The sequence below is a fragment of the Mixophyes fleayi genome, chromosome 3 (genome assembly GCF_038048845.1).
Source record: "Mixophyes fleayi isolate aMixFle1 chromosome 3, aMixFle1.hap1, whole genome shotgun sequence".
Classification (NCBI taxonomy): Eukaryota; Metazoa; Chordata; class Amphibia; order Anura; family Limnodynastidae; genus Mixophyes; species Mixophyes fleayi.
In genome coordinates, this window is record NC_134404.1 from 215,650,209 (window position 1) to 215,794,387 (window position 144,179).

At 40.3% G+C, this 144,179-nt stretch overlaps 1 long non-coding RNA gene across 2 annotated transcripts; it reads right to left on the reverse strand.

The window, feature by feature from the left end:
* Window positions 1–19,364: 19,364 nt before the first annotated feature.
* LOC142142872 (uncharacterized) lies at window positions 19,365–112,515 on the reverse strand. Of its 2 annotated transcripts, none has more exons than XR_012689368.1 (4): window positions 112,404–112,515; window positions 98,004–98,167; window positions 75,327–75,437; window positions 19,365–19,576 (listed from the first exon to the last, which is right to left on the reverse strand). It is a non-coding gene; the product is annotated as an uncharacterized LOC142142872 (long non-coding RNA). The 2 variants fall into 2 exon arrangements; XR_012689369.1 differs by lacking the exon at window positions 19,365–19,576 and adding an exon at window positions 64,988–65,888.
* Between the last annotated feature and the right edge of the window lie 31,664 nt (window positions 112,516–144,179).

Genomic DNA, 144,179 nt, shown 5'->3' on the forward strand with positions numbered 1-144,179 from the left:
GTGCCGAAATGTGGAACTTGTGCGCTTGAGAGGGCTATGGTTCATGCAATTGATCAATGTGACTCACATGCAGGGCTGGCGGAAATAATAAGCCTGGTAAGCGTGGCAGTAGGGTGTCGCGCTTACACTGGTCCCCCCAAAAATTGTCCCAACCAACCAGCCCAGGCTATGAGTGCCGGTGCTTGGTTCATTTTAAGGATGGGGGATGTTGTTTAGTTAAAATGATGTATTATTTCTTTTGTTTATTCTACATTAAAACACCAGTCATCATTCATCAATTGCTTTAGATTGTAAGCTCTCTTCCCTCCTGTTCTCACTACACTGTGCGCCTCCTTGGGCTCTCTGCCCATTGACTCTACTCCTCCATTTTCTTCACACCTCTTTCAGTGGCTCTAAGCCTGTTAGTTGGGGCTCATGCTAATGGGCACAGGTTACAGCAGTGGATTCCAAACTTTTTCAGTTCAAGGCACCCTTAGGGTCTCCAAAAATTTTTCAAGGCACCCCTAAGCCAAAATAATGACCAAGTAGTCCCATGCTTGGTCATCATTGGTGACTTCCTCCACTTTAAATTCATACTCTCTTCTTTCTCTTCTGCTCTCTCCCTCGCTAAACAATCCTTCTTTAAGTCCTTCATTTCTTCTCAGTCCTCCAATCCCCGCCGCCTCTTTGCCACCTTCCACTCCCTCCTTTCCCCCCCCTCCCCCTCTGTCCCGCCTTCCCTCTCCGCTTCTGATTTCGCCACTTTCTTCTCTTCCAAAATTGAGGCCATCAGACTGAACATCTCCTCCTCCTCTTCTCCCGCCATCCTCATCGCTTCACCTCCCACCATCAACCAACTCTGGTGCTCCTTCAGCCCTACAACCGGTGAAGAAGTTCGCTCCCTTATTCTTTCCTCTCCCCCCTCTACCTGCCCTCTCGATCCCATTCCCTCCCACCTCCTTCGCTCTCTCTCTCTCTTCAACGGCCTGCTCTTACCTAGCACACCTTTTCAACCTATCACTCTCCTCTGGTGTAGTACCCTCCTCTTTTAAACACGCTCTTATCTCTCCTATCCTCAAAAAAACCAATCTTGACCCCACCTCTCTTGCTAATTATCGCCCTATCTCTCTTCTCCCCTATGCCTCCAAATTACTTGAGCGAATTGTCTGCAGCCGCCTAACCAGGCAAATCGCGGACAATTCCCTCCTTGACCCTCTCCAATCTGGCTACCGCTCCCTCCATTCTACCAAAACTGCCCTGCCCAAGGTTACTTATGATCTCCTATCAGCCAAATCCAAGGGTCACTTCTCCGTACTCATCCTCCTTGACCTCTCTGCAGCCTTTGACACTGTGGACCACCCCCTCCTGCTGCAAACTCTTCTCTCTCTCAGCCTCTCTGGTTCTGTCCATGTCTGGTTCGTCTCATACCTCGCTAATTGCTCCTTCTCTGTATCCACGTCTGGTTCTTCCTCCTTCCCCTACCCTCTCCCCATAGGAGTCCCGCAGGGCTCTGTTCTGGGCCCTCTACTCTTTTCGCTCTACACTTCCTCCCTTGGTGCTCTCATCTCCTCCTTCGGTCTTCAGTATCACCTTTATACTGATGACATTCAACTCTATATCTCCTCTCCTGATCTTTCCTCCACCCTCCTCGCTCGGGTATCCGACTGCCTCTCCGCCATCTCCTCCTGGATGTCCGAGCGCTTTCTCAAAATCAATATCTCTAAAACTGAACTCATTGTCTTTCCTTCGCCCAGACTCCCATCCCACCATGACCTCTCTATTGTTGTCAAAAACCCCACCATCACCTCTGTCACCCAACTTCGCTGCCTGGGAGTCACCCTCGACTCCTCTTTCTCTTTTGCCCCCCACATTCATTCCCTTGCCCAAGCCTGTCGCTTCCAACTACGCAACATCGCCTGAATCCGTCCTTTTCTCTCTCAGGATGCCTCCAAAACTATCATCCACGCACTCATCATCTCCCGCCTTGATTATTGTAACCTCCTCCTCACTGGCCTCCCCCACTTCCGTCTCTCCCCCATCCGCTCTATACTCAATGCGGCCGCAAGACTCATCTTCCTCTCACGCCGCTCCTCCTCTGCCTCCCCTCTCTGCCTTGCCTTACACTGGCTCCCCTTCCCCTACAGAATCCTTTTCAAACTCCTCACCACCACTTACAAGGCTCTCTCCAACTCTACTGCCCCTTATATCTCTAACCTCCTCTCCATTCACACTCCTGCCTGCTCCCTGCGCTTGGCCAACGACCGCCGCCTCTCCTCCACCCTTATCACTTCTTCCCACTCCAGAATCCAAGACTTTTCCCATGCAGCCCCCCTTCTCTGGAACGACCTCCCTCGTTCCATCCGTTTCTCTCCTACTCTGTGCTCCTTCAAATGTGCACTCAAAACTCACCTCTTCCTCAAAGCCTACCAACCATCTACTTAACCCCCATCTCCTCCCTTTAGCTCGTCCTCCCTTCTCTCCTCTTGCCTCAACTGGCTCCTCTTGTGCCTGGTATGTTTACCCTCCCTTAGGATGTAAGCTCGTATGAGCAGGGCCCCCTCCCCTCCTGTCTCCATACCTGTTCTTCCGCTCCGTCTTTACTGCATATGACTAGCCGGAGTTTCTGAAGTATTGGTACTTTTTGTTCATTGTTCTGTATGGTTTCACATTGTATAGTCTACTGTTAGTACTGTGTGTGGCATTTCGGATACCTTTTGGCGCCTAACAAATAAATGATAATAATAATAATAATAATAATGCCTTACTTACCACTGGCCCTGGCCGAGGCACCCCTGTGAGATCTCTAAGGCACCCCAGGGAGCCTAGGCACACAGTTTGGGAACCACTGGGTTACAGGCTGAATGTACCCCTTGCACCTCAGTAGCTGAGTTGAGAATTGAAATGTTATTTGTTTACTGTATTGTACTGTTATACCATGTACTGTCTTGTTGTGTTCCCTCTGTACAACTCTGTGGACCTCATATGGTGGTCTATAAATAAAGGAGAATAATAATAACTGCTTAAAGCATATTATATGCTTTAAAAATGCAGTAGACGCATTGAATGGCATGTCTCTTAACATGTGCAGCACTCCATATATATGTATTGTGTATAATATTTTCAGATGCATTTTAATTCTGCATTTTTATGTCTAACTCTACATGAGACCCTAAATTCAGATGGGAGTGAGTTAGGAGATAGTCAGAAGCATAGAGCAAGTGTGCGCGCCAATGAAGAGGCTACAGCGTAGAAGAAACAGTGAAAAAGTGATAGACAATCCCATCTTGATAGATGATCAGCTCTTTAGTCCAGTAATTTGCTACAGCTGCCATTTGTTGTGATGAGACAGCATGCCTTGAGATGTGAAGTGATTTTAACTTGCAGAAACAAAGTGATTTGTGCTGGAGAAGAGAAAGATAAGAGAATGTAAATTAGAGACTATAAAAAAAAAGAAAACCTTTTAAACCTTTATTTATCCAAACATAAGATGATCTGTTGTCTATTCATTATCATCAGAGGTAAGTGTGCATTTGCATTCCTGCTGTTTCAAACCTGCATGTGCAAGCCAAGGGCACCTGTTTGCTGACTTTAACCCACAGGATCCTGAGGTAGGGTAGACTGAACTACAGCCAGGTGGTAAGGACACAAGGGTACTTACAAAATAGATGTTTAGCATAATACACTATCACCTCTCACATGATCATGTAGGGGGTTACAAAATAGAGTTTGTATAAACTGAATTCCTGGAGAATTCAGCTGAAATTAACCAAGTGAGTTTGAAACTATGGTACAGTAATCAGGATGCTCACATGTCCCTTCCTTTAACTCTTAGTATTACAAGGAAACTTTGTTGAAATGCTATAAGATAGAAGAAACAAGCATAATAATGTTTGTATATATATATATATATATATATATATATATATTAGGGGTGTGCACCGGCCACTTTTGGTGTTTTGGGTTTTGGGTTCTGATTAGCTTGAGGTTTTGGGTTCTGATTTGTTTTGCCAAAACACCCCACGAAAGGTTTTGGTTCTGATTTTGGGTTTTGGGTTCTGATTTTTTTTTAAAAAAGCATAAAAAGTTCTAAAATCCATATTTTTGTTTTTTTCCCACTCCTACACTATTATTAACCTCAATAACATTCATTTCCACTAATTTCCAGTCTATTCTGAACACCTCACAATATTGTTTTTAGTCCAAAAGGTTGCACCGAGGTAGCTGGATGTCTAAGCTAAGCGACACAAGTGGTCGGCACAAACACGTGGCACTCCAGTGGCAGACAGGATGGCAGTTTGCAAGAGTTTGCTAGAGGTGCAAGATGGAATTGTCCTTGGGCCCTCCCACCCACCCTGATGTTAAAATAGGACATTCGCACTTTAACAAACCAATCAGGAACAGTGAACGTAGTTTAATCTCTGGTACTAATATTTCTGGACTGCAGGACTATCTCTGATCGAGATCGTGGAGGAAATTGAGGAGGAGGGTGTTGCTGGTGTGGATACAACAGGACCAAGGTGTTTAGGTGTCCCTGGACTGCTGACGGTCCTAGCCACAGGTCCTGAACTAAACACTGAATTAGGAAGGTTCTTCAGGTGACGTATAAGGGAGGATGTCCCTAGGTGGCCAAGATCCTTACCCCTGCTTATTTGAGCTTTACATAAGGTACATATGGCCATACATTTGTTGTCCGGATTGGGATAGAAATAACTCCAGACCGAAGAGGTGCATTTTTTGGTCTTCTGCCCAGGCATGACGATGGGCTTTTTCATCCCATGGACAACAACTGTTTCCCCCCCTGGTGCCTCATTTAAGATAACCACATCAGCATCCTCCTCGTCAAGTTCCTCCTCAGCGCCAGCTACATCAATATCCTCCTCCCGGTGTACAACATTCACTCCATCATTAGCCAAATCTGTAACTGGACTGTGGGTGATCCTTCCAGCATATGCAGAGGGCGTGCTGCAAATGGTGGAAGGAGCCACCTCTTCCCGTACAGTGATGGGAAGGTCAGGCTTTGCAACCACCAACACCCTTGGACTCGCCTTGGGGATTTGTGATGCCATCTCTTTAGAAGGCAGAGTTGTTTGCTGTGTTGTTGATGACAGCTTAAGTCTCTTAAATTTTTTAGAGGGGGGGGAGGAGGAGGGCTTAGATCCTTGGGTGAAGCTGAACCACTAGTCATGAACACGGGCCAGGGCCTAAGCCGTTCCTTGCCACTCCGTGTCGTAAATGGCATATTGGCAAGTTTACGTTTCTCCCTAGATGATTTCAATTTTCTTTTTTTGCTAATTTTAGTGAACTTTGGCTTTTTGAATTTTACATGCCCTCTACTAGTAGATTGGGCATCGCCCTTGGCAGACGACAGTGATGCCATTTAATTGTCTATGTCATGACTAGTGGCAGCAGCTTCAGCTTTAGGAGGAAGTGGTTCTTGATCTTTCCCTTTATCCTCCAAATTTTGGTACTCCATTATGGTACTAATATTTCTGGACTGCAGGAACAGTGAACGTAGTTTAATCTCTGGTACTAATATTTCTGAACTGCAGGAACAGTGAACGTATTTATATATTGCAGTACTAATCGTTTTTGACTGCAGGAACAGTGAACATATTTATATATTGCAGTACTAATATTTCTTGACTGCAGGAACCGTAAACATATTTTTATATATTGCAGTACTAATATTTCTTGACTGCAGGAACAGTGAACGTATTTTTATATATTGCAGTAGAAATTTTTTATACTTTTTTTTAGAATTTTTTTATATTTTTTTTTAATTCGTTTTGTATACTTTTTTTAGAATTTTTTTTTTTTTGTATCATTTTTTTTTTTTTTTTTTTGTATTTTTTTATAACTTTTTAATAATTTTAAAACAACAATGGCCTTAGCAGAACAGAGCACAGGACACAGCACCACTGGACTCAGCAGGACAGAGCACTGGAAAAAAGAACCACTGGACTGATCAGCAGGACAGAGCACAGGACCAAGTAAACACTGGATATAGAGCAGGACAGAGTGACAGGACACAGGACACAGGACGAAGCACCACTAAAACTACAACCTCCCTCTTCAATGATCTAAGCCCGACTGAAGATGCCGGCCGCGAACGGGGAATTTATGCAATCCGAGTCTCGCGAGATTCGACGCGAGACTTGGACATCAGAGCCTCACTTTCATTTTTTGGGGCGCCGGAAATACCCGAACAGTGCTCGGAACCCGTCGGATCCGCACTGTTCGGGTGGGATCGGATTAGCGCAATCCGAGCCCGCTCATCTATAATATATATATATATATATATATATATATATATATATATATCATATATATATATATATATATATATATATATATAAATATATGTGTGTGTATATATAAATATATATATATATATATATATATATATATATATATATATATATATATATGTATAAAAATGTGGATAACTCCTTCATAGCAATTGCTTGTAAGAGAAAGCAGCTAGATGATTATTATAGCGTTTGCAATTGACTGATGCATTCTTTTGTTAACCTAAAAGTGTTCATAAAGGAAAAGATGTACATGTGTGGTCTGATCTATGTACATTTGACACATATGTGGTCAAAATCGACAGATCTTGACTAGGTCCTTGGGGCAGAGCTGTAACTTAGAATTCTAGCGCTGGGGCGAGAAAGAGAAATGCTGCCCCCCTAGCCCTCAATTTTAACCTAAAATATTCCTAAATTGCGCCCCCCTTCAGCGTTGCGCCCTGGGCGGTTGCCCCTCTCACAGCCCTAGTTACGGCCCTGCCTTGGGGTGCAACTAGTATTGCTGAACGATCATTGCACACTTGGACATATCATGGCTATCATCTTATCTCATTTTCCTTAAGTCCTGACCAGTATGTAAACATTCTTGATCAAATGTTATCAGGATTGGCAATCTTTTCATGCCCACACATTGAGATTTCTGGGCAATTGAAACTTAAATACTCTAATTGATCACTAACTTGCATAAAATATAGGCCCATTTAATTACTATGTGATAACTCTAAACACAGCAATCTTTCTGTATTATGCTGACCAAAAACTGCATATTGTATAATGTGGGGTACACATTACAGGTTTTTCACCCGATTATCGGGCCAATCCCGCAATAAACGTACATTCGGCCCGATATCGCATTAGTGTGTACGCTCCAATGATGAAATAATTTTTAAACCGGACTAAAAATCATGTTCAACGATGGAAAAATGTAATTCCAAGTCTGCAGTGTGTATGCACACCAGCAGTGTTCATAGTTCTCTATGGAGCGTGCAGAGTCACCATCTCTTCAGCCGATGGATATGACAAATGAAGAGCACAGATCTGAAGGTAAATCTTGTACAATGTCAATAGTCTGTACACAGGAATTGGCATGCTGATTGGGACATTCAGTCATTGGTAAAATCGCATTAGGAAAAATTTTCTGTAGTGTGTACCCAGCCTAAGCCAAAAACAAAAACCAATCCCTATAAAAATCTTATTAAAATCTTTCAAGTGTTAATCAGGTAAATTCATATTTGCCAACTCTCCCGGAATGTCCACGAGACTCCTGCATTTCGGGTGAGTCTCACAGACTCCCGGGAGAGTATGGCAATCTCCCGCATCTGCCCACTTCCTAGTGAAGTGGGCAGAATTAGGTCCAAAACGCTGCGATTCACCGGGAATCACAGCATTTGGCTCCCCGCTGTAAAATGACGTGTTTACGTCATGGGGGCGGGATAAAAATGCCACGATTTTTGGAGTCCCACCCCCTGCACGTCCACCTTCTTTCAGCAGTTCCCGGATCATACTTGCCATAGGTTGGCAAGTATGGGTAAATTGCACTCAGCTAATAACTGCATATGACCATGTGTGGCATCACACAAATTTAGCTCCATAGAATTTGCCATTTGGCCTCTAATGGATCTTTACAATTTGATGTCATACATATGTGGCTAAATTGGATATGGGGTTGGGTTTTGCATGTGTATGAGCACATTTACAAAGGTGGTTTGTAAAGAAACTATATAGTATATACATTTGTTTTGTTCACAATTCCAAGAATAACTGAAGGTCATTGTATGCAAATGACTGCCTTTAGAGGGATAGCCGATATTTGTGCACTGATTGTGACCCTCTGCTGTATAACTGTAACCCTTCACATGTCACTGTGTCTAATATTTTTGCTTGTTTATGTTGTCGTTTTGGGCAACAGCTGATTTTTATCACTGTACATAGTGTCACTACATAGAAAGACATACAAAAACTGTGTATTCTCAGCAAACCCTCAGATAATGTTTTGACATTTGCACAACCCTCTGAGTTTAACAGTCTGTTGCTAAGTAGTATGGCAGCTGTAATGACATTACACTCCCTAGAATTATGTGCTAATCCATTCACCAACAACCATCCTGATTATTCTGGTTTGCGCATTCAGGATTCATATTAGCAAACAAGAAACCTTCCAAGACATTATAACAATAGTCCCCACACCTTCCACAGCCAATCAGATTCATGCTCTACTGATATCTGCCTGTGGCATGACAATACTCTGATATAGATTACTCTGATATTCCAAATTGTCTTTTTTACAATTAAACAGACAGAAGTTTACGGTTTATTTTCCTATGGAAAGCAGATGGCTAACAATAGGTACTGAAAGTGACCTTACCTTACCATGATTTACTACATTTTTTATCATAAACTTTAGGATTTATAGTGTATATTTCCTTCTTCATTTAAATTAGTATATTACTGTTTGAAACTATTCACCACATACCACTTAGAAATGCTATCAGCTAATGTACATATTGGGTGGACTTTGTTAGATACAGAGAGATTAAGGAGTTCCGTGCAGAATGGGATATCCAAAATTGTGATCTGATTCCAAGAGAGGAAAAAAAACAGTAATTTAGCAACATAAAATATAAAGGGTGGAGAGTTAATATATTTTGACTCTTTCTTTATTTACTGGAAGTCCGCAGGCAACTATTTATCCTGCTATGTGGGCAGATTTTAAACTCAGAGGTGGCATTATTCATTATTTGTTCATTATGTTTAAAGGGAGGTTCAATAATATGCACACATAAACCAATGTATATGAAAAAGAGAAATCCATGATTCCATGATTTTCCTTATTGTCCATATTTATTTAAGGTGACATGAATAGTATTTTAGGAGAAAAAAAAGAAACAGATGAAAGAAGTAGATAGTAAGTTGACATGTTTTGCTTGTACAGACTGGCAGACTGGTGGGTTACGTAATTCCGGCACTGGAAATGTCAGCACTTAAACTACATGAACATGGCGGCAGGCTAAATTCCAACAGTTCCATTGTGCTTACAGGTTCACAATGTTGATAGTGTGATTGGCGACATTGACAATGTTGCTAATCACAATGCCGACATTAAAAGAGTAAAGAAGGCGGGTCCAGCAGCTATACCCCGAAACTAAACCTGTAAGCACAAAGCAACTGTTGGCTTTTAGCCTGTTGACATGTTCATGTCGACAGCTTAAGTGTCGACATTTCCTGTGCTGGAATTATGACTTCCATCGGTACAGACGTGCGCATTTCGTTCTCAGATCAAACATTTGCAAACCAGATGGAAATATGGAAACATTCTCCAATGTATGTACATAAAAAAAATAGGAGTCTTTACACAAAATAAAATATGTTGTACAACCACATTTTAGAAGGTTGTAAATGACCCTTATTTACCATTATGTACTAACTTTATATACTGTTCTTTGGTTTCACATAGAACTTGAAGGGATACCTATTGCAAATTTTGCACTGCTGTTTAGAAAGCGTTGAGCTCCTACAGACAAGCGAAATTTATACACATTAGTCTTACGTCCTGTTACGGTGCATGCAGAACTGTGCAGTTCTAGTCTGCTTTTCATCCTGTAAGAATCAATTAATAGAACATGGACTAGTGTATATAGAAGGGGAGAAACGGCAAATTTTAGCCCTGGGGGGCAAGACTCGACTCAGCAGTTTATTAGTGACCTAGCCCAAGGTAATCCACTATGATGCCCCCCAGCCTGCCTCTGCATATAAATTAGGCAGCAAGGCACACCAGCCTGCTCCCCTGTGCTCTTCTGCAATAAAAACTGAAAGAGTGGTGAGAATTCCTGGTCAACAGAGTGTGAACTTGCAAATTTGTCCATCCATTGTGAAACCCTACACAATCAAGAGAGAGGAAGGGCAAATATATGATGATAAGGGGTAGAGTTATTTAGTGAGGTTTATGAAATGCAAATAAAAGTCAACAAAAATAATTGTGTTTTGGACAATTTGGTAATAAATTTTCTTTAAACTAATCATTTTATTTCACTTAATTACATACGGCCATCTATAGATTACTTCTCCACTACAGAAATTACCACAATTTCTAGCTGGAGTTGAAACCAAAAAGAACAACTAAACAGCTAATATGCTATTTTTTTCTCTCTCTACCTCTTTGAGAAAATAAATTACTTTGAGGAAAAGTTGTTGTGTGGTGTTTTCACATTAGTCACTCATCTGTGCAATTTAATGGCTGGGGAGCAAGATGAATTACTGCCTTATAAAGCACCCTTAAGGCTTAAAATGTATTCAGTCAGAGAACATTTTTTATGTACGTCAGTATTCTTTACTCATTGAATTGTAATGACTGATAATTTGTTGAATCATACCTGAAGAATAAGAGATTTTTTTTATTAAATGAAACTGAAAAGCATCTCCCTTATAGTTTGTTAATGTATCAATATTTTCAAGACATTTTCAACATGGAAATACAGATTTATTTAACGTTACACGGCTTGATGTGTAATAAAACAAAATTTTCTTACCTTACTCATTTATAAAACTGGCTACATGTGCATTAAACTGCCTGGAGATACCTGTAGAGCAATAAGATTAAAATGGAAACATAAATCTCTTAAGTGGTTTGGCTACTACAAAGCTGATTCATAAATAGCCTAAGTAACCTATTGTTTATTGCGATTTATCATAAGACTACTTATCTCCAGGTTTAGGAATAGATAGGGAAGCACATCACTGCAGTATATGTTGGTGCTATAGAAATAAACGGTAATAATAATACAAATAAAATAATAGTGGTCAACAAAGGATGGGCTGGGTAGGGTTGCGACACTTTTTTTTTTACTGCTGAAGAATATGTTTGTTATCTTAAAATCAGGCACAATGATAATCAGCATTTTCAGGTGGTGACAGTTTACTTGGGACTAGACGTAATTACAGATAAAGATGGAAAAGAGGTGATAAACCAGAAGCAATGGCTCTAACAAAGCACTGTGTTTAACAAAGAGCATTCAGACTGCACAAGACCATCTGGAGTGAAACCAAACACCCACAGGAACCTCCACAATAAACTCTGGGAGTGTGCTGGGATTTTTTTTTTCTTTTTTACAGTTGAGGGTGAATATTGCTTAAAAGCCTATGTACAATGGAGATTTGAAGAAACTGAGACAAAATATGTATTTTCTTCTAATAAAAATATTAATGACTGTAAAAAGAGTGAGTACTGGAACAATATAGTGTAAAAAGGGCTGTGATGTCACCATTAGTCTCAATTCTTCCATTGTCAAACCAACTTTCAAAAGAAAGAAATTCAAAACAAAATGGTTCATGTATGTTACATGCTATGCACTAATACATTTGCAGTATTGCCTATCAGATCCAAATCCAATAACCCCTGGTCCCTAGTTTGTGAGATATAAACCTGTACAGAATGATCTGAAACTGTTTTATCATATTTATATTTTTACATAGTTGTGCCCCCCCCATAATTTAGAATTGTTGTTCAATAACAGAATTATTTAAAATAAGACACATTTTGGACACACAGTAACCGCATAATTGTATTTTCTTCAGTTACTTTGCAAAAGGAATGCAACACGAGACAGCTGCCAGGCATCTTGGGAAATAGTGTGAGACAGAGATCCATGGCCAGCAGTGGCATACATAGCTTGGAGGAGGCAACAAGAAAGTGATGCTCGGAGCCATCAATGTATGTTGTATATAAAGCAAAGTATCGCTTTTCTGAGTGAGTAAATGATGTATTAATGATCTCCAATAACTGATTATTAAAACTAAGATCTCTTGATGCATTATATACAACGTGTCTGCTGTACACCCATACTGGAGATTTGTCTCTATTTAAAAGTGACATTACCACAGGAATTAATATCAGAGATTAGACTTCTATTTGATGATTTATATACTAATTCTTCAATTTATTGTACATCACCAAGTTCAGCGGAATCTCACATCTAAAACATATGGCTACTCAAAGTCATTTGAAGGAAAACAACATTCAGGGCCGAAGCTAGGGTTCGCGGCGCCCTAGGCAACATTTCGCCGCCGCGCCCCCCGCGCCCGCGTCCCCGAACACACTAAATAAAAAAAAAAATTGATTTTTGTTTACCTTTTCTTCCTCTAGCTGCTCCTCGCGATGCATGCTGAGAGGAGAGAGGAGGGGAGGGGAGGGGGACGTCGGGAACAACTTTATTCACACTGTCTGTCAGTGACAGACAGTGTGGATACTTCAGAGGCGCCGCCGGACAGACTATCACATGATCACTGACGTCAGCACCCCGCCACCACTGCACGCTGAACCGCTGACTAGATTAGAAAATCTAATCAGCGGCGCCCTGCAGGTCCCGGCGCCCTAGGCAACTGCCTAAGGTTGCCTAATGGGAGCGCCGGGCCTGACAACATTGAGCTGAACATTAACTTTTCTCTTGCTTTTAAATAATATTCTGCACCAATTGTAGTATTTGGACAATCCTTTTAAAATATGGGAATTTTGAACAATTCATAAATATTTGTAATACTCATTTATAGTGGTGTATGTTGTTCTTTATATTTATACATGTGATCTTTTTATGTATTTACCTTTCTTTTGAGTATGGATTGGATACTTACACCAAATCCATTGTTGTTATGCAACTGATGTTTCTGAGAACACAACAGGCTTTTAGATATACCTACTAGTGAAACACGTGCATAACTCATCTATTTTTAATGAGCATTTTTTTATGATTAGATGTATGTGTTGTATATGATTGTGGAACAGATTAAAATGCTACATGCATTTGTACTGGCAATTGGTGAGAGACTTTATTGTTGACTCTTCCATTATAATTTTCAGTACATATTTGGTGGATTAGTGCTGTATTTTTTTCTTCTTTGGTGTTCAATTTAATTGTGGAGGATTGTGGAGAATTGCAGCCACCTGTATATAGCTGCTTTACCATTGGACTGATATTTTGATTGACATAAATCTATTTACATTTTTATATATTGTGTTGCCACTATCAAGGGGTTTCTTCCTTTTTTGCTGCATTTCGCTTTCAAACATGCAGATATATTGTGCCAATTTTCCAGTGAGTTGTGGCCAGCATTAGTTATACTCAGTATAAATAAACACTCTAATTAAAAAAGAATGAATGAAATATTCACAATGAGTAGATCTGTTAGTGTAAATTACAGCTTACTAGATCAATTGTCTAACACAACTGCATATATCAGCCAAACCATACAATGTTTTTAGTTATCTCTTTTTATTTATCTTCTCTTTTGTCAGGATTGCATTCAATGTCCTTGACATTAGTGAACAAATAATTGGAAAGAGAGAGATGAAACAGATTCATCAGACTTTCTAGTAATTCACAATAAAAGTTGACAGCTGGCTTTGCAACATTTGGGGGATGTATGCCAAATCATACCATTTACAAAACGGATCTTATCTGATCCACTAATATTATATTTGATAAATTCTTGTCACTCTGACCCATTAACAAAAATATACCATTTGCCAACCTTAAATTTGTATTTTAAAGGCATCACTGTAGAATTCAGAATGGCTGGATTTTTGGCTCTTGGCTTCTGACTTGACATTGAACAACATATCTGCATTAAAATATGTATTATTGTATCGCTTAGCATTGCGAAGAAACTATTATTATTAATATTATTATTAATCTTTATTTGTAGGGCGCCACAAGGTTTCCGCAGCGCTGTACAAAATACAGACAGTGGACCATACAGGGTAAAACATACAGAACAATAAACAAAAAGTACCAGGACTTCAAGGGGTAAATGTATCAAGCTGAGAGTTTTCCAGCGGGTTTGAAAAGTGGAGATGTTGCCTATGGCAACCAATCAGATTCTAGCTATCATATTGCAGAATGTACTAAATAAATGATAGGTAGAATCTGACTGGTTTTTCAAACCCGGTGTAAAACTCTCAGCTTGATACATTTACCCCCAAAGCTCCAAACATAGCTTACACATTGAAGATGGAGCAGAAGAATAGGTAGAGACAGGAGGGAAGAGGGCCCTGCTTGTGAGAGCTTACATCATAAAGGGAGGGCAAATGGACAAGAGACACATTGGGTAGTCAGAGAGGAACAATCGCAAGAGAAGCGAGAGGCGGGACAGGGGAAGAGAGGTGAGGAAAACAGGCATGGAGAGCAGGTTAGGTGCATGGCTGATAGGCTTTGAGGAAGAATTTAATTTTAGGTGACCATTTAAAAGTGCTCAAATTAGGGGAGAGTCGGATGGAGCGTGGGAGGTCATTCCAGTGGAGGAGGGGCAGCCCAGGGAGACTCTTGGACTCTGGAGTGGGATGAGGTGATCAGAATGGAGGAGAGGCAACGGTCTTTGGCCAATCGCAGGGGATGGGACGAAGTGTGGGTAGAAAGGAGGTTGGAGATGTAGGGGGCAGTGGAGTGGGAGAGGGCCTTGTAGGTGAGGAGTTTGAAGAGTATTTTGTAGGGGAAAGGAAGCCAGTGAAGGGCAAGGCAGAGAGGGGAGGCACAGGAAGAATGGCTGGAGAGGAAGATGAGTCTCACAGCAGCATTAAGTATAGACCTGAGGGGGGCAAGGTGGGAGAGGGGGAGACCGGTGAGGAGAAGGCTGCAGTAGTCGGTAGTAGTAGTAGTAGTAAACTAAAAGGTTACAATGTTTCAATCAAAGGACAGAATGAATAAGAATGGTATAAATCATCCTATGATTTGGGGATATGAATTAAAGCAACGTGAGTGGACACCTCTTTTAAGTGAGCAGCTGTTGTAATTTGTTATTTTATAACTTGGATCAGGACCAGGGGCAGGCTGGGCTGGGGAACAGGGGGTATTCGCTCCCCCGGGCCGGTCCCATTGTGGACTACTATGGGCTGGGTCACTGAGCCACCTACATTTTTTTTTCCTTTAAAACACGCTGCTGAGTCGAGTTTTGCCCCCCTTCCTTCCCCGGCTAAAATTTGCCTGCCCTTTCCTGATCATGGCCCAAGAGATTTCCACATACAGACGTGGAATTATCCGGGTTTTTTTTTCAGACGTTATAAAAACAAGTGAGATTATATTATGATAACAGGATATTGCATGGGGAAACTTTATAAACAGTTGCCGGTATTTGAAAATTGGCAAGGGATGCTTTTTACCCTTTCAGTTCGTCAGGACAACTATGTGTATGCGGATGTTTTTTTTTCTGCATGTAAACAGCCTAAACATAAAAAAACAGTCAGCATTTAACTTATGTGCAAAACAGAATGCTAATTTGCACCCCTTGCATTGTAACATGGTTTTGTCCAGGAGACTAAAATAAGAAGTCTCTTAAGTTAAGATCCTTAATGAATCAGGCCCATCTTCTGGATACATTATCTTGCATGATACTTTTGCCCTCATGCAAAACAACCTGAAATATCTAAATAACTCTTTGTCCTAGTATCAATATAAATAAGGGATACTAATAATATAATTGTCTCCTAACCTCTTCACTTATTTACTTTTCCAATATATGCTTTCCAGGTTTCGTTGGCATCACTAGTTCCTAGTGAACTGATAGGCTGATGCGCAGTGAACAAGAACAATTAATCTCCAAGTGGTAGAGATATTTGTTCAAGCAATGACAAAGTAAAAGTAAACTTTTGTGCTGTTCCCTGTCTGTGCTTTCTAACAAGTAAAAATCATTTTCAATGGCTAGTTCATTTTCTTGTGTGTGTTATGATGTTATCAATTTGTTAGTGATAATCTATAATTGCTGTACAGAATGCCTTCTTAAACAGTGCTATTAGTAAATTGTTGAAGAATCGTTACCAGTGACATTTAGTAAGTTATAGTGGACTGAACTACTCTGCATCATTATGAAATAGCTTTTGTAAACCTACACAAATTACTTCCAAGGCTGGCGCTCTGTCAAAGCATCAGATAAATCAACTACTCATTAGTAAACACTGGTTAACTTTTAATATTCAGTGCACTGTTTGACTTGTCGACAATCTTGATTTTCCATTTAATAAAGCTCCACATGAAATAGGAAGAAAGTGCAAGAGTTTGTTCATCTGGAAAACTTCTCATTAAAAACAGGTATCGGAAGCGTGGCCGTTCCATTCTTTACATTTCACAGAAATGTTACTGGCAAAATCATCTTGATGAATAAATGTAGATGTGAAAAACAGTCAGTCCACTGTTATATCCTCAGGAAATGCATGTATTGATGTTTCTATTATGTGAATGAAAGTATATATTAGGATACTGTTCATTTCTCAGCCAGTTTTTTTCAGAGCTAATGTATATATTGGGTACATATGTTTAAAAGAGATTGCAAATGAAATGTGTAAAATTAATACCCTATTGAGACATACCTGGATCAGAGCCATAAATTAAACATTGTTTTTACATCTCTGAACACCCGTTACTACCATATTTGGCAGTAGAACCTGGTGAGTAGCATCTGGCATTACCTCTCAGTTTTACTGGATCATTTATTGATGACAACATTTCAAGCTGTTTTTTTCTCCCATATATAACTTATTGCTGTAACAACATTACTCTTCTGAATTAAACATTCTTGGAAGATTTTGATAATCCACTATAGCAATATTTATTACTTTGAAAAAGATAATCAAGATCTGAAATGTTAAATAATGGCATTGGTGGAATATTTATGGGCCTATACATCAATTGTTTCCAAAAATCCTGCTATTGTTTATGATTTCTTTTGTCTTGCTAACATCTATTTGTATGGTATATTAATGGAAATGCATGTATTGATGTTTCTATTATGTGAATGAAAGTATATGTTAGGATACTGTTCATTTCTCAGCCAGTGTTTTTCAGAACTAATGTATATATTAGGTACATATGTTTAAAAGAAATTGCAAATGAAATTTATAAAATGAATACCCTACTGAGAAATACCTGGATCAGAGCCTGAAATGTTAAATACTGGCATTGGTGGAATATTTATGGGCCTATACATCAATTGTTCCAAACAATCCAGCTATTGTTTATGATTTCTTTTGTCTTGCTAACATCTATTTTGTATGGTATATTAATGAAGTTGTAATATCTAAACTTGCCAGTCAAAGAGATAAAATTCCAGCAAGCAGGACAGCATAAAGCAGTGGTGGAACTGCTGCCACCGCAGGAGGAGTGGCTGCTACAGGCAAAATTTTGGGGAATGGTCTGGTGATGTCGGAGCACTGTTTCGGGCCCAGGGCTCTGCGCTTGTGATGATATATGAGGGTCCTCTGAGTCTTCCTTGCACATGTGACAGAAGACTCAGTACCTGCTCAGAAGACTTAGGAGCGTGGGCCAGCATAAAGAGTTTTTAAAAACATAACATATGCAAAATGCAACATAAAAGCTAAATTAAAATACAGAATTGTGCAATGTGGAAATATGGTCAATGGAACTTCCCCACACTTTATAGGACAACAATCTTATTTATTACCTAAAAGAGATATTCTTCTTTTTATATGACCTATGTTGAGACGTCCGAGGATTGTGGTTATCTTTGAAGTGCCATTACCCAAGAATATATGGTGTAAGTAGAATCCCCTGCGGGAGATTTCCCACACCAGATGACAATTAACCACTAGTCGGTGAAACATCTATCAATTTTTATATCATTGTCGGTGAAGGCATTCTCTGAGTTCCATGGAGTTATTACTCACATTGTTATATATATTTATTTGTTATACAGAATCACACTATTATCCATTTCTTTTTATCTTGTATGTTTTATTACTGTTGGAAAAGGAGGATATCTGAAAAGAACTGAATACTGCGGCATCAGTGAATATAAGTATCTTCCTTTACCTATATAAATTTTTTTACATTTTGTCCAGATTGTTATATTAGTCATAGAGGGAAACCACAGCGCAGAAAATTGATCTACATTTTGTTTTACGCCACTAAGCCACCATGCTTCCCAATCTGGCCATGGCAACTGTAGTGTGAAGTAATGCAGAGATCCTTGTAAGCAGAAGTGAGTGAGTGGTGGAAGAGAGAAAACCCATGTTAGTGGAAGTGGACTGATGGGTGCTACATAGATATAGTGTATGTGTGAGGGGGAAGCAAGCAGTAGCTGACACCAATTAAGGAGGAAATAGTCCCTTAAAGCCATGGTTGTGAAAATGTACCTGTAACTTATTTTGAAGTTGTTTGCTGGAGAGCTTTTATATCTGCCACAGAAGTCCTGAATGTCTACTGCAGCCTGCTAGGCCTCGACCCGACAGTCCTCCACCGAGATACCAAAAGGAAGATGCAGAAGACCTTAGTGCCTCTGGAAATCATGTCTCCTTATTTAAAAAATATTTTATTTTGCAAAAATGTTTTGCAGTTTCTTCCAATTTTGACCAAACTCTCATCCTACTTTATCCCTATGTTTTCGCTTTTTGTTAATCACTTGTTTCTAACTGATAAATCCTAATTAGTGGTAACTATGCCAGTTTCAGTTCTATTATAAGGCAACTTGTTATTTGTAGATCCCCTGATAACGTACAGCACAAAAAATGATGGACAGTTACTGTAGACCAACTTATGGCAGCTGGTACTTAAATGTGTGAAAAAATGGTAAGTATTCGAAAAGCAAGAACATACTTTACATTCTCTTGTCCCCATCTTCCAGCAATATGTTTCAGATGGTGATAAATGTGCCAGTCATACTTTCTATGCGGGGAGACAAGCAGGTGAGTGCACAACAAGTGATAGGTAGTGGTAGAAGCCTGGGAAACAAAATCTTATCTTAAACATCGCTGCTGTATTTATTTAAACAAAAAATGTCTAATTTTTCACTGGTATTTCTAAAACTCTTACACATGATTCATTTACGTAAGCTTGTGACAGCAGACAATTTTCCACAGCGTCAATGGATAATGAATTAAACATCATTTTGTACTCATAGGAAAACAGGTTCATTGTCACCAACCAACCCCCAACCCCAGTATCAAAGGGTGAAATAATGAGCTTATGTTATGTGTCAATATTTTTGTGACAGTTAGAGCATCGACCACAGCATTGTAACTATCAGGTTAAGCAGCAGAATGGTCATTTATATATCTTCTAAGAGGATCTACTTGACTTGGTAATAGAATACTGAAAGGATTGTCTGAAGTGTGTAAAAGGAAAGGTGTTTATTATAAAAATAAAGGTGAATAATATAACAGAACTGGTTACAGAGAAAATCCTGTTGTTGTTATTATTACTATTTTTGTTACTGCTGCAATCCAACTGACGTTCAGGTGATGATTCTCCTCTGATGCGTACAGGTCATCAGCCACGTTTAAATTCCTGTGTCAGCTGTGAAAACACAAACAGAAAAAAGCACAGTTAGGTGACTCATTACATTACATTGGTCTGACTTCAAGGAAGGAAAGTAATCTTTCTTGTCATTCAAATGATTGATTTGACACATTATGTCTTCTGCGAGGCCCATGTAATTATGTTGGCCTTGCACAGAGATCTCCTTGAACCAAGGCCGTTGTTGCAACATCATATTTGTCTCTCGATTGGTCTTAAATAAACAAGTATATTAATTCTGTAATGTGAGAGCTGAATTCTCCTAACTCACAACAACATATATTTGTGTCAAATTATTATCTAACAATAGAGATTACATTGTTTTTAAATGAAAATTTAGATTATGAATTAAATACCTTTTTTACTTCTACATAGCCACAAACCAACATATCTGGCCACAACTTGTCAAGCCTATATCACTTAATGAAGTGTCAGGACTCTCTCAATATATACATCCAATATCAGACTCCCAGTGGCTGGGAATCCCTGATACTCAATAGCCAGTCTCTGTATATATATAGCAATGCACTCAATAATATATATGGCAAGGATAAAAGGAACTGCAGACCTGGTCTGAGGTTTGAAGTTGATCTGGAAAGGCAGCAATCTTATCATATAATATGTGATATCAATCTTCTAAATAGCTGGAGTGGCCAGAGACAGAGAAAGGAAGCAACACAGCAATGTGCAGACACAGTTCCCAGAGGATTCTGGGAGATGTTCCAACTGTGGCTCAGTAGGAAGACTAAAGTAGCTATCAAATATATATATATATATATATAAACAAAAACAATAGATAATATATATATATATATATATATATATATATATATATATTATACTGTATGTATAAATCAAAGTTTTAAGGGATAGTGTATACAAATAACATTCCACCACAACTGAAACAGCAGTAGGTGTGCTAAACACTTGTTAGGTAGACTCAATAGTTTGGCAAGGTAGCCTTGCAGTGACCAGATTTTATAGACGCTGGTATGTACCCTGGCACCTGCATGATGTCACCAGTCATCAAAGATACTTCCATGTTATGGTATGCAGATAACACTCAGTGGATAGTGTTCATTGTCACCTGTGCTTCCCTCGTCCCTCTTAAGCTGCCAATTTATCAAATGTATGTGAATGATAAAATTGAGTGCCTTCTTTATTTGTAACTCTGGGCGTCTGAGCACCAAAGTCACAGCTGACACTGTTTGTGATATAAGATGATGACACAGGATGGTCAAGTTGTGGCAATTTCCAAAGAATCCTGATTGTACATTAGTTGGAATAAGCCTAATTAAATAGAATGCTACAATGAATCTTTCCACCTGCGTAGAGGGTTATTGACGTTGTGGTCCTAGGTTAGAGTAGAATGAGCATGTAATTCTAATAAATTGTTCATAAAATATGATGACTAAAGCCTTGGGATTAACCTTACACTGCAAACTCTGACTCTGTCACTCTGTCCTAATCAATACACACAGACCTCAGAGAGGATTTAGGTCATACAAGAAAGTTACACCAAGACCTTTAAAGGTTTGTTAAAGTTTTAAATTTTTTGTAAATATACATCTTAAATATGTGTAAGATTCTACCTTTAATATAGGACACCTTGCCCACTGTTAAGCACTAGGGTGGACAAATTGTGCTTTGGGGTTACTGTATCCAGGGGCGGATCTAGAAAATTGCTATACCCCGGGCGATTTAGGGGGGGGGGGGGGGGGCGATTTAGGCCCCACCCCCTTTTTGACATCTAAGGCTGCCCGCAGCTGCACACTATGTGCAGGTCCGCTCGGCAGTGACAGTATGCTGCCCGGCTGCTATGATTGTGTTTAACACATAGTGTGCAGCCGTCGGCAGCATGTCCCTGCTAGGGGGGGCGATTGCCCCGATCACCCCCCTCTGGATCCGCCACTGACTGTATCACAGAAAATATTGTACTTGTGGAGCAAAATATGCTTTCAACTAAATGTCATTGAGTCCTAGAAATTAAGATGAATAGCAACAGACTATCTCAACAAGACAACACTAGAAAACATATCTAAAATCAACTATAAAAAAACATACAGGAAAGAAGGAAAGAATGATGAAGGTTCCAGAATGGCATTCACAGTTGCAAATCTTAAACATTATAGAAAATCAGATGGAAGACACCTAGCATGCAGTGTATGCATAAATGAGCACACAGGGGCAATTTCAGCGGTTTTAGAACGGAGATTTCGGTAATATATTTATATTTGATGTATTATTTTCTGTAAATCCCATTTTCATGCAAAAAAATAGCCTGTGTAACGCTTTTTTGTCATAATTTAAGCAGTATTTACAATGTTCTGGAGAGATTACAGGTGACTTCACCTGCATTTTTCATTTATCGATGCAATTAACCAATAATTTGATGCTCAGAATTTGACGCCCGCATTTAGCTTTTGCACACCCCCGAATTCATCTGTCAGGCACAGTCCCCGCACGTCTGTTCAGTGCCAGGGACAGACACCTACTTATCTTTTCACTCTTTCCGTATCCTTCTTCCTGTTTAGTGCTCGGCGGGCATGCGCAGCAGGTGAGTGTTTCCGTTGCTAGGCAACAGACACTGTTATCGGCGGTCAGCTGTTCTGCCACCCAATTCACTGCCACAAATGAGATTCTATCTTTTACTATTTCAAGGAGACTCTGGGTGCCAGAGTATCAAGGTCTCCTTATGCTCCAGCGTTCCTATCTGCTTTTCTGCATCCTGACTGACCCTACAGCTCCAGACTTGGCAATTCCTGACCTCCCTTCTGGATCTCCCTTTGTCATATACAGATTTCCTGGCTTGATTTTGGTATGACAACCACGCTACTGTCTGATCCTTCTGTAACATTCTGCTCTCATGGGCTGACCTCGGATTGCATGACCACATTTGTTCGCCCACTACTTCGCTGATGGCTAACTAAGAGGGCCGCGACCTGCGCTTCTTTTGCAGGAAACTCCAAACCCCCTTGCGAGGGCTCCCTGGCGAAGACCAGAGGCGTATTTAGACTCTGCGCCTTCTAGTTTAGCAGCACAAATACCAGCAAGTAGGCCTCAGTCTCTATTAATCTGTGACATCATCAAGCCGAGATCCATGGCCTGTTGAATTTGGGTGCAGGGTTGCTGTAGTACACAGTGTGGGGTCCCCCCTCTAAACATTATTTACCCTAGTGTTGCCAGGCTAGTGCTGGTTGCTGCAAAAGTGGGGGAAAGATGTGTGGTGAAACCCCAATTTCACAGAAACCAGCATTAGGCCAACCAGCCAGGGTTAGTGGCACTATATCAGGGGGACACGCAGCAATGATCCCCCTGCCATAATCACAATCAACCGTAGGCTGCTCAGTGCGGGGCTGGATACCCTAGGGAGTGGGGGTGCCCCCTCTAGGAATATACAGCCCTGTGCTGAAAGCACTAGGACTCTTCCTACACCACTGAGGCAGTGAGTATAGGGTAAAAAAGTGGAAAATTAAAAAAAGAGAGAAAACTACCATTTTAGTTTGTGGCGCTACAAGTTCCAGCCAGCCTGGGCTGTCATTAACAGTCTGGGCATGCTAGTGCTTGTAGAATGTAGGAAGAACCTTAGTGCTTTCAGCATGGGGCTTGGTATGCTTAGAGGGGGGGCCCGCACAATTTCTTTTTGCAGATCCACTCCCTAGGGAATCCAACCTGCGGTTGGTTGTCGTTATGGCAAGGGGACCCTTGCTGCATGTTCCCCTGCTATACTGCCACCAACCCCAGCTGGTTTGCCTAGTGATGTTTTTTTTTTTAAATCGGGGGATCGCACAAATTTTTCTCCCCCGATTTCACAGAAACCAGCAGTAGGCTGGCAGCACTAGGTTAAGTACTGTTTAGAAGGGGTACACCACACTTTTTTATTTTTTAAAAGTTTTATTTTTGCAATGTCACATTAACAGAAGATTATGATTGACAGAATGAATACACATATACGACCAGCGCAAAACATGTGAATCATCAAGTAAACCAAACATTTAGATATAGGAAAAATGAGTGACCCAGAGTTTTCATACATAGATGAGAGAAGAAGAAGGAGGAGAAGAGGAAGAGAACAGAAGAAGAAAAGAGTGAGAGAGGAAGGAGAAGGGGCGGGAGGATGAGAAGTGACTAGATCCAGTGTAAGAGAAGAAAGAAGTCCTAGAAAGGAATGAAGTATTAGAACTGAGTTATGTAAAGGGTGGATACGCCTGAAAAAAAGGATAACCACGGGTCCCAGACCTTGGTGAAGGCTCTCGAGGAGTTTCAAATAATACTGGTCATATATTCCAAATGTTGAGTCTGCCAGACTCTATTAATTATGGACTGCATGGAGGGAGGAGATTGCAGATGCCAATTTGCGGCAAGTAGCTGCCGAGAGAATGTGCCTGATTAATTTATTCTGAAGACGGGATGCCGAGGGAGCTCCCACAGGGAGGAGGAAGAATTTCTGCTCCAAGGGAATCTCTACCTGAAGGATTGAGTTAATCGAGCCTTTGATCTCAACCCAGAAGCTTGAAAGATTTGGACACGTCCACCATATATGGAGGAATGTGCCCTCATGGAAGCAGCCCCGCCAACACTGATCAGACGAGTCAGGAAAGATTGTATGGAGACGCGACGACACATAGTACCGGCGATACAGCACCTTATAAGTGTTCTCTTTAATTCTGACACATATAGATCTGTAGGCAGCATTCTTGTATATCTCAGAAACAAATTAAATCTATTGTACAACGACACTGGCCTATACTTATGTCGGATTAAATATTGGCCACATTGGTGGGTAAAGAAGCAAACTTCAGTTGGAGACGAGCACCCAACCTAGGGGACAAACTTGTACAGAGCCATTTTAATCCAAGAAAACAAAGGGTGATTACAAAAGGTTCATATAAATGTGGATCCTGCTAGGCATGTTCGGTAATGATTAAAACCACGGAAATATATGATTAGTATGGGCAAAAACATACTATCAACAACTTTATTAATTGCAATACTAGGGCAGTTATTTATGTACTGAAATGCACATGCGGAAAAATCTATGTTGGAATGACAAGTCGTCCCCTAAAACAACGGATTCTGGAACATATAGGAAGCATTAGAAATGCTTCCAATGATAAACAACGCTTCAAACCACTTACCTCTGTAGCACGCCACTTCCTACAGATACATGGAGGAAAATCCGATGGATTATGTGCATTTGGGATAGAAAAAATTTCCATGGGAATAAGGGGTGGTGATATCATGAAGGTACTGCTTCAAAAAGAAAGCAGATGGATATTCTTACTTCACTCCCTTATACAATATGGCCTAAATTAAATTATCAATTATTCTAGCTTTCTATAAAATCCCAATGCAATTAAAGTCACATCCGGACATAAGTGTTGGCATATGGATATATTCTATCTTGTATCATTAGTTGGGATTGTGTTTTCCATAATAAGGATAGATGGAATCCAAATTGAGTATTCCTGATTTGGGGATCCATTTTGGGACAATACATCAAGAAGATGTGCAACTTTGTACAATTGTTGGTCATAAATAATTGGTAGACATGAGTTTATTAGATAATGATGCTATTATCAAAATCATAATCATAAGTAATTGTATATACATTCAATATGGTCAAGGAGCACGAATTAAGACACGTTCACAGTTCTTTATATTTATTTTTATTATCAATTAATTCTTCACATATAATATTTTCTGTGATTAATATAACAGGAAATTATTTATTATAGTAATATTCACCAACTAATGCACCATATATATTATAATGGAAGATACACCAATTCCCTTATTGCAATTTCTAAACAATTTTGCAAATTATTAATTGATATTTAATAATAGGTAATCTCATAATAATCTTAAGGAATCAAGAATAGGTATACTTACCTCATTAATAATCATCATGCACTATTTATTTTTTCACACTCTCTATGTTCAGAGACCTCAGGTATTTCCCCCTCCTCACGTTTAACCAATTAGTTTTCTTATTGTAGCACTCTTTATTTTATTTATTTTCAATCCATATTAACTTTTACATACATACTCTCATGACTACTGGCCACTGTACTAATATACACACAATGTAAATAAACAAACAACAAAAAAACCTTTTTAGAACCAATCTGAGTATCACTAAATCATTGGGAATTGATATATAGCTTTCAGGTCATATAGATATATTATTTTGCCTGTCAATCCTCCTATGGAACAACTTAAAACCTTGTGGTAAGGAATGACATCCTTTAAGAACCATGTTATCCTCTTTTTACATGGGCCGATATATGATTGGCTTAGACAAACATCAATCACGGCAAACGCAAGATGATTGGCTGATGGGGACATAAAAGACTCAGTCCTATCCCAAACGAGTAATTTCCCATGACTAAGCCTAATTGGTGAAACGTACGTCGGGCATGTGACGCATGACGTCACAGACCCGGAAATAGGGAGCCGATCAGCGGGATCTCCCGCGACTGTGTCTCGCTAATCCAGAGTTATTTTTCATTGCTAAACAATAGGCAACTCCTCTATAGATGACTAACTTTAGTTTTTACATTAGGGGCAATACCAGTTTTATCGAGCATCGCCGATAATTACAACTGGCAGCGTTGGCTGTCTCATTAGGAGGTACACATTACAAGTGGGACCTTCAACAAGCAGCCCACACACATCCCTGTATACTTACACATGCCCAGAATGTGCATTTTATTTCTTCTATACCATAAACCTTGTTGCTGTTGGTTTGTAGGGAAGTTATTACAACCCAGCCATATATTTGGCAATACTATTATATGAAGGGACATATCTGAGGATACATCGATAGCACTCAGGTTAAGAATCACCCTGTAGTGCAATTTAGCAAGATCTATTTGGAATTTTCCAGTTTTGGATACACACTTTGCAATACCAATGCATGAAGGGATATATTTGAGAGCCAATATATCGCTAATATTCTGGCAGATTATGACCCCATAATGCAATCCAACAATAATGGTATAATAGATTAGATCGAATCCATTTTCATATTAAAGGTGTATTATACTGTGGCATGTGTATCAACATAGGACATAAATCTAATTGTCCGGTTATGTACATCCAAACTGGATATACATGTGAAGTAACCATCACACTTATAGGCATTCCATTATATGTAATGCCCCTTTTTGATGGTGTACTAAGCATATATGGAACTGCTTGCTATTAATATCATATATTTTTTATAATATATCTGGTATTTCCCCCTTTTTCTACACATGACAAGAGACACATAAATACTATATGGAAGCGTTTCATATATAAATATACGCCCATGTCTCAATCTGTGTGAGATTTATATTATTCTATGTTAGCTACAGAGTGTATTGCCTATGCCTAAAGGCTCTTTCTAGAGAGACACTTCACAACAGGTCTTAATGGTCCTATGAATAATCATATTACAATTATATAATTAGAGGACCAGACCCTAGTTATCACTAATAACTACAATACTGTACGAGTTTTCTATTTTGATAACATTTGACCGGCTCCCATTTTTGGGTCATTTTTAATTCTCTTTACACTATATTTCAATTCTATTCACTTGTATATTTTAAATTCACCGATCCAGGTGGGATTTAGCTATTTGTCCATGTCGCATTTTTAAGTAATCATCAATAAAGTTGATTTTATATTGATATACTCTCTCGGACAGGAGTGCCTCACACACTACTTTGTTCAGCTGATATCTATTGTCATCTGTATTTGGTATTTCCTAGATAATTCTAGTTATGAGAGCACCCGCTCGGATCATATATTATAAATAAATATATCCAAGAGGATTGTCCGGACCTTGGAGCGGATTGGTCCATTCCTTTTTTTCACTCATATCTCAGACCATACCTCCTCTAATAGTTCTTCACTAAGGTCCCGCTACCAGGTTAATTCATGGGGGGTTCTAAGATTCGAGGTAGGAGAAGCAAGCTCATAATAGAGTGTAGAGATTAGACCTTTTGTTTAGGATTGGTGTAAGCAGAGGGCTTCAAAGGTAGAGAGAGGGCAGGATGACAGGCGGTCTTTGACAATACTATGAAAGTGACGTAGTTGCAGAAACTGGTAAAAGTGCTTTGAAGGAATGTGGATACGTGATTGAATTTCAGAGAATTGAGGATAAGTTGCGAAGGTGGTTAGGTGATTGAGATAAATGACTCCCCGCGAGTACCACGGCTGAAATGAACTAGCATGAGTTCCTGGAAAAAAATCAAGGTAATTAAATAGCGGTATGACCGGGGAGGGATGAGGCGACAGAGCGAATTTCTGAGATGATGGGTCCCAAATGGACAAAGAATGTGATACAACTGGATGAAGTAAAGAGCATTTGGAGCGACGAGATCTTGGGAGCCATAGAAGAGAAGATAAAGAGACCAGTCCCAGACCCTCGGCCTCTATTTTAGACCAAACTCTAGCTTCTATCAGACCGGACCATAAGACACACTGAGCGAGTTGGGCGGAGAGATAGTATCTTTGGAAATCAGGAGTCCCCAAGCCCCCTCCCCGCGGGGATCTCTGAAGAACCTTGAGTCGAACTCGGGGCCGTCTACCCGACCAAACAAATCTGGTAACATGGAATTGAAGGAATTTACAGATGTAAGGTGGGATACGAATAGGAAGAGTCTGGAAGAATTAAAGCAGTCTGGGGAGGATATTCATTTTGATGGCATTAATGCGACCAATCCAAGAGATGTAGAATTGAGACCAAGTTGTTAGGTCTGAATTTATTTGGTCAAGGAGGTGAGAAAAATTGGCTTGGAAAAGGTGTCGGTAGTGCTTCGTGATAAAAGCACCCAAATATTTAATTTTGTGGAGACCCCATTGAAAAGGAAAGGGGCGCTCTAGTAACACCTTGGGGTAAATGTCTAAAGCTCCATGTTCTTCAACACCTGCGAGTTCGGCGTCTTCATGTCACGATCTGCCTGGCAGCTCCTACCTTTTGGACTTTATTATTTGTATTTGTTCTTTTTATGTGTTTGCAGCAGTACCTCTGATGTCCAGAGGTGCTGCTATTGTGCATTTTTTGTGCTTTAGGAGTTAAACTTTCTGTTCACTAATTATCCCTTGCACTTGGGTGTGGTCTCATTTTCCTTATTTATACCTGTCACTCCCAGCACACATTGCTGGTTATTGATGTCATATCCTGTTGTTGCACCCTGTGGATTCTTCCTCCTGCCTTGCTCCTCTGGTTACATGCTGCATGGAATCTGTTCATACCTCCTGCTTCCCTGCATTAGCTGTGTACCTGCTGGTTTCTGAACATTCATATTACTTCCTGCATCAGCTTGCACCTGGTATCTACTACTACTCTTGATTACCTGTTATTTATACTTTTCTGCAAATAAACAGAGTGCTTTCACCATATTCGTGGCTCCTAGCTGTACTCCTGTATGTAACAGTGACACTTCAGCACTTAAATTTAAAGCGGCGCTGCCTTGTAAAGGGAAGCTTCCCTTTATAAGGCAGCGCCGCTTTAAATTTAAGCGCTGAAGGCGCCGAACTCGCGGGTGTTGAAGAACCCGGAGCTTCATACATTTACCCCTTTGTCTGCATCAGGAACATTAAAGTAAAAAACCTCTGTCTTGTCTGGATTGATCTTATAGCCCAAAAAATAGCCATATAGATCTATCTCAGCTAAGAGAGGAGGCACCAACATTTTGGGGTGAGTAATAGACAACAAAACATTGTCCGCATAAAGTGCAATCTTATGAGTAGAGGGTCCCACCTGTATACCCAATATCTCACTGTTATCTTGGATCCTAGCAGCCAATGGTTCGATAACAAGAGCAAATATAAGTGGGGAGAGGGGGCATCTTTGGCGAGTGCCATTCATAATCGGGAAAGGCGTCGAGGTCAGGCCATTAGCAGAAACATTTGCTGAGGGGGATCGGTAGAGGGCTAATATACCTGTCAGAAATCTGTCTGTGAATCCCATCGCTCAAAGCACACCCTCCATAAATGACCAGGAGATGCGATCGAACGCCTTTTCAGTGTTGAGCGCCATGAGGAGGGAAGGAAGATTATCGTTATTTATCATATGAATTAAGTCAATAATCCTTCTAGTATTATCAGGGGCTTGACGCCCTGGAATAAAGCCCACCTGGTCAGAGTGGATGAGGGCAGGGAGGATCGGGTTCATGCTAGAGGCCAAGATCTTTGCAAATATTTTCAGGTCAACATTAAGTAACAGACTAGGCCTATAACTGGCACAAAGGGAGTGGTCTTTTCCCTGTTTTGGAATAACAATCCTGTTGGCCCTAGTAGTGGCGGAGTCAAAGAAAGCACCTTGGAGCACTTTGTTAAAGAATTTTGTCAGGTAAGGGCCGATTACCTTAGCAAACTTTTTATAGTACTGGGGGGTGAGGCCGTCCGGACCAGGAGCTGAGGAGGATTTCAGTGACTTAACCACCGCCATGACCTCCGACAGAGTAATGTCTGCATTCAGCGAAGATTGCTGTGTCGGAGTAACTCTAGGGAGGGGTGTAGATGAAAGATAATCAGTCAAAGTGAGGGTCGGGGGATCCCAACAAGGGAGGGGGGAGGGATGCATCAAGGTTGTAAGGGGAAGAATAAAATAAATTCACTAACAATCACTGCTGGGTCATAAGTTATATTGCCAAAGGGATCCTGACGTATTTTATCGATATGTTGCAGGGCTAGTTTTTTGCGGAGTTTTCTAGCTAATACAGAATCGAATTTATCCGCTTTATCATAGTAACGCTGTTGGAGTTTATGCATAGTGACATCCGCTCTACAGGAAAGGAGGGTATTTAGTTGACCCCTCAATGAAGCAATCTTGCGAAGCAGAACTGGGTCATGGTGAGTTTGGTGCTGCGTAAGCAGTGAAGCTAGTCTAAGTTCCAAAGAAGATATTTCCCCGGCCGCTTTTCTTCTGACAGCAGCGACACCACACTTTTTAAAAAAGTAAATAAATCTATTTTTAACATTTCAGAGAGCTGGCAGGTCGTCTGCCCAGTGGCTAACTTAGAATAACCCCAGAGCTGGAGCAAGAGATACAGCAGAAAGACAGGGTTACTTCCATGGCCATAGGCCATGCTACGGCTATGGCTGCGTGGGCTCGAGTTTGGCATGCTCACATTTTGTTTTCTCTCTCTCTCTCTCTCTCTCTCTCTCTCTCTCCCCACATGGTCCTGTGCTTCATGACTGTTTGTTCAAACTTGTGCAAGACTTGTGTAACTACAGGAAGTTAAAGCTATTACACATACAGACACATCTATATTTTCAGACATATGACATCTACACAGAAATTCTAATGTTGAGTTTTATTAAATACCTTTTTAATGATTATTCTATAAAGATTAATAATACAGTTGGTTCAGAAAATAGTATAGATGCACTTTACACTAGGGTTGCCAGTTCCCTTTAATAAAGGACATGTGAATTGCATAGGTTCTGTAGCTGCTTGATTGGAATCAGATGAAATTATTACCTTACCTCCCATGCGCTCAAGCCCCTCAGCCATCCTAAACCCTTCACCAAACGCCTGCCCTGTTTCCTCATCTTTTCTATTTTCCCTGCTTCCATCTCTTATACTTAGCCAATTCCCTAACTGCTAGGCTATTAATACTAATTTAGGCCACATATTGGGTATACTTGTAAATTTGTGGGTAGGTTCAAAGGATTAGTATCCTTATAATGTACAAGTAATGTGAGTGCTTGCCAGTAGAACAAGTAGTCCCAATCCACAGACTAAATTATTATTAAGGTCCTGGCTGCAGTACTAGTACAAATTTACTCATTAGACTCTGACAGATACTCATTCACTATTCACTTTCTCATTTCACTTTAAGGAAAAAGCAAACGGTGATTGGGTGACTAATGACCGTTGAGTTTCTATTTTACACAGGTGGCTGGGTGTGCCAAAAGATGCTTAAAGGCTCACTCTTCTACCCCATAGATCCTAGACTCTGATCTTGCATCACACTAGGAACATCCTTGTCATGAAGGTTGGATCAGTCATTTTGGTCAACCAGTACTGTGTTCAAGAGGGTTGTGTACATGGCCCAGCAGATGTGTGACAGGGAAGCCACCATCACTGTGGGACTCCCATTTGTTCCCAAGTGTAGGGGCCCTGGTGTGGTACCTCAAATGAATGGTCACAGTCACTTGCAGAGGTGAGGGAGAACAATTAATATATTTGCTCAGTAAAAGAATGGGTCGCATTTGCTAGTATGATTATAATGTACATTAACATATAAATAATCTCCTATGGAAGTTGGAAGTTGACAGATGAGATAGTAGAGTTTTTTTAATATAAAAATGTCAAAAATAATTTAAGGTTTATTCCTTTATTGTCTAACTATACCAGAAATCATTGGAAGTTTTCAATACACTCAGACCTCTCTTTTTGGTAAGCTGCAAGACAAAAGGGCATTATACTGGCCACACATGCTGCAATATTGCAGGCAATATCTGCCAATTGGACCAATATTTTTGCAAGTGTGGCCTCAAAACAATTGCACTACTCCCTAATGATGCTGTTGAAATTTCCAAATTGGACAGAGATCCTGTTAAACAGTTCTTGGGCAGGGTCACAGAATGTGTGGCTAGTCTTAGAAAATGTAAAGCTTGCAATGATTTCCACTATATTTACTTTTGTCTGTTGTTTTTTTTTTTAAAGAGATGGGCAGACCTTCCATAGTTCACTTAGTGGGACAATTTTGATTTTGGGTGATTTGATCATTTTTTTCAGAAATCCATTTTTTCAATTTGTTTTTAAAAAAACAGAATTTCAGAAGACAATTTAAACATTATTCTGAAGGGACAATTTTGCTCTGAATACTGAAACTTTTTATTGCGTAACTTTTCCAAACTCATTAGACGTTAGACAGGGAAACGTTGATATTCGTAGATATGTTTTAGTCATTGCTAGTTATTTTTATTTGCACTCCCCCTTATTATCCCCTGTATAATTTATACTTTGGTTTAATCACAGTTTTAAGGAAGATACACTTATTATGTATCTTCTTTTTATAAAACATTGCAAAGATGTTGCTGCTTGTATTTGACTTTGATTTGCCACACTAGTAAGCTGTAATATATATTGTTTAGTTAAGTAGTTAGTGTTTTGCAGAGCTCAAAGAGTCTGTGGCAGATACTGTGAATCAATAGAGTTAAAGATATCACCAGGTCAAACTGTGTTTTTTATAATCTAGTTGTTCATCCTTATCACTAAACTACAGGATCTGTGGCTAATTTGGCCACATACATGAAGGTGCTAGTTAAACAGATGTAGTAATTCAACCAAACTTGAAGAATTGAACCACTCAAAGGGTGGGCCAAATGTCCAGCTCTTAAGTGTCCTTCCAGTTTGCTCCGTCTTGTTGCCACTTGACTGGCCAATGACCCCACACTACACTGATTGGGATAAGTAGCTGACAAGGTTTTCGTCTTATTAATCATCTTTTTATTGCAATTTCAGAAAGTAACAAAATTAAATGAAAAAAAAACACACACAAAAAACCCCAAATGCTCCTATCCCAGTTTGGCTTGTCTGACAATAGCATGTCTGACCAGGGCCGTAACTAGGGCTGTGCGACAGGGGCGACCGCCCAGAGCGCAACGCTGAAGGGGGGTGCAATTTAGGAATATCTTAGGTTAATTTGGTTAAAATGGAGGGCTAGGGGGGCGGCATTTGTCTTTCTTGCCCAGGGCACTAGAATTCTAAGTTACAGCTCTGTGTCTGACCCATACAGATTTAAATGAAGACATAAATAATCTTTCCATTCTTCAAAATAGAAAAGCAAAGAACCAGTCAGGGTAAAGTACAATAAGCTATGTGTGCCGACATTATATACAATGACCCTAACTTTAAGGTGATTTTTTCACATCACAGATGAAGTTACAGATCTGGAGATACAAAATACTTGCAGTTACCCGTACTTCTTATAAAACTCCCTCAAAATAATTCCCAACCATTGCTAAACCTAAGTTAGGTCCCAGGAGTCCTAATGGCATATGTCTTTTTTAATTATCTACTGTTCCCATCATCCCTCCTGTGTCCTGCTCCATTCAAGAAACTGTCAAAAACAGTGTTCCCTTCAGATTATTCACTTATTGTGTTATGAACCCACCTCTTAAATTACTTGTTAGTATGTTTTTCTTTACAACTTTCTGCCTTTAATTTAGGACTCTCGAGGGCAGACCCAGCTTCCTCCACGCATGGGGTCTTTCTGCTAAGCCATCTATGTAAGTTATACATCCTGGCTGTCTATTAAACAGTATAAACCAGGGAAACCTGGCAGTAATTGCCCTAAATTAAATTGAACTGTAATGACTAAATTACTTTATTAACAGAATTCAATAATTTTTCTATATACTACATTACATGTAGAATTATTAACAACGGAGTATAATGAATAAATAACTATTCTAAATCACTTTAGTAAAGGAACAAAATAATTTCTTTATACACTACATTATATGTATAAGTTCTTCCCTCGAAGTTACAATGCTGGGCATGGTCAACTTTAATTTTGATAGATGCTTCTGTTTTCACTGATATGTGTGACCAACCAGAAGGTCACATGTTCCAGGTCACCCAGCAAGTGCACTGGGAGAATTCATTTACTGTCACAGTTTCCAGAACAACCACCAGGTGCACAGGTGTATTGACAACTGTAACATTTTCCAGAGGACAATGGTAATGCATAGTTGTAAATGGCAGGCGGACGTTTTGCGAAATAACTCCGAAATGATGCAACCAATAACAAAGCCAATATTTTTTCTGCAAGTCTACAGATGAAGATCTTTATATTGGTATATGATGTGCCCAGCTCAGACAATGGCATCATAAAAATAGGTCTCTTATAAAAGTCGTACTTATGTTATTAATATATAGATGAGGCCTCCAAATACTTTGGTCATGATAGCTAAATAGATACAGAAGTGCATGAAAGGTTACTGTTACATCAGCAACTTGCCTTTTAAACATTTTAACCAGATTTTAAAATCTGGCTATATACTGTCAATGCAGAATCACAGCTTTAAATTCTCCTCAATTTAAAACATGCATTGTAGAACATCTAGTTCAAAACCTGATTTGCAGGATATATATGACATATTAGGAATAGCAATAGTATATGTATATATATATATATATATATATATATATATATATATATATATATATATATATATATAGATAGATACCCTTTTAGTGCTTTTTCATTAACCTCGCTAATCCCAAAATCTGTTCCTTTATTTCTCAACATTTGACCTCTTAAGAGAGTTAGCAAGGTTCAGTATAAAGTTGACATAGAAATTATAGTTCTGCTAGCTATCAGCAGATCATCAAATTTTGTGGCGCTTATGGAAAATATTGTGATGCTATCATCGAAGTTCTCAGTGAGCAGTATATGAAGGTTGGTGAAAAGCAATAGTATTTATTGTAAAAATAGAGGTTTATTAACATACATATTACCATATCTAAAATTGTAAAAATATATTTAACTTGTAACGTGCAATGCATAAATTGTTTGGACCAGAGCAACAGTTTATAATTGTTGGTAGTGCAAATTTTTGCTTGTGTCCATTCCAGATGTGTCCCCAGCGTAATGTGGCATCCTTCCTGATGCTATTGGTGTGGATGTGGATGTCATGCACGGTTGAGACATTACGCTTTGTCCACCCATGGTAGCATGCTGCAACTGTGCTGTGTGAAATGTGTATGACTGTTTGTGTCTGAGGTTAGATGGGGGAATAACTGTGTCCGGCCACAAATCTTCAGCGGTAGCCCTACACATGAGGTTGCACAGCAGCCGCTCCATTTCTACTTGTATGCGCTTGCTACTACTTCTCATTTTGCTAGCTATTGTTGCTCCCAGGAAATCAAATGTGTCCTGTTCCTTTGTTTTTGTTATCAAAGCGCAATCAAGCATCTTTTCTGTTAGTGCATCAGTTTTTTGTATTTCCTTTATTCTGCGTCTCTTTCGCTTCTGATTGTTTTTTGCAAGTGTACCAGCTTGGGTCACGTCCTGGCTGTCAGCAGTTCCCTGGCTTTCAGGTGCAGTGCTAATAATTGTTGTAGCATCCTGGCCTTCAACATCCAGCAAAAGCCTATCAGACAGTAGTGCAGGCTGAAAAAGAGCAAACGAATGAGGGAATGCAATTGCATGCATGTTCAAATGTAAACTATTTACACATCTTTATGTTTCGGTTTCCATTGACAGAGGAAGACTGGAAAGTGATAGCGGAAGACTTTGAGAGACTATGGAATTTCCCAAATTGCGGTGGTGCCGTTGATGGCAAACATGTCCGAATCATGCCACCATCAAACAGTGGATCTTTCTACTATAATTACTATGAATTCCTATTTGTGGACATTGGAAAAAATGGAAGAGTCTCAGATGGAGGTGCATTGGAGCATACTACCTTCCATAACAAACTACAAAACAATGCCCTTAACCTTCCATCGCGGAGTAGCACAAAATATGGACTAAACTTTGTGTTTGTGGCAGATGACGTCTTTGCATTACACAACAATGTTTAAAAACCATACTCACAAAGAAATCTGAGCATTGAAAGGCGTATATTTAATTACAGACTGTCACGTGCTCGGCGTGTAGTTGAAAATGCCTTTGAGATTCTAAGTAACAGGTTCCGAGTTTTTCATTCTGCAATAAACCTGCGTTTGGACAAAGTCGACAAAGTAGTGATGGCCTGTTGTGTTCTGCATAACTTTCTACGGCGTAAAAGCAAAAGTGGACGTACCACTTAGGCCAATGTCGAAAGTAATGCCGAGGACATGGAGGTAGTGGGCTTGACACCATTAGAGTGTGGACATTCTAAAAATAGTAGTACATTGGCAAAATTAAATCGGGAAGCGTACCTTACGTATTTCAACGGTGATGGTGTCGTGCCATGACAGAATGATTGCTTATGACAACTGTTTTTATACATATTATGTATTGTTATTGTGTTGTTGATTCTTTGAACATGAATAAATCTGTTACATGGCAACATCATAATGTACTGTACTTACTGTGCCGCTTGCAGGTATATCATATGCTTGCTATACCTCTGTGGATGAACTGCTGTCTGTGGGCATGCTGCAAGTGGACGCACGTGGTGTTTCTTGGTCCCTCACAAAGTGTAACATATCAAAGTACCATAGCTTTGGCACATACACGTCTTCAGCTGCAGCTCCTGATTTTTTGGCTGCTTCAACTTTATTTAATTCTTCTTTATACACAGTCCTAAGGTTCTGGATCTTGCTTTTTGCCCATTCAACAGTTGCTCCAGGGTGATATGGCAGACATGCTTTTACAAGCTCTTGCATCGCCATGTTTCACATCTTTCTGTTAGAATACTCTTTGGATTTGGCTTTCCACAAACATGGGTGAGGCCTGTAGGTCTCAATAAAATCCTTCATTAGGTCAGCATTTCTTTCGTAAGCCATTGTGTTCTGTTTGGGTATAATAAAAATAAACATATGTCCAATCTGTCCTGTACAATAAACCAATGTAAGTACACACAGGGCTGCCAAGAAGAATTCAGGGCCCGGGTACAACAAATTCATGGGGCCCCCCCTCATAGTCAAATAAGCCCCAAAAATTTTTTGCGCCGCCTTACGGCGGCGCAAAAAAATTTAGGTGTATGGTCATGCATTCAGGGGCGTAGCTAGCCAAACGGCGGTGCAAAAATTTTGGGAGGTGTGGTCATGCATTTTGGGGCGTGGCAAACGTGCCATTGGGGCGTGGCTAACATAAAAACCACTAGGCTCTCAATTCGCCGGAGCGTCACATATGTTCAAGCACTCCTGACTTTCAGGACATCTACCACCACAGTGTAGTATACAAACAATGCAGTGTGTACACAAACAGTTCAGTCTTGGCCTACACCTTACATTGGGCACAACATTCACCAAAAATTGGTATTGTCCCTACTAGAATCACAACATTTCACATACTGTCCTGCTCTCTCCTACCTGTTCTTCTCACTTTCTCCACCTGTGGCTGCATGTTTCTTTAGTTGCGGCTTGTCTGGATCCTGGAATGCTGGGGGCCCTATTTGGAAAAAAATAGCTACATTTAGATAATTCCAAACAACCCTGGCGTTAAATCAATACCATCCACGATTAATAATTAGGCCTTCCTCCAGCTCCAATATTACAATAATGTGCCCCTTCATCATCGCCATGCCTTATGATCACACTGTGCCCTCCATGCTGTTTTTGCCCCCTTCATCTGGCTCCCCTTCATCAGACTATACTATGCTGCTCCCCCCCTTTTTCAATCCCACTGTGCCATGCCTCCCCCCCCTTTGTAACCCCACTGTGCCATGCTGCCCACCATTTTTTAACCCCACTGTGCCATGCTGACCCCTGTTTATTAACCCCACTGTGCCATACTGCCCCGTTTTTTAACCCATCTGTGCCCCTCTCATTTTTTCACCCCCTCTGTCATGCTGCCCCCCCCCCCGTTTTTAACCCCTCTGACATGCTGCTTTCCCATTTCTTAACCCCTCTGTGCTCCCCCTCAATTTTTAACCCCTCTGACATGCTGCTTTCCCATTTTTTAACCCCTCTGTGCCCCCACTCATTTTTTAACCCCTCTGACATGCTGCTTCCCCGTTTTTTAACCCCTCTGTGCTCCCCCTCATTTTTTAACCCCTCTGACATGCTGCTTCCCCGTTTTTTAACCCCTCTGTGCTCCCCCTCATTTTTTAACCCCTCTGACATGCTGCTTTCCCGTTTTTTAACCCCTCTGTGCTCCCCCTCATTTTTTAACCCCTCTGACATGCTGCTTCCCCGTTTTTTAACCCCTCTGTGCTCCCCCTCATTTTTTAACCCCTCTGACATGCTGCTTTCCCGTTTTTTAACCCCTCTGTGCTCCCCCTAATTTTTTAACCCCTCTGACATGCTGCTTCCCCGTTTTTAACCCCTCTGACATGCTGCTTCCCCGTTTTTAACCCCTTTGACATGCTGCTTTCCCGTTTTTTAACCCCTCTGTGCTCCCCCTAATTTTTTAACCCCTCTGACATGCTGCTTCCCCGTTTTTAACCCCTCTGACATGCTGCTTCCCCGTTTTTAACCCCTTTGACATGCTGCTTTCCCGTTTTTAACCCCTTTGACATGCTGCTTTCCCGTTTTTTAACCCCTCTGTGCTCCCCCTTATTTTTTAACCCCTCTGTCATGCTGCCCCCCCGTTTTTTAACCCCTTTGTGCCCCCCTCGTTTTCCTCCCTTCACTTACCTTTTCTCCTCTCTTGGTCTTCTCTGCTGCTCTGTGCTCCATTGCTCCAGACTGACTGAATGCTGGGCATGACATGATGACATCACACCCAGCATTCAGACAGTCTGAATAGAGCACAGAGCAGCAGAGAGGAGGGATGCCGGCTCCGCGATCAGGTGAGTATGTTTTGTTTTTTTTTTAAACTAGCCTGCTCCCCCCACCAACGACCGAGCCCCCCCCCCCCCTGCCAAAAAAAAAAAAAAAAAAAAAAGAAAAGGAAAAAAAACGTTTTGAAAAAAAATATTTGAAAATTAAAAAAAATCAGCAGCGCAAGGGCCCGGGCCGGGCCCCCTGACATGCCGGGCCCGGGTAATTAGTACCCGCTCCCCCCCCCTCTCGGCGGCCCTGAGTACACATGTATGCACCAATCAGAAAGAACTTACCGTATATGTGAACGAATGTACAGCTCAGAAGAATCGTAAAATACTTTCGTATGTAATGGTCATGAACGGGTTAAAGTTATAGAAAAAAAATCCATACACAAGGTTATTATACACGAATAGGCATCACCCACAATGCTCCATTCTCTGCAGGCATCATCACTGATTGGTACACAGCATAAACGAACGCCCATGTCTGAGTATATAAAATTATAGAGGAGCCTGTCTGGCGCCGAGGAACGTGAGAAGACGGCGAGTGAAGAGAAGGTGTTAGTGGGGGTTGAGGCAATGGGGATGGAGACGCAGTCCCAAATGGTGCTGGAAGGGCCAACAAATGTTGGAAAAGTTAAGGTGGGGGATTCAGATGCTCAAGAAGAATGTACTGCAGTTAAAAGAGCAAAGTCAATGAGCCCAAGAGAGATGGAGATGATGGTAAAAGTACTGGACCAGTACGACTACGACTGTCAAAAGTGAAAGTACAGAAAAGTGAATAATAGAAAGGAATTGATAATGCAAAAACTACTGCGATTACTGAAGGAAAAACTTGTAAAGAAAAGAAATAAATTCCAAGTCCAGAAGAGGTGGTCGGACCTTAAAAATAAAGAGGCAAGGAGACTGGAGCGAATCCGTAGAAAGATTAAAAAAAAGTGAGTAGCACGTGTAGTCATTCTACTGTCACATGAACCAATGCAAACGCATGATTATTGTTTTGTCAGAAGGAAGAATTAATGGTGAGAAGGCCAGTGTAGACACCACTGATGTAATAACACCTGTTATCACACAAGAAAAAATAAATGTGCCAGAGGGACCACAACACAAACTGATCTCGAGTAGTGTGCAAGGTGAGCACATTTCAGGTGTTGGATTAAAACTTTTATAAACTTTATTACAGATATATTACAGATATAGAAGTGTAATTGTAAACATTTTTTATTTTCTTGCTTCATAGATACCATCATCATATCCGATGACAGTTCGGAAGAAGAAAAAAATGTTGCCAAGCTCAACGAATATTTTAAAGAAATGAAAGGAAATACTGCCAACATCAAGAAAAAAATAAAAAACCTTGATAAAAATTTTGATGACATGTATATGCTGTTTGCAACTGTTGTGCCACAAACCAGTAGCACCCTTTCAGTGTAATACTATTTTTTTTCACGTGTCATATTGTACTATACAAATTTTATATATTTTTGTTTTACCTGCAATAAAACTGTTGCATTAACACTGTGTGGTTTATTCAGAGTATTTTCCAAATATTAGTTAATAAAGGTCAACATGACTTTATAACTTTAATAGTTTATAAACTTTATAAAGGTTAAATGAGAATTGATTGCCAACATAGATGCAAAGGGTAATAACACATGTGCTTTATACACGTGTGATGGTCTGCAGCCAGACAGGTGCAATACACATCGATACAAAACACAAGCCTGTGATGTGCGGATACCGCACCACGTGGGACTGGGACAGACATCAAAAATTTACATACACACGCCCCCCCAGGTCGAGGAAGTATCAAAGGATTGTCGTGGATCGGTTGGAAGTTTATACACACAACGGAAACGAGATTGGAACAAAAATATTAAACGGTATGACCAACCAAATGAGGCGACAATCGTCCATTTGGGCAGACTATCAACCATCGTGTCACTACACACACTGACCCGACTTTTGAACGAGCGGTCGTATGTCGGCTGGTTGAACCGATTATTGGACGAAAGCCGTGGAGTGTGTACCTAGCTTTAGGGGTGAAAAGGATATTAAAGCTCCTTGATCCCATTCCCCCATATCAGCCAGCGTCCTAAGGCCTCTAAATCAGCAATCTCTGAAACTTGGATGTTTGACATCACTATGTAAATTTTGGGTGTCCCAAAAAAGCATATAGGCTTGGAGATAAAACAACGAATCCCAAACCACCTGCTAACCAATCTCTATGTTAGAACGCATCTACATTTAATACCATTAAACAGCATTACCTATGTATCAAGCGCCTGTTGGTGCAATATATTGTAAAATTCCCAGTGAACCCATTGAGGCCTGGCAAATTTCCCAATTTCAACTGTTTTATGATGTCCATTATCTATTCTTCATTAAAGTAGTTAATTGGCTACTATCAAAATTGTCCTTAGTCTCTGTCTCTCTCTCTGTCTGACTGTGTATGCTAGAGAATTTAGACTGTAAGCTCCAATTGGGCAGGGACTGATGTGAGTTCTCTGTACAGCGCTGCGGAATCAGTGGCGCTATAAAAATAAATGGTGATGATGATGATGATGATGAAAGCCATATGAGTACAGGTCCGTGAAAAATTTCTCAAGGATATTATTTATGGATCTAAGGTTAAAACAAGAGGCCTCAGTGCTATTTCTCAAATTCAGTATAAGCCAGGGATACCATCTGTCATCCTTTTCTAGATATGCAAGGAGCTTCCCAAATTGTTTACCAAATCTATGCAGGTTAAAGAAAGATAACAGGCCTGTGAAAGGAAGAGAGACTTCAGGAGGCTGTAAAGACAACTGCAGTCCCTGCTGGATCTCCAACTTTGTGGCTGGGGTGTGAAGGATGATCTAGTGCAGACCCAGGGGGTCTTGAAATGGCAATTCCAGGAAGAATCCAGATGCATTGTCTTCCATTCCAAGGTGAAGAATCTAGAGAAGGCCGAGGAATGTAACTCTTTCTTTTTCAGAATACTCCACTCGGGCCACACGCCCCTCACTGAGCTGCGAGATAAGACCGGATTTCCCAAAAAGGGAAAAGAGGGTGTCATGGGAATCATCACAGACTACTATAGCAACCTGAACTCCCCTAAGAATATCATCTCTGAAGTGGCTGATTCATTCCTCTCAAGTATTACTAACACTATTGTAAGAGGTATTATTCTTCCTGAGCCACCATATTTAAAAATATATTCATTTGGGCCCATAAACTACAACATAACCAAATTTATTTGTGTGTGTTTCCAACTTAAGTGTTTTATTCCAAAATAAATAAAACTGAGAGACAAAAAAATTATTTTACTTTTTATCCTGTAATATTTTTGCTAGTTTGTTTTGATCCTGATCAGTAGAGATGAATGAATACATTTAGAGTTGTCAATGGTCAATATTATCAAGAGATTCACTTCTGAAATTTTTAATTTGTGTGATTCAATTTTTACACTGAAGCAATCACATATCATGAAAATAGATTGTGAGAGTGTCATTCAAGCAGCAGCTATATTATTCAGCTCATCTCGTGCCTAACAGAGCTGTATAGCAGGATTACATAGTTTAATTTAAAGTTAAGGATCCTTTCTAACACTTAGGTGAATATCTGAAAATATCTGGAAATGCAGAATTAAAAGTGGGACTAACCTTATGTGGAAAATAGATAGATTTATGATCAGTGCTTTTATTAAAAAAATGATAAGCCAAAACATTTGTTCGGTTGGTAGATTTAGGGGGATGTTTAGATATATATTTTCTGCTGCTTGGCGGATCTACTTTCATATTGTCGAAGTCAGCAAATTGGATAAAGTCATTTCAATTAAAGTCGAGCAAACTTGGTTGTCTTTGTCTGAAAAGATGCATACGGTACGCTACGGCGTACAAGGACACGCTACGGCGTGAAAGGGCGTACGCATCTACTACACGTGGCAGCAACAGTAATTGGTCTTTTACCATACATTCGCACAAACACGCATACTTATAAAATAGTACACATTAATGGTAGTTGCAACACATAGTCAGTTATGTCGAAATATATTATGTTATATTAGAGTTACATGCATATTAGTGAAATACACGGAACAGGTTGAAGGAATCATATCATGAGTGGTATCATAATAAACCTCTTTACATATCCTACTGTTTGATTCACTCTGCGAGGGAATCGCAGAGTGCATACACAAGTTATGAATGATAGGAAATTATGAACTACTTAAGACTAAGGAATCTTGGCGGGAAGAGCCGAGCATACCCCCTGGAGAGATGACCCCCTCCTTTGGATTCCTTAGGATGAACTAGCCAATGATTGACAACCCCTTGGACCTTCCTGAGACCTGGACCAATAGATGCAAGCTATACCATCTTCATTGTGTTACTGTATTTTTGTGTGCATATAAGCAGCAGCTTCACATCTAGTGTTCAGACATCTTGTCCCCAGACTTCAGGATTGAATGCTGCACACTGGATCCAGAGCACCTGCGATAAGTAACGGCTGTATTTATTATCACTTCGCTTGAGCATATTATTCTACTATTTGCGAATAAATCTTTGTGCGTTGGAAACACAAATCGAGGTTCGACAATCGTTATTGGTTAGCGACAATACGCACATAACAATATTCAAAAGCCAATCAGATTAGCAAAAAATGTAATATCTTTGTAGCCAACAACCTTTTTGGTTGGTAGCTGCAAACAACTATCCCCCAAGCCTGAACAAGAAAACACTATTTTAGTAAGGGGTGGTTTTTGGTGTTTTAAATCATGGGAATTGCCAACTTGTGCCAAGTTCAATTATCTATTATTATAATATTCCTATGTAAAATGAATACAGACTGCACTATCTTTTCTCTTGCCTTGTTCCACTTGACATAATTTAACATTTTTGCTTTTTTCAAGTCTTTCAGGCAACTTTTACTAAATATATGTAATTATATCTTAGCTTCCTTTGGAGGTTTTCATCCATGTCTGTATATGAGAAGGCAGAGTTACTTTTGCTGCCCTGCAATATTACACAGCCCCCCTGTGCTCTCTGTGTTGAATACAGTTTTATCCATAGAGCAGCTTTGTATTGTATCTCACAGCAAAGAAAATAAACAAATCTGTGTGTATAAGACAAGAGTGTAAACTACAGAAGGAAATTAAAATGATAAAGCAACATATTTAGTTGCAGAAGAACATGTTCATTAAAACAATCACATATTTTTGTGCAAAAGGGTGTCGAAAAGCATATAACTATACATATTATTGCTGTATGAATACATAAGTCAATTATAAGGATTTTCTTATAATTAATTTTATTTCCTTTGAGAAAGACACAGAGGGCCTGATTCAATGATTGTAAATGGCAATATGTGCCGTATTTTGTGCAAAATCGCTCTGTGCATGCCCAGAAATGAACCATATGCCAGAGAACACAACTACGTCCAATTCATCTTCCAGTGCAAAGAACCCTTATGACAGGCTATGTGTCACTTGCTCCAGTTACAAGTTTGGTGTCAGTGCCAAGTGATAGCGATGAAGGTCACGTATGCATGCTAGCACATGTGTTTGCAATCAAGAGCAACTGTAAAAATGCATTTTGTGTACAGTAGAAATTCAGAACACCCTAATAAATGTATCGTAATGGGAAAAAAACTATTATAAACAGGTGACATTAATAAAAAAAAAAAATTTTCAGGTGTTCTTTTGTGACTTTATATTCCACATATGTATTGGACGTGTCCTACAGTGTATTATGTCTGTTAGAGCAGAGCAGACCTAGACCAGTATTCATTCATTGAAAAGGGATGTGTGTATGTCTGATTTACATGCATTTTTTTTACTTTTAAAAAAATGCACAATACCTTAGTTTTGCGGGCTTTGATGAATCAGGCCCATAATGTAGAATGACTTTGTAACTGTATTCTATCTATATTGTTTTTGAAAAAGTTTATAAATTCACTGCTTTCTCTACTCTGTCATTGTTGCTTACATTATACATCTTCTTTAGAGTTACATGTCCCTTGTGAAAAGCAAGCAATGATTGGTACACATGCTGATGTATTCATATGCAATTTTATTGATGAAAACTGTTTGTTTAATCCTGTTCTAGGAGAACACCAAAATACAAAAGAAAGAATGCATATAATTAAGATGTCTCTTTACCTTGACTAATTTACAAAAGGAAAAGCTCCAGATGAGTTTCTGTAGAAAACGTATTTTCTAAGTGCATGTTAAAGGGATTTCGGTTATACACTGCATCACTACAGTCATCTTTACTGGCAATTCGTTGTGTGAAACTTGACAGTTGTTAAGTAGTAGCACAGATGTGACACTACAGTTAAATATTCTTCATCTCTGAACAGCAATGATCAGATTTGACTTGATTGATAGGGCTTATGCACAGTGGTATTCCACTAGGTAACAAGAAGAGAATGAAATTTTTATGCGAATGTTGACGGCATTATTTGTTGTGAAAAAGGCAGATCAGGTGTGACAATTTTATGTTATTAATGATCATCATATTTGTGTAATGTCTTCATCATTTCTGTAGCAACATTATCCCATGAGGATGCCACTCAGCTGAAATCTATGCATTTTACCTACAGAACACAGTATCTATCCAGACATTAACAAATCAATACTGAGCTGATTCAAGTGCTTCTGTAATCCCATGTCAATTAAATGTGATATGTGGGGAATTCAACTACTGTTTAAACTAATCTAACAGTCTTTCATGCAACTACAGCTTTTCAGCTAGATGGAAACGTGTTAGATAGTTAAATGTGGAAAATAAAATTGAGTGAATGTGTCCATGTCTTACTCAGATGTATGCATTAAAAAAAATACTCGCTAAAGACACTCAAAATGACTAGCAGGAATTCCCAAAGCAAGAATGGAGGATGTACAGCTTGAAGGCGTTGAGTAAAGCAATTCTCACACAGACAAAAGCACTGTAGGGAAGCTTGATATACAAACAAAAAGAGAGAAAAAGGAAGCTGTGCACTGATACTTATTAAGAAAACAAATAATATCCTTCTATAAGCAACATTTGTATCTTGGAGGCTATTTCTGTGCACTAAAGGTTTACTAGAGGTTCCTATTAGCATCACAAATAATGTATATGATTGATGTATATGAACTCTGTGAGTTCATTTCGGTGGAAAAGTCAACCTTTCTGTTTAGATGAATTTCTAAACAATGCCATATATCCTGCTATTCAGGTAATGTTACAGCCAGGTAGATATCTATATGCCATAAAATGAAGAACAATTATACAAATCAATATAGTGGACAAAACAAAATTGTGTGTACAGGTAAAGGTTCAAAAGTAAGGGTTTTGTCTTAACCCTTTTATTGTTAATATTATCCATTATCTATTTATCTGGTGTTACTTTTGACACCTGTCTTGTTTGGATATAGAGTTATGAGCCAGACATGCTGCCCTTACATTTGTTCCAACAGATGTATTTATGGTAGAGCAATGATTCATAGAAATATTTATGGACAAGGAAACAGTTACCTATGGGATATAGCAATGTAAATTTCAGATGTAAGACAAACTTGGCTTGATGAACAGAAACAAAAGTACAAGACAAATTTTCTGGCAATAATCACTTTACTCACCAATCATACATGCAACAAATCCAGCAGTTGCTGAATATAGCCTATACTACCAACCTTAGTGTAATAGTAACCAGCACAGCAAGCTATATCTCAGGAGCAATATAACTGCAGTACGGATTCCAAAATGGCTAAAATGGACATTGACATATCTGACAGTGCATTGTGCCAGAGCGGTGTCGGATAGAATCGTGATAAGTTTAATTGGTGGGAAATGGTGCACATTATACTTAAAGATAAAATAATGGTTGTAGGTAATGTATTTATGCAAAACAGTCCTAATTAACCCATAACATCAAAAATTATTGGCACATCAGACATGTATAACAATGCCCACAAATACATAACATAATTCAGTGACTAAAATATATATACATTATATATATATATATATATATATATATATATATATATATATATATATATATATATATTACCCCGCATTCAAAGGTGCTGTGGTTTTCACACCACTCCAGCCAACAGATGGCATTGTGCATGGTGATCTGAGGCTTGTGTGCAGCTGCTCAGCCACAGAAGCACAATCCATAAAGCTCTCTTAAGCTGGGTACACACTACAGAATTTTCCACCAACTTTTTATGCCGATCGATTTTACATGCGATCGATGGTCCGATCGCTCGGTCTATGGACTACATACACACTAGCCTTGTTTTAGACGATAAAGGGAAGAGCGATCGTCCCTTTAGCGACTTTTTACAGCCATGTTGTCGTGAAGAATAATTTAAATTTTGTACACACTGAAGCATCATTTACGGGGCATGTAACGATATACCAAAGACATTAGCCTAAAGGGGCAGAGCTTTCCCTATAGTTAACACCCAAAGCTGCATAAAAAGAGAAGGCAACACAGTCTCTTCATTCATTCATATAAAATAGAAGTTTAGTAACATACATAAAATTTAGAAAACCATTTAAGTGGTAAAGTGCAATGCAATGAATATTCCCTAATAATAAAATCCCTTTGTATGTAATGGAATGCTCCATTCTCGGCAGGCATCATCACTGATTGGTCCACAGCAGAAACGAACGCCCATGTCTGAGTGTATAAAATGACAGAGGAACCTCTCTGGCGCCGAGGAGCGTGAGAAGATGGCGAGTGAGAAAGTGTCAGTGGGTGTTAAGGTTGAGGAGAAGGTGTCAGTGGGTGTTAAGGTTGAGGAGAAGGTGTCAGTGGGGGTTGCGGGTGAGGAGAAGGTGTCAGTGGGGGTCGCGGGTGAGAAGAAGTTGTCCAATGAGCCCAAGAGAGGTGGAGATGATGGTCTAAGTACTTGAAGGACTTTATTTCATTCTAGTGTCACACGAAGCAATGTAAACGCCTAACGCCTAATTTCTAACATATTTTTTTATGTCAGAATGAAGAATTAATGCTGAGAAGGCCTGTTTAGATGCCACTGATACCACTAATGTTACACCTATTATCAAACAAGAAAAAATTGAAAAAGAAAAATATATAAAAGAAGTTTGATACAAAGGTATTTCAGTGAACATGTATAGACAACTAAATGCTTTGGGCACATACCTGTACCGTTATAATAACCAAAATGGCGCCTGTTTTCCAGAATGTATGGAGGTTAAGCCCGCTATTATGGCGATTGCGCCACAAGGACCAAAACACAAACTGATCTTGAGCAGTGTGCAAGGTGAGAAAATGAGAGTATTTCTGTTGTTAAATATAAAGAACAGATATAGAAGTTTAATGGTAAACTTTTTTATTTCCTTGATTCGTAGGTAAAGAAATCAAAGGGAATAGAAACCCAAGCGACATCAAGACCTGTTCTGCCACAAACCAGTAGCACCTTTAACGTGTAATACTATTTTTTTCACTTGTACATTTTTCCTGCAATAAAACTGTTGCATGAACACTGTGTGGTTTATTCTGGGTATTTCACAAATATTAGTTAATAAAGGTTAATATGACTTTATAACTTTAATAGTTTATAAAGGTTAAAGTTTATAAAGGGTAAATATGAATGGATTCCCAACATAGACGCAAAGGGTAATAACACACGTGCTTTATACAAGTGTAATGGTCTGCAGCCAGACAGGTGCAATATACATCTATACAAAACACAAGCCTGTGATATGCGGATATGCGGATACCGCACCACATGGGACTGGGACAGACATCAAAAATTTACATACACACGCCTTCCAGGTCGAGGAAGTATCGGAGGATTGTCGTGGATCGGTCGGAAGTTTATACACACTACACAACGGAAACGAGATTGGAACGAAAATATTCAACGGTACAACCAACCAAATGAGGCGACAATCATCCATTTGGGCAGACTTTCGACCATCGTATCACTAAAAACACTGACCCGACTTTTGAACGAGTGGTCGTATGTCGGCTGGTTGAGCCGATTATTGGACGAAAACTGTGTAGTGTGTACCTAGCTTTAGTTCTTGTGCTGATATTGCTTCCAAAGGCAGCTTGGAACTTGGTAGTATGGTGACGGACGATTTATAAACGCTGTACTCTTAAGAACTCAAGGATACAATTTTGCAGCTAAGCTGCTGTTCCTCTTAGACATTACATTATCACAGCACTAGTCTACAGTTGACTAGGGCAGTTCTAACAGGGCAGAAATGTGGTGAACTGACTTATTAGGTAAACGCATTTTGAAAGTCACTGAATTCTTCAGTATGGCTCATTCTATTGCTAATGTTTAATTATGGAGATTGCATGACTGTATACATGCACATGCTAGCAATGGATGTAGCTGAAAAGGCCGAAGCACTAACTAGATGCACATACTTTTGGCCATGTAGTGTTATGTATATATATATATATATATATATATATATATTTATATATACACACATAAGAAATAGATATGTACTGTACATATATTGTTGCAATGACACCTGGTAGATACCAGACACAAGCAGCCTCTTGCTGCATTAACTGTGCTTTTATTGCACAGTTTCCATCAGGATGACACCAGGTGACCCTAACTCTGGCTAGGATATAGTCCTCCTGCCTAGTCACCAACCACACTAGTTGCACTGCCTATATACACAATACAGGTTTATATATACAAAACCCCTCCCTTTGATCTAATTACCTGATTTGACCACCTGTGTGTGTTCAGCCTAGGGGTTTTACTGTGCAAGGATTGAACCCTGTCTGCAGCCTTCTCTTGGGTTCTGTCTCCAAATAGGAAAGCTGTGGCAAATAGGACTCTATGCTAATATGCTAATATATATATATATATATATATATATATATATATATATATAGAAGTAGCCAGTGGTGGATCCATGATCGGGTGATCTGGTGACCCCTACCCCCCCATTGGTCACGGCAGCTTACTACCGATAGAAGCAAAGAAAGGGCCCCCCTCTCCTTAAAATGATCTAGAGTCACCTCTGGAAATGGCATTAGTGAAAATATGAATGGAATTAGATAGTTTAATCAAAGCAGTAGGAGAAGTGGCGGTGTGGCATACCACTGTATACAAGCCCACTTCAACCACCGGCCCCATCAGTGACCTAACTGAGACAGGCAGCAAATCAGACAGCTGCCAAGAGCTTTTAGTCTTGTGAAATGTGACTTACCGGGACTAGGAAAATTCCTGCTGTCTGCAATAAACTTTTACCAATGGCTGTCAGCAGTGTGTATTTAGGCGTACAGCATTGTGTATGTAGGTATGTGTATGACATTGTGTATGGTATATGGCATTGTATATAAAGGTAAATGACATTGTGGAAATAGGTATATGGCATTGGGTATGTTGCATAAGGTTAGAGATTTTTGGGTTCGGTTCTTGGAGAACCGAGCCCACTCGAACTTCCCAGATCAGAGTATCAGGTGATGGATCTGAAGTTTTCCTTTTTGCCAGGCCAAATCTGATCTCTTCTCAACTGATTTTAATTTTTTTTGTGCAAATTACTAAATTATTCGACATGATCTTTATACATGTGGCTGCCTTAGGGCAGGCAAACATACAGTTATTCATATGTTTGGCCCAGTTAATGCATGAGTAGATCAGTATAGCAACACTTAAGGACCATGGCCATGTTGTTCTGTGGTGAGGCAAGACTGTAACATTGTAAGAGGTATTATTCTTCCTGAGCCCCCATATTTAAAAAAGATATTCATTTGGGCCCACAAACTACAACATGACCAAATTTCTTTGTGTGTGTTGATCAGAGTACCAAGCCAAGTCGGCTCAGTGCTATCGCGTGCCCTCTGAAGTGAAAACAAGGCAAAACATCACTGTTGCATTGTCGGATCTCGCGAGTTTTGGATTCTATAAGTATCCCCCGTCCACGGAGATCCAGCGCCATTTCACAGAGAGACACAGAAGGGGTAGCACGGTTCTTGGCAGTCTCTAGTGCAGTTGGGCAGCATTATATCTAAAACAGAAAGAGGAGGGGTGGTAGTTTTCCTAAAAGTCTCCAGTGACGTTAAAGCTCACACAGAAACAGGAGAGGTCCCAGTGTTGTTGCCCGTCTACAGTCTACGTGCCATTGCTCCTTTGCTAATTGTCAATGCTGAAATAGAAATAATAGGGCTGTCAGTGTTCTTCAAAATCTGCCGTTACATTCTATTGTGTTATTACAGCTCACACAGAAACAGGAGAGGTCCCAGTGTTGTTGTCAGTCTATAGTCTACATACCATTGCTCCATTGCTAATTGTCATTGCTGAAACAGAAATAATAGAGCTGTCAGTGTTCTTCAAAATCTGCAGTCACATTGTACTGTGTTATTATAGTGTCACGTAATTGCAGAGATGGCCACAACTGAACATGGAGGCGCGGAGTCTAACATATCCCTGGTGTTCACCGGGGACCCCCGCAAGGGAGTTTGGGCTTAGCTGCAGAGGGTATGCAGGTTGCGGTTCTCCAAGACAGTCACCGGTGTAGCGACAGTAGTAGACAGGTGTAGTCAGACTGTTTAGGTCAAAGCCAAACGAGAGATGCTGTACACAGGGAGGATCCAGAGAGAAGTTTAGATCGTACCTGAGTACAAAATTTCTAAAAGTCACTAACCATCTCTTGAGCTGCCGTTACCGATGCACTGTGAACTTCTGAGAAGGTGGGAAGTACGGGATGTCTGTCAAAGATGGTGAAGAACAGAGATGATCCAGAGGATTCATGTTGATGAATATTATGAGAAAACTCTGCCCAAGATAGATAATCGCTCCAGGAGGATAAGTGACAACGAAGAAACTTCTCCAAGTCCTGGTTGACCCACTCAGTCTGACCATTAGTCTGGGGATGGTATCCCGAGGAGAATTTTAGCTTGATTCCTAGATTGTTGCAAATGGATTTCCAGAATCTTGAAATGATTTGAACTCCTCTATCTGAGATAATCTCAACGGGGCAACCGTGAATCCGAAAAATACTTTTAATGAAAAGAGTAGCTAGATCAGCAGCAGATGGCAATTTCTTAAGAGAAATAAAATGTGCCCATTTGGAGAAACAATTGACCACCACCCAAATAGTGTTGAAGCCATGACTACTGGGGAGGTCAGTAATAAAGTCCATGCAAATGCTTGCTAAAGGAGAGTCTGGAACAGGGAGTGGAAGAAGAAGCCCAGCTGGAGGACGCCCAGGTGTCTTGTGACGAGCACATACTCCGCAAGCTGCACCATACTTGTGAACATCAGCATTCAAGGATGGCCAATAGCTTCGGGACAAAAGGGCAATGGTTTTCTTAACCCCAGCATGACCAGCAAATCTGGAATTGTGAGCCCAAGCCAGCAGTCTGGAAAGAAGACGGGTCTCCACAGAAGAGCGTGGAACAGGGGTGTCTTACCAGAAGATTTAGTCAAGGCCAGAATCTTCAGTGGACTGATAAAAGGTCTGACGCCGAATGGCAGGAATCCGAATGATCAAAAGACCTAGACAGTGCATCGACCCTGGAATTTTTTGATCCAGCACGATAAGTCAGGATCAACTGGAATCTAGAAAAAAAAAATGACCAGCGGGCCTGACGAGGGTTAAGGCACTGAGCAGATTCCAGATATGTGAGGTTCTTATGATCTGTGAATACCGTAATAGGATGGAGAGCGCCTTCAAGCAGGTACCACCATTCTTCTAAGGTTATCTTGATGGCCAGGACCTCCTTGTCTCCGATGCTATAGTTGATTTCACTGGACAGAAATTTCCTAGAGAGAAAGCCACATGAAGAGAAAGCGCCAACAGAATTCTTCTGAGAGAGAACTGCTCCCACACCCACCGAGGAAGCATCAACCTCTAGGAAGAACGGTTGTAGTTGGTCAGGCTATCTTAGGACAGGATTGGTGGCAAAAGCTTCCTTAAGAACTTTGAAGGCCGAAACTGCCTCCTGAGGCCAGTTTTTGGCTAGTCCACCTTTACAGGTAAGTGACGCGATGGGCGAGCTCAACGAAGAGAAGTTTTTAATGAATTGTCGGTAATAGTTACAGAATTCAATAAAACGTGGTGTAGCCTTTAGGCCAGAAGGTTGAGGCCAATTCAGGATAGGTTCTACCTATTTAGAATCCATTTGAAGACCCATACTGGAGATTATATACCTGAGGAAGGGGACCCGATGTTGTTCAAAAAGGAACGTCTCCAATTTGCATTATAAGTGATTGATACAGAGGTGAGACAGAACTTCTGTAACATGATCGCGATGTGAGGTGATATTCTGGGAGAAGATGAAGATATCATCAAGGTAGTCGACTACAGATTGGTACAAAAGATCTCTGAAGATTTCATTGATGAATTCTTGAAAAACCGCAGGGGAATTATGAAGCTGAAAGGGCATCCACGAGGTACTCATAATGCCCGTCTCTCTAGTAATAAAGGTGGTTTTCCACTCGTCACCTTGGCGAATGTGAATAAGGTTATAGGCCCCCTAAGATCCAGTTTGGTGAAAATCTGTATTCCAATCATCCGATCAAAGAGTTCTGATATGTGGGGTAACATTTTTTCACTTTAATACAGTGTTTCGCCGTGGATCCCTAGAGTGCCGTGGTGATCGCACACGGGTGCTGTGGGCAGGGATGGTGGTAATCAGGCTGGGGACTACTTGGTAATTATTTTGGCTTAAGGGTGCCTTGAAAAAATTATGGAGACCCTAAAGGTGCCTCGAACTGAAAAAGTTTGGGATTCACTGCCTTAATAGCATTCAGCTTCCGGTAGTCGATACAGGGTCTAATGGTACCATCTTTTTTTTTTACAAAACAGAACCCTGCACCCACCGGTGAAGAGGATTAAACCACATTCGAGATTCTCAGAAACGTATCCAGACATGGCTTAAGTTTTAGGGAGAGATAGGGGAAAAACCCTGCCCCTAGGGATGAACTTGTTGGGTACGAGGTCAATGGGCCAATCCCAGGGTCGATGAGGAGGCAGGGACTCGGCTGCAACTTTGCTGAATACGTCTACAAACTCTGCATAGGTCTCAGGCAGAGCAGGCTGCGGAGAAGAGGCTAGACAGGAGACCTAAGCCTTAAGAGGATGTACGGCAGTCAAATAATGTTGTTTACAGGTGGACCCCCAAGAAATGACTTGGGCAGAAGTCCAATCGAACTGCGGATTGTGAACCTTAGCCAGGGAAGACCCAGAATAACAGGATTGATGGACTGAGGAAGAATTAGGAAAAATATCCACTCAGAGTGAATTACTCCTACCGACAGCAGTAAGGGACTGGTAATGCGATCAATGGAACCGTTGCTGATACATTTACCATCACTCGCAGTGCCAGAGGCTGTGGCAAGGGAAGGAAGGAGAAACAAAGCTTGGAAGCCAACTCAGCAGAAATGAAGTTCCCAACAGATCCAGAGTCCACAAAAGCTGCCAATTGCTGGGGGGCCATCCGGAGAAAATACGTAATAGGCAACAGAAAATCGAAATCTCTCAAGGAGTAGGAAGTGAGGAACATGGATCCTAGGACGACTACCCTGTCATCGCCTAGGATGGGGCGTTTCCCGGCTTCGGAGCATGAGGAGGGAAGGTGGCCCAAGTCCCCACAATAAAGGCAAAGACCATTCTTGATGCATCTGTCGCACTCCCTCTGGGAAAGATGAGATTGTCAAATTTGCATGGGGTCCTCTGTAGGAATTGCTGGAGCTTGGAACTGAGGCGCCAGACGAGGAAAGAAGCACCGGTTCTGTTCTCGTTCTTGAGTACGTTCCCCATGGCGGATGTCCACCTTAACACACAGAGAGACCAAGTCGACAAGATTAGACAGGAGCTCACGGGAGGCCAGGTCATCCTTCATGCGGTCGTTTAACCTGTCAAAAGGTGGCTACCAGGGCCTCGTTGTTCCAGTGGAGTTCTGAAGCCAATGTATGAATCTGCACGGAATACTGCCCAGCCGTGAGTGAACCTTGATGGAGAGTTAAAAGGCCAGAAGCGATGGAGGAGACATGGTCAGGCTCATAAAAGACCTTCTGAAAATTCTTAAATGTAGGTGGAAGAATCTCGGAGCGTAGGATCGTTCCATTCCTAGAGGGGAGAGGCTCAGGCCAAGGCTTGGCCAGAGAGAAGGGAAATTATACAAGCCACCTTGGTCTTCTCAGAGGAGCAAGGTGCACTGATTCAGGAACCCACAGCATTTCTGGGGATCGACATCATATTTCTTCGGCGGTGGAATACGTAGACCTCTGTAACTAGGGGTGCTGGGAGCAGATTTTGTGGCTGCAGTGGAAACCGTAACTGCTAAGGCCACTTGGCTTGCTGGAAGAGACCCCTGAAGGGTGTCTAAGCGAGAAACAATTCCTTGTAAACATTGCAAGAGTTGTACCTGATTGGAGTCTTGCTGATCCACCCTCTGGGCTAAGTATAGCAGACGGTCCCGAGCTGAGGGTTCACTCATGGGGCCAGAGTATACTGTCACGGAATTGTAGAGATGGCCGCTAACCGGTATTAGTGCAACTGAACAGGGAGGCGCCAAGTGTAACGTACCCATGGTATTCACCAGAGACCCCCGCAAGGGAGTTTGGGCTTAGCTGCAGTGGGTACGCAGGTCACAGTTCTCCAAGACAGTCACCAGTGTAGTGACAGTAGTAGACAGGCGTAGCCAGACATTCCAGATCAAAGCCAAACGAGAGATGTGGTACACAGGGAGGGTCCAGAGAGAAGTCGGGTCAAGCCAAATAGTCAAACCAGCCGAGCAATGAAGTACAAAATGTTACACAGGAGAATGGTAACAGGAAGCCGAGTCAAAAACGAAGAACACAGAATCAGTAATTCAGGAAGCGCTTGAGTAGGAGTGAAACAATACTCTGGCACCTTACAGGTGTCAGAGGGCGCTATATAAACCCTAAGGTGCACCCTGATTGGGTGATGGAGATTTGGGGGTAAATGTATGAACATGCGGGTTCTTCAACACCCGCGTGTTCAGCGTGTTCGGCGATTAAATTTCAAGCGGCGCTGCATTGTAAAGGGAAACTTCCCTTTACAATGCAGCGCCGCTTGAAATTTAATCACCGAACACGCTGAACACGCGGGTGTTGAAGAACCCGCATGTTCATACATTTACCGCTTGGCATCAAACACATTGACCACCGACAGGAGAGCGGAGATAGCGTCCCGTTGCCTAGAACGGGACGCGGCTGCACCAAGTGTCAGTGCGTAGATGGCACCTGACATTTAGCTCACGCAGAAATAGAAGAGGTCCGAGTGTTGTTGCCAGTCTACATTCTACTTGCCATTGCTTCATTGCTAATTGTCATTGTTGAAATAGAAATAAAAATAATAGGGCTGGCAGTGTTTTTTAAAGTCTCCAGTCACATTCTACTGTGCCATAGCTCATACAGAATTAGGAGAGGTGGCATTGTTTACTGCTGAAACAGAATAGGGCTGGCAGTGTTTTTAAAAGTCTCCAGTGACATTCTACTGTGCCATAGCTCATACAGAAACAGGAGGGGTGGCAGTGTCCTTGTCACTCTCCAATCCCCAGTCACATTGTTCTTGTCACTCTCCAGTCTTCAGTAACATTGTTCTTGTCACTCTCCATTCTCAGAGCCGTTGGTCACACAGAAACCGGGATAGCAGTGTTCTTGTCACTCTCCAGTCTTCAGTCACATTGTTCTTGTCACTCTCGTCTCAGTCATGTTGATACACATCCCTCTATGTCATGTGCTATAGCCTATGTTCAAGTGCATAGTGGTTTTAAGTCAGGGAAACGCAAATGTAAAAAAAAAGCTTGTACCTTTTTAAAGAAAACAAACACCTATCTTTCAAACGTTTACTGTAGAAAAACATAAAATTGATGATGATGATGATGATGATGATGAATTGCCAACATGCCATTCTATTTAAAATATTAACAAGCATACCAGCATCAGCTATCTCCCTTCTCTCAGCTAGATCCCAGCACCTGGAATCTACACTGTCATCATCCTCACCCTCATCAGTGTGTACATCTCTCACAATACTAATTCATCCCTCCTGGAATCCACCATTACAGAAGTCTCTGTACTGTAATATAATCGCCGGTAATAGCTTTCCCTGTGGAATTTGTAGTTCATTTTATCACATAGCTGTCACGATTTTTTGGGCAATTCTTTTACACCAGACCAAATGTCAAAATGTTAAGTTAAGGCCTTGCTACAGGCTATATCGGTTCAGCAGGAAGCCTTCAGTGCTCAACAGGAAGCTACCAGGGTGCAGCAATTGGCCATCGATGAAAACCACAGGCAACAGTGTCAACACCGCAAATCCTTGACTGAGGTGGTACAACAGATAGCAATGGTGGCTAAAAATGTGTCCTCCAGCTCAGTGATTAGTTCCAGCTCCATACAAGCTAGTCACTTTCTTCAAAAGATGACTATAGTTAACAACATGGAGGTGTATCTGAACATCTTCAAGAGACCAGCTGAGCATGAGAGTTGGCCTAAAGAATAGTGGGTGGCCTGTTGGCAGCTCTTCTTGCAGGAGAACCTCAAAAAGCTTACTTCAATTTAAGCACTGCAGATGCTAAGGGCTACAAATGTCACATAACAAGCAGGAGTGGCCACTAGCTGGTATTTGCACAACTGTTCAGGGAGGCACGGAGTCTAACACACCCCTGGTATTCACCAGGGACCCTCACAAAGGAGTTTGGGCTTCACTGCAAGAGGGTGTGCAGGTTGGCCGTCTCCTGCACCTAGTGTCACTGCTGAGACGGCTCCTGACAACAATAAGCTAAAAACTGAAATCCTGACTCACCTGGGAGAAATTCCTTGGTCCTCTACAGGGTTCTCTCCATTTGATTTGAGACACTCCAGAAATTTGTTGGATGTGGCAAAAGAGACATGGGAAGGGCAACCCACTCCTTATAAAAGTGTTATTGAACATGTGTCTCAGATGCAGGATAGGATTGCTGCTGTGGTGCCCATTGTCAAGACGCACATGGAACAGGCCAAACAAGCACAACAGAAGATGTATAACCGGAATGCCCAGGTACATACGGTTGCACCTGGGGCCAAAGTTCTTATATTGGTACCCACAGTAGAAAGCAAGCTTTTGGCTAAATAGCAAGGTCCATTTGAGATCAGGAAGAAAGTTAATGAGGTTAATTATAAAGTGTACCAGCCGGGGAAAAGAAAGGACAAACAAGTTTACTATGCTAACCTAAAAACAACCCTGGATGAATAGGTTAGCCCTGTCAGCTGACTCTGGCCTACCAGTAAGCCAACTCCGTTTAGTTACAGAAGTAAAAGTGTCAACTACTCAAAAGAACGAGACTAAAGTGTTACTTATAAGAAATAGTGATATATTTTCAGAGCTACCTGGCCGAACAGCAATAATATCATTAACATTTATTTATACAGCGCCAGCAAATTCCATAGCGCTTTCCAATTGGAGAATAAAGCATGACCTTGTCACAGAGCCAGGGGTCAAGGTCAACCTAAAACCATATAGAATACCTAAAGCCTAGTGAGAGGATATTTCCAAGGAGATTAAAGAACTGTTAGAACTCGGTGTTATAGAAGAGTCTAACAGTGAGTGGTCCAGCCCCATTGTTCTGATCCTGAAACTAGATGGAAGCCTACGCTTTTGTAGCAATTTCCATAAGCTGAACGCAGTGTTGAAGTTTGATACATATCCCATGGCCAGTGTGGATGAGCTAATAGAAAGGCAAAGAACAGCCAAATATCTCACCACGCTGGATATGACAAAAGGTTATTGGGAATTACCATTGAGTGACAGAGCAAAAGAAAATACAGCCTTCTCTGTTCTAACAGTGCTCTATCAATATAAAGTGTTGCCGTTTTGGCTACATGGGGTCTCAGTAACCTTCCAGAGTGCAATAGATAAGATTCTGTAGCCCCACAACAGTATGCAACTGCCTATCTGGATGATGTCCGGACTGGGACTCTCAGTTAAGCTGGGTACACACTACACTGTTTTCGTCCAATAATCGTCTCAAACAGACGACCGCTCGTTCAAAAGTCGGGTCAGTGTGTGCAGTGACACGATGGTCGAAAGTCTGCCCAAATGGACGATTGTCACCTCATTTGGTTGGTCGTACCGTTTAATATTTTCGTTCCAATCTCGTTTCCGTTGTGTAGTGTGTATAAACTTCCGACCGATCCACAACAGTGAGTACAAAATTACAATCATTGCTCACGACATCATGGCTGTAAAAAGTCGCTAAAGGGACGTCCACTCTTCCCTTTAGCGTCCTAAACAAGGCTAGTGTGTATGCAGTCCATGGACCGAGCGATCGGACCATCGATTGCATGTAAAATTGCTCTGCATAAAAAGTTGGTCGAAATTTCTGTAGTGTGTAGTGTGTAAAATAATGTGTAAATAAAACGATTTTTAAGGATTTGAAAAAATAAAATATACCTTTGTAGACAATATATATATATATATATATATATATATATATATATATATATATATATATATATATATCATGTCTGACAAAAAGCACACATACATATATATGTCCCTCTGTTTGGGCTAAATAGCCAATTCAGTCTTATGGTAACTGTTTGAGGTTGCACAAAATGGGTAAACTGCCTGTTTTCTCCTTGTATAATGCACTAAAAATAAAATATTTATTTGACTAAGCTACCAAAAGAAATGAATAACTGTCCCAAGACAGAAAAACAATTTGACATGGAGAATCGGGGCAAAATCAGTTTTGGTCTGCCAATGCTTCAATTTGTGCAAATGCACTTAAATTTCTGCCAGCAAATGACATGGGTTTGCTGAGGAAGATGGTGGTGTTTGCAGTCCTAAGGGTATATTTACTAAACTGCGGGTTTGAAAAAGTGGAGATGTTGCCTATAACAACCAATCGGATTATAGCTATCATTTATTTAGTACATGCTACAAAATGATAGCTAGAATCTAATTTGTTGCTATAGGCAACATCTCCACTTTTTCAAACCCGTAGTTTAGTAAATATACCCCCAACAGTGAGAATAAGACATTATAATTCTACTTAATCCCCCAGTGGCTGTGGGCATAGTTAAACTGACATACAATGCCACTAGTCATCACACATCGCATGAATTACTTAGTGTGACGCATTTGTAATTGAATAATTCAGTTACTCATTACACGGGAGTCGACAATGAGGTGCCCTCATCTTCACTCACTGAACATCTTTTCTCTGCCAGGGGTGGGATGACCTTAAGCCTCCCTGAGAGAATTTCCCTGTAGGCCGGCTGGTCATGGGCCTCTGAAGGTGATTTTTGTTTAAAATATTTTTTCTTTGTTTTTATTTTCCCCTCCGCTTCCTGCTAAGCGCTTTCCTCTTACCTCTGCATCCGCACTTCCCTCACTTCCCGCGAGGTATGCTGCTCTGCTCCTGTCAATGGACAGGCTCTGTGAGCCGGCTATGCATCTTAAAGTTTGCTGTGCGGACTATATGGGTACAATGGTGCACAACCAAAATGTTTTGTGTAGCAGACTAAACAATGGTACATTTATTTATCCCCTTGTGGGTAGCACCAAGTGCTTTAATGTATCTAGATTTTATTTACAACAGTTTTGGGTGGTTGCACACCTTGTCAGTGCTGAACAATCAGCAATACCACTGCAGGTCACTGGTTTGCTGCTTAGCACTAACCATGCCTATTCTTATTGCAGACTGAGCAATGCTTATTTCCACCTTAACAATAAAAAGAAAAGTCATCCAGCCTTTATTTTGCAAACAATAAAACCAGTTAAAGAAAAGATTACAAAACAATGTTTGATTGATTACTAATTTTTATACAACCCCAAGTCAAGTATCAATGGAAAAGTAGGAAAGTGTCCTGGACTGTGTAACACACAATGGTGGTGAATTGTATCACTGAAAGGCAAAAATCTGATATAAACTACTTGCAAATACATCCTAGAAAGACAACCTCAGGTTTGGCTCTCCCAAAATTGTGCATGCTTATTTTAACCTAGTTGCAGGTTAAATGATTATCTTTAGATAAGCTAAAATATGTGTTACTTGAATTGCCCTAAGAAGGCAAAAGGATTAGAAGCAAAGTCCTGTTTCTGAGTAATATACCTGACTGGAACAGCGAGCAATTCATGTACTATGTCCAGATTGGGTGTGTTCCATAAAATAACAATACTTTTTCCAGTTTGCTAGCCAAACTTGCTGCTGCCAAAACTCTGTCCTAGTCCTTTCATATTATTTTTTTTCATTAGAGCAGAGTGACTGGATGGCTTTGTTAAACACAAGAGGAAATAGAATGGAAATAGCAGTCTAATCTGGTATGAATTTTGACTTTCATCAAAGGTCAAAAAGCACGTTAATGTACAAACTTTGGGCTAGGAGGTAATTCAAATTTGTAGGAGTGAATATGTGTTTGGTTACAATGTGCTAATTTACCAATTTTGAAAACACAGTTGCATCAGATATAATAATCAGTTTCTTATACATGGAATCTTTTTTTTTGCTGTAAGCTGCAAAATATTCTTCTTTAAATTTGGCAAAGTTCATTATTTATATTGAAAATAAAAAGTATTAAATGCAGGCACACAGTCTGATTCACCTCATTATAATCTGAACATAATGTAATTTCACTCCATGGTTAAAATCTAATCATTTTAGAACATATCATGATCTGACTTTTGCAAGTCAGTTAGTCAGAGCAACTTCAGGTTATTTGGACATTTTAATGTTATGCTATTGCATTTCACTTTTAAGAGCATTTCAGGGTGGGGTCACACATTTGGTCTAATGTTCAATGGAAAACATAATTTTGGAGCTAATTATATTTTTATTTAACTGTAATCTGTGTTAAAGATCGCTCCCTGTAACACAAGCATTGGCACATTCTTTTCATTTCATATGTTTATATTTAGCCTGTAAGCCACTCCAGAATGAGCTTGGGTACTAGTGTTTGCAAATTTTGCTTATGCTCATTGAACTCTTATTTAGAGTAGATCCAGCTATATGATGTACATTTCACCAGATAAAACATGTCGCAATGCAAGCTGTGTAAATACAATTTTTGTAATGTCTTCTTTTGCATGTAACCCACAAATACTGAGAAGATTTATTTAACATTGTGATTTACAGATCAGTTAAGGTGCACCCTTACCAACTCTAAATCTGTGCTCAAATTTGCCTCCACTCAACACAACGTGGATTTGCTAAGGAGTAAAATTTCCCCTTCTGACAGGATTTACTCTTACTTTAAATGTGACCTAAAATCCCTTTATAGATTATTATTATTATTATTATAATTATTATTATTATCATTGTTACTATTATTATTTTTGATTTGTAAGGTGCCACTGTGCTCCTTAGAACCGGACAGTGGGTAAATCTGGACATACATAAAACACGGACATGCAAGGTAGACAAAATAAATCAGACATGGAAGTAAGCTTATATTCTACTTGGATGAGGGCACAACTGAAACAAAAGGAGAGAGTGAGACTGTCTCGTCTGTTAACATTTAGGTAGAGCATACTTAAGCCCAGATTTAAATGGAAACTTATCTTGAGATCCATTTGGAATTGAATACAGGCGGAACTATGCACAAATTCCGTATTTTTTTAACCGCATGCAGGTTTAAATGAGTGCAGGTTGTGTCCGAACTTGAATAGGGTCATGTGAGGAATAAAGGAGAGAGTGGAGTCAAGTGTGACAGCAAGGCAGCTTGTTTGGGAGACTGAGGATGTTGTGGTGTTATTGACAAGTGAGGTCACTTAATCGAATGCACTTAAAGGGCGACAGTGTTTGCAACAGAACTTACACTTACCTTTTAGGGTAAACATCAGTTCTGGCTTGACCAATGATAGTTGTTGTGGGAGGGTCCTGGTTTCATGTAGGTGGCAGCACTTCCTGTTTTTTTTCACTCTTTGCCACGAGATCCCGCCCACCCACGCCTAGTTTACTGTGATAGTTGTTGATGTTTTAACCAATTTCTCGCTTCGTCACAGAGAAGGCACAGTTGGTAGGAAGGCACTGCGTTCAGCGGCTGATTAGTAAGGCGCTAGTGGTTTTTTTGGCCGCAGGTCACTGTCCCTTTCGAGGCACCAGTAACTCTTTGGTCCTTCAGTGAGGAGGGTCCCTTGTCTGGCTCCGTGAGGAGGGGCATCGTGAGTTTAGAGGGGGTACAGTCACTCTGACGCCAATTTAGAGCATGACAGTTTTGGGATGAGATCCCCTGTTAGTGGAGATGTATAGTGAGAAAAGCAGAGGGCCAAGAAAAGAGCCCTGAGGCTTTGCAACAGATGGTTGTGGTGGTGGTGTGGATGTGGCAGTAAAGCTAGGATGCTCCTCTTATCCCAGGTAAGGACATGGTCAGCAACACAGTGGGAATAGCTGACATGTGGTCAGTTGATGGGTCTTGATCCAACAGAAAGTGAAAGTGCACAAAATTAGGTTGCTCAAACACAGGTCCAAATGATAAATATTTTACTACTGAATAGACAAAGCCTTGCGATGCACAATGCGAGAATATAACAAATCTCTGTAGTCAGTACATCAGTAGATAATCAGAACACAGGAACCACAATTAGGTGTATAATTAAGACTCCATATTTAGTGAAATATGAAAAGCAAACAGTAGACAGGACAGCCAGACAACCGACTGGCATATTTTGAGTAACAACATGTTCTAAATCGTAGGCACAAAAGACAGCAAACGAGACTAATGATTTGAGATTTTAGTGATTCCTTCAAGACTCAATTTGGGAATTAGATCTCAAAATTCAGAAATCTGCAACTCAATTGATCAATATGCTTGTTAAAAAAGCATTTCCTACAGGAAATTCTTATCCAGCAATGTTCCTCCACCTCCCATCCTTCTTTCTTCCTGGTTTGATTATGCGAGTTGAAGTTAAGGATGGTCTTTGCCAGCATTGTATATCAGTTTTTGCATCTAAGTAACATTTGATTACATTGAGGAAAAATGATTACCGTATATACTCGAGTATAAGTCGACCCGAATATAAGCTGAGGCACCTAATTTTACCACATAAAACTGGGAAAACTTATTGACTCGAGTATAAGCCTAGGTTTAAAACAGCGCTAATTTACAGATACAGCGCTGAGAGTTAATCACCCAAGTGTGTTGTAATTGAACAATTCCAACAGAGATAATCACATGAATGATCTCTTGAAAATGACATAAAATTTATTCAAACATATAGAACATAACAATAAACCACAATACTGAATGCATCAAGGACTTGAATGAAATGTCGTCTGTCATAGGTGATTGACACGACATGAACCATATATGGAGAGATGATGGAAAGATAGCACTGCCTAATAACAATGATGACATGAGTGAAATTGAGACTGACTTCAATTTGATCCAACGATGTAAAGGATCTATATATTATGCCCAATGATAGGTCTGTATAGCTGGGCAGTATATGGTGGATCAATAAAATAACAGTGTGACAGTCAAACTGGAGGAAAAAGACATCAAACTAAAAATGCAAGAAATGCAGGGCACACTTACAAATCTTCATAGGGATTGTGGTCCCGCATAAGTGTCTCCATACTTGCGTTGACAACGTGTCGGCAATGGAATCCGATGTCCGGAAGATGAAACAGGTGCGCACCTGAAAAAAAGTCTGTAGAAACTCACTACCGCAGAAAGGGTTCCTAGCAAGTCCATGGATGATAACACATCAGCGATCTTAGCGGACTGGATCTCCGTTCATCAGGTGAGTGTGGAAGTTGGTCACAGGAGTATGCAGCAATATGCTGGTGACTTGGAACACAGCAACGAGATTCGTCCACCCCTTGTGGACTTTCTCAATCAGGAAATAGATTGAGAGATGCTAGGCTTACCCCGCAGTGGAACGCATGTGCGTTCCAACAACAGGAAGTTCGGCATTTGGAACGCAAGTTTGCGTTCCAAATGCCGAACTTCCTGTTATTGGAACGAATATGCGTTCCAATGCAGAAGTTAACAGCCGAGGGACCGGACACCAGGTAAGTTCACCCGTGTATAAGCCGAGTGGCCTTTTTCAGCATACAAAAATGTGCTGAAAAATTCGGCTTATACACGAGTATATACGGTATGTTTAAAAAATTGCAACCACATTGACTACAATATTTATCTGAGAGAAAACAAGACATTAATAAGACAAACAAGCTTCTGGTGCAATTAAATTAAATTGTATTCAAATAATGAAGCTAAACCAAACCTGCTATGGTCTCTGGGTGAAATTGGTGCCAGTTTTCTGGCTTTATGAGAATAACATATATTCCAATGATCTACAATTACAATTTTGTACTGTACCTAGTACCTTTTACCTAATACTACAGTATTTATTTGAATGAAATAAAATCTTTTACCAAAGACCACTATGGTCGGCAGTTGGTATAAATTGAAAGGAATCTGTATCAAGTGCTAAGGACAGTCGGTAGGACATATACTGTATGTGGACAAGCTGTTAAAATAAACAAACTTTACTTGATATTCTCTCATTAAACAAATAGATATGATACGAAAGGAAGATACATATGCATCTGAACATAATCAACATAAATCAGCATAGACCAAATAAATCAACATAAGTGTGATGCATCGATTGGCAGGGCACAGATTAAAGGTATCCCAATTGGTTCACTCTGTCTAGAAACCATGGGTTGACTCTCCTATTCCAGCATACAGAGTCTGGGCTGGTGTTTTCCGGAATAAAAGACAAATCAGTTCCAAACATAAATCAAAAAAATAAAAAATCTATAGTTCAGTGTTATAGGCGAATAACGTCGAAGGTACTTGCGGTATGGTGGAGGCAGGGCAAGTGTGTAACCGATCCTTGGTGGTCACCGTCAGCTAAGGAACTTGTGGCTTGATTGATCGCGAGCGTGTGTTCCACCGTGGATGAACGCTACTTTCTGTTTCCTATATGCAAATGTCCCGATCGGTTTCGTCACCGTTGTAACTTTATCAAGGGTTGTATCTCTACTGTCCAAATCCTTCCTTTTTATAATGGTAGTAAGCAAAGCAGTAGTTTGATTGGTTGGGGTTTTCATATTGACAGTCTTATCTTTTAATCAAGTGCAAGAAGACATGGAGAAAAACTTTTGACACTTAACCAGAAATAAAATTTCCATAACTTATCTAACATAATGACGTGTTCATAAAGCTACTACAAAGTAATATATACATATCACTGCTATTAACAGGCTCAAAGAAAGGAGTGGAAGGTGAGAATTACTCAAAAATAAACGTGCAATGAGCCAGTTGCTATAAAATGTACTCTTATAATTTGAACTACACATACAAATATTTTGTTTATTGACCAAAAATTCTTTAATTCTGGCTAAACCTAAATTTATATGCATTACACTGAAATTGTTAGCCAGCATTACCTACAATAACAAATGATAAGTGCATATAGTCCAAAATTAGTCCAATAAATTAATGAATTATACTTTTGTTTAAAAAGAGGACAACATTTCCAGCTGGACCATTCAGTAGTATTGAATGCCAACATCACATAGTTGGATTAGATGTGAGATGAAAGAAGAAGGATGGAACTAGGAATTTTAAGACATTTGTCTGGTTCTAAAAAGTATAAAGTATATCCCAATAATTTGCAACTAATAATTTGTATGTAGTATTTATGTCAGTGAAGAATAGACATTAATAAGGCAAACAATATCGGACTTTAAATTACAATTATGTACCTTTTGAGGCAGTGGTGGGCAATAAGCTGTCTGCCGAGCCCTCATACAGCTACACTCGATCTTATTTTCTGTTTTGCTATAAAGCATAGAATAAGGAAGAATAGGGACAGCCGACTTCCGCATCACATGACCTCCTCTACACAATGCAGGGAAGTAATGCAACATACGGAGAAGGAGGGAGTGCAGTGTGCTTTCCCTCCTTCCTCTGTGTGGCCCTATTGAAGATTTGAGGGCCGTATATGTCTACATTAGTGGTTTATAACTTGTTGTAGCAAAATTAAACGGTACGTCAACACCAGTATTTTGGACAGCTGATTTACAGGGATAATGAACTAAGTCATTGCTGTAGAGTACAGAATTTACTTGGTTGTAAGCAGTTCAAAACCAATCACATGCTGCCTTCTTCAGCACTGAACACTGCCCCTCTTTCAAACCAGTTCCACCGGCTGCTGTTAAAACAAGTGAAATGAGAATTCCCTTAACGGCTTTTGATAAAACTAAAGTTCTATTTACCACTTTTTGGTATTTGAGCTGGGATTCTATAGGACAGAAGACCTTTGCACATGATGGTTATTTAGTGAATAGACATCCATGTCAGTCGCATGAAGGTCCAGTGCAGGAAAGAATTTCTGGCTCCATACAGTAGGGGGCACCAGTTGTGTGTTTCCATGTGATTGAGAAGCCAGCTCTTCTTTCCCTTGTACTGATAATAAGCTAATGGACAATGACTACACTGTTTTTTCATCAAACACAAAAAAGATAAAGAATTCTTGAAATAAAACCTTGTGAGAATTATTCAGGGAGTATAATATATGCCATAAGCCATGAAAACTGCAGTAGCCAGTAATGCTATCATTGAACCAAATCCAATTGTATGTCAAATTCCTATTGCATCTAAAACCACTTGTTTACAATGTACCAGTTTGCCTTAGGCACTAGCACATTTAAATAATTCTGTGCTATAGAGTTAACTAACAAATCCCATTGCAAATCAGCACAATAGAAATGTCTGCTACATCTGACACCTTTGCAGTTACTGCATTTATTTAGTGGCAAATTGTATTTGTTGCCATTTATTTTGAGCAGAACAGAACTATGACAAATAAATATTTAACCAATGCAAAAGCAGTTTTTAACAAAAACAAAATTGTAAACACTGATGAAAAAAAATCTGTTTTTAGAGATAAATGACAACTGTAGTGATTATAATTAAATTACCTTATTTTGCTTAATTTCACATTAATCGACTAGGTCTATTTATTGCTAATGACATATGTAGCTGTGGTAGCATTGTGGATAATTTACTTAGTACAGTGCAAAAGCATGGGGGAAGAACTACCATTACTGCAAAGCTTGCAAATACGATTAGATGCAACTGAATTTACCGTCTGTCTCAATAAACATCTGCTGGCTCTCCAGCACATATTGATTGGAATTAGCAGTTTTTTCATACATACCTACAGTTATTTGTGACAACTGAAGCCTTAAACGTCTCTATTGGCCAATGAGATTGCAGTGTAAATTGGAACCTTGAATACAATATCAGTTTTCCTGCTAACAGCTGCTTCATTTTCATTCTGCCTGCATGGAATATGGTACCTACTATGCTCAATATACCACCTGCTACACTCAATGAAGAGATGGTAGTATAATAATTATATTCGATGTAACCTGCCTAAAATAATGCTCTCCAGTAAGGAATATGCATGCATTTATTAAATTAGGGACATAAAAGGGCAACTTGTTATGTGCATTGTTACAGAGTACAAAACAAAGTAATTTTTACCACTTGGCCCTGAAGCTTGATTTCTTTATGGTAAAAACAAATTGATCAATGCGGTCTCTGTACTCAAATGTGTGCATGTTTGCAATCAGTTTCAAGAATAAGCAACAGAATAGTGACATCAGAATTAAGAGAGCTCTTTTTAGACCACTTTACACATACAGAACCAATGTCATTTGACTCTGATGCAGTGAAAATGTTTTGGTTGAATAAAAGAATGCAAATATAGAGAGCTCATAGTCTCATCTTTTAAGTAGGACCCGCTGACTCAAAATATGAGAGAAAAATCTGAAAACGTCAGTCTTGCGTAAAACTTACTACATTTCTCCACCTGCACATTTACTGAAAGAGGACAGTGACAATGACAGAGCAAACTGCCTATTTGTTACTCAATGTAAAGCGTGGAAATATATCACTAAGAGAATAAGAAAGTAAGAAAAAAATAAAAACAAATCACAAAACAACATTGTGTTTGGTTGCATGTGAAATCAATCATTTTTAAAAGCCTTAAAGAAAACCTATTATCTACACTAATACCATGATTTACAACAAGAGATTTGTGAATGGACTCTTGCATGAAAATCTGACACATGATCTCTTTTACAAATTTAGATTTTCATGATTTCAAGTGGTTTAGTAACATCTCATGAGATTTGGAAGTTTCCATGCTCATTGGTTTCAGTCACATCATACTTTATTGACCTCATCATATAGTGGCTTGATGGTTTCACTAAGTCACAGGAGTCAGTAATTTCACAAAACAATTACATTAAGTGTGACTGGTGACAAATCATGAGAAGCATAAAGGAGAAAACCATAATTAGAGGGGACGTTTGTAGATAAAATGGGTGGAGAGGATCATAGACAAGAACCTTGTGCAACCAAATCACAAGGATGGACTGCATGGTGGAAATTAGAAAATGGAACAAGGTGGAGAAAATTGGGGTATTAAACACAGAGAGGAAACTGGTGAGATAATGTTAAGATTGTGCTATGGATGGTGTTTGAAACATGGGGTAGAAATAGGGGGCACAATCTTGGGATGTACTACAGCAGCCACATCTTAAGAGCAGTCAAATTATATGATTTAAAGACCCAGTATTATATGGAGCAAATGAGAAGGTCCAAATCATGGAGAAAGAATAAGATAGGGGACTAAATTATGAAAGCATAAACTAGGTTGATGGGGTGAGTAAGAAGACAGAAGGATGAGACAAAGTCATGGAATGGACCACATGATGAAATGGCAACATAAAAATCAGTTGGCAAAAGAACTTCCCTAATGAAATGGAGCAACATGGAGTATTGAAGATTAGAAAATCACAGGTGGTAGAAATAGTTTTCTTACAAACAAGTGTTAATGCTAGTTAAGTACAAGGTTTACTTTCCAAAGTACCCATTGCCATACTAGCCCATTCACCTCATTAGTATATGCAACTATGTGATGCCCATTTTCTTGCTCTTCTTCTGTTTGGAGGTGACTTAGAGATAAAAGTAATAGATGCCACTTTGCATATGAGCAAATATGCATCTGTGCATGTCAACAAGCCCAAGACAGGGACACACTGATGGCCATGCAGAACAATTTATTCGCCATTTGATATCAAATTCAAGAAGGATCCAGTCACAGGGAGGTCTCTTGGCTTTGATACTAGTAACACAGTGACTAGACTGTGCTGCATAAAAGTGAAATATATCTCCAGAAGCAGAAGAGGAAGGAGCTTTGGTTAAGAAAAATGGTGAATGACAGTCCTCATTGCCAGCAGCTGACTGTTTTAGGATTTCTACAATGACCAGTTCATTTTTTATGCCTCCATTTTTTACTGTCTCTCCTCCTGTCAACTGCATCCCAAAAAAGTAGTGGGGTACAGTGTCCTAATGGCTGTTTTATTATTAGTGCTTCTGCCTTACAACAGCCACACACACTTTCCCCACCAACAGCTACAATTAGTTTTCTACCACCTTATGCATTAATTGTTTCCAACACCTGTAAGATTGTAAGCTCATTTAGGCAAGGACATCTTTACCTTCTGCTTCATGTCATTGTATGTAATTTATATGTATCAATATTCCCTTAATGTAGTTTAACAAGTTGGTGCTTTATAAATAAAATATAATAATAATAATAATAAACAATAATCTTAATGCTACCATAAATGTAGAATCAGTAGAACAAATATGCCAGTCATCTCCATCTATGTCCTTTCTGTACTGTACTTGCATGCGAACGCCCCTGATTTGCCGCTCATAGCACAAGGGGTTGCAAATTGTGCACATGCGCAGTGCAACAAATTTTACGTATACGATAAATTACAATTCGAAAATGCACTTGTAACATTAAATAGTCTTCCTTCTGTCAATTACTGCAGTGGGAAAATCAGTTCTAATACAAATGACATTATATTAGTAGCCATCTATCTACATTCAGCAATATACATTTTAATAAAAGGAATTCTAACACTGCTGTGGTCCATATTTGCATGCATTTGTGATCATCTTTAGTTACATAATACATTTTATTCACAAAAAGAGAATGTCTGTATTAATAGTTCAATAAAAATGCAGAGTTTTAATGATATCATAATTTTCATGCTCCCATCATAAAAAATTCACAGCAATTTACAGTCTTAATCACCGGGGATCCATCTAATTATGCCTTGCAATTCAGTATCTAATTTTATCAAACTGAGCCATAGGCTGCTGTACACATCACACTCCAGTACATGTGCATGTTATGTTTAAGGCACAACACAAAAAGACAGAATTTGTGAGATTGCTGTTGTAGCAGAGCTTTAGAATGTGTACAGCTACTTGCTGAACTGTCAGGAAACTGTTTCATATCTAAATTACCGACCCTACTTTCGGTTATAAAAATAAATTGTTTTTATGAAATGCACAGTTCATTTCCTTGTTGGCTGAGAAGTTTGCTTTCATATGTTTAAATGATTAATTTTCATTTTCTACAATAACTCCCCCTTTAAAGTCAGAAATTCAATTTTTTTAGAAAGACACTCAAGTTACATGGATTTTGCACGTTCATAAATGCCGCCACTGTTTTCTAGCAAATTCAGTACCACAGTTAAGGAATCTAGTTCTCAATATAGGTGCATCTATTACAATCAATCCAAGGTATGGCTTTACAGTAGAAAACCAGGTGACATGATAGCCTTATATCCCTTTCTCACTAAAATCCCAGGTCAGATAAGGGATAATGAACGCGTTTTCAACCCGAGTTGCATCTCTTCACATTGCACTTTGGTCCTGGGTATCACAGGTCACCGCCTTTCACACTGGACCCGTGTCTGCCCTGCATTATCAAGGTGATTCATTAAAAGGGGACAGCAGGGGCTCATAAAGATGATGTAGCAGAGGCTCTTTAGATGAATCATAAAAAGTGGACAGTGACTGCATTGCTTTAATCATGGCCGATGCAGGATAAAAGCAGCTGCAGTGCAGCATGGAATTTCTGTATTAATGTGTATTTCTTATGTTGCTGGATGCAAATGACAGCTTAATGCAGCTGTTTACAGTCTGTCCTCCCATGTACACCGGCTGTCACCAGGGCAACAGCTTCTGACATCCACCGCCGCAGCCCAGCTAATTTGACAGCTGGGTGTGCGTGTGCATTCAGGACCTGATTACAGCCGCCTGAGGCTGATTGCCACCCCTGTAGCTTCCTCTGTTCATTGGCTCCCTCATGTTTATAAGGCAGGGAGGACTTACAAAGACTTCCAGGATGTCTGCTCCAAAAAAGAGGCGGACCTCCTTCCCCCTCTCTGTGAGTATGATTGCGTTGTAGACCTTGTTTCTGAGTCCAAACTTTTGCACAGTGACTGGAGAAAGGCTGACAGGTCACCAGTAAAGACAAGGGGCCTGAGTCATTAAGGCAAAAAAGGAGTAAATGTTCTCTGGGACAAACCATGTTACAATTCAAGGGTTGCAAATTAGTTTATTATTTTGCACACAAGTTAAATACTGACTGTTTTTTCATCTAGCACACAAATACTTGCTAGCTTTATTAATACACTGAAATTTAAAGTTGATACAGGACATGCCCTACCCCAACTATAAATCTGTCCCCACATTTTAAATTTACCTCCCCCTCCAATGCAACATGGTTTTGCCCAGGTGCAAATGTTACTCCTTTTTTATGCTTTGCTCTCCACAATGACTCAGGCCTAAGGTGTGCTATTATCGAATTAAGTGATCACATTTATTAGGATATCAAAGTGGGCAGAAATCCTTGAAAATTGCATGGTCTTTAATACAAGGAGCAGGTAGGTAAACAGGGCTAATACCGTCTGCAAGTTGACTGTATAGTTGGAATACTGTTGGGCTGACTGTGACTTTATAAATAAAAGTGTGAATTGTATTCTGGCTACTTCAAAGTTCTGGTCATATCAACAGAAATTACTTGTTTACTTAATTGAGTGGCACCCCCAGCAACCATATTGACTTAAATTGTGGAAGTCTAAAGTAGACTATCACTAGTATATTATTGTTTGAGGGAAGAAGATAATATTGTAGACATAAATGGCTTGATTCATTGACACAATTTACATATTAGTACAGAGTACAGAACGAGAGCATAGCTCCGACCGTATTCAAATCAAAGCAAATCTTGAGATGCTTTTCAGTTTGAATCTGGGTGTATGTATGCTCTAAACTGTATGTTCTAATCTCTGCCTAAAAGCTACTTGCCTTACATAGACAGAGATAACAGAATGCAGCATATGCACAAGCATATGTGTAACGACTATTACTGCATACTGAAACTGAATACCAACGTGTCATTTAAGTCAGGGTTATAATCATAATTGCTGGAGTTTGCCACTTTAATTATACATTACCGCAGTGTTTCTCTCTATGTGCACCAACCTATGGCCAACATGTAACTGTGGGTTTTATATTATATCTGCAGATACTGTTTGAACTGTACAGTGATAACAATATTCTGGGACAATTAACTGACACAATCTTAAGCTGGGTACACGCTACAGAAATTCCAACCAACTTTTTATGCCGAGCGATTTTACATGCAATCGATGGTCCGATCGCTCGGTCCATGGACTGCATACACACTAGCCTTGTTTAGGACGATAAAGGGAAGAGCGGACGTCCCTTTAGCGGCTTTTTACAGTCATGTTGTCGTGAGCAATGACTGTAATTTCGTACTCACTGTTGGGGATCGGTCAGAAGTTTATACACACTACACAACGGAAACGAGATTGGAACGAAAATATTAAACGGTACGACCAACCAAATTAGGCGATAATCGTCCATTTGGGCAGACTTTCGACCATCGTGTCACTGCACACACTGACCCAACTTTTGAACGAGCGGTCGTATGTCGGCTGATTTAGCCGATTATTGGATGAAAACTGTGTAGTGTGTACCCAGCTTTACATTCATTCATAGATAACGTGTTGTGATATAAGTATTTTGGGGAAGGTTTTATTTAATGTGTATCACTTTTGGATTCATGGTTACCTTCAAACATTGTTAAACTGGATATTGTAATGTATCTCACTGTAGCAGAGGTTAATTAGTATGAATACTTATATTAAATATACTAATACTAAAAATACTAATATTAAATAGATGTTGCAGCTAGATAAGAGTCTATTTACTGAAAGAAAGCATGTAATAGAAATCTTGTATATATACAAATATTTGAGTGGAGTAACCCATATTTGGTACTGTGCCAACAGCCAATGGATTCACATTGCCATAGGAGCAAACTGCTTGATGATGCCTGTGAGAGGAGTGTGACATGGAAGGAGTACCTTTAATTATTGACACAGGTATAGGTATTAAGTATTCTCTATATTTAAATCAATAATCTTTAAGTATCACAAGAATAGGTCGGTCTCTACAGTGAGGTTAGGATTGTGTATTATACTTAACTAGTTAGACAATTGGAACTACTGTAATTTCTCCATTCATAGATCCTGGAGTTTTAAAATGGCTTTATTTATTAGCTATCAGTTATAAAATTGCTTAGTCTCCTGTCTAATTTCTTTCTTCAGGACAACACTGTGCCACTTCACCATCATACTGTGCCTCTTCAGCTTGATACTGTGTCGCTTCATGATCACACTGCGTCCCACTTCACCATATCACGCTATGTCGCCCTTCACCATGTCACACTTTGTCCCCCTTCACCGTATCACACTGTACCGCCTTCACCATGTCACACTGTGCCCCTTCACTATATCACAGTCTCCCCATCACTATATCACACTGTGTCCCCTTCACCATATCACTGTGTACTCCTTCACTATTTCATACTGTGTCCCCTTCACTATGTCACAGTGTCCCACTTCACCATGTTACACTATATCCCCCTTCACCATATCACACTTTGTCCCACTTCACCATGTCAGTGTCCCACTTCACCATATCACACAGTGTCCCACTTCACCATATCACGCTGTGTACGCCTTCACCATATCACGCTGTGTCCCCCTTCACTGTATCACACTATGCTCCACTTCACCATGTCACACTGTACCCCTTCAGTATATCACTGAGCCCCCTTCACCATATCACATTGTGTACCCCTTCACTATGTCAGACTTTGTCCTCCTTCACTATGTCATAGTGTCCCCCTTCACCATGTCACACTGTATCCCCCTTCACCATATCACACTGTGTCCCCTTCAGTATATCATGATGTATCTTCCTTAATCATGTCACACAGTGCCCCTTCACTAAATCACACTGTGTCCCCTATCACTACATCACGCTGTGTGCCCCTTCACTATGTCACACTGTGTCCCCCATTATTATATATCACACTGTGTCCCTCTTCACCATATCACGTTTTGTCCCCCTTCACTATGTCACACTGTGTCCCCCATCATTATATATCACACTGTGTCCCCCTTCACTATGTCACACTCAGTTCCGCCATCGCTATTTCTCCTCTGTTCTTTCTCTTACCTTTTACTTGGTCTTCTTGCTTCCGACAGTCAGTGAGAAGTAAACAGGGAGGAGGGAGGAGGATGATGGGTCCCCAGCATCGCCGGACTGGTAAGTATTTTTTTTTCTGATCTCAAGAGATATCCTTACCTTAAAAAAACAGAAGGACACTTACCATATCATTATCAATATTATATACACAATATAATAAAGTAATAAAGTGTCATATACACAAGAGAGAATAATGTCTTGACTGTTATTAATAAATGTGAAAGTCACATTTTCCATATAAAATGTAATTAAATACAGATACCCATTGAGAATAGAAGGCCACAAGATGAAATAATATGGCAGTGATGCTAATGAATTAAGTACTACCAGCTGCAGGGGTCAATATTGAAACAGCCAATCAGAGGAAGCTGAATAGTGCTGCTGATGGTAATAATTATTGCATACCTTTGCACTAACCTCCAGTACCCGCAAGAGATACACCTCTTATGAGGCACATCTATGGTTGTGTTCATGTCTAATTATGTCACACGTAAGTGAACATGCCCCTACTGTACTCATCCTACACTTAACCATCTGTTCCACTGCTCCAGACGTATGGTGACATGTCCATATTACGCAAAAAATGGTGTAGGCCAACTCTAAATGAGGTCCCCAATCTTATTCCCACATAGGAATGTTTATTCGGCTGAGAAGAAGGTCCTGTAGTTCCAGTTGGTCCCATAGCCATCTCTCTCACTTTCCAGAGAACCTTCTTCTGTACTATGCCTATAGAACTCACTAAATTGCTCCATCAGACTCTCCTCTAACTTCATATTCTTTAAATATTCCCCCATATTATCCAGAGGTTTACTTTCACTTGTTTACCATGAATAACATTTTTTATTCCTTGGTCCACAAAACTACACTTTATATTGTTTTTTTTGTTTTCCAGGATAGGGTTTTATTTTGGTGGCATACTAGTATATTTATTATTTCATCATATGGGCCTTACAAGCACAAATAGTGAGCACAAATGGGAAAATATACCTTTGGAAGATTCTTCCTACAGTTACTTTCACTCAATTAGTACAACCCCATATATTTACAGTACAATTGAATTACCTAGTTCTCTCGTGTACTTTATAAAAAAGTTATATGGTCCAAAGGTGCAAAATTGGGTATGTTAGTTTTACAAGTTTTATTTCGGGTTCTCTCAAGTACTTTATAAAAAGTCTGACATAGTTATAGGGTCCAAAGGTACAGAAGGCATGTTAGTTTTAAAAGTTTTATTTCTTCCTGATGGTATGCTACGTTCTCAACTGGGTGCAACTGACTCACGTGAGTCATTTCTAAACTTAGAAAAAAGGGGAGTAGAAGTCATATTTGGGAGGGTGGGGTCAGTTCTGGGGTGATCATCACTGAGTGTAACATTTACTCATTGTGTCAAAATTCTTGACATGGTCTTAGCATGCTTTGGAGAGAGTTAGGCAAGAAATGCTTTATTTATTTAATTTTTATCACTTTTTTTTAACTTTAACAGATCCCATAAAGTGAGGGGATGGGCCCCCCACAACACGGGGTATTCTTGGTAATATTGTGAATTTACCAAGTTACCCAACATTTTTCAGTGACTGAATGCAAAAGTGTTTACGACTTTCTGCATTCATTTTGAATTGGTGGGGACACGCCATCCTTCTTAACCTTATTCTTCCACCTCCCAAAGTGGAGTTTATATCAAAACTACACAAACGAGTCTTTGTGTTGCACAACTTTACATTTTAAGCATATGTATACTTGGCACATCCTCTGTTGCTTGCCTAAAATATACAATCCACATACCCGCTGAGGAAATTGTCTAGATGGTGATGAAACCGGTCAGAAAATCTTTATGGCATTATGTTGGAACTCATGAAAGGATCACAGAAATGCATTGCTATTTACATGCTGAATTGGACATCCATACTTTTGTCATCAGTTGCAGTATCTCCTGTTATCAGAGATAAACCACGGTGGAGCCTCTCTGCAGCTCACTCCTTGGCTGGAACTACCCTTTTTTTTACAAGATCGAGATGAAACATCTGTGAGTACATTGGTGAAGGTAACTACACCTAACTGTTGGTCATAGCAGAGACCCGTGCCTGTCGCTGTCTGCGGATGGATCAGATCCGTGTCAGTCAGCTTATTTCAACTGTTCAGTTTCTCATGCAGGAGGCTTCAGCCCTAATCTTTGGAGCCAGGAACTCCATTAACACAATACTGCATTTAACATATACTTAAGCAAGAATACTGATTGATATAGATTATATACCAGTTTATTTCAAGTCGTAAGTTGTGATTTTTGCTTGTTCATATGATTTGAAGAGAGACTTATTTCATACCACAAACTTCAAGATTAAAATCAGAGAACGGATATTCATTGAACATCAAGTTATATGTGAATTATGGTGGTAACCTGTTTATGCCATCCTATATTCAGGTGATACTTAGCTAAAAGGACATTACACAAAGAAACAGTGTGATTCAATGGATAATAGAAAACCAGAAACACTGATTATTATACATTAGCATCCTCAGAATTTCAATGATATTGCAAACAGCATAGAGTGGTTGTTAATATATTTATATTTGTATTTATATTATTATTAATAATGTGTATATTTATTTTATTTCTACTGTGTTGGTACTTTAATATTCAAAAGTTTGGCCATCCTCAGCACTGTGTTTTTTCTTTGTATTCAAGTATTGCCTTTGGACATTCTCTGCAGCAGAGAAGTTGGTCCAATCTCTATAAAATATTTTGGATGAATTAGGTTAAAGTGTGATAATTATAAGGACATAGAGGGGGGTATTCAATTGTTAGCGAGATCCCCGGAAAAAACGATCGCTCAAAAAATATTAGCGTTAATACGGTAATATGCGCGTAAATACCATTAATACGGTAGTTTTCTCGCTGAATTTCATCTGCGAGATGAAATTCAGCGAGTAATTACCGTATTAACAGTAATATTTTTAGAGCGCTCGTTTTCCGGGGATCTCGCTAACAATTGAATACCCCCCAGAGTGTCCCATTAGGAAATCTTTTTGCTTTTTACATCCGCTGTCACAGGCTGGGGCCCCCTGGTCCTCAAGTCAGATTCTATACCACTGACTGCGCACTGTATGGCATAACATAATCATCATCATTTATTTATTTATATAATGCCACTAAATCTGCAGCGCTGTACAGAGAATACACTCACATCAGTCCCTGCTCCAATAGACCTTATAGTATAAATTCCCTAACACACACACACACACCCAGACAGACTAGGGTCAATTTTGATAGCAGCCAATTAATCTACTAGTATGTTTTTGGATTGTGGGAGGAAACCAGAGTGACCAGAGGAAACCCAAGCAAACACGGGAAGAACATACAAACTCCACACAGATAAGGCCTTGGTCGGGAATTGCCCTACCACACAAGTCGGTAAAGTATTTAGGCATAGACTTTTCTAAGAATAGGTTTTAAAAAAGAGAGACTTGAATAGGTGTAAGGTTCTGTGGCTTTTTGGGCACCGGACCTCAGTGCCCAAAACTGTGCTTCAGTACCTGCTACTTAGCCTCTAGACAATGGGAGCAGGTACTGTATCTCTCTCAATGTTCCCTTGTTGTTTATTTAACACGTGTTTGCGCCGGTCTCCTCTCACACTCAAGAAACATACTAGGAGGTTAATTAGCTGCTGTCTGTGAGTGTTAGGGAATTTAGACTGTAATCTTCATCGGGGTAGGAACTGGTGCAAATAACAAATATTCTCTGTACAGCACTGCAGAATTGGTGGCGCTATAGAAATAAATATGGATGAAGTTGATGATGATGATGAATATGTTGGTACTTAATAAGTAAAGGATAACAAATAATAACATTCTCATATTCCTAGTACAATGGTTACTCCTAGATTTCTATTATATTTCTGTGACCACAGAAAACATTGAGTGCTTAAATATAAAAGATTAAAATAAAAAACAGATATTGTCAGACACTTTTAAGATATCAGGTAACAAATGGAAGATCATTATAAGCATGCATCATTGGTGCTACAACCATGTCATATTTGCAAAACAGTCAAATTCATTATTCAGAAATAATTAAATAACAAAAAATAATCTGGGTCAGATGCAGGAAGTAAATTATTTTAAAAAAATGCAATAATTATCACAGATAAACAATTGACCATGCTGTATTTAAATACCACTTAGTATTATTACTCTTTAATTCTGTAAGTCCATAATACAGGGCATCTGCTGATGCTATGCCATATGGCAAACAGATCCACACCCCATTCATATGAATGAATTCAACAGTTTCTTCCAGTGACTTCCAAAAATTACATATATATTTGTTTGCAGTAATATCAATATTTAAAATATATTTAAATCTCTATCCATTCATCACATATGTTTAGTATCTGACTATTATATACTATTTCAGCTGTTTCATTTAACAATAACATTGTGGTTGGGAACACATATAATCCCTAATTTTAAGTTTTTAACACATCTTCTATTAGTTTATTAAATAGATTTTGTCAATGATAGTATCATAAATAACTTAAATGAATGGACCTATACACAAACTTTCTGTTGAGTGCTCGCTTTGCTTTGCATAAAGTTCAATGCATGCAGCGTTTAACTCATGTTAAAAACAAAACAAAAAGGAAGTCTATGTAAACCCCAGATTAGTACTTGCCAAAGCATTTAACAAGTCTTTACCAACCACTGACATATTGCCAGAACAAATTCCTGTGTCATTTTCAGAGAGAGCTGAGGGTGGAGCTTTGAGTGTTTAGAGAGGACAGCAGCAAGGTACATTGAGCCCATCAGTAAGGAACATCAAGCAAATTATATTAGTTTATAGGCAATATTAATGTGACATTACTAATCCAAGCAGTGGAGGAGCATCCAGAGGATGACTTGTCCACACCTGGTTAAAATGACTGCTACAAGGAGAAAAGATGGCAGGAAATTGTGAAGAGGGTGAATATATGCTCAAAAAGGAGCAGGAAAAAAAATGTTATTACATACATCATAATTAATGCTACATTTATGAAATAAAAAGTAATATGACATTTTCCTTGAAACTTCCAGTAAGATCATCATGTAACAATATGGTTGTACTGCAGGTTGACAGACTTGTGACCATGCTTAGGATAGCAGAATCAGCAGTCACTTACAAAATATTACTTTTTCACATCTAGTTTGCTATTAAAGTAATACCAGAAGATTAGTTATATTGGAATCTCTAATGAGACCCAAAGCCTTATCAAAGTTTTAAAAAACAAAATTAAAACAAATTGAAAAAAATAAATAAAAAGTTTTAACATATCCATTTCTTTCCCTGTAACCTCCCTGACTTTGGTTAAAAGTACACATATTTTCAATCTGATGTCGTGTCAGAAATAGCTCTAAAAAGACACACATAAAAATGCTGGAGGCATCTCAAGGTCTGTCCTGCTCTGCACCAGCAGTAACTGCACAAAGTTTAAATCGGGCACACTGACACTCAGATACACTTATATCCAACCAGGTCATAAGCACAAGAAAAGTTTTTTTAACATTTGTTTTGATAGCAAAAAATATTTGGTTTGTTCTAAATAAAAAAAAACCTCTATAATACATCTGTATAATCTCCCTTCTTGTGCATGATCAAAATAATAACTGTATAATGCCTTCACAAAATCACATAATATAGGTATGATCAATGAAAAAGCCCTATCAGCTACAGAGGTCAATCTGCAATCAGCCAATCAGAAGCAGTTAGCTAGTGCCCCTGACAGTTGTCATCATCATCAAGTGATATGGCTATTGAAAGGCATATATGCATCTCCATGTGGCACTGACTCAGTTTGTAATAACCTTGCCTGTATCCCCCTTCAGTGCCCTCAAAAGGTACACCACCGAAAAAGCTTATCTGGGGATGCATCCACGTGTAAATTTGTCAAATCTCCGGAGGCATGCTACACTTAAGTGAACATGCTATTAATCTACTCAGTTTACACTTCTGCCTCCTCAGGTGTAAGGGTCTACAAGTCTAAGATATGCACAAATCTAGATACAGACGCATGTTCAATACAGAAGTGCATATATGTGAGCTATAAAAATTGACATAACTGAGGACCATTATCATCAGCATAGAGGTAATAGTGGAAAATATTGGCCTTTTCTGTTCATTGAGGGAGGGTGTGTAGATAGAGAATAGAGGGGGATTGAGGTATCCCAGAAAAGGTGGGAGGGAAGTGGGAGGAGAGACTAAGGGCCTGATTCATCAAGGCACACATTCTGAGCGCAACTCGCACTCAGTATTAAGTATTAAAACGCCCCTTCTCCACCCAGTTCACTCCTTGAAAACATAGACTGTAGTAAGTGTCCTTTGTGTAGGAAGACGCAGCAAACAGGGCTGCGTTCATGCCCGTATCTCCCGGTTCTGGGCTTAAGCAGAGTGATTTTGCGCATGATTCGCTTGATGAATCAGGCCCTAAATGCATAATTTGATTCAAGATTATGACTGCATAGTCATTTCTGATGAATTATTGATGTTTATGACTTTTCAGATTGTCTCTGGCTCTTTGCACCAAAGTGGAGTTGATTTTCTGAGTGTGCAGGGAATAATTATAGATGTCGACATTCAGTAGGTTATAATCTCCTAAAACCACAAAATTCATTTTATAACAATTACCTTTTACTAAATACGGTTTGTTTGCTCCCTAGACAACTGAAACTATTATTAAAATTTGGCCATAATAGCATAAAAGCTCACCCCAAACCAATGCCATACACATACATTCACTGCCCTTAGCTGTCATCATCCTGCTCTGTCTGCTGGCCCACTCCTGTATGCGCTCTCTGAACTTCCAGCTCAGAGAGGAAGGGAGCATCGGAGTTCCCTCCCCCTCAGAGCAGGTTAAACGTTTTTCTGTGGCCACACAACTGGGAGCTAAAGCCCCTGCTGGTGATCACTGACAGTGACACTGCACAGTGCACACACTGATGGGATCGTGTGGGGGGGGGAGGAGGTTATGTCTCAGTGGGGGGTATGGGGGATGGAGGGTGTCTCAGTGGGTGAGGTATCCCAGAAAAGGTGGGAGGGAAGTGGGAGGAGACTAAGGGCCTGATTCATCAAGGCACACATTCTGAGCTCAACTCGCACTCAGTATTAAGTAGGGATGTGCACCGGCGACTTTTGAGGTCTCGTGTTTTGTGTTTTGGATCCGGATTTTCGTTATTTTTGAGGTTCGGATTTGTCTCGCAAAACACTTGACGAAAGGTCTCGGTTCGGATTTAAGGTATTGGATTCGGATTTTTTTTGAAAAAAACATAAAAAGTTTAAAAATCAAGTTTTTGGGCTTATTTTCACTCCTAGGCTATTATTAACCTCAATAACATTCAATAACAAGCATTTCCACTAATTTACAGTGTATTCTGAACACCTCACAATATAGTTATTAGTCCAAAACGTTGCAACAAGGTATCTTTCTGGACTGCGTAGAGGAGTGGGTCACCACAATATATATAATAAGAAAACCATCAACTTGTTTGATTCGCACCAATAAATGTACCTGGACTGCGTAGAGGAGTGGGTCACCACAATATATTAAAAACCCTGAACTTTTATGATTCGCACCAATAATTGTACCTGGACTGCGTAGAGGAGTGGGTCACCACAATATCTTAAAAACCCTGAACTTTTATGATTCGCACCAATAATTGTACCTGGACTGCGTAGAGGAGTGGGTCACCACAATATCTTAAAAACCCTGAACTTTTATGATTCGCACCAATAATTGTACCTGGACTGCGTAGAGGAGTGGGTCACCACAATATATTAAAAACCCTGAACTTTTATGAATCGCACCAATAATTGTACCTGGACTGCGTAGAGGAGTGGGTCACCACAATATCTTAAAAACCCTGAACTTTGATGAATCGCACCAATAAATGTACCTGGACTGCGTAGAGGAGTGGGTCACCACAATATATATAATAAGAAAACCATCAACTTGTTTGATTCGCACCAATAAATGTACCTGGACTGCGTAGAGGAGTGGGTCACCACAATATATTAAAAACCCTGAACTTTTATGAATCGCACCAATAAATGTACCTGGACTGCGTAGAGGAGTGGGTCACCACAATATATTAAAAACCCTGAACTTTTATGAATCGCACCAATAAATGTACCTGGACTGCGTAGAGGAGTGGGTCACCACAATATATTAAAAACCCTGAACTTTTATGAATCGCACCAATAAATGTACCTGGACTGCGTAGAGGAGTGGGTCACCACAATATCTTAAAAACCCTGAACTTTTATGAATCGCACCAATAAATGTACCTGGACTGCGTAGAGGAGTGGGCACTGGGCACCACAATAAAATATATAAAAAACCTTCAACAGGTCTGCATTACACTACACATACGGCTGCTCCTCCATCCTCTCCATCATATACATGTTGGAGTTTTAGCGTGTGACAACCTCTTGTTTTTGATAATGTCAGTGCATTTTGAATATTTTTCAATTTGCCCCACACCACTGAATGTACTTTATCTATGATACGCATCTATCTATCTTGACTGCGTAGTGTGGTGGCCCCGGTACACAATTTGGTACCGAGGCCACAATATAATTAAAAAACCCTCCACGTGTCAGAATTCCACCAAACAAGTATCTGGACTGCGTAGTGGGGTGGCCCCGGTACCCAACTTGATACCGGGGCCACAATAAAATAAATACACCCTCCACGTGTCAGAATTCCACCAAACAAGTATCTGGACTGCGTAGTGGGGTGGCCCCGGTACCCAACTTGATACCGGGGCCACAATACCTCCTCCAAACATGCTACAGACAATTCGTCATTGAGATCCCATTAAGTATGTTAAAGACAGACAGGGTCCAAGTGTTATTAGTTGACTTTGTAAAGAAAAAAACTGTCCCTGTTGCACATAGTCGTGCAATGAAGACTTACTTTTTCATTTAAAGGCACGATCTTTCAAGTGTAGTGTTTGTAAGTCTAAGTCATATTATACTTTTGGTAAAATTGGTTTTTTTTGTTCCTCTTTATGGTAATTAATTAGTAATAGAATTAAAGTAGGAAATAGAATTAAATAGAATTAAAGTAGGAAATAGAGTGGTATAGAGTTGTAGTGTGGTATAGATAGAGTGGTCCACACAATATAATAATAAAACCCTCAACTGGTCTGAATTCCACCAAACAAGTATCTTGACTGCGTAGTGTGGTGGCCCCGGTACACAATTTGGTACCGAGGCCACAATATAATTTAAAAACCCTCCACGTGTCGGAATTCCACCAAACAAGTATCTGGACTGCATAGTGGGGTGGCCCCGGTACCCAATTTGATACCGGGGCCACATTACCTCCTCCAATTTCCAAGTGTAGTGTTTATAACATCTTAACACTACACTAATTCTAGCACGTCAAAACCTCTTGTTTTAAATAATGACAGGGCATTTAACTTTTGATTTAATTTATTGAATTTGTTGGCATTTTCTTTTACTTTTTGAACATGGCAAACGACTGTTGAATGGTCACATAATGCCAAAAAAAAAGGTGCAAGATGGAATTGTCCTTGGGCCCTCCCACCCACCCTTATGTTGTTGAAATAGGACATGCACACTTTAACAAACCAATCATTTCAGCGACAGGGCCTACCAAACAACTGTGGCTGAAATGATTGGTTTGTTTGGGCCCCCACACCAATAAAACAATTCATCTCTCCCTGTACAAACTAAACAGGCTCTACTGAGGAAAGATGTCGTCCTTATCCTCAACCTCTGATTCCTCTCCCCCTACAGTGTGTACTTCCTCCTCCTCACACATTATCAATTCGTCCCCGCTGGACTCCACAACCACAGTCCCTCTGTACTGTCTGGAGGGCAGTGCTGTACTTCATTGAGGAATTGATTATTCATTTTTATAAACATCATTTTTTCAACGTTGTGAGGAAGCAACCTCCTTCGCCGCTCACTGACCAGGTTCCCCGCTGCACTAAAAACTCTTTCCGAGTACACACTGGAGGGGGGACAACTCAGTTAAAAAATAGAGCCAGTTTGTACAGGGGCTTCCAAACTGCCTTTTGGAGTTCTACCACGTCACTACCTCTAGTTAATTTAGATTGCAAGGCTTGTAAATATAAATACTTTGAAGATAAAAAAAAGCAGGCTGCACAGACTGTGGAGCTAGAAAGTGAAATTAAATGGACCACGTTACTTTGGTGGCTATCTATGCCCCCCCGCCCTACACTTGTAGTTGAATATAAATAAAGCAGCCTGCATAGACTGTAGAACTAGCAATTCAAATATACAAAGAAATGGACAAAGGCAGTTTGGTATCTGTCTGCATCAGATCCCCTCTCCACTAGGAGTAAAACAGAAAACTTTTCAGCCGTTATATAATCTAGAATATAAATAGAAATTGAGAAATGCAATTTGGTATCTGTCTGCATCATAATCATCAACATCCTCCTCAGCGCCAGCTACATCAATATCCTCCTCCCAGTGCACAACATTCACACCTTCATTAGCCAAATCTGTAACTGGACTGTGGGTGATCCTTCCAGCATATGCAGAGGGCGTGCTGCAAATGCTGGATGGAGTCACCTCTTCCCGTACAGTGATGGGAAGGTCAGGGTTCACAACCAACAACACCCTTGGACTCGCCTTGGGGATTTGTGATGTCATCTGTTTAGAAGGCAGAGTTCTTTGCTGTTTTGTTGTTGTTGCTGACAGCATAACTCTCTTAAATTTTTTGTAGGGGGGGGGAGGAGGGCTTTGATCCTTGGGTGAAGTTGGACCACTAGTCATGAACACGGGACAGGGCCTAAGCCGTTCCTTGCCACTACTTGTCGTAATTGGCATATTGCCAACTTTACGTTTCTCCTCAGATGATTTTAAGTTTCTTTTTTTGCTGTTTTTTGAGAACTTGGGCTTTTTGGATTTTACATGCCCTGTACTAGGAGATTGGGCATCGTGCTTGCCAGACGACGTTGATGGCATTTCATCGTCTATGTCATGACTAGTGGCAGCAGCTTCAGCATTAGGAGGAAGTGGGTCTTGATCTTTCCCTACTTTATCCTCCAAATTTTTGCTCTCCATTATATGTAGCACAAGATACTGCAGAATGTGTGAACTTGGTAATATTGCAGTACCAATGGACTTATAATGCTGGATTGGTTTTGCAAATTTGGTTATTATTATATATTTTTTTTTTTTTTAATTTTTTATTATTTTTTACTTTTTTTTTATTTTTTAAAAACTTGGGAATAATGGGGAAATAACTATGCCCTTAGAAGCACAGAGCACAGGACACAGCACCACTGGACTGAACAGGACACGGCACAGGACCCAGCAGCACTACGGAACTCAGCAGGACAGAGCACAGGACACAGCACCACTGGACTGATACTGCAGAATGTGTAAACTTTGTAATATTGCAGTACCACTGGACTTTTACTGCTGAATGTGTGAACTTGGTAATATTGCAGTACCAATGGGCTTATACTGCAGGATTGGTTGTGAAAATTTTGTGGTAATTAAAAAATATTAAAGTAGTTTTTGGTATTTTTTAAAAAAACTTTTTTTTATTTTTTTAAACACAGGGGAATATTGGGGAAATAACTATGCCCTTAGAAGCACAGAGCACAGGACACAGCACCACTGGACTGAACAGGACACAGCACAGGACCCAGCAGCACCACTGACCTCAGAAGGACAGAGCACAGCACACAGCACCACTGGACTGATACTGCAGAACACAGCACAGCACAGCACAGCACAGCACAGCACAGCACAGCACTAAACAGCACAGCACAGCACAGCACTAAACAGCACAGAACTAAACAGCACAGAACTAAACAGCACAGAGGACCACCTAACACACCCTCCCTCTACCCTGATCAATGCCCGAGTGAAGATGGCGGCGACTAGCGGGGAATTTATAGGATCCGAGTATCGCGAGATCCGACAACGGGATTATGAGTCAGAGCCTCAGTTTCACTTTTGAATTTGGCGCCAATACCCGGATCTGTCTCGGATCCGACTCGGATCCGCAACGTTCGGGTGGGCTCGGATTTCAGAAATCCGAGCGCGCTCATCCCTAGTATTAAGTATTAAAACGCCCCTTCTCCGCCCAGTTCACTCCTTGAAAACATAGGCTGTAGTAAGTGCCCTTTGTGTAGGAAGACGCAGCAGACAGGGCTGCGTTCATGCCCGTATCTCCCGGTTCTGGGCATGCGCAGAGTGATTTTGCGCACGATTCGCTTGATGAATCAGGCCCTAAATGCATAATTTGATTCAAGATCATGACTGCATAGTCAGTGGGGGGGTAGGGGGGATGGCGGGTGTCTCAGTGGGTGGGGAGTGGTGTTCATGTCGTGGCACATCCCAAATCCTGGAGCTCTAAGCAATTGCCTTAAGCTGTGTAATGGTAGCACTGGACCTGTATATTCACAACACGAGTACACCACACTATATACATCTCGCTCCATTTTCACCACAATGGCATTTGAAATGTAAGATTCTGGGGATATTGGCCTAACTCCCTAACCACCATCCTCTTGACAAAAAAAAAAAATCCTGTAAAATTCCTAAATTATATATATATTTTTCCAACTATTTTGGTTGTTAGTTCCTGCATTATGGAAGCCTCTCCATTTACTATAATGCACTTTGTACAAGGACACTTTATAGTACACAACGTGCACAGCTTAGTAGGTAATTGAATACTTTCCTGGACATATCAGGTCTTATTTTGAGTTATGGTTACATTATATTTGGTGTTAAACAGAAAGCCTCATTGGTCGCAATCACATGAGGAAATGAGTCTCTTCCTTCAACAAGTGGCTTTGGATTTGGAATGTTTTGTTCCGTTATTTTGCGACACATTGGTGAGGTTTTAATGATCTTAGACTACCCATTGGTTCCCACTTGAAATGCCAATAAAAGTATTAGGACTGTTAACAATTGCCATTAAAACAATTGAAAATATTTTTTTATAGTTTTAAAACTTTGACAACTAGGCAGCATTGATATCTAGATATACTTGCTATCATCATCATCATCATCATCATTTATTTATATAGCGCCAACATATTCCGTAGCGCTTTACAATTGGGGACAAACATAATAAACTAATAAACAAACTGGGTAAAACAGACAAAGAGGTGAGAAGGCCCTGCTCGCAAGCTTACAATCTATGGGGCAATGGGAGATTGACACATGAGGTTAAATTTACATTTTGCATTTTGGCCCAGCCACACTGCAAAGTTAAAAGTGACTCATAAGCTAAATGATGCCGTCACACAACAATGTTGGTCAGGGGGTAGTTGTCTTGTGTGAAATTGTGTAACAGGCTAAAGGTAGCGAGGTTAAGAGGGTGGCTAAGGAATATTATAAGCTTGTCTGAAGAGGTAGGTTTTCAGAGAATGCTTGAAAGTTTGTAGACCAGAGGAGAGTCTTACTGTGCGAGGGAGAGAATTCCATAGAGTGGGTGCAGCCCGAAAAAAGTCCTGTAACCGGGAATGGGAGGATGTAATGAGGGTGGATGAGAGACGCAGATCTTGTGTAGAACGGAGTTGCCGAGTTGGGATATATTTTGAGACAAGAGAGGAGATGTATGTTGGTGCAGCTTTGTTGATGGCCTTGTAGGTTAGTAAAAGTATTTTATATTGGATTCGGTACAAAACAGGCAGCCAGTGTAGAGACATACAGAGTGATTCAACAGAGGAATAACGATTTGCAAGGAAAATCAGTCTTGACGCAGCGTGCAAAATAGATTGTAGGGGTTTGAGTCTGTTTTTGGGAAGATCAGTAAGGAGGGAATTGCAATAGTCAATGCGGGAGATGATAAGTGCATGAATTAAGGTTTTTGCTGTGTCTTGCGTGAGATATGTGCAAATTCTGGAAATGTTCTTTAGATGTATGTAGCAGGATTTAGATATAGAGTCAATGTGGGGAACAAAGGATAGGTGTGAGCAGGGCTGCCAAGAAGAATTCAGGGCCCGGGTACAACAAATTCATGGGGCCCCCCTCATATTCAAGTAAGCCCCAAAATTTTTTTGCGCCGCCTTACGGCGGCGCAAAACAATTTAGGTGTATGGTCATACATTCAGGGGCGTGGCTAGCCAAACGGCGGTGCAAAAATTTTGGGAGGTGTGGTCATGCATTTGGGGGCGTGGCAAACGTGCCATTGGGGCGTGGCTAACATAAAAACCACTAGGCTCTCAATTCGCCGGAGCGTCACATATGTTCAAGCACTCCTGACTTTCAGGACATCTACCACCACAGGGTAGTATACAAAGAATGCAGTGTGTACACAAACAGTTCAGTCTTGGCCTACACCTTACATTGGGCACAACATTCACCAAAAATTGGTATTGTCCCTACTAGAATCACAACATTTCACACACTGTGCTGCTCTCTCCTACCTGTTCTTCTCACTTTCTCCACCTGTGGCTGCTGGTTTCTTTAGTTGTGGCTTGTCCGGATCCAGGAATGTTGAAGGACCTATTTTGAAAAAAAAATGGCTACATTTAGAAAATTACAGCCAGCCCCGGCCTTAAATCAATAGCACTCACGATTAATAATTAGCCCTTCCTCCAGCCCCAACATTAAAATAATAGTATTCACATTTAATAAATAAACCTATTTCACTTCCTGCAAACAGCCCCAGCAATACCTATTTCCCGCAACCATCACTGCCATTAAATAATTCATAGTCACATTTAATAAATAGACCTCATTCTCCCTAAACTCATCCCAAGATTCAATAGCCCCCAAACCACCCCATCTTAAATTAATAGTCCCTACTATTAAATTGCCTCACCATCACCCTACAAACAAAATAGCGCCCATTAATTAGCCGCCACCTACCTCACACACACTACATTGCAACAAGCCCCCTGTGCCATCACACACATTACTGTGCCCCTTCATCACAACTACACTGTACCCCCTTATGCTCACACTGCGACCTCCATGCTGCTTTTCCCCCTTCTTTTTTACTTTGTGCCTCTCTCCCACTTTTTTTATTCCTCTGTTCCTCTCTCCCACTTTTTTTCCTCCTCTGTTCCTCTCTCCCACTTTTTTTTCCTCCTCTGTTCCTCTCTCCCACTTTTTTTTCCTCCTCTGTTCCTCTCTCCCACTTTTTTTCCCTCCTCTGTTCCTCTCTCCCCAATTTTTTTTTATTCCTCTGTGGCTCTCTCCTTTTTTTCCTCCTCTGTTCCTCTCTCCCACTTTTTTTCCCTCCTCTGTTCCTCTCTCCCCAATTTTTTTTTATTCCCCTGTGGCTCTCTCCTTTTTTTCCTCCTCTGTTCCTCTCTCCCACTTTTTTTGTATTCCCCTGTGGCTCCCTCCTTTTTTTCCTCCTCTGTTCCTCTCTCCCACTTTTTTTTATTCCCCTGTGGCTCCCTCCTTTTTTTCCTCCTCTGTTCCTCTCTCCCACTTTTTTTTTATTCCCCTGTGGCTCCCTCCTTTTTTTCCTCCTCTGTTCCTCTCTCCCACTTTTTTTTTATTCCCCTGTGGCTCTCTCCTTTTTTTCCTCCTCTGTTCCTCTCTCCCACTTTTTTTTTATTCCCCTGTGGCTCTCTCCTTTTTTTCCTCCTCTGTTCCTCTCTCCCACTTTTTTTTTATTCCTCTGTGGCTCTCTCCTTTTTTTCCTCCTCTGTTTCTCTGTCCCCTTTCTTTATAGTACTGTCCCTCCCTGTTTTCCTCCCCTAGCCTCTCCGTTTCTTTACTTACCTTTTGTCAACTTCTTTCTTTTCTTTTCTGCTCTTCTGTCTCCTCTTCTGTCTTCTTTCTTCCTGCTGGCTGCGGCGCTCCTCACTGACTGACAGGCGTGACTTGATGACGTCACGCCCAGCAGTCAGTGTGAATGGAGGAGAGGAGGGACACGGCGCCGCGCGATCACGTGAGTATTTTTTTTTTTTTATTAATTTCTTCTTACAGCTCCCAAGAAACCCAAGACCACCCCCCCCCCCCCCCCCCCCCGCGGGAAAAAAAATAAAAAAAGTTAAAAAAAAAAAAGCGCAAGAGAGAAAAATAAAATAAAAAAATAAATAAATTTAATTAGCAGCGAGGGCCCGGCCCGGGCCCCCTGGCATGGCCGGGCCCGGGTAAACTGTACCCGCTCCCCCCCCCTCTCGGCGGCCCTGGGTGTGAGTCAAGGATTACACCTAGGCAGCGAGGTTTTGCGGTGGAATTTATGGTCATATTATCAACAGAGATAGAAATGTCAGGTATTAGAAAGATTAAGTTTGAGTTGGCGAGAGGACATCCAAGATAATATGGCAGAAAGACAGTCAGTTACACGGGACAACACAGATGTCGAGAGATCAGGAGAGGATAGATAGATTTGGGTATCATCCGCATAGAGATGATACTGAAAGCCAAAGGAACTTATTAGATTTCCAAGAGAAGTGGTATAGATAGAGAACAGCAGAGGACCTAGCACTGAGCCTTGTAGTACACCATCTGATAGGGGAAGCAGGGCAGAGGTGGCTCCAGAGAAATTAACAGTGAAAGAGCGATTAGAGAGGTAGGATGAGAACCAGGATAGAACAGTGTCTTGAGGACCTAGGGATTGCAGTGTTTGTATGAGAAGAGAGTGGTCAACGGTGTCAAATGCAGCCGAGAGATCCAGGAGAATTAGAAGAGAGTAATGGCGTTCAGTTTTAGCAGTGATCAGATCATTGACAACCTTGGTCAACGCAGTCTCTGTGGAGTGTTAACAACGAAAGCCAGACTGAAGAGGATCCAACAGGTTGTTAGCGGAAAGAAAGCGTGTGAGACGAGTTTAGGCAAGTCTCTCTAGAAGCTTGGAGGGGCAAGGGAGCTGAGAGATGGGACGGTAATTTGAGAGAGAGTTTGGGTCGGAGTTTTGTTTTTTTAGAATAGGAGTAATCACTGCGTGCTTGTATAGTGATGGAAAGATGCCAGTAGAGAGTGAGAGATTACAGATTTGAGTTCGAGGTGAAATGAGCACAGAAGACAGGGATCTACCAATTTGAGAGGGAATAGGATCAAGAGGACAGGAGGTAGAGTAGGAAGATAAGAAGAGCGTAGAAATTTCCTCTTCATTTGTGGGGTAAAATGAAGAGAGGGTGTCAGAGGGTAGTGGGAAGGAATTGAGCTGATTGATTGTCGAGGAAGAGGATACCATTTCTAGTCTGATCACTGATAGTAGATGGAGGGTTCGGGGTTGGAGGATTGAGAAGATATTTAAATGTATTGAAAAGGCGTTTTGGGGTTAGAAGCCTGAGCATAGATAAGAGATTGGAAGTATGTTTGTTATGCAGTGTCCAGAGCATTTCGATATAATGAACATTGAAAAAATTATTTGTACAGCTTCCTGTCTTGCTTCAACCCACCTCTTCTTATAAAAGAAGAAACACTGACTAGTCCTGATGGAGTGAGTGCCTTTATACAAAAAAGCAAAAGACAGGGGTATCAATTGCTATCAGAAGACACTGGCAGAGGTAAGACAACTGCGGAAAAAATAATAAAGTAAAAGTAATAAAAAAAAAGGGAGTCCTATTTAAGTGGAAATCTCCACTTAACCATAGCAACCAATGAGCAAATATATCATGTTAAAATGTATACCTAACTTTAATGCTGCTACAGAACAGTTGATAACACAGTACCCAGTTATACAGCAGGGATAAAACATTAAAAGCAGCTCTTTTAGTTTAATATCAATAATACTGCTGTACTATAATGAAAAATGAACCTCATACAGGAAAAAGGTGGTTTTTATATGAACTGAGTAACAGCACTTCTTATGACGAGGTCATGGGACTCATCCTTAGCTTCTAATATCCTTTTTTATTCTGTAGGAGGTTCATGATAATATATGTTGTACATAAGTTTATTATGATGGGAAATAAAAAAGACTTGTTATAGTTCCAGAACAATTTCTCTACACTAGACCAACAATCCCCTTGTTAGAACCCACAAATCCATGTACTGGCTTTAACAGGATATATGTGCTTTTTCTACAAAATGCTGTAGAGAAGCTTTGAGACATGTTAATAAATGTGTTGTAGAAGCTCACAAGACACTTTGTTAAACAAAGGAAAAATTTCAATGATTTAGCACTTTTATTTATTTTATTTTCAGTACTTGGGTATACAAGCCTTAAACTGACTGATCACTGACTGATTTAAAAATAAATAAATCAGTTTTTAAACAATATAAATAGTAATATAATATACTGTATATAACAATATCACATGTGCCGTAAGGGTCCAAAATATAGTTTTTATTTTACATTTCCCCTCATAATTCTGCTGTGTCCTGGTATAAAGACCACAGACATTGAGGTTTAAAATCTAATTACATCTACTAAACAATGGATAAGTGTTGAAGGCTGTTAATTTAATGGTTGAATTCTTTAATTTCATAGTCTCTTTAGGGCATTACTCTTATAAAACCAATTTAATGTTCACAATCCAATAAACATCTGTACTACTTTTAAAGCAATTCTTCAATTTTGTTTATTCGAGTAACATGTCCAGTCAATTATTACATCACTTTTTCAATAAAAAGGTACAAATGGTCTACAATACGTCTATTATAGCTTCAAGTGCTTTCCTGGAATATTAATCATAGAACTTAACTGAAAAACAAGAGCTCAAACTGTAAAACGTATGCAGACTGCTTTATAAAGAAACATTATTTCTCTTATGCAAACTCTTGTTTTATATATACACAGATACAATATGATGCGTAATGCAGTATTCAGGAAATGCTTGTAAATTCATATAAGTTTTACACCTTTATACACTTCCTAGTGTGCAAGTTGCTGCCGGTTGCAATATATTTGGTAGGTCCGGGGAAGGAACAGGGTGCCTAATAGTGCAGTAGTTTGAGATGTAGACCCAGGATGTAAGTTGTTACATTGCGAATGCAGGTTATATATAATATCACTTTTCATACACCAAATACATGTCCAGAGATTTCATAAAATAACCAGTTTATACAGGTCTAGAGGCAGGGGCCTGAAGAAAGACACTTGACCACCTCAAGAAACAATGACTAGAGGAATCAACCAATGGGACGTAAATTTCTTGGGAGGTCATGATCCATCAACCTATGAATGTGGATCTTAATACTGTATCTGTGTATTCATGTGATGTTTCTGTGTATCTATGTAACGTGATGTTTTTATTTATGACTGTACAGGGTATAAATTGTTCATCTCTGTCTGGCTTTGGAAACCAGAGCATTCTTAAAGAAGCATGTGTTAGTGCCAACAGTGCAAGTGTATGCATGTCCTGTAATCTAATTTGTGAATAAAACGTTTGTGCTCTGGAACCGCAGTGATCGCGTTGGAGAATCTTTATTGAATATGATACATACGGACGTATTGCATGTGTTGGCTAGGTATCAAAAGTCCTTTCTTGAGATAGCAGGTTACCCTATAAAATAGTCAATGTGGCATCCAGTGCCCAGTGGTGGGATGCAATCTTGTGACCTTCGGAAGAGTGTATGTTCAGTCCTGAATTGCATGCAATCTCGAGATTGGCAGATGCACATGTGTCTAGCAATAGAGTGCACGCAAACCTGTGTTCGAATTAGCATGCAAAATTCTCACACAAGACTCATCCCCTTTACTATATAAAATGGTCCTGCTGGGATATTTGCAGATTATTGTGCCACTTATGCGTTTAATCCAGTAACCTTACCTTTATGACTGCTCATGTGAGAATTTGGCTTGGCTCACTATCGCCTCCGGTTTTCACTGATGTATTTTTTCTGTATTGTTTCTTCCCAATAGTGTTTTCTCCATTTTAAGTGTATCTGATTTGTGCAAATGCCCTGGGAACAACTCAGTATCAGTAGGCAAGAATAATAGGGAGCTGCTAAAGTCACACTCCAACAGTTGTGTATGGTTTAGTGTACAGGGGGAACATGATAGTAATATTACAATAGGCTTACTAACAAATTCATATGAATTTACTGACATTTTTTCACATGGGTTCAACCCTCTGACCCCCTGACCAATATTGCTGTGTGATTGGATTATATAGCCCACTAAGCACTTTTACCTGCAATCTGGCTGGAGCAATATGCAATATGTATCACACTGCCATTGTCCTAATGATTGTAAGCTTGCAAATAGGGCCCTCTTACCTTTTTTCTGTCTGTAATAACCACAGGGTATGAAAGGTTCAGATCGCCCTAAGCTAATTCGCTAGTAGCGCCCCCTCGCCCTCCATGCCAGGCCTATATATAAAAACAAACAAGTTTTTCATTTAATATCAGCTACGTTGAACTGTAGGTGATATTATTAGAAAGTAGAAGTATTTAAGAACAACAGTAACTCAGCCATGAAGCCGAAGACCACTTATAATCACAGAGTGGGGTCAACAACTGTTAAAGCGAATGGTGCGTAAAAGTCGACGCTCTGCTGATTCCATAGCTGAAGAGTTCTGACCTTCCACTGGCATTAATGTAAGCAAAAAAACTGTGTATTGCAAGCCTCACATCACCAAGACCAATAGCAAGAGTTGGATGGTGTGGTGTACACTGACACTTGACTGTGGAGCAGTGGAAATGTGTTCATTGGAGTGATGAATCACTGCTTCTCTGTTTGGCAGTGAGATGGGCAAGCCTGAGTTTAGCAGATGCCGGGAGAACGTTACCTGCCTGACTGCATTATGCCAAATGTGAAGGGGTCAAAGCTTCGGCTATACCCCTTATCTCCAGTGAAGGGCAATCTTAATGCTTTAGGAATGTTGGGACGTATCTCCTGCTCACCAACGCTCTGAATATTAGAGCATTAGTGAGTGGGTGATGTCCACAACTGTCAATGATGCCTGGAAAGGGGATTGGGAGAGGCCTAGTACTTCTGAGGCACTAGGAATGACCCCGGAAAATGTGGCCAAGCACCCTTAGTGACGTAACCACATGCCCATCCAACTTACAAATTGAAATGTTTGAAGGTATGCCCTACATTGTGAGCATACAACTTCTTTAACTAAGTCATTTTGGACATTGCTATGCTTCCAGATTTGTGGCAACAGTTTGGGGAAGACCCTTTTCTATTTCAACATGACTGTGCCCCAGTGCACAAAGCAAGGACTACAAAGACACGGTTTGACGAGTTTGGTGTGGAAGAACTTGACACTCCTGCACAGAGCCCTGACCTTAACCCGATCGAACACCTTTTGGATGAACTGGAATAGAGAATGCGAGCCAGACATTTTAGTCCAACTCTAGTATCTGACCTCAGAAATGCTCTACAGAATGAATGGGTGCAAAATTCCCACAGCAACACTCTTGTGGAAAGCCTTCCAAGAAGAGTGGAAGCTGTTTTCACTGCAAAAGGGGGACCAACTCCATATTAAAGTATATGTATTTGAATACAATGTCATTACAGTCCCTGTTGATGTAATGGTCAAACATCCAAATACTTTTGTTCATATAGTGTATGTTCTGGGGGAAAAAAACAACAGCACTATTTTACTTATAGCATGCGTTAATACATGAGAAATTATATTATATATTGTCACATTTTTAGCTTGCATTTAAATTTTAAAAAGCAATGGTGGGAACAGTAGATGTTTGTTCTAACTGCTAGGAATGATGGGAGGTATCTCCTACTCACCAACATTCTGCTTAGTAGAGCATTAGTGAGAGGGTGATGCCCACAACTGTCACTGGTGCCTGGAAAGGGGATTGGGGGAGACCTAGTGCTTCTGAGGCACTACGAATGATCCCGGAAAATGTGGCAAAGCACCCTTAGTGACGTAACCACATGTCCATCCAACTTCCAAATTTAAATGTTTGAAGGTATGCCCTACATTGTGAGCATCAAGAACCTCTTTAACTATTAAAACTAACTATGTTATGTCAAATGGATATGTTATGATAGAACAAAACATACAAAACTTTATGCAACTGAATGTATATGTGATATAATGTATATGTATGAATGTAGAATGTATATATATATATATATATATATATATATATATATATATATATATATATATATAATTTAGCTATTATATAATGATAGATTTCTTACTACTGAATTCTTCATGAGCCTTTCTTGGCTTATATTATATAGAAAGTCAAAAAAAGACATGAATAAACAATATAAAATAAGCTTCCTTGAGATGATTTAGCCACAATGAAACTGAACATGTCACTTTGCCTATTAAAATAAATCTATCTGCTTATCAACAGAAAGGCTGAAATCCTCTAGCCTATCAATCATTTGTTGACCTACACACTTTGCTGTTTAGCTAACAAAGGCACATAATTTGTTCTTTAGTAGAAGGTCACATGCTGCCGTTGCTTCCAGAAACAGTATAACTGTTTAAATGAAACCTGATACAGTTCACGAAAGGATATATCATGCAAATATATAATTCTAGTAGTGTGCATATGCGAATATCTTAAACTTACAACATAAAGAAAAATATAGATAGATCTATCAATAGATAGATAGAGAGATAGATAATATAGATAGATAGACAGATGATACATAGCTAGAAAGATAAAAAAAAAGAGGTAGATGTGAGAGATATGAGATATAGATTTATTTAGCAATATATAAATAGATAGACATCGGATACAGAAATAAATAGATAGATGGATAGATATGAGAGAGAGAGATAAATAAATGGATACAGAGATACATACACACATACCTTACCCACTTTTAAATCCGGGATGTCTTGGTGGGGAGGTCATCCAGTGCAGCGTGGTGATGCCACGGCCCTACCCCTGCTATGATATGCGTGTAGTGTCCTTAAGCCACGCCTCCAGCAACACCTGGGAAGACTCTCCGAAATTCACGAATCTCACGGAAGTTCTGAGAGAATAGGCAAGTATGAGATAGATAGATAGATATGGGATATGTAAATATAGAGCAGACATAAGTTCTGAACGGAAATTATAATGATATATACGTTTATGTACTATTCCAGGCCGAGACAACATCTAGGTGTCATGAAACAACAAGTCCCAGCATTCCCTGCTATTGACTGGCTATAAGCTGGCAAAATATTCTGAAATATGTAGTTTCATAAGACCTGGAGAGCCACAAGTTGTCCCAGGGCCGTAGCTAGGGCTGTGTGGAGGGGCGGCCACCCAGGGCGCAATGCTGAAGGGGGGTGCAATTTATGAATATTTTAGGTTATTTTGGTTGACATTAAAGGCTAGGGGGGCGGCAGTTTTCCTTCTCGCCCCTTCTCGCTAAAATTTTAAGTTACGGCTCTGAGTTGTCCAGGCCTGTATTATGCGTATTTAATAGAGATGAGGGCACTCGGATTTCGTGAATCCGAGCCCACCCGAACGTTTCCGATCCGAGTCGGATCCGAGACAGATCCGGGTATTGGCGCCAAATGAAAACTTGAAACCGAGGCTCGGAGTCATAATCCCGCTGTTGGATCTCGCGATACTCGGAACCTATAAATTCCCCGCTAGTCGCCGCCATCTTCACTCGGACATTGATCAGGGTAGAGGGAGGGTGTGTTAGGTGGTCCTCTGTCCTGGTAGATCTCGTGCTGTGCTGTTTAGTTCTGTGCTGTGCTGTTTAGTTCTGTGCTGTGCTGTGTTGTGCTGTGCTGTGTTCTGCAGTATCAGTCCAGTGGTGCTGAGTGCTGTGCTGTCAATTTTGAGTTCAGTGGTGCTGCTGGGTCCTGTGCTGTGTCCTGTTCAGTCCAGTGGTCCTGTGTCCTGTGCTATGTGCTTCTAAGGGCATAGTTATTTCCCCAATATTCCCAAGTGTTTAAAAAATTTAAAAAAAGTTATAAAAAAAAAATACAAAAAACTAATTACATTTTTTTTTAATTACAACAAAGTTTGCAAAACCAATCCTGCAGTATAAGCCCATTGGTACTGCAATATTACCAAGTTCACACACTCAGCAGTAAAAGTCGAGTGGTACTGCAAAATTACAAAGTTCACACATTCAGCAGTATCAGTCCAGTGGTGCTGTGTGCTGTGCTCTGTCAATTTTGAGTTCAGTGGTGCTGCTGGGTCCTGTGTCCTGTTCAGTTCAGTGGTGCTGTGTCCTGTGCTCTGTGCTTCTAAGGGCATAGTTATTTCCCCATTATTCCCAAGTGTTTAAAAAATTTAAAAAAAGTTATAAAAAAAAATACCAAAAAATTATTTAAAAAAAAATTAACTACAACAACATTTGCAAAACCAATCCTGCAGTATAAGCCCATTGGTACTGCAATATTACGAAGTTCACACATTCAGCAGTATAAGTCCAGTGGTACTGCTATTACAAAGTTCACTGATTCAGCAGTATAAGTCCAGTGGTACTGATATATTACAAAGTTCACTGATTCAGCACTATAAGTCCACTGGTACTGATATATTACAAAGTTCACTGATTCAGCAGTATAAGTCCAGTGGTACTGATATATTACAAAGTTCACTGATTCAGCAGTATAAGTCCAGTGGTACTGCTATTACAAAGTTCACTGATTCAGCAGTATAAGTCCAGTGGTACTGATATATTACAAAGTTCACTGATTCAGCAGTATAAGTCCAGTGGCACTGCTATTACAAAGTTCACTGATTCAGCAGTATAAGTCCAGTGGTACTGCTGTTGCAAAGTTCACTGATTCAGCAGTATAAGTCCAGTGGTACTGATATATTACAAAGTTCACTGATTCAGCAGTATAAGTCCAGTGGTACTGCTATTACAAAGTTCACTGATTCAGCAGTATAAGTCCAGTGGTACTGCTATTACAAAGTTCACTGATTCAGCAGTATAAGTCCAGTGGTACTGATATATTACAAAGTTCACTGATTCAGCAGTGTAAGTCCAGTGGTACAGATATATTACCAAGTTCACTGATTCAGCAGTATAAGTCCAGTGGTACTGATATATTACAAAGTTCACTGATTCAGCAGTATAAGTCCAGTGGCACTGCTATTACAAAGTTCACTGATTCAGCAGTATAAGTCCAGTGGTACTGCTGTTGCAAAGTTCACTGATTCAGCAGTATAAGTCCAGTGGTACTGATATATTACAAAGTTCACTGATTCAGCAGTATAAGTCCAGTGGTACTGCTATTACAAAGTTCACTGATTCAGCAGTATAAGTCCAGTGGTACTGATATATTACCAAGTTCACTGATTCAGCAGTATAAGTCCAGTGGTACTGATATATTACAAAGTTCACTGATTCAGCAGTATAAGTCCAGTGGTACTCTCCTGTGCCGCATATAATTTTTAAAGGCTTTGCCGAGTGTGTGTGGCTTAGGGGTACGCTCTCTTGTGCTACATGTAATGGAAAACCAAAATTTGGAGGATAAAGTAGGGAAAGATCAAGACCCACTTCCTCCTAATGCTGAAGCTGCTGCCACTAGTCATGACATAGACGATGAAATGCCATCAACGTCGTCTGGCAAGCCCGATGCCCAATCTCCTAGTACAGGGCATGTAAAATCCAAAAAGCCAAAGTTCACTAAAATTAGCAAAAAAAGAAAATTGAAATCATCTGAGGAGAAACGTAAACTTGCCAATATGCCAATTACGACACGGAGTGGGAAGGAACGGCTTAGGCCCTGCCCCGTGTTCATGACTAGTGGTCCAGCTTCACCCAAGGATCTAAGCCCTCCTCCTCCCCCCCTACAAAAAATTTAAGAGAGTTATGCTGTCAGCAACAACAAAACAGCAAAGAACTCTGCCTTCTAAACAGATGACATCACAAATCCCCAAGGCGAGTCCAAGGGTGTTGGTGGTTGTGAAGCCTGACCTTCCCATCACTGTACGGGAAGAGGTGACTCCATCCAGCATTTGCAGCACGCCCAGGCTCGGCGCTCCCATTAGGCAACCTTAGGCAGTTGCCTAGGGTGCCGGGACCTGCAGGGCGCCGCTGACTAGATTTTCTAATCTAGTCAGCGATTCAGCGGCTCGGGAACGCTGTTTTTCAATGTCTGCAGCGCATCTCACACATGATCACTGAGTGATCATGTGATAGTCTGTCCGGCGGCGCCTCTGAAGTATCACACTGTCTGTCACTGACAGACATTGTGAATAAAGTTGTTCCCGACGTCCCCCTCCCCTCCCCTCTCAGCATGCATCAGGAGGAGCAGCTAGAGGAAGAAAAGGTAAGTAAAAATCTAATTATTTTTTTATTTAGTGTGTTGGGGTGGCGGGGGTGCGGGTACGGGGGGCGCGGCGGCAGCGAAATTTTGCCTAGGGCACCGCGAACCCTAGCACCGGCCCTGAGCACGCCCTCTGCATATGCTGGAAGGATCACCCACAGTCCAGTTCCAGATTTGGCTAATGAAGGTGTGAATGTTGTACACCGGGAGGAGGATATTGATGTAGCTGGCGCTGAGGAGGATGTTGATGATTATGATGCAGACAGATACCAAATTGCCTTTCTCAATTTCTATTTATATTCTAGATTATATAACGGCTGAATAGTTTTCTATTTTACTCCTAGTGGAGAGGGGATCTGATGCAGACAGATACCAAACAGCCTTCGTCCATTTCTTTGTATATTTGAATTTCTATTTCTACAGTCTATGCAGGCTGCTTTTTTTTATATTCAACTACAAGTGTAGGGCGGAGGGGGGGGGGGGCATAGATAGCCACCAAAGTAACGTGGTCCATTTAATTTCACTTTCTAGCTCCACAGTCTGTGCAGCCTGCTTTTTTTATCTTCAAAGTATTTACAAGCCTTGCAATCTAAATTAACTAGAGGTAGTGACGTGCTAGAACTCCACCCTCTATATGCTGCAGAGGATGGAGGAGCATCAAAAGGCCATTCAAGCCTACACAGCCACCTACGACATAGGAAAAGGAGTGGGGATGCGCCTGAGTCAAGCGCACTGGAGAATGATTTCCGTGTTGTGCAAGGTTCTGCAGCCATTTGAACTTGCGACACAAGAAGTCAGTTCCGACACTGCCAGCTTGAGTGAGGTGATTCCCCTGATCAGGCTTTTGCAGAAGCAGCTGGAGAAAGTGAGGGAGGAGCTGGTAAACCATTGCGATTCCACCAAGCATGTAGTTCTTGTGGATGAAGCCCTTCGTACGTTTTGCCAGGATCCGAGGGTGGTCAGTCTTTTAAAGTCAGAGGAATACATTTTGCCCACCGTTCTCGATCCTCGGTTTAAAGCGTATGTTGTGTCTCTGTTTCCGGCGGACACAAGTCTACAGCGGTGCAAAGACCTGCTGGTCAGGAGATTGTCCTCTGAAGAGGACTGTGACATGCCACCAGCTCCACCTTCATTTTCATCCCTGTTTGTGCAGTTCCAAAAAAGAGGAACTGCCATTTCTATTGCTACCTTCTTTCTTTCTATATTTAAAAAAAAAAAAAAAATAACTGACATTTATAGTACTACCTTCTTTCTTTCTCTATTTAAAAGAAACTAAATAACTGCCATTTCTAGTAATACCTTCTTTCTTTCTAGATTTAAAACAAAAAAAAAAATGCCATTTCTAGTACTACCTTCTTTCTTTCTATATTTAAAACAAAAAAAGCCTGTCATTTCTATTACTACGTTAATTGTTTGTGCAGTCACAAAAAAGAGGAACTGCGCCCTTAACTGCTATGTTGGTTTTAGACGTCCATCCGGTGTCCGCCATCTGTTCCCTGGAATTCTGACCAGTTGAGGGTGTATTTATTATATTGTGGCCCCGGTATCAAATTGGGTACCGGGGCCACCCCACTACGCAGTCCAGATACTTGTTTGGTGGAATTCTGACCAGTTGAGGGTGTATTAATTATATTGTGGCCCCGGTATCAAATTGGGTACCGGGGCCACCCCACTACGCAGTCCAGATTTTTTTGGGGGGGAATTCAGACCCGTGGAGGTTTTTTTTATTAATTATATTGTGGTGACCACTCCTCTACGCAGTCCAGGTACATTTTTTGGTGCGATTCATACCAGTTGATGGTTTTCTTATTATATTGTGGTGACCACTCCTCTACGCAGTCCAGATACATTTATTGGTGCGAATCATACAAGTTCAGGGTTTTTAAATTATATTGTGGTGACCACTCCTCTACGCAGTCCAGGTACATTTTTTGGTGCGATTCATACCAGTTGATAGTTTTCTTATTATATTGTGGTGACCACTCCTCTACGCAGTCCAGATACATTTATTGGGGCGAATCATACAAGTTCAGGGTTTTTAAATTATATTGTGGTGACCACTCCTCTACGCAGTTCAGGTACATTTTTTGGTGCGATTCATACAAGTTCAGGGTTTTTAAATTATATTGTGGTGACCACTCCTCTACGCAGTCCAGGTACATTTTTTGGTGCGATTAAGACCAGTTGATGGTTTTCTTATTATATTGTGGGGACCACTCCACTACGCAGTCCAGAAAGATACCTCGTTGCAATGTTTTGGAGTAATAAGAATATTGTGAGGTGTTCAGAATACACTGTAAATTAGTGGAAATGATTGTTATTGAATGTTATTGAAGTTAATAATAGCGTAGGAGTTAAAATAAGCCCAAAAACGTGATTTTTGAACTTTTTATGCTTTTTTCAAAAAATATCCGAATCCAAATCCTTAAATCCGAACCAAAACCTTTCGGCAGGTGTTTTGCGAAACAAATCCGAACCCAAAACATCAAGAAAATCCGAATCCAAAACACAAAACACGAGACACCAAAAGTCGCCGGTGCACATCCCTAGTATTTAAACTATATATTAATGTGTTTTTTTAGAGTAGATAATAACTTTTAATCTCCCTTGATTGTGAAATCAACTTAGATTAGGTCCTGTTTACATGAGCAATATTTAGTCAATTTTAAAGTGCTGCTTTCCCTCTTTCTCTTGTGTGTGACCTCAGCGCTAACTCTGCACAGCATAGGAATCATTGATTCCTTTACAGGAAGTGATATTTAAGATGATGCATGACAGATCAATAGCACACCTGCCAACCTTTTGAAACTTCTTTCCGGGAGATCCCAGGCAGGGGGGCGGGGTTGGAGGTCGGGAGGGGCGGGGTGCGGTGAATGATGCGATTTACCGCAAATCGCGTCATTTTGACAGGAAGATCCCGTTTGCGGGATATTTGCCTGCTCTCCCGGGAGTCCGGGAGACCTACCCGAATTTTGGGAGTCTCCCGGACATTCCGGGAGAGTTGGCAAGTATGATCAATAGTACCTAAAGCATAACATATAATAAGACTGGTGTGCATGGAAAAAAGAACTTATCTCTTAAACACAAAATTATTACAAATATTTTAAGTTTTGATTGGCTTGTAAAACCTTTGCATACAGTACATACAGTATGTGTTAATATTATAAGGCTTTCAAATAAGGCAATTTGTAGTTTGTTTTTTGTGCCTAAAATAAAAAATACATTGGTTTCACATAGGGTAGATTACAATTTTAAATTCAGTTTATATATAGAACTTGTACAGTTTATATACACTGGTGTCTATTCTCAAACATTCTTCAATATTGGAGCATCCTCCATTTCAATGATAGTCAAGAAAAACTATCAACAGAAGAAAATAAGAACAGAAGGACGGCGTGCATGATAAAGCGCACATATCTCAGAACTTGTTTGTGAATTTCACACTTTGCGACTAGAAACATAAATACCATGTGCTGGGGTATTCATATTTCACAATTGCAGATGTCTTCTGTCTGTATGCCATGTAAATAATTGTCACATCTTCTTCCCTACAGCCTTTTACATCCCCCAGACAGATACCTTGACTGAAATAGAATTTTGCTCTAACGCTGTCCGATGAATCACAGTTAAATAAATGTTTGAATTTAGTACAGCCATCAAGTCTATATCTCATTATAATCTGTGATTCAAATGCCTTTCCTATTCAACCAACCTAAGTGCTTACCTTCTCTTCCCAAAATTCAAAAACTGCACTTCACTGTTTTAGTTTAGATTTTTTCCATCCGATAAGCAGGATTGTATATGGCAACCAGAAAATGTAAAAATATAAATTCAGTTATACATAATTCAGCAAGTCCATATTTAAATCATGAGGTGTATATTTAATGAGTTTAAAATTATTTATATAATAGTTTTTTTGATGGCATGCATTTCATATCCTGTCTTCTAGGCAAATCATTCTGTAATACCCTTTAACAGTGTCATCTAGGAAGGCGTAATTCAAAAGGCTACACAGTTGAAGAGAATAGACCTGCTTTGATTGAAAAAATATTTTAGTTGCAATCTAATTTTCAGATGAATAAAGAATTTCTCATAAGTAGCTTGCATCTCATCCTGCCGGCAAATGGAAAAATAGAGGAGCCCTCTGCACTCTAGAAACGATAGGCTAAAATTCAATTTCCACTGCTGATTAATGTTATATTTGCACTAATATTAGGTTTGCTTCAGCCAATGTTTTATTGCTAGTGATTCTTGGCATTATTTATTTATTTATGTATTTTGCACTGTTCTCAAAGATTCAATTTCAAGAAACAAACTGGCAAGGAATAACAATAAGAGCAATAATAATAGTATAGAGAAACAGAGGTGAACTTTGGAAGCACATCTTTACTCTGCAAACAGATGTGTCTGTATGTTTGCACACACAGTAAAAGATAAGCACCCAGAAATGTGGCAGTTGAAATTTGCAACTATTGTTTTTCCTTTTTTATAGTAGTATTGTGAATATATAGCTTATCAAAGAGATGACTGTTTGGCTCTCGCCATTTTACTTACAAGTTATCTACTTACTGAAATACTTAACCATCTGTGATTGACAGAGCTGGAGATCTTTGCGAGGATCCTTAGCGACAACGAGGAACATTTTTGTGATACTTTATTTTTAATATTTTTTTTTCATAACTATTAGATGTCTTTTCTGAAGGACTGCATTTAGCTTTCTCTCACAAAATACATTAACCTTTGTTGTGCCACTGTGACGTACACAGTGATATAACAGCAGAGCCCTGGGGCAACAGACTGCAATTACAGTAGAAAGTGTTTTGGTATAACCACATCCATTTTTTTCTTGAAATCCCTGTTGGCACTAAACTCTTTTGAGGCCTACAGCAACGTTAGCTGTATGTACAGGCTGGTACTTGATGACCCACTCTTCACTTACACTAGCTATCTTGGATAAGTTTATATGGGAGCACTGTCCAATGGAACTTTACCTTTAGCAAGCTCTTCTTAAGGACGTTTGTATAATGTAGTTGTCTGAGGGATAATTATTCCCTATGACAAGTACTCTTGCTAGCACATAATTAAGTGCAATGAGTTTAAAATACCCCATGGAATTTAGATCTGGTGGGATTTAGTGCTCGCTATTCTGTAAAAAAGCCTTGTTATCATGTCAATGATTCCTCGGACATTCACATTCACAAGAAGTGGGTGATGCTCCATTGGCCAGCATATGTGAGCGGACTCTAAGTGGGTAATAATTCCTAGGTCTCTCTCATAAAGATCTCCTATCTAGAAATAGGTATTTAGGGCAGTGGTTATGTGCTCTTTCCTGACGGATGCATAAAAAAATTGTAGGTCTGTCTGTATAGTTGCGAAGTGGGCCTAGCAAATATGTGGACATACACACATGATACTTTAAAGTGATTGTCCAGCCACTGGACAAATGTTAGAAACCCCTAACTCACTGAGCAGTGAATTTAGCTAAATTGAATAGGAGAAGGTAGATTGAGTCCTTTCAGCTTCAACTGTATTTGGCATATACAGTGCCATCTAGCTCCTAGAGTCAGAAAACAGGAAGGGACAACCATATTTGCTATATGAGATTGCAAAACTCTTTTATCACCTAATATGTACACGTGAGGCTTATAAAATCTGTAAACTTCAGCAGCTCATAATGGGTGAACAAAAATGATGTCTGGGCAGAAAGGTGTGATTGTGGTTTGTAAAATGTGACATAGCAAGTAAAATTCATGAAACATTGCTTTTCAGCTCCATCTGGCAATGCAGATTTTGAAGACCAATATACAATACAGATAACATTTTGGTGACCATTGTACAATATATAGTGTCATCTAATGGCTATTATGTAATATGGATGGCTCAGGCAAGATAACATTATAGTGATCAATATACAATAGAGTCTAGTATGGTGATTAAAACACACATTGATGACCACTACTTAGTGGTAATCAGGGGCAGACCTAGGGGTAAATGTATCAAGCTGAGAGTTTTCCGGCAGATTTGAAAAGTGGAGATGTTGCCTATAGCAACCAATCAGATTCTAGCTATCATTTTGTAGAATGTACTAAATAAACGATAGCTAGAATCTGATTGGTTTTTCCAACCCGATGGAAAACTCTCAGCTTGATACATTTACCCCCTAGTTTTTTTTATGGGGGGTGATTTTGCATAGCCATGCCCCTTCTTCACTCTGATTGGTTGGTTCCAGGTGAACCATGCCCCCTTTCCCCTATTATCAGACCACTCCACTGCAATTTAATGGGATGAAGATTGCTGTAATCGGGGAGGGGGGGGGTTTGGCCTGATCGCCCCACCTGGATCCGCCAGTGATGGTAATCAATGGTATCACAGTGGTTAGCATTGCTGCCTCAAAAGGGGCTATGTGTTTGATACCAATCAGGGCACTATCTGTGTTTCTATGTTCTCCCCACGTTTGCAAGGACTTCCTCCAGGTGTTTCCTTTTTCTCATATACTTCATTGACATACTGGTAGGTAATTGGCTTATGGTGAAATTAACCTTAACAAGTGTTTTTGTGTCTTTATGGTAGGAACTATAGATTGCAAGCAACACTGGGTCAGGCACTGATGTAAATGATTAATTACTCTCTGTAATATATGTGCGCTGTATGAATATATATATACATATATATAATGAAAGAAAAAAGGGTGCACTTAATTAAAAAATACTCAGCACTGTGCATAGCCCATGCAGAAAAGATAAACCACAATTGTTCCAAAAAGTCATTCAAATTCATTCAATCCAAGTCATTAAGAAATGGAATAAAAAAAGAGAAGAAAATACATTACACTGCCTGACTGTAATATATATATATATTGGAAATGGTACTATATGGAAATAGTACTATGGTACCTCTACTCAATCAATGTCACTGAGGTGTTAGAAAGAAACTGTAACTTTTGTCTCCTTGCTTTACAGCACAAACTCTTGACCTGGAACCTTCCTCCTGGTTTAAAGTTAGGAGAAAATGCTCATTTCAGTAGACTGAACTGCCAAGACAGAAATATTTAAGAAAATCTTGAGGATACAGGCAAGTGACATATTTTTCAGTCCATACCAATCTGATATTCTTCTCAATCAACATTTAACACCCATGTTACCCACAAATGTTCTATTTGAGGGCACCATATTGGTATTTCACATTATTATTATTATTATTATTATTGGTATTTGGAAACATGGTGGATTAGTTGTTAGCACTTCTACCTCACAGCACTGGGGTCATGAGTTCAATTCCTGACCATAGCCATATCTGTATAGAGTTTGAAAGTTCTCCCCATATTTGCGTGGGTTTCCTCTGGGTGCTCCGGTTTCCTCCCACACTAGAAAAATATACTGGTAGGTCAATTGGCTGCTATTAAATTGACCTTAGTCTCTCATAGGGGCCTATTTATCAATCATCTTTTTCCTGTAAATCCCCCGAAAACAGCCGTTTTCGGGGAATAGCCGCAAATCTAACTACCCTGCAAATTTATTATTGGTGCATCGCAGATATCTGCTGCGATGTCTATGGGGACAGCTATGGACCACAGGTACATAGCATAGCTCAGGCTGGCGTACATTACAGTTTCTAATCATTTTCAGCACTGTTAAGAGTGGAGCTTTACAGCGCATGTGCAGCCCTGTCACATGACCCAGGTCCTTCGGGTCAGTGCTGTTTGGATGCCTGTGCACTTGACCGAGTTATCAATCGGCGCATGCGCACAGGATTTGAAAGGAGGAACGAAGAAGCCATCCAGGAGATCGCATTACGAAGATGCAGTGGTAAGTTCTTTTTTTTCACAGGAACAGCAGTTTTTTTCATAAATATGAGAAATAGTTCAATCCTTATCAATGCGATAATCACTATGGATGATCACTACTTTAATTTGGTTTATGCTTGTTTATGTAACATGGTTTTGTGACACTATCAAGAAATTTCCTTTATTCTCAGCAAAGATCATCATGGCAGCTCAAACTGTGAGAATGTATAACTGGTGGACAAAACATAAATACAGGCTTTTTACACAGTTTATTAGAAGGGCTTTTATTTTTTATCTTGCACATTAAGGATATAGAAACACAATGAATTTAGATGGATGGCATGTTTAGTGTTTCTATAGGGGGTATACTGCTGTTGCTTCACCTGCAACCAACAACAGAGGTGTTTAAAATGGAACTTAACCGCATTTAAAAAGATATATATTACTCAAATCACCTTTTAGTAACAGATGATTTACAAATGATTGATATTATTTTGACATTCCCTATCAGGCATGCAGCAAGCAGAGCACTGTGACCTTTTAAGTTTTATTAACAATAAAGGCTACCCTCTTTATACTCCCTTTATAACAAAACCATCACCACCAGTTTCTAGCAACAAAAGTACATTCAAATATACTGATTCCATTAAAAGTCAACCTCTTTAAAACACATGCTTTGCTCTAAACTCTGCAGTTTGATACATTTTAAAAACAGCTGAAACTCAGTGTGGTACAGAAATCAATACATTTAATGCAGTTTTTCCACCAGCATACAGCATAAAAATGAATAACAATGATTTGCAATTTTTCATGTAACAACTTTAAAACAGTCTCCTTTCCACAGTATAAAAATAGCCTGCTACTGTTTTTCCAACTTTCCCATTAACAACGTAACTGAAGACTACGCTCTCAGAAGCAAGGCCCTCTCTACCCTATGTCTCATGTCTGCAACTCTCTTGTCTACTTCAAATGTACTTGCTATATTTTTATGTTTAACTTGTATTTGTGTGTTTTTTTATTTTTAATTTGTACTTGTATATTTGTTGCTTATAATTGTAATTGTATGAGTTACACTTATATGATTTGCTATTATGTTTAGTTTGTATTTGGGTTTTATGGTGACTATCTAGTAAGGGTGTGCACCGGCCACTTTTAGGGTTTTGGGTTTTGGGTTCTGATTAGCTTGAGGTTTTGGGTTCTGATTTGTTTTGCCAAAACATCCGACGAAAGGTTTTGGTTCTGATTTATTTTTAAAAAAGCATAAAAAGTGCTAAAAAACAGTTTTGTGTTTTTTTTTCACTCCTACGCTATTATTAACCTCAATAACATTCAATAACAATCATTTCCACTAATTTCCAGTCTATTCTGAACACCTCACAATATTGTTTTTAGGCCAAAAGGTTGCACCGAGGTAGCTTGAGCACATAATGCCAAAAAAAGAGGTACAAGATGGAATTGTTCTGGGCCCTCCCTCCCACCCCTCGCGAGATTCGACGCGAGACTTGGACGACAGAGCCTCGTTTTCAATTTTTTGCCCGCCGGAAATATCCGAACAGTGCTCGGATCCCGTTCTTATCTGCACTGTTCGGGTGGGCTCGGATTAGCGGAATCCGAGCCCGCTCATCTCTACTATCTAGTGCTGTGGAATTTGTAGAGTTTTACAAACAAACGATGATGATGATCATTGTTGAAAAGAAGCCCCTGGTCAAATTGAGACCATTTATGTCTTAAGCTGGGTGCCTGGCCATGTCATGTTAGGGCACACAACTGCCCCTCCAAGGGAGTGACTCGCACTTCCAAATTGCTAGGTCATGTCCAAAAAACATACCTGCAATGCCCCGTGCGCGAAGTTGTGAAAAAAGTCATGACAGCAGGACACTCCACTCAAAAAGAGGGGTTGTCCCATCTAAATCGAGACAGTGAGAAGGTCTGCTTTAACATATGTTCATAAATTCAGCATAAGTTAATGAAGTTGAAAAACATGAGCAGAAAGTTTTTCTCCTAAAATACTTCACAGTTTAATTACATTTATAGAGATGAGTGAACTTTTGTGCAAATAGAATTGTATGGCAAAATATGCAAAATTTCATGGCTGAATGATTTCAATATTTAGCTGAACAGTTTTGAAAATATTCTCTATTCACTAAAGTAGGAGATTGAGGAGGCATCAGGACTGCATTTAACATATTTGGTACTTTGTATGTGTTAAGCTACATTAAATTAGGGAGAGCGTAAGAATGAGCTTATCTGCCAAAGTGCTCAGAATGAGTCCCAATGGGGCAGGGACTGATGCGAGTTCTCTGTACAGCTCTGTGGAAATAGTGGGGCTATGTAATAGCTGATGATGATGATGATGATGATGATGATGATGATGATGAAGTATAAGCTGAGTATCAAAGTCAGATTTTTAGATCTGAGTCAGATCCCATCAGGATACTGTTCTAAACGTGGGTGGGGAACATGATACTGTATGTCAATCTACCACTGAAAGTTGCCTTCATAGTTTCTGTCTAAGAAATTAAATTTTGGGGTTCACTGCTTCTCTAAATACCTTTATGACATACAAAAAGTATTACAGCAGTGTTTATGCAGAAAAAATAAGCACGATTTCACATCAGATGTAGAAAAATATTTACAAACACAGAGGCTACATTTTGGCTAATACTATCTAAAAGTCATCAATAATAAACCTCATGTGGGATAAATGTATTAATAGTTTACTAAATAACAAGGGGCAACAATATGTCACTATCTGCTGTGGCAATACAGGAAAAGGGCACCTTGCAGTACAACGAGCACACTGATAGATTTCTATGCAGTTACATCTGACTGCCCTTGTAATTGTCTTACATGCCCTGCTAGCCACTTACAGCTCTCTCGTCTCTCAACATAAAGGTAATAGGTAAAAGAAGTAGAAAAAATAAATAAAGAGAAAAACAACAATTTCCCCCTTTTAAAGCCCTTCCCCCTGACATGTGCACACAGTATACGTGCAGCTCAAAGAGCATTATTGACCTGCTATTTCCTCCCCCTCATCCCACATCTGCCTGACTGCTCAGCTATTCGCTGTGTGCATTTAACCCTGTGCTGAGTGTGAGCTGTGTGCAAAGGGCTGGGGGAGCGTGGCTGTTGCTTCTTGTCCAGAGCAGCTCTTGTGACGTCAGTGTCAACACACATGGCAGAGCATGAGCACAGACCTGTGGACGTGCAATCCGGTAGGACGAGTTCCCCTCCTCCCTCCTCAGCTATTTAAATAGATGTTGACAACACGTGGGACACGTCAGGCCTGGATTGTCCTCAGCAGTCTCTGCTATCTCAAGGGAAAGACAGAGAGGGAAGTGTGTAAAAACCGGTTTGTGCAAGTGATCTGACTTGCACAACACAGAGAGTCTGTCTCTTTCACTAACGTTTGATACTTCAGGGTTGTTTTTATTCCACTACTTCTAGCTGTAAACAAAACTAAAAAAAAACAATGTATTTAGTATATACTGGGCCATGTATATGCTTCCTGCTTTTACATAATGCTGTCTATGTGTTCAGCATTGTCGTGCACATCAATACAGAATGAAGAGTTTGCAGGCTGACACACTGGCACTAATGATTATACTGTGCACTACATTCCTTATGAAATAGCAGTTTAATTCAGTCTGTATATTGTTTGAGTCTTTGTTGGTGTCTTGTACAGAACAAATAAAGATTTGCATATACCTGTATAAGTAATGCCCTTCTTGGTAAAAGAAAGCAAAAATAAATGCATTAACATATACAAACCTTAATTTATTCATGATTGTTGGAAGTTTTTAGAAAAGTTATTAGTGTTTGAAAAAAAACCAAAAAACTAGTTTTACACTAACAATTGAAGATGTACTAAATGAAAAACATTTGAGACATTTATTGCTGTTAATATTATGATTTATTATATGTAAATGTCTTACAGTACATATATGTTGCAGCAAGATGTGTTTGATGCTGAAGTGACACTTAAAATGTTGTCTCTAAGCCCCTCCTCAAGTTCCATTGAAATGGCCAGCAACTGTTACTAATATATATATATATATATATATATATATATATATATATATATATATATAAAACACATTCTGTTTTATTTAGACATTTTATAACACTGTCTAAACATGTTTAAAACCTCAGTTTTTATCTCTTTTGAAGGGGATCATCCATGCCCCATGGTTTATTGCATTTTTAGTTCCTCAAAGAATGTAATGTTTTTATCTTTTTAGTCAAACCAGTGTAATTTGGCATTGTTTTAACTGTTTTTGCACCACATGATCCGTCTTAAGGAAATCCACATTTTAGCTCAAGGCCAGAATACACAGTTTGCCAACTCTTCTCATGTTACACTTAACTAGAGATGGGTGAATGAATTGACATTCAGCTGCATTTCATTGAGTTGGAGATTAATTTGTGAATCTTTTTAGATTTTCCCAAATGTGGCAAATATACAACCACTGTAGAATCAGGCAGTGGATGGAATGTAAAAAAGCCAATCAGCAAGCTTTGACAAATATTACATGTAAATAGCCTTGTAAAACTGAGATTAGAGTCCCTCTGGCACTCACTCTTCCTGGATTGTTCTAGGGAAAATGTTTGTAGATGCGATTTGTGACTTGACTATGGCTTAGTACCTGACTATTCCTCACTCCTGTGCACGTTGTATTTGGTGCATAGCTGAACATTTCATGCAATTATTTAATGTAGCTCTACATTGACTCAATCTGTTGGATTTCAATATATTTGTATTGGTTTTTTTTTATTGTAAACTTGCACATTTATTCACAACCCATCCAGCGTTTCATTCAGTACTATAATACATTTTTCTGTTCTTGTCATTATTGCCTATATTGATGTTCAAATAAGCTTGGACAAAATTATTCGGACGCTTCACCATTACACCAACAGGGTCTGTAATTGTATTCAAATTCATATACTATAATATGGAGTTTGTCCCCCTTTTGCAACAATAACAGCTTCCACTCTTCTTGGAAGCTTTCCACAAGATGTTGGAGTGTTTCTGTGGGAATTTGTGCCCATTCATTCTGTAGAGCATTTATGAGGTCAGGCACTGATGTTGGACGAGAAGGTCTGGCTTGCAATCTCCGTTCCAGTTCAACCCAAAGGTGTCAATGGGGTTGAGGTCAGGGCTCTGTACGGGCCGCTCAAGTTCTTCCACACCGAACTTCTCAAACCATGTCTCTGTAGAAAAGGCCATTCCCCAAACTGTTGCCACAAAGTTGGAAGCATAGCAATGTCCAAAATGACTTGGAATGCTGAAGCATTAAGATTGCCCTTCACTGGAGATAAGTGGCCTGGCCCAAACACTGAAAAACAGCCCCATTCCTTTATCCCTCCTCCATCAAACGTCAGAGTTGGCATAATGCAGCCAGGAAGGTAATGTTCTCCCAGCATCCTCCAATGCCAGACTTGCCCATCTGACTGCAAAACAGAGAAGCGTGATGTGTCACTCCACAGAACACATTTACACTGCTCCACAGTCCAGTGTTGGTGTGCTGTACACCACTCCACTTGACATTGGTCTTGTTGATGAGAGGCTTGCATGCAGCTGCTTGGTCATGAAAGCCTATTCCATTAGGCTCCCGCCTAACAGTTTTCGTGTTTACATCAATGCCATTGGAAGTTCGGAACTCTTCAGCTATGGAATCAGTAGAGCGTTGGCGACTTTTACGCACCATACACCTTAGCATTGACCCGCTCTGTGATTTTACGTGGTCTTCCAATTGGTGGCTGAGTTGCTGTTGTTCCTAAACGCTTCCACTTTCTAATAATATCACTTACAGTTGACCGTGGAATATCCAGCAGGGATGAAATTTCACGATCTGTCTTATTGCAAAGGTGGCATCCTATCACAATACCACTCTTGAAGTTATTGAGTTCTTCAGAATCACCCATTTTGTATCACAAATGTTTGCAAATGAGACTGCATGGCTAGGTGCTTGATTTTATACACCTCTGGCAACGGGTCTGATCGAAAAACTTCAATTCAATAATTAACAGGTGTGGCCAAATACTTTTGTCCACATAGTGTATCTGTGTTTTTAAATTGAGGGCTAACTTACCAAGAGGTACCCCAAAAAATCTCCAAATGGCAATACAGCACCAGAATTCCCCATCAGCTACTGGTACCATACCCGCCTCTCAAACAAATAATACAGAAGTGAAAGTTGCTGATTCAATTTATAGGTTATGTTATGTCCGTATGTATTGTCACCAATAAATATTGTCCGATGCGATCAATGTGGTTCTAAAGCACAAAAGAAATGTAATAGCAATAGGCAACAAAATACAGTAAGAATAGTACAGAGTACAGCCGATACATACGCTGCGCACCCTGGATCCAGGAAGAGTCATCAAAGCTGATGTCTTTTGGCAAAGATATCTTCCTGTACCAAATGCCAGTTTATATACAGTTTGGTTTAGAAAAAAACAATGATGTCACAAATATACACAGATAACACTAAGAAAGTTATTCATTGGTCCAGGGTTTACGATATTCCAGTAGACTGCTGGTCATAGGTCAGATCATTTGATCCTCTTTCCAAAGGTGGGGGCAACTCACTCCAACTGTTGCATACGTGCCTTCCCGCCGAAAACCATTTTAAACTGACCCATAAACATAGTGCTTTTGAGTATTAATCTCATACAATTCATAACTAGATATCGCTATGTATGAGCGCTGCTCTGTTGACACCGGATTTCTGCTGGTAAAATATGGATTAATATGAGACCAAACTCTATACATTTCTGAGGACCTGAACCATAATTACCTTTAGTGTAATATTATCTATGTATAAATAATCTCTAATTAATTTATTATATTGGAACTTTAGTAAATGTCTACTATTTACAAATGTAAGTGTGTGTGTTTACCTGTGCGATTGAGTTATTAACCCTGGTATGACGTATTTTACTAATTGCAACTGCACAGTAAACCAATATTAATCAATCCAATTCGACAGTTCATAGCAGGTGCTTGACAGGGCGGGGGTTATCCAGCAAGGAACAAATACAGAGAAAAATCCCCCAGCACACTGCCATAACCATTTAAAGAACTACTATTACTAATTTTACATAAAAATGCATGATAAGCCACCTGCCACATCAAGCCGCTTCTGCTAATAGGGTTCTTTTACTGGTTACAGCAGTGTGCTGTCCTTAATGTAGCATAAAAGACACTTTTTCTTGCTCTTCCATCACACCTAGATTTGCAAGTGCATAGTATGTACAGAAAGCGCCAGCCAAGGTTACCAAGTAACAACGCTCGGAATGTCGAGTTCGATCTAACTTACAAATGCATCATGGTCTCCATTGGGAAAGGCGTGCAAGACTTGACAAACCAAATGGTAATTTTGAAAATAAAATTTAAGATGTTATTTGTACATCTAGCATTGTTGTCCTTGCTGATGGTAATGATGATATAGCACTAAGGAATTTGCTGGTGCTAGATAAATAATGTTGATGATGATTTTATATATATATATATATATATATATATATATATATATATATATAAATATACCTCAGAAAACCAATTTTGCTCTAAACAAGATAATTTAAAAACAACAACAAAAAGTAAAAACAATCACATTTCTAAGCAATAAAAGCAACTCTTTACAAAATGGCTTCACGATGGTAATCAGGGGCAGTGCACAGTTGTATTAGTTCAAAATAAAAAATAGTAGTGTTACTAAAAATATAGTCTCATAAAGTCAGTCACTGGACCTTCTCTGAAATAAAATATCCAAACACAACTCCAATAAGAAACTCTGCAAGAACATTAAGAGGCAATAGTCCTCAACAGCGATCTAGGCTGCTGTGTGGTTTAGCGGGTTAATGTTGATATTCAAAATATTAGTATACTCTCAAAACGGGCCATTTCTTCATTTAAACTAACTTTCCCAGCATTCATGATTTAGTTTTCCTCTCTGTCTGTCTCTGTATGCTCGTCTTTGTTTGTGTGCCTGCAGCATAAGCTGTCTGGGTGGAAACAGATGCAATTCAATAATTCCCTTTAGTGGGCAACACGATCACTGATCGCCACTGCGAGGGTTTCAAAGTGCATTCAAAATGACAAGCATGTAGAAACTATCAAGCAAAGAGATTACTTAATCTATCAGCACCAATTCCTATATTGTTAGGAATGATGCAGAAGTTGTTTTTTTGTTTTTGTTATAAGAATATAAAGAACCACCTAATTCTGCACTTTATGGACAGAAATGGTGGAAGAAGACCTAATGTGCACTATTGTACTAACGTTTGATTAAAAATGAATCACGAAGGGAACACCCTCCCAGAAAAGATTCACAAGAAAAATAAGGGAAAGTATAATTTGCAAAAAATCCTTGTGCAAATTGTTTACCCTAATTTGCCAGCATCATCTTACCCTTCTGCTACACCCCAACAAACAACCCCAAAGCCCCTTTTATTATCTCTAAAGGTGCAGCAGGCATGTTCACAGCGAGAGACAGCTAGAGAGGTTGATTGTAGGTTATTCTGCAGTATCCTGTTTGTAGGTATCATGTAAAGGTTTTGCTTTTTTTTTCCTTCTGTACAGACCTGTTTTTTTTATTGTGAGATGCTAAAAATGCCTACCAAATTAGCAGGATTGTTTATTCTAATTTAGTAGACCATGAACAATATACATGTAGTTATAATAATTAAAATGGATTTCAAGAGATGTTTACTTGGCAAGTGCATAGAAGTACAATTGAACTACTTGTTAGAACTAGAGATGCTCAGGCCCACCAAGCCCACCCGAACTCAGCAGATACGAGTATGTTTGTGTGCCGTCGTCGGACGTCGCGAGTTTTGGATTCTATCAGTACCGCCCTCCATGGCGATCCAGCGCCATTTCACAGAGAGATGCAGAAGGGGTAGCGCGGTTCTTGACAGTCTAGTGCAACTAGACGCTGCCCAACTGGGCGGTGTCATAGCTAGAAAAGAAAGAGGATGGGTAGCAAAGTCTCCAGTGACATTCAATTGAATTATAGCTAACATAGAAATAGGAGAGCTCCATTGCTAATTGTCATTGCTGAAATAGAAATAATAGGGCTGGCAGTGTTGTTCTAAATCCCTTCGTTTGTAAGCTCATGTGCTAAAGGCTATGTTCAAGTGCATAGTGGTTTTAAGTCAGAGAAACAAAAATATAAATAAAAAGCGTGTACCTTTGTCAAGAAAAAACACCTCTCTAATAAAGGTGAAAGTTTGCTGTAGAAATAACAAATTGCCAACATGCCATTCTACCCAAAATATTACCAAGCATACCAACATCAGCTAGCTCCCATCTCTCAGCTATATCTCAGCACTTGTAATCTACACCGTAATCATATTCACCCTCATCAATGTGTACATCATCCTCAAACAATACTAATTCATCCCTGCTGAAAACTACAATCACAGAAGTCTGTGTATTTTGATGTAATTGCTGGTAATGGCCTTCCTCATGGAAATTGTAGTTCGTTTTACGGCACAGCTGTCACAATTTATGGGCAATTCTTTTAGACCAGACCAAAGATCAAAATCTTGTGCTGACTCATCTGCATCACCACTGGCATCTCTTGAGATCTGAGTCAGTTGGAAAGAAAGATAAGACATAGCTCTTAAACCTAGGATAATCCACAGTTGCCAAAAGATAGGGATTCGTTTTCAAGATGTTGATAACTCTCAGATCCTGGTGAAGTGAATAAAGAACTTGATCTACAAGTCCTATGTAGTGGTAGTTAGCGGAATTGCTTAGTTTCATCTCCTCCTTCAATTTCTCTAGCTGTTTTTCCAAAAGTGTAATTAGGGGAATAGCTTGAGTCAAGTTAACAGTGTCTGAACTCACTTCACAGGTGACTACTTAGAGTGGTTTCAGCACCTTGCACAACACGGAAGGTATTCTCGACTGCGCTGGACTAAAGTATATTCCCCCTCAAATTCAATTTTTCTTGAAGCAGCTGCAACCTTCTACATGCTGTTGCAGAATGCCGAAAATGACCTGAATTATTTCGGGACACAGACAGCATCTCATACATGTCACTGTCATTTTTTAAAAAGCTTGGTACCACCAAGTTGATTGTGTTACGAAAACAGGGAAAATTATGGAATTCTCCCCACTGTAATGCTCTCACAATATTGGTGGCGTTATCACAAACGACATTTCGTCAGGAGATTCCAAGTGGGACAAGCCATGTTGCAATGACATCCCTTAGTTTTTCAAACAGGTTGTCATTGATATGCCTCTTAGTGTAGCCGGTGATACACAAATGTAAAATACCACTTTGTATTTGCAACAGGATGAGGGGATATTTGTGTTGCTGAAGATGGCATTAATGAGGATGTTGATGAGGATGATGTTGTGTAAGTCCTGTACCAGTGGAAGCAGTTCTTGCCAGTGATAAGAAGAAGGCCATTGTAATGCCTGGGCATAAGGCCAAAAAATCCAGCTGTTATGTGTGTAATTTTTTTCCCCCAATCCTGACAACAGTTGTCTAGCCATTTGTAAAGCCACACCGACAACACTTGGAACTTACTTCTTGCTTGGAGATTCTTACTTGGAAGAAATCTTGAGCTTTAGTTCCACTTCTGCTGCTGCTGGGGGTGCATCTTCAATCCAGTAGTAGACCAAGAAGAAGACTACTAGTAGTTTACAGCAATTGACTGTTAAACAATCCTTTGCAAAAGGAAGCAAGTATGAAAGCTGTCACCCAGTTGCAAAGCAGATCACAGACTCCATGACGACTATGCTAGTAATAGCATAGTCGTCATGGAGCTAGTCGTCATTTACAAGCTAGTAATAGCTTGTAAAGGCAAACTTGCCTTTACAAGCCAGCACCGCTTTAAATTTTAGCTGTAAAGTCACCGATTTCCGGCGAGTTGAAAAAAAAATGACTTTCATACATTTACCCCTTGGTCTAAAATAATTGCCCAAATATAATGACAGCTCTGTTGTAAAATGAAGTACAAATTCCATGAGGAAGGCCTTTACTGTCATTTAGATCAAACTTCTGTGATGGTGGATTCCAGCCGGGAATAATTAGTATTGAGTGATGATGAGGTACACATTAATGAGTGAGAGGATAATGACAATGGGCCTGATTCATTAAGGATCTTAAATGAAGAAGTATCTTATTTCAGTCTCCTGGACAAAACCATGTTATAATGCGAGTGATGCAAACTAGTTTTCTGTTTTGCACATAAGTTAAATACTGACTGTTTTTTCATGTAGCACACAAATACTTGATAGCTTATTTGTAAACTGAAATTTAAAGTTGATATTTGTGTGCTACATGAAAAAACAGTCAGTATTTAACTTATGTGCAAAACAGAAAACTAGTTTGCACCCTTTGCATTGTAACATGGTTTTGTCCAGGAGACTGAAATAAGATACCTCTTCATTTAAGATCCTTAATGAATCAGGCCCAATGTAGATTGCAGGTGCTGGCATCTAGCTGAGAGAAGGAAGCTAGCTGATTCTGGAATGCTTATTAATATTTGGGTAAAATGACATATTGGCAATTTATTAAAGTTGTGGTTTTTTTCTTTAAAAAGGTAAAAACTTTTTGTTTACATTTTTGTTTTTGACATTTATGTTACAGAGACTTCTGTAATGGTGTTTTACTGCGGGGTTGAATTAATATTGTGTTAGAATGATGTACACACTGATGAGGGTGAGGATGAGGCTGAAGATGATAACAACAACATATTGCCACTGTAGAGTTCATTGACAGCACTGTTACCTTAGCTGCCTTAAGTCCATTGTTACCTTGTTTTGTGGGGCCCAAACAAACCAAGCACTTCAGCCACAAAAGTGGCACTCCTTGTCGCTGGAGTACTTGCTTTGTTAAACTGTACATGTCCTTTTCAATATCTTACATAAGGGTGGGGCGGAGGGACCAAGGACAATTACGTCTTGTACCACATCTCTTTTCTACCACTGCTGTGTGGCAATGTTTCCTAGATGTGCTTAGATCTGCCGTGCGTTTGTGTCGTTGCTCTGTCGCTTAGCATCCAGCCAGATCTCTGCAGCCTTTGTCCGAAAGTGGATGAAATAATATTGTGACCTGTGAGGTGGTCAAAATTGACTGGAAATGACTGGAAATTAGCGTTATTGGGGTTAATAGTAATGTAAGAACAAAAAAAGCAAAATTATGTGATTTTAGCATATTTTAGCTATGTTTCAAAAAAATACAGATCCAAAATCAAAACACGCGAGGGCAGTTTTGCCAAAACACAAACTTAATTCAGATCCAAAACACTGGGGTCAGTGAACATCTCAAGTTATAGAAACAGATATTACAGATATATTTATTTTAATAAAAGTTGTTTGTGTTTCAAATCTTTTCTAGTACAATATAATTCTGCCCTTGCTTACTGTAGCACATATTTGCTCACTCAACCTGAATGTCCAGGAGACTCCCGAATTTCTAGGAGTCCTTCCAGACTCGCAGGAGAGCAAGGCAACCTCCCAGATCCTGGGCGGTTCATTAAGTTGAATGAAGGGGACGGGGCTTAGTGACGCAATTCACCCTCATCGTGGCCAAATGTTTAAAATCTCAGAGCCCCACCCCCACATGCCCACCTGCCCCCTGGACCTCCGGGAAGAATTTACAATGTTGGCATTGGCAAGTATGCTGTGACACATATGTATTTTGAGAGGAGCACTAAGAACATTGCAGATGGGTTATGTGTGTCCAAGGTTTCTGTCCTATTTCTTTTAAACTCCAGGGAAATTGCTTAGAGTATTGGAAGACCGCTTTCCAATAGAACGGTTGAAGTAATAGCTGGTTAGGATAGAGGGAGGATGTCCTGAGGGCCTGTTCTGGTCTTCTGGCTTTCCAGCAAGACAACAGGCTGAATAGCAAGGCCTAAATAAAAGGTGACAGCCTGCTGTCTGTCTCACAACAAAACAGGAAAGTTTATGTTAAGAGAGATACCTGGTTCTTGTAAGTGTGACAAACTTACCTGTACAATATTTGCGAGAGTGGGCTGGATGCTAGGTCCCCTACAAATAGGAAGGGACTGTATGTTAGTTAAAGGCGGACAGGCCAGAAATTATTTTGTTGCTTTATTAGTTTATTTATTGGCCAATAAAGCTTGCTGGCTAGTTGCACCAGCTAGTAGTGACATAAACATTATCATCAGAAAGGGAGCTTTGTTAGTAAAATAAAGCATTTTTATCTCGAATTCAAGTAATTTTTTTTTTTTTTACGAATATGGAACTGAAAGCCCAAGCCATCCCACATATGCGTAAAATGACCATTTAGTGACCTGGCAAGAGGTAAAACTCCTCTTATTGCTGGGCAGCTAAGCATTGCAATAGAAGATTTTACATGGGACTTCTCTGAAGCAATTAAAGAACCATCACGCAACGAAGTAATCCTAGATCAGTTGTCACAAGTGGAGACATAGGGGGCAATTTACAAACTTGCACTTTGATCAAATCGCAGGTTTTCTTGTGCTTTGATGTGCAGTTTGTAAGATGAGCAATTGATAAAAGGTCAAACTATACATCACACATGGTTTTAAACTGCATGGTTTAAAATTTCCACCCCAATTTTTACATATGGGAGAAATGCAAACTGTCCCTTTTATGGAGCGGTTATTTGCCAAACTGCAACAATGGTTTGATTACAGCAGGGATTTCTCAAGTCCTGCTATATGAAGATTTTGATCTATTTTTCTAATTTTCAGTAAGATTTATGTATTCTACATAACTATTATGTAAGTGGATTTGATTTGGAGCTCGCCACTAAGGACTCCGTATCTTATGAACCTTATTGTCTAACAGCGTGACATTTTTTTTAATAACAAGACACTATCACAATAAAAAAAACCTTCAAAATGACCCACTTTATTAAATAAAAAAAAATACATTGTCAGAAAATGTCCTCTATGGCAACAATCGAAAAAATTTCAGACTGTGTCATATATGATTGCATAGTAAGTTGCCCCTGTAGCACCAGCCTCACACCTTAATAGGGAAGGAAATTAATGTATGGCTGATGTTTATGTTTATGAAACCATTTCCTTCTTTTTGTACAGTATTGCTCTTTGTACATTCAGAATCAGCATCATTATTCCCATTTCCATTTAGGTCACAGAAGGAGTTGAGCAATCTTCCACTGACTTTCTATTCTAGGAAAATGCTGATGCAAAACACTTTTTTCACAATGTGTTTTAAAAATACACATGGATGACGTTTTTAAATAGCAGCTTGACATATCCATCCTGATTGCTGAAACTTTGTACTTTCTGCACTATTTTATATCTAGTAAATAACAGCACAAGTGGCTATTATTAATAATAATAATAATAATAATAATAATAATAATAACACATTATTTTCTTTGAAGAAAAAAAATTCACAGTGGAAAAAATACTATTGTGTGCTGTGTAATAATAAATGCACATGTGCAGAATAAAAAAAACCAAATATATATATATATATATATATATATATATATATATATATATATATATGTATTTTATATTGAGATTCATATGGTTTGGTTTTCGTTCTAAAACCATCTTTGTTTTTTCGTCCTGGCAAAACCACTCTCACAAACAGGTATAGTCATGAAATTTTGAGCTGTTTTTTCTTCCTATGTTAGTATTTATAGCATTAATTTACAGTCCTATACAGCCTATTTTCTAATTACCACCTCACAACTGTCAAGCGAACTGCATGGCTAAAAATACTTACAGAGCAGCGGCACAAACACAGGACAGTTTTTAAAAAATGCAATACCTATGAAACAGTGGCACAGCAGTGGCAGTTTAATAAGGTAAAGGAATGGTTTGAGAAAGAAAAACTTTATATTTTATTCTCGTGCAGCATGTGTGACATGGAGAGGGATAGCAGTGGTAGTAATAAAAGGTAATTTTATAAAATAAGATAAACCAAGGTGGGCCCATCTCACAAGTAAACTGGAAAGTCTGCAAGAGACATGAGACATATGGGAAAGGGAGAGGTCAGGGGAGGAAAGACAGATTTGGGTGTTATCACCTTTGGCCAAATGAGCTGATGAGATCACCAAGGGAGGAGATACAGAGGGAGAAAAGCAGTGTGCCAGGAACAGAACCTTGGGGAATTCTGACAAGTAAGGGAAGAGTGGGGAGGAATGGGGTCTGGTGTAGAGAGTAAAAAGTAGTGGACCAGGGGAGGACAGTGTTATAGAGGCCTAAAGATTTGAGAGTTTTTCAAAAAGAGGGAGTGGTCAATGGTATTGAAGGCAGGAGGAAGGTGAGAGGAATAGAGGGATGGGCAGATGCTAAAACAAAGGAGATGATGGGCAGAGAGAGGGAATGGTGAATTATGAAAGTTGTAGACAGTATAGAGGTGGGGGGAAAAACAGGTCAGGGGCGTGGCCTTGCGATGGCGGGCGATGGTGATGAGGGAGAGAAGATTGGATGGAGCAGGGTCAGAGGAATTGTCTTTAGGGATATTAAAGTCCTCCAAGGGTAAACTAGGGAAGGTTAGAGGGGAGAAAGTGAAATAGCAAGGTGAAGTGATCAAGAAATTAAGAAGAGATAGGATCAGGAGCACGGTAGATAACAGGCACATGGAGGTGTGCTGGATGGAAGAGGTGTATAGACTATACCTAGAACAAAGAAAAAGAGAGGAAGGGTTCAGGGGGAATAACCTGGAATGTTCAGTGGGGAGTATTCCAGTGCCGCCAACTTACTGGCTCCCATGTCAAGATGTGTGGGAGGAAAGACCGCTGAAAGAGAAAACAGCGGGAAAGGTTTTGTCATCAGGGGTGAGCCAGGTTTCAGTGATTATAAACAGGTTGAAGGAGCTAGCGATAAAAAGATCACGGATTGAGGCCAATTTGTTACACACTAATATGGCATTCCAGAGAGGACACGATAAAGGGAAGAGGAGTGATGTAGAAGAGGTTGTTGTGGTTGCTGGATTGCAAGGGTGAGCAGGATTTTAAGAGAGGGGGGTGACAGTGGGAGGAATGAGATAAGACACTGTACTAGGGGACCCCACGGTGGGCAGGGGACAGGAGGGGGATGAGTGAAGCAGCTGGTGTGAGAGAAGGAGAGATGTGACTGATCTGGAGGGGGCATGGATGGGAGATGAAGGGGAATAGATTTAGAGTGGTAGAGAATGGGGAGGGGATAGTTGGGAACAGAAAGAAGCAGAGCAGAGAAGGGTGATATATGTGGAGGGAGGGGCATTGAATCAGAGCAAAGATGAGAGGGATAGAGGCAAGGAGAATGAAGGGAGATGGAGAGGCTTACTAGTACAGATGTAGTACTACCCCTCTAACAATTGCCTTTACAGTCAAAAACTTGGGGCTAGTTTTTTGGGTGTGCTGCACAGTCAAGCACAGCATTCTGTCTATGGCAGCTTGCTAGTAAAGATATGATACTGCCCCTCACACAATAGGCTTCACATTCCAACACTTGCATTTTAAAAGCAAATAATACTTTTTTTATTTTGGGGGTGAGCTGCTCAAAGTCAAACAGCACCCTGTTACTTCTATTACTGATGTAGTATGGCTCTTCACACAATAGCCTTCACATTCATCAAAGACTTGTATTTTTAAATAAAGAAATACTGTTTATTTGACCACTCCTATTTAGTTTGTTATTGTACTAGTATAACCACCAGTAGTCACTGATTGTCTACTCTTCACTCTCTCACACCCACTTTAAAACACAATTCCAGCAGACTGTGATATGTAAATAGACTAAAGATTTCTGCAGTAAAATTTACAGCTAATCCAGTACACATTGATTTTTCTGCTTGATTGCATGCAGTTCAGACCGAGTTGCCATTCCATGTGGACCAGCCCGAGTTACCACTTGATGCTATCTGCTCTGAGGCTTCTCACAGTGCTATCTGCTCTGAGGCTTCTCACAGTGCTGTCTGCTCTGAGGCTTCTCACATTTGTGTGGTCAGTCCGGGCCTCCTTCCAAGTCGTGTGCCCATTCCGGGCCTCCTTCTTAGTCATGTGCCCATTCCGGGCCTCCTTCCAAGTCGTGTTCCTCAAATTCATCTTCTGTTCCAGATTTCCGACTACATACCTTCAATGGGAACATCCGGCAATTTAATACCCTTATAAAATGTTGTATATCTTATTTTCCCTCTGTACCCGACTTCCTGGATATCCAACAAAAGCAAGTGTTTTACCTGTTAGCCAACTTTACAGAGAAAGCTCTGGAATGGGCAAGCCCCTTCATTGAAGCCGAAAATCCCATCCTGTCTAATTTGCAGCTTTTTACTGACGCAGTGATCAAAAAATTTGCTTCAGCACTTGTCAATTCTACCCCCAGATATTCTTCTATGCCATTTTCTTTATCTCCAGCTGCTCCAACTTTGAGGTTATCTCCATTTCCAGCAACGCTCTAAAAGCCGTAAAAAGAGCAGTAAAAAGAAGAGAAGTGTGGCTTTGGGGTCTCTGCATCCCTTGGGTGTGGTTTCTGTACCTTTTCCGCCCTTAAATGAGAATTTCTCTGCTACATGCCAAATTTTTGATTATGACTCATCATCATCATTTATTTATATAGCACCAACATATTCCGTAGCGCTTTACAATTGGGGACAAACATAGTAAACTAATAAACAAACTGGGTAAAACAGACAAAGAGGTGAGAAGGCCCTGCTCGCAAGCTTACAATCTATGGTACAATGGAAGTTTGACACATGAGGCTAAGGCTAATTCTACATTTTGCATTTCGGCCCAGCCAGGCTGCAAAGGTAAAAGCCACTCATAGGCTAAATGATCCTGTCACACAACAATGTTGGTCAGGGGGTAGTTGTCTTGTGTGAAATTGTGTAACGGGTGGTAATAGGGTAAGGTAGTGAGGTTAAGAGGGTGGTTGAGGAATATTATAAGATTGCCTGAAGAGGTGAGTTTTCAGAGAACGCTTGAAGGTTTGAAGACTAGAAGAAAGTCTAATTGTGCAAAGGAGGGAATTCCATAGAGTGGGTGCAGCTCAAAACATTCCTGTAAATAGGAATGGGAGAATGTAATTAGTGCGGATGAAAGACACAGATCTTCTGCAGAACAGAGTTGTCGAGTTGGGAGACAAGTGAGGAGATGTATGTAGGTCCAGGTATGTTGATGGCTTCGTTGGTTAGTAGAAGTATTTTATATTGGACTCTGTAAAAAACAGGCAACCAATGTAAAGACTGACAGAGGAAGTACAATTTGCAAAGAAAATCAGTCTAGCTGATGTGTGCAAAATAGATCATAGGGGTGAGAGTCTGTTTAAGGGAAAACTAGTGAGGGAATTGCAATAGTCAATGCTGGAGATGATGAGTGCATGAATTTGATTTTCTTGCAGTGTCTTCTGTAAGATATGTGTGTATTCTGGAAATGTTTTTTAGGTGTATGTAACGTGATTTAGATATAGAGTTGATGTGGGGAACAACAGATAGTTTGAGTCAAGGAACACACCTAGGCTGCTTGCGGGGTGGGATTTAAGGTCATGTTGTCAACAGAAATAGAAATGTCAGGTAGGTAACTTTTGTTGGTGGGGGGGAATATTAACTGTTTTTGAACGATTAAATTTGAGTTGGCGAGAGGACTTCCAAGATAAAATGACTGAAAGACAGTCAGTAACACAAGACAATACAGATGGCAAGAGAACAGGAGAGGATAGATACATTTAAGTATCATCCGCATAGATAATACTGACATCCAAAGGAGCTTATTAGTTTTCCAAGAGAAGTGGCATGGATAAAGAACAGCAGAAGACCTAATACTGAGCCCTGTGGTACTCCAACTGCTAAGAGAAGTGGAGCAGAGGTGGATCCAGAGAAATTAAGAAAGGTAGAATGAGAACCAGGATAGGACAGTGTCTTGAAGTCTAGAGATTGTAGCATTTGTATGAGAAGGGAGTGGTCAACAGTGTCAAATGCAGCAGAGAGATCGAGGAATGTTAACAGAGAGTAATGGTCTTTGGTTTTAGCAGTAATCAAGTCATTGACAACCGTATTCAGTGCAGTGTATCTGTGGAGTGTTGTGAATGAAAGCCTGACTGAAAAGGATCCAATAGGTTGTTTGCAGAAAGGAAACGTGTGCGACGAGCGTATGGTAACCATGTATATATAATAAGAATGTATATATGGTTCTATTCCATTATAACAGGGTAAATAATAACGTATACATTTTAGATTGGCCAAAATAACTTATCAATTGCAAATGTGCCAATGGAAGACATACAAGGTTCAGAGAAGGTGTATCATCTGGCATTAAAATATCATATATTATTTTATAACTATAAATTCAACAATGCATCCTAGTTTCTTAATGTGGATATGCTGCTCCTTCCAGGATTTAACCACAACAAAAGATTGACCTTTTAGGTACATAGTAAAGTAAGAAAAAGCATAATAGCGTACTACTGGATGAAAGCAGGTTGTGCCCGACAATGATTATTGTGCTTGCAATACAGAAAGAATAGTAGGTCAGCTCTCTTCTTGTAACATTACTTGTAATGCTTTACATGTAGCCAGTAGGTATTCCTAGGAACCAAATCTAGGAATGATCAGAGTGACTCCTCATAGTTTAGGATTTAATGAAATCTAATATGACAAAAGTAAAAACTCATCTATTGAAAATAGTAGAAAACCTTATCTGGATGCAAATAATAGTTGAAGGTGGAGGTTATTCAGCGTAGATGTTTGAAGCCAGACTGGACTTCGTGCACACAGAGAAATACCCCAGAAGTGGTTGACAGCTAGGAAGGTTCTTCCGATCCTGGACATTGTGAAATGAAGACTGAGATGTAGGAAACCTGTTTCTGCTCTACAGCTTTTGTCAGGGGATAATACAAAATGTGTTGAGTGGTTCCTCGTTCTGCATCTGCACTGAACGACTTCCATTGCAAATACATACTAGCAAAAAGTAATTGTCCAAAGTGTTTGCTCAACTGGTGCATAGGAGGCATCGATGACCCCATCCATGTTGCACGTGCTTAGGTTGGGCAAACACTGCTGTCTGATCTTGTCAGAGAGTTAAGTAGCTGAGCAGTGTAGTATGTTCTGCCATTCCATGGTGGGTGCTGCATGGTAGGGGGGGGGGATTAGTTTGAGAGGGGCCAGTTGTGTGGGGGCCTATAATCTGGCTCTGAGTGCCAGTGTCATTCACTGGTGGATAGATAAGTCTTACTTGCTGCCTGTCAGTCACCATCACAATCTTGTTCATACCTCCTGCCAAACTGATCAACATCTGTAGATGGGTCGTGTGTATCTCCTGTTGTGAGATGCACTCTTTGTAACCAGGCCAGGTAGTGCTCCCTAATGACAAAACTGCCATTTAAAATGTAAGACTCATTTATGAAGGTGCATAACTGCAAGTCTGCAGCTCATATTCCATTTGAGGTTTGCATGAATGTTCCCAAATTTATGTGACGTAGAATTTGCACTACAAAATGATAGCAAACTGATACCACGTTCTGATCGGAGGTAATATTCTGATCTGTGGTATCAGTAACTAAATGTGAGCTATGTGTACTTTACATCCATATTCAGAAATGAGATTTTATTTTGAAGAGAGAAAATATTTAAATGAGATTACAGTGGTAGAGAGGGCCCATTTATTTGGGCACTTAATGGTTTGTGGTTAGCTTTAGAGCATTTACCTCTCTGTAAAATGACATGGTTTTTTTACACATGGTCGGCTTCAGCCTATACTTTGAATGTGAATTTTAAATAATGTGATAAAACCAAATGAGCGATAATGACATATGTAATAAAGACAGTCAAAGTGTCCCTTAATTCTCCTAATTGATTTAGGACATAAGTAAGTCTAAATGAAGCAGAATTTTACGAGAAAAGTGTGAATTAAGGAAAGTGGTTGTATGTTGGACTTTTTATTGATGTTCTTACGGTTTCCAGCACTTCAAGCCAGAAAGTAACCAAAAAAAGGCTCAGGCTAATCTTACAGACGCATTTAGAAGTGCTGAGACCATACAAACAGTGTCATATGATAAAGAAGGATGTTATTTGTCAAGCAGTATGCAAATACAGCAGGAAATATGTACATGCAATGTAAACGATTGAACACATAAAGGCATGCACCAATATACAGTCCTGACAATTGTCACACAATTAAACCAATAAAATATTTACCATTCTCTTAATCTGTTAAGTGAAAGGTATGCTTATTGCACTAGACTGGCAAACACGCAATTGCAATCACTAGTCCTAACCATTTTGGTGATGTCTGTGGGAAGTTAGATTTGGACATGCAAGCCCTTGCCCCTTTTGATTAAATATGTTGTTTATTTACTATACCACATCAGCAGGTCCTCTGGGAGCTCTGCGGTTGCCTTATGCAATGTCCTAGCCCCTTAGAGGTGAGGCCCATCCCTCAGGCATTTTGCCCCCACATGCTGCTTCTTACGTTAGAAGGTGGGTGTTTGGTTAGTATCTTCTGCTGGAAATGTGACGCTGGGCTGGGACATCATTGCCTAGCTCCACACCCCAAGCATATCACTGACATTGAGGAGCAACAGCTTCACAGGTAAGAAGCTGCTGGATGCTTTCCCTCCATGCCAGAAGTCGACACTCCGTGTGGAGGTGCCACAGAGATATTGAAAATACTGGACTAGTGACATTTCACTCATTCAGTGTTTTAGGCGCCTAGATTCACCTACTGATAGTACTGGACCTGCACATTAGGAAAGACTGGGAGCTTGATAGCTCCAAATATATATTTTTAGAGAGAAACAAACATCTTCTCTAGTATCTGCAAAAAAATAATTATTTTTATGTGTTATTGATAAATTTAAACTGCAAATACACAAAAAGCTGCATAAAGCACAACCAGATATAGCAAAAATGTAAACTGACTTTTTTTTTATAAGCACACACTGTACATGATCACAATATAAGCATAACAGACCTGATTTATGGTTGGGCTTAAGGTCGGCCTGTAGGTGTGCTTGATACCCTACGCATACTATGTGTACTATTGTGGAACTATAGGTTCCAGCAAGGTTTGTCAGCCATTGATTGTTTAGACATACGGGTGCTTGTGGAACTTCAAGTGCCAGATGGCCTGGCAGCCAGGGCCTGTTGTAGTTGCATCATAGCAGCTAAGAGGAAAATAATAACACAAACTAGGGATGTGCACCGGCGACTTTTGGTGTCTCGTGTTTGTGTTTTGGATTCGGATTTTCGTGATGTTTTGGGTTCGGATTTGTTTCGCAAAACACCTGCCGAAAGGTTTTGGTTCGGATTTAAGGTTTTGGATTCGGATTTTTTTTGAAAAAAGCATAAAAAGTTAAAAAATCAAGTTTTTGGGCTTATTTTCACTCCTACGCTATTATTAACCTCAATAACATTCATTAACAAGCATTTCCACTAATTTACAGTGTATTCTGAACACCTCACAATATAGTTATTAGTCCAAAACGTTGCAACGAGGTATCTTTCTGGACTGCGTAGTGGAGTGGTCCCCAAAATATAATAAGAAAACCATCAACTGGTCTTAATCGCACCAAAAAATGTACCTGGACTGCGTAGAGGAGTGGTCACCACAATATAATTTAAAAACCCTGAACTTGTATGATTCACACCAATAAATGTATCTGGACTGCGTAGAGGAGTGGTCACCACAATATAATTTAAAAACCCTGAACTTGTATGATTCGCACCAATAAATGTATCTGGACTGCGTAGAGGAGTGGTCACCACAATATAAATTAAAAACCCTGAACTTGTATGAATCGCACCAATAAATGTATCTGGACTGCGTAGAGGAGTAGGTCACTACAATATAATAAGAAAACCATCAACTGGTCTGAATCGCACCAAAAAATGTACCTGGACTGCGTAGAGGAGGGGGTCACCACAATATATGATAGTAGATGCTGCTACTGATGCAGCTGTTGCTCTTGCTGCGGAAGGCGATGCATCTACCCAGTGGGCTGTCACAGTCATATAGTCCTTAGTTTGCCCAGAACCACTTGTCCACATGTCCGTGGTTAAGTGGACAGTGGGTACAACCGCATTTTTCAGAGCACTGAGGACACTTGATCGTACTTCTCTGTACATTTTTGGTATCGCCTGCCTAGTGAAGTGGAATCTCGACGGGATTTGGTACCGGGGACACAATACCTCCATCAACCCTCTAAATCCCACTCCACTGATGGCGGACACCGGGCGCACGTCTAACACCAACATTGCAGTTACAGCCGCAGTTATACGCTTTGCAATAGGGTGACTACTATCGTATTTTGTGGTCATGGCAAATGACTGTTGGACGGTCAATTGTTTTGTGAAAGACTTAGCGGTCTTACAACTTCCCCTCTGGGAAGATGACCGACTAACAGCAGCAGTGGCAGTAGTAGGCGTACCGCTGCAGGATTCCTCGGATGAATCCTGTATTGGAGAGGACTCAGTCTGGCTGCTGACTTGGGCTGCAGGACTGAATCTGATGGAGATCGTGGAGGAAGTTGACGAGGAGGGTGTTGCTGGTGTGTATCCAACTGGACCACGGGATTTAGGTGTCCCTGTACCGATGACGGTCCTAGCCCCAGTTCCTGAACTAACCACTGAACTATGAAGGTTATTCAGGTGACGTATAAGGGAGGACGTCCCTAGGTGGGCAAGATCTTTACCCCTGCTTATTTGAGCTTTACATAAGCTACATATGGCCATACATTGGTTGTCCGGATTTGGATAAAAATAACTCCAGACCGAAGAGGTGCATTTTTTGGTCTTCTGACCAGGCATGGGCTTTTTCATCCCATGGACATCAGCTGTTTCCCCCCCTGGTGCCTCATTTACAATAACCACATCACCATCCTCATCATCAAGTTCCTCCACAGCGCCAGCTACATCATCAATAGCCTCCTCCCGAGCCACCTCTTCCCGTACAGTGATGGGAAGGTCAGGCTTGACAACCACCAACACCCTTGGACTCGCCTTGGCGATTTGTGATAATTTCTCTTTAGAAGGCAGAGTTGTTTGCTGTTTTGTTGCTAACAGCATAACTCTCTTCAATTTTTTGTAGGGGGGGAGGAGGAGGAGGGCTAAGATCCTTGGGTGAAGATGGACCACTAGTCATGAACATGGGCCAGGGCCTAAGCCGTTCCTTGCCACTACGTGTCGTAAATTGCATATTGCCAACTTTACGTTTCTCCTCAGATGATTTCAAGTTTCTCTTTTTGCTTTTTTTTGAGAACTTGGGCTTTTTGGATTTTACATGCCCTCTACTAGGAGATTGGGCATCGGGCTTGGAAGACGACGTTGATGGCATTTCATCGTCTATGTCATGACTAGTGGCAGTAGCTTCAGCATTAGGAGGAAGTGGGTCTTGATCTTTCCCTACTTTATCCTCCAAATTTTTGCTCTCCATTATATGTAGCACAAGATACTGCAGAATGTGTGAACTTGGTAATATTGCAGTACCAATGGGCTTATACTGCAGGATTGGTTTTGCAAATTTTGTTGTAATTAAAAAAAAATTAAATTATTTTTTTGTATTTTTTTTTATAACTTTTTTTACATTTTTTAAACACTTTGGAATATTGGGGAAATAACTATGCCCTTAGAAGCACAGAACACAGGACACAGGACCACTGGACTGAACAGGACACAGCACACAGGACCCAGCAGCACCACTGAACTCAAAATTGACAGAGCACAGCACACAGCACCACTGGACTGATACTGCAGAATGTGTGAACTTGGTAATATTGCAGTACCAATGGGCTTATACTGCAGGATTGGTTTGGCAAATTTTGTTGTAATTAAAAAAAATGTAAATTAGTTTTTTGAATATTTTTTTTATTAACTTTTTTTAATCTTTTAAACACTTGGGAATATTGGGGAAATAACTATGCCCTTAGAAGCACAGAGCACGGGACACAGGACCACTGGACTGAACAGGACACAGCACACAGGACCCAGCAGCACCACTGAACTCAAAATTGACAGAGCACAGCACACAGCACCACTGGACTGATACTGCAGAACACAGCACAGCACAGCACAGAACTAAACAGCACAGCACGAGATCTACCAGAACAGAGGACCACCTAACACACCCTCCCTCTACCCTGATCAATGCCCGAGTGAAGATGGCGGCGACTAGCGGGGAATTTATAGGATCCGAGTATCGCGAGTATCGACAACGGGATTATGACTCGGAGCCTCGCTTTCAAATTTTCATTTGGCGCCAATACCCGGATCTGTCTTGGATCCGACTCGGATCGGGAACGTTCGGGTGGGCTCGGATTCAGGAAATCCGAGTGCGCTCATCTCTAACACAAACTGAAGAAAATGTCTTATAATTAAAATAAAAAGTCTCCCAAACCCTCATTTACCTTTTTATTCAACTTCTAAATCCAAGGGAATCATTTGTCTTTGTTCCTGAAGTAATCCATAGGGTTTAAACATAAAGCAACCTTATATAGTGTCCCTACTTGCTCCTAGCAGGGCCACAGCGACAATGAATTAATTTAATTGAGCTTGAGGGGTCAGTACATGAACAGCCAATCAGACAGAGTATGTACTTCTCTGGCATGTATGTCCTTGATAAAGGTCTCTGCTGAGACCGAAATATCAGAATACACACTTTGCTTTCAAATTTAACACATTTCGGGGACTTCATAGAAAACATAATCACTCTGGTGCACAACAAAATGCTCATAACTGTAACAAAAAATATAATTAATACCATACTTACCTACTTTCTTCAGCTCCCTTCCGGGAGCCAGCCAGTGGAGGGGGGCGTGAGGGGGCGGGGCGGCCAAAATCGCGTCATTTCGGGCCCGCCCCTGTGACGTCATGACGTAAATTGCGTCATTTAACAGCGGGGGGTGGGGCTAAATGCCGCAATTCATCGGGAATCGCTGCGTTTGGGATCTAATTCTGCCCACTTCACTAGGAAGTGGGCACTTCCTAGTGAAGTGGGCAGAATTTGGGAGATTGCCACACTCGCCCGGGAGTCCAGGAGACTCTCGCAAAATGCGGGAGTCTCCCGGACATTCCGGGAGAGTTGGCAAGTATGATTAATACCACATAATGATAATACTCACAGGTCTTATAAAACACAGTCAGACTCGGCAGCAAACAATGTGTGTGCAATTTTTCAGAAACCAAAGTAAAACTTTTATAGCCACATAATTGTGTCAGGAAGCTACTCTTTTTTAAACACCCCATCATTAATGTTTGCCATTAATGTATCATCAGCACCCAGCTGCCATGAATAATTAAAACCAAATAGTCTAATCAACACCTGAAACAAGTGGCATGGATAGAATATAGTGGGTATATGTAATAAATAATGAAAACTCAAACTTATAAATTAATCAAAGAGTACATCAATTAAAGCATCACAAAAATCATAATATCTAAACTTACTTGATGTTAAACTCAACGTCAAGAGACAAGCTTGTGAGAGCTTACAATCCAGTGGGGAGGGGTGTGACAAAACGAGGGTGATATGTGAATTATAGCAAATACTTTTTATAGCCTTCTTTTGTTTCCCCAGCTCACCAGACTATAACTGCATTGTCCAATAACATGTGGCTAAGGGGACATTGTAGTTCAGTGTACATATGTATATTGTTTATTGTATATTGATAACTTGAAATAATGTTATTCATTGTCCTTAAACTGAAGCCAGGAGGGTTATGGGTAAAGATCAGGTGGTGTCTAGGATACAGGTGAGAGGGCTTGAGCTGCATTCATTCTCCCCCCTCCTTCCTCTACAGGAAGCATGGAACAGCTGGGGACCCTGTGACATCACAAAGTAGTGTAAGGGGTTAATTTTAGGAGGGGCTCACTGCTACCTTATCCTTGGAAGTAGGGGAAGCCAATTAAGCATCAATTGTTCTCCTTAGGACTAGTCCAGACGTTCTGTCTGCATCCCAGCAGGGGGCTTCTGTGAAAGGACATCTCATCTCCACTGCCCTGTCCAAACCCCCTAGTCCTGCACTGGCCAATGGGGAAGTAGAATAGATGCAGGGGTTTGTCCAGGGAGGGGAAAGACTGTGGAAATTAGACCTGTGATATATAAGGAACAACTCCAGGGGGGAGGGGTGCTCATGCTTGGATTTCATTCAGGAAGGTGCAAGATGGAGTTTTGAATTGTCGTTTTCTAACTCAAGTCTATATATGCAGCTGAGAGGGATCCATGGGTCATGAAGTCTGGACAGCAGGTGACTATATCTCCTTAAGTTATTGGGGTAAGGGACAGATGATGTGGTAAATCTGACTGGCATTTATTTACTGTGTGTATATAATATTCTAGTGTTGTTTGTATAACAATAAATATACTGTTGTATTTTTATAACTGCATTTTGCCTGAGTGACCATACGAATCCTAGAAGGTACTGGGTAGCACTGGGCCAGATAAACCCGGTATCTTCACATTTTTGGTGGCAAGCAGTGGGGTCACTCAGTCCCAGGTCTTCTCTGGGTAGAGCTGCAGGGGAACTGTATCGGGATACATTCCAGGGCTCTGCAAAGCAGTTAGCACTAGAAACCAGTTACCACATTATCCTGAACTTACTCCTAAAGGCTTTAAGGTAGAAAGTGTCACGAAAAGCGCTGTGGGCTTTAGGCGAGGGAAGATGCCGCCTAAGTGCCGATTTGATAAGGGGAAGCGCACCCCGCCAGAGGAGAGCGGAAGATGGAACCGTGTCTCAAAGAGAGGAAATCACAGTGAGGTGATCCCTGGAAGTAAAATGGGTGTGAGCTCTAGGAACAAGAGAGCAGATCACAGCCCAGTGTTGAAAAAGTTCCCAAAGGAAGGGATGAAGCAGTCCAGTACAACCAGGAGAAAGGTGTACTGGGATGAAGGACTGTGGGAGTGTCTGCAGGATGGGGATATGGATGTGTTGCACCACCCCACCACAATGCAGCACATTTTGGATTATTGGGATGAGGAGTGCCCAAAGATTATTATGTGGGAAGGAGCCAGTCTACAGGAGAAATTGGAGAACCTGTTGGATGTGTTCCTAATGTTGAAAGAGGAGGCAAGTGCCTGTAATTTTCAGGATGAACCAGCATGGGATGATTTTACACATGAAGTTATTTGTACTATGCAGAATCTGGCCAAGGGAGAATCCAGATACAACAATAATCAGCAGTACAAACAAGACGTAAATGGACTATTACAGCACAGGGACATGCCTGATGAATCCCCTGCAAATGTATTAATAGAATCTGTCCCATTAGCAGATTCTACAGATCCACTAGAGACAATGAGTATGGAGGAGCTGATAGTGGAATGCCAGATCCGGGGTGTACCTTACCTGTACAGCACACACATGGATATCCTGAAACGTTTGTTAAAAGATCAGGAGAATCCCATCAATGCCTTTAGTGTTTATAGAAAATGGATGCTCACTTTAGGTCCCCACATACCTCTCTGGGAACAAATGCAATGTCTGCAACAGAGTTTTGAAGAAGCAGAGGATGAGGTATGGCGGCAAGGATTTACGGACACTGAAATGTGGCAGGATCAGTGTTATCGAGTGAATACTGAAAAATGCCAATTGGAATATCTTTTATCACACTCTAAAAAGATGGCTGCTCAGTCTGTTAATCAGGGGGAGGTCCATCCCAGTGGATTAAATACAGTTGCCCAAGCTACTATCTTGGGGGAGACTGGAGAAGAACTGCTTGGTGAGGATGTTGTACCTCTGACTACTCAGAAAGGATTAGGAGAAATTCTCCCATTTGGTGACTTGGATGGAAAAGAGCTACCAAGTAAGTACCATGTAGCAGCATCTTCTGATAATTTGCCAGTGTTATTGGAACCTGAGACTGTGTCTGAGTTAGAACAAAATTACAGAAAATACCAGTTATCCATCCCTGTTGTGCCTGAAAAGAATTTGTTTAATGAAGTAACGCAGGATACCGCATGTGTGCTCTCCGGGGCAAGTGATGTACAGCTTTACCCAATTGTGACAGAAGAGAATCATAAACTTGCGCAACATATGATCTCAGCAGAAATCATGTTTACAGACTGTAGGACAGAATTAATGGGAGAGGATAAAGGAATTGTCATGTCAGAGGCCACTACCATGGGGCCCTGGGAAAATTACACTTATGCCTTCCCCTATGCAGAATTGGCAGATAAGGAGATGTTGACTGAGTGGGTGTCTGAGAGGGCACCAGTACAGCAAGATTCACCAGCCCCACCAGCTTTGATGCATCGCACTCCAGCTCCAAATCTGGGAATCCAGGACCCAATACCAGAGGCCTGCACTGGACCATCCACTTTGTTTTGCTGCCAGGAGGACAAGTCTGTGTCCAATGAGGATTCACACTACCCCGATGCGCCAGAGGCGAGGGAAGTAGTGCAACAGTTGGATGTGGTAGCAGGGGAGGGGAGATGCACACCAACATACTTACAGGGGCACCCACATGTGGTTTGGGAGGGGGACAGAGGATTCCCCATAAGCAAAGAATTAATGGAGCCCCCACGCTTGCCTGCCACTGGGCAGTTGTCTCTTGAGTGTTTGGGGGAGGGGGGATTGGATCTTTGCCAGAAACAAACGGACAAGGTGCCAGAAAGTTTTCCTGCCACTTGGCAGTTTTCCCTCGGATATGTGGGGGAGGGGAGCATGGCCTCCAGAAACAAAGGACAGGCCAAGGGACTATTTTCAGTTGGGCAATTAAGGGTGGACAAGGCACCCAAGGGATGGTGGACTACAACTCTCCTACCATGGATGTGTGCACCGGAGTGGCCCAGTTTTATTGTTGACTCATCTTATGACACAGGACAGCATAAACCCCCACTCCAGCTGGGTGGGAAGATATGCCTGCAGCCATGGGACCCTGGTGGGAGAAAGAGGAACTGTGTACTGCTATCTACCTTACCATCAGACCCAGGAGAAACCACAGCAGGCCAGAAAACTTTGGACTTGTAAGAAATGATTACTTGGGGCTAGGGAGCCACTGGGAAACAAGGGCTAAAAAAAGTAGGGGAGGAATGTGACAAAACGAGGGTGATATGTGAATTATAGCAAATACTTTTTATAGCCTTCTTTTGTTTCCCCAGCTCACCAGACTATAACTGCATTGTCCAATAACATGTGGCTAAGGGGACATTGTAGTTCAGTGTACATATGTATATTGTTTATTGTATATTGATAACTTGAAATAATGTTATTCATTGTCCTTAAACTGAAGCCAGGAGGGTTATGGGTAAAGATCAGGTGGTGTCTAGGATACAGGTGAGAGGGCTTGAGCTGCATTCATTCTCCCCCCTCCTTCCTCTACAGGAAGCATGGAACAGCTGGGGACCCTGTGACATCACAAAGTAGTGTAAGGGGTTAATTTTAGGAGGGGCTCACTGCTACCTTATCCTTGGAAGTAGGGGAAGCCAATTAAGCATCAATTGTTCTCCTTAGGACTAGTCCAGACGTTCTGTCTGCATCCCAGCAGGGGGCTTCTGTGAAAGGACATCTCATCTCCACTGCCCTGTCCAAACCCCCTAGTCCTGCACTGGCCAATGGGGAAGTAGAATAGATGCAGGGGTTTGTCCAGGGAGGGGAAAGACTGTGGAAATTAGACCTGTGATATATAAGGAACAACTCCAGGGGGGAGGGGTGCTCATGCTTGGATTTCATTCAGGAAGGTGCAAGATGGAGTTTTGAATTGTCGTTTTCTAACTCAAGTCTATATATGCAGCTGAGAGGGATCCATGGGTCATGAAGTCTGGACAGCAGGTGACTATATCTCCTTAAGTTATTGGGGTAAGGGACAGATGATGTGGTAAATCTGACTGGCATTTATTTACTGTGTGTATATAATATTCTAGTGTTGTTTGTATAACAATAAATATACTGTTGTATTTTTATAACTGCATTTTGCCTGAGTGACCATACGAATCCTAGAAGGTACTGGGTAGCACTGGGCCAGATAAACCCGGTATCTTCACAAGGGGCAAGGTTGAGAGAAGAGCTGGTGACATGGAGTGAGAATGTAGAGAGGCTGGGGTAGCAGGGTAGATTTTGGAGGTAGACTGATAGAGTTTTTAATCATCTGAGGCTGTTGGAGAGTTTGCTTGGATGTGGATCCAGAGGTGTATATTCGCCAGGGGAGGGCTGGCAATTTTTTTCCCGGGGGGCAAGATTCGACTCAGCAGCTTATTTTAAAGGGGAAAAAATGCAGGTGCCCCAGTGACCTAGCCCAAGGTAGCCCACATTGGGCCCGGCTCAGGTGGCAGATGCCCCCCTGATCCCCAGCCCAGCCTGCCCTTGATAGTGGCATGGGAGAAGGTGGGAGTATGATGTGACTGTTAGTGAGGAGTTGAGGTGCTAGACATTGGCAGAACAAAGAGAGCAGGAGGGAGTGGAGCGTATGATGAGGTTGGAGATGGCGAGGGTGAGGAGTTTGAATTGGATTCTATAGGGAATGGGGAGCCAGTGTACAGCTTGGCAAAGCTATGTGGCAGAAGCAGAATGGTGAGAGATAAAACAGTCTTGTCTCAGCATTGATGATGGATTGAAGTGGGGAGGTACAGATGGAAGGGAGTTCAGACAGGTTGCAGTAGCTAAAGAGGTGAGCTCTGTTTTAGACATGTTGAGCTTTAGATAACCTTGGGACATCTTTGAGAAATCAAAAAAGAGACAGATGGACACACGAGAGAGGAGGGGAATGGTAGAGGGTGGGATAGGAGAGGCAGATTTGGGTGTCATCAGAATAGAGGTGGTACTGGAGACTGAAGTAGTTTATTAGCTCACTAAGAGAAGAGGTGTACAAAAAGAAGAGCAGAGGGCAGAGGACAAAGCCTTGTGGAGCTTCAGTGGGTAGAAACAAACTGTAAGAGCGCTCATCTGCATTTTCTCCAGCACCTGTCAGTCGATAGCCTGGGTTGCGATTAGGAGCTCATGTGATTCACTATTGGAACATCATGTGACCCTGTGGCAGGAAATCTGAAATAAAGGGAGGATCTGACATCATACCTGTGTCAGATCAACAGGTTACCCTCCTGACTCAACCCTTGTGTTCCCGACTCTCTGCTTTGGAGTCTTTGCTTCGGTTCCTGCATTACTCCTCCGTGAGGTCTCCGCATCAGAACTGTGTACCGACTTGGCTTGTCTAACCAACTACTCTACTGCTCACTCCAGTGCTCCACAGATATCAGAACCGTGTACCGACTTGGCTTGTCTAACCAACTACTCTATTGCTTACTCCAATGCTCCGCAGATATCTGAACCGTCTACAGACTTGGCTTGTTTAACAAACTACTCTCCTACTTACTCCAGTGCACCGCAGGCATCTGAACCGTGTATCGACTTGGCTTGTTTAACTGAATACTCTCCTGCTTACTCCATTGCACCGCAGTCATCTGAACAGTTTACTGATTTGGCTTGTTTAACCGATTACTCTTCTGCGTACTCCATTGAACCGCAGTCATCTGAACAGTGTACCGACTTGGCTAGTGTATCAGACCTTCCTCCTGTTAACTTTATTGCTCTGCGGTCTCCAGAACTGTGTATTATCCAGCTTGGATACAAGACCACTCACCTGTCATCTACCTTGTGTATCGCGGTCCGCATCCAGCACTCAGCCTGCTCTGTCCTGCTTGCCCTTATCTGTTCATCAGTGAATACCACAGCCCTCTTACTTTCACTCCTTGTATTGTCAGTTTCACCTATCTTGCTCGCGTCTAGGGGCCAAACCAAGGACCGCGACCTGCAGTTCAGGGAGAAGATAGAGTGAAAGATTATAGGAGATCTGGACCTCATACCGAGAGATGAGGACAATGAAAGAATACATAATAGGTAGGCTAGAATTGGAGGGTGAGTGTAGAGCAGGTGTAGCCGTGCAAGAGGAGATAGGTTGATGGATGGTGTACATTTTTAATGTGAAATTGGTGGCAAAGTCTACTTCTGTATGGAAGAAGGGAAGAGGAGAAGATGGTGGGTAGTGGATGGAGTTGAAGAGGTGACAGGGTGGAAATAAGAGACTTAAAAAAGTTTGTTTTATCGAGAGAGAGGACAAAGTAGTGTAAGAAATAGGGAGAGGCTGAAGGAATGGAGCTTGTAATTAGACAGCAGGAAAGGTGAGTTTTAAAAATCAGAGTTGGCACAGAGATGGGAAAAGATGAGATCTAGGGAGAGACCATTACAGTGGGAGCAGGTGGAAATCCACTAGGAGAGGCCAACGGAAAAAGAGAGGGAGAGAATTTGGTGAGAGCAGCGAGGGTTTATCATTTGGGATATTGGGATCACCCAGGATGGGGGAGGGAAGGCCTGAAGATAAGAAGTGTGGGAACCCGGCAACAAGGTTATCATGGTATTGGAAGACAGGACCAAGGGGATTATAGATGACCATAATTGAGTGGATAGAAGAGGCAAACGGAGTGGACCTAAAAGGAGAAGATGACAGAGCATGAGTAATCCAGAAGGTGCAGAGGGGAGAAAGTATAATGGCTACGCCAATTCCTTGTTATTCTCCAGGTCTTGGACTGTGGGAGAAGGAGAGGAAAGTTGAAATTAATCAAGAGGGTTGCCCAAAGTGATAGTAGACAGGATTAAGGAGTGATGTATTTACTTTTGCAAGAATGTACAGTCCACATTTCTCCCAATTAATAAATGACCCTTAATATCTTAACATAAGCAGGGCACCATCAGGGTAGTAAAGGGAGTGCAGGTGTAAGGATCCAGGACTGACTAGGGGGCCTGCCGTTACTTGAACCCCACCCCCTTGAATTAAACTATTTTTGTCAGTAAAAGAGAATTGCAGGAGAAGTTGTATCGGATGATAACCATTTTTTGGTGATGGCAAAATGGTTAAATTGTGTTTTAAAAAAGAGAAAGGAGCTTGGTTGTAGTTTCGGGTCAGATTCAAATCTAATCGGATCTCAAGATGCGTTTTGTTTTAAATCGGGTGTAAGTACGCTCTACCTAAAAAGTGCTTGCCTTACGGACAGACAGAACAAACTGTAGTATATAATGTAAGTAATGTAATCATTTTTTAAATTTTTTTAAACATTAAATACATAAATCAAAATGTTCTTAATGTGTACTGTAATGCGTTGCTATAGTCTATCTTACTTGCATATACATATTATGTGCTATCTAGAGGCATGCATACATGTACTTTTCCGAACAAGGACTATGCCATGTCAGTCATCAATATTAGACTTACACTGCTCCTGTAGCTGGTGCAAATTATATGTCTGAAGCCAAGTGTACTTAACAGAAACCCAGGACTTGAATTGCCCACATTTGCATTGGCACGTTCTCAACGCGCCTTTATTGTACATTGCCTATGTTCACCTGCCCCTTCTCATCCACGTTCTGCCCATCAAATTCTAGGCTGTCATAAGTATCAGATGTGTTTGGACATGAATTGCATGCAATTATGTTCATGGCTGTATGTTGTTCTGAGCATGCACAGATCTATTTAAAAAATATAGCACATAAATGGACTTATGTCTGTATATGTATCAAGCCCATTGTGAGATGTGTAGCATCGGATGGGAGAGAAGGAGAGGGGAACTATCTGGTGAGGTGTTAAATGGGATTGGGAGGGAGCAGGGAGGTGCAAGATGAAGAGGTACAGGGAGCGGGAGTATGCTCAAGCAGCTGAGTTGAGGGTAAACATGGTTGAGGAAAGTATCGAGGCAGGGGGGGAGAGCAGTAGTAAGGAGATGAAGAACAAGGCAGTTTGGAGCAAAATTGCAAAGTGGCATACAGCTAAAAGGAACCTCAGTGAAATAAAAACAGCAAGAGCTAAGGGAAGGGTGAATGCATGTGAATAGCACATGATAGTGGTGAGTGGGTGAGCATTAAGACATTATAGAGTTAGAGCACAGTGGGTGGAATAAGAGTTGATTGTAGGTGAGAGATTAGATAACATTACCATAGTTCATTGAGCAAGGTGGTTGCAGGGAGCAGGACAGGTCTCTCTCTCTCTCTCTCCCCCTCCCATACACTGGTGGACTCTTACCAAAATGTACACTATGAATCTCATAATCTTATGGTTATAGTGTATATCAATATTAAAGTGT